This window comes from Cucumis melo, chromosome 5 (assembly GCF_025177605.1).
Source record: "Cucumis melo cultivar AY chromosome 5, USDA_Cmelo_AY_1.0, whole genome shotgun sequence".
Classification (NCBI taxonomy): Eukaryota; Viridiplantae; Streptophyta; class Magnoliopsida; order Cucurbitales; family Cucurbitaceae; genus Cucumis; species Cucumis melo.
In genome coordinates this window covers 20,846,258-20,990,436 of record NC_066861.1, presented here as the reverse complement: position 1 = coordinate 20,990,436, position 144,179 = coordinate 20,846,258, and the positions used below count along the sequence as shown (strand labels likewise).

General features: G+C 33.8%; 8 protein-coding genes and 1 non-coding gene across 19 annotated transcripts in view; 4 read left to right on the top strand and 5 right to left on the bottom strand.

Moving 5' to 3' along the window:
* The window catches only part of LOC103492150 (uncharacterized), a 17,627-nt gene extending 2,364 nt beyond the window's left edge, over nucleotides 1-15,263 (bottom strand). Inside the window, exons 1-4 of one of the 4 annotated variants that reach the window (XM_008452394.3) lie at nucleotides 14,952-15,263; nucleotides 12,515-12,694; nucleotides 12,243-12,365; nucleotides 11,320-11,538 (exon numbers count right to left, since the gene is read on the bottom strand). In XM_008452394.3, coding sequence (XP_008450616.2) covers nucleotides 11,320-11,538; nucleotides 12,243-12,365; nucleotides 12,515-12,694; nucleotides 14,952-14,966 — 537 coding nt within the window. In that variant the 5' untranslated portion in view covers nucleotides 14,967-15,263. Of the gene's footprint in view, nucleotides 1-11,319; nucleotides 11,539-12,242; nucleotides 12,366-12,514; nucleotides 12,729-14,531; nucleotides 14,625-14,951 lie in introns of those variants that run through there. The other 3 variants (XM_051085474.1, XM_017046672.2, XM_051085475.1) reach the window with 3 other exon arrangements.
* A 28,256-nt stretch (nucleotides 15,264-43,519) lies between these two features.
* Nucleotides 43,520-48,769, top strand: LOC103492120 (uncharacterized). Of its 6 annotated transcripts, none has more exons than XM_017046890.2 (4): nucleotides 43,586-44,094; nucleotides 44,216-44,295; nucleotides 45,243-45,413; nucleotides 47,981-48,769. In XM_017046890.2, the coding sequence occupies exon 4, from the start codon at nucleotides 48,031-48,033 to the stop codon at nucleotides 48,610-48,612; it is 582 nt and encodes a 193-aa protein (XP_016902379.1). In that variant the 5' UTR covers nucleotides 43,586-44,094; nucleotides 44,216-44,295; nucleotides 45,243-45,413; nucleotides 47,981-48,030; the 3' UTR covers nucleotides 48,613-48,769. The 6 variants fall into 6 exon arrangements, with proteins under 6 accessions (XP_050940356.1, XP_016902379.1, XP_050940357.1 ...); XM_051084400.1 differs by having other exon boundaries at nucleotides 43,586-44,098; XM_051084399.1 differs by lacking the exon at nucleotides 45,243-45,413 and having other exon boundaries at nucleotides 43,520-44,131.
* Nucleotides 48,770-74,711: 25,942 nt separating this feature from the next.
* Nucleotides 74,712-76,511, top strand: LOC103499027 (uncharacterized). The gene is made up of 2 exons (XM_008461906.2): nucleotides 74,712-75,117; nucleotides 75,211-76,511. The coding sequence occupies exons 1-2, from the start codon at nucleotides 74,712-74,714 to the stop codon at nucleotides 76,509-76,511; spliced, it is 1,707 nt and encodes a 568-aa protein (XP_008460128.2).
* Nucleotides 76,512-98,801: 22,290 nt separating this feature from the next.
* LOC103492112 (codeine O-demethylase-like) lies at nucleotides 98,802-103,278 on the bottom strand. Its single transcript, XM_008452327.3, has 4 exons — nucleotides 102,807-103,278; nucleotides 101,475-101,719; nucleotides 100,130-100,457; nucleotides 98,802-99,196 (listed from the first exon to the last, which is right to left on the bottom strand). The coding sequence occupies exons 1-4, from the start codon at nucleotides 103,026-103,028 to the stop codon at nucleotides 98,960-98,962; spliced, it is 1,032 nt and encodes a 343-aa protein (XP_008450549.1). The 5' UTR covers nucleotides 103,029-103,278; the 3' UTR covers nucleotides 98,802-98,959.
* Nucleotides 103,279-105,307: 2,029 nt separating this feature from the next.
* LOC103499012 (U-box domain-containing protein 35-like) lies at nucleotides 105,308-111,160 on the bottom strand. 3 transcript variants are annotated; one of them, XM_051084584.1, is made up of 9 exons: nucleotides 110,703-111,160; nucleotides 110,464-110,582; nucleotides 109,095-109,213; nucleotides 108,428-108,672; nucleotides 107,876-107,942; nucleotides 107,155-107,527; nucleotides 106,969-107,070; nucleotides 105,694-106,887; nucleotides 105,308-105,490 (listed from the first exon to the last, which is right to left on the bottom strand). In XM_051084584.1, the coding sequence occupies exons 1-9, from the start codon at nucleotides 110,863-110,865 to the stop codon at nucleotides 105,404-105,406; spliced, it is 2,469 nt and encodes an 822-aa protein (XP_050940541.1). In that variant the 5' UTR covers nucleotides 110,866-111,160; the 3' UTR covers nucleotides 105,308-105,403. The 3 variants fall into 3 exon arrangements, with proteins under 3 accessions (XP_050940541.1, XP_050940542.1, XP_016901374.2); XM_051084585.1 differs by having other exon boundaries at nucleotides 105,309-105,517; nucleotides 110,760-111,160; XM_017045885.2 differs by having other exon boundaries at nucleotides 105,310-105,517.
* A 2,824-nt stretch (nucleotides 111,161-113,984) lies between these two features.
* TRNAM-CAU (transfer RNA methionine (anticodon CAU)) lies at nucleotides 113,985-114,070 on the bottom strand. Its single transcript is given in 2 exon segments — nucleotides 113,985-114,020; nucleotides 114,033-114,070. It is a non-coding gene; the product is annotated as a tRNA-Met (tRNA).
* A 1,420-nt stretch (nucleotides 114,071-115,490) lies between these two features.
* LOC103492106 (heat shock 70 kDa protein) lies at nucleotides 115,491-118,072 on the top strand. The gene is made up of 2 exons (XM_008452314.3): nucleotides 115,491-116,824; nucleotides 117,042-118,072. Exons 1-2 carry the CDS (start codon nucleotides 115,679-115,681, stop codon nucleotides 117,846-117,848), a joined length of 1,953 nt encoding a protein of 650 aa, XP_008450536.2. The 5' UTR covers nucleotides 115,491-115,678; the 3' UTR covers nucleotides 117,849-118,072.
* Nucleotides 118,073-119,551: 1,479 nt separating this feature from the next.
* On the top strand, nucleotides 119,552-124,598 carry LOC103492090 (cellulose synthase A catalytic subunit 7 [UDP-forming]). The gene is made up of 13 exons (XM_008452289.3): nucleotides 119,552-119,754; nucleotides 119,867-120,062; nucleotides 120,168-120,349; nucleotides 120,441-120,540; nucleotides 120,659-120,779; nucleotides 120,881-121,147; nucleotides 121,259-121,604; nucleotides 121,698-121,961; nucleotides 122,050-122,262; nucleotides 122,352-122,553; nucleotides 122,643-122,839; nucleotides 123,002-123,355; nucleotides 123,612-124,598. The coding sequence occupies exons 1-13, from the start codon at nucleotides 119,572-119,574 to the stop codon at nucleotides 124,191-124,193; spliced, it is 3,207 nt and encodes a 1,068-aa protein (XP_008450511.1). The 5' UTR covers nucleotides 119,552-119,571; the 3' UTR covers nucleotides 124,194-124,598.
* A 565-nt stretch (nucleotides 124,599-125,163) lies between these two features.
* On the bottom strand, nucleotides 125,164-128,291 carry LOC103492100 (pentatricopeptide repeat-containing protein At4g30700). The gene has a single exon (XM_017046663.2). It carries the CDS (start codon nucleotides 127,873-127,875, stop codon nucleotides 125,509-125,511), a length of 2,367 nt encoding a protein of 788 aa, XP_016902152.2. The 5' UTR covers nucleotides 127,876-128,291; the 3' UTR covers nucleotides 125,164-125,508.
* Between the last annotated feature and the right edge of the window lie 15,888 nt (nucleotides 128,292-144,179).

The window sequence follows — 144,179 nt, the reverse complement described above, 5'->3', positions numbered from 1 at the left end:
GGGAGAGAGTAACCCTCTTATTTGGCTGAGATTATGCTGGAACTCTTTTATGGTTTAATTATCTACTTGAAAATATATATATATATATATATATATATATATATATATATATATATATATATATATATATATATATATATATATATATATTTTGCCTCCTCTTACTAAAGTGCATTTGTGTGGCTGGTTTATTGTTTTGTGTTGTGTTCTGGATTGTGTGGTATGCTGGTTGTATTTGTAACAGGAACCTTGAAGCTTAACATTGGTATCAAAGCTAGTTGCCACTCTGGGGAGGTGGAAGAAGATGACGCAAAAACTGATAGAGGATTGTTTAACCACTTCAGAAGCTGAGATTGAGGCGATTAAGCAAGAGGTCCAAAGGCTGCCATTGTTGGAGAAAAATGTAAAGAAAATGCACGCCATGTTGACAGCGATGTACCAAGACCATCAGAGACAACTATGAGGATCGAAACTGATTGGAATAAGAACCGGAAAGAGGAAGGTCCGAACTGAAGAAGTGGTCGAAAAGGAAATGGATGACAGAGAAATGTCCTTGAGCATGGAAACAGGGGCTGGACAGGATCAAATCAAGTTCAAAAAATTGGAGATGCCTGTTTTTAATGGGGAAGACTTGGATGGTTGGTTCTATAGAGCATAGCATTATTTCCAAATGCATCTCTTGAATGAACGTGAGAAGCTGAAGATAGCCGTCGTGAGTCTGGAAGGAAAAGGCCTAAGCTAGTTTAGGTGGGCAGAAAATCGTAAACGATTCAGGAAATGGAAAGAGTTGAAGGAAAGAATGTATAATCGGTTTCGGAGTAGAGAACACGGGATGGCATGCACAAGATTCCTCGCGATCAAACAGGAAGGAACGGTGGAGGAATATTTGCAACGGTTTGAAGAGCTATCGGCACCATTGCCGGAGATAGCAGAAGACGTATTGGAGGGAACGTTTACCAATGGGCTGGACCCAATAATTAGGATAGAGGTGTTTTCCATGCGGGCCTTGGGCCTTGAGGACATGATGGAGGCAACCCAACTAGCAGAGGAAAAAATTGAAATGGCTAAAGGCGGCCCAAACCCGTACTTGAAGGAGACAACGGCCCAAAAAATCACCCCTAAAGATTCGGAAAGCCCTACAACGAAAATGGTAACATTAGCCGAAAAAGTTTTCCCCCACCAGTATAATTCAAACGCGCTTCAACCTAACGCCATGGGAGGAGGAAGCCAACGCGAACACCCTTTTCGGCGATGGGCTGATTCGAAACTTCAAGTGAGGAAAGATAAAAGGTTATGTTATAGATGTGACTAACCATTTAGTAAGGGCCATCGGTGCAAAAATAAGGAGCTTCAGCTGTGTGTGGTAGCCAATGACCTTGACGACGCGGAGATGGGAGAAATAGAGAACGAGGGAGCCATGGTAGAAGTCAGTCTTGTCGTGAAGTTATCTCTAAATTCGGTGGTGGGTCTCACGACACCGGACACGTTTAAGACCAAAGGTATGGTTGAAGATCGGGAGATTGTGAGCATGATAGACTGTGGAGCCACCCACAATTTCATCTCATTGAAATTGGTGGAAGAAGTAAACATCCCTACAGCAGAAACAACCAATTATAGGGTCATTATGGGATCCGGGAAAGCTATGCAAGGGAAAGGAATGTGCAAGGGGGTCCACCATGGAACTTTCGGTGCTAACGATAGTTGATGATTTTTTGCCACTGGAATTGGATAATCTAGACATGGTTCTCGGTATACAGTGGCTTCGAAACCAAGGAGCAATGACAGTTGACTGGAAGGAATTAGCGATGACGTTTGTGGTCGGAGACTACAATGTAATATTAAAGGAGGATCCATCGTTGACTGGGATGGAAGTATCTCTGAAAATGTTAGTGAAGTAGTAGCAGCCGGAGGATCAAGGCTTCCTAATAAATTTCGGAGTCATGGACATCTCAAAAGTGGACAGACAGCTAATAGTTAAAGAATCAGTAGAAGAATTGCGGCCGGAATTCGAACATCTCGAACTAGAATTTGCAAATATATTTAACATTCCGTCGGAATTACCACCAATGAGACAGGTTGACCACCGAATTCAACTGAAGGAGGGCACAAATCCCATCAATGTGAGGCCGTATCATCACCCACATGCCCAGAAAAATGAAATTGAGAAGCTAGTGAATGAGATGCTCGACTCGAGGATTATTCGGCCAAGCATCAGCCCTTTCTCCAGTCCCGTGATCCTAGTGAAGAAGAAGGACGGGGGATGGAGACTTTGCGTTGATTATAGAGCGTTGAATAGAGCGACGGTACTCGATAAATTCCCAATTCCCGTGATTGATGAGCTGAACGGAGCAAGTAGGTTCTCCAAAATAGATTTAAAATCCGGGTACCATCAAATCAGGGTGTGATGAGGATGTGAAGAAAACAACATTTCAAACACACGAGGGGCACTACGAGTTTCTGGTCATGTCGTTCGGTCTTACCAACGCACCTGCGACGTTTCAAGCCCTTATGAATCAGGTTTTTTTACCTTATTTACGTAAGTTTATGCTGATATTTTTTTACGATATACTTGTGTACAGTAAGGATGTGGAGACTCATTTGGAGCATCTTACAGCGGTGTTTCACTTATTGAGAAAGCACTACCTTTTTGCCAACCGAAAGAAATGCCACTTCGTGAAAGATCGAATTGAATATTTGGGTCATTGGGTCTCCGCCAAGGGGGTAAAGGCGGACCAAGACAAGATCAAAACCATGTTGGAATGGCCAGTGCCGAAGAATGTAAGAGAGCTTAGAGGGTTTTTAGGGCTGACCAGATACTATCGTCGCTTTGTAGCAAATTATGGTGCCATTGCTACACCCCTCACACGGTTGACAAAGAAAAATAATTTCCATTGGTCAGAGGAAGCCACCAAAGCATTCGAGACCCTAAAGAAGGCCATGGTTACACTGCCAGTCCTAGCTTTACCGGATTTCCAGCAGCCATTTGAGATAGAGACCGATGCATCGGGGTTCGGACTAGGAGCCGTGTTGTCACAAAACAAGAGACCGATTGCTTATTTTAGTCAAAAACTATCAGAATCAGTGCGTAAGAAGTCAGTATATGAGAGAGAGCTGATGACCATTGTATTAGCAATGGAAAAATGGCGGCATTATTTGTTGGGGCATCATTTTGTGGTGTATACTGATCAGAAAGCTTTGAGGCATATTCTGGAACAGAGAGAGTTGATACCGAGGGTCCAAAAATGGCTAATCAAGTTAATGGGGTTCGACTTTGAGATCTTTTATAAAGTTGGACCAGAGAACAAAGCGGCGGATGCTTTATCACACATTTCGATTGAGGACCAGCTGCACGTGATTTCAATTCCATCCATATTAGATATCGCGGTGGTTGAAAAGGAGGTTCAAGAAGATGCAAAGTTAAGGGCAATCTTTGAAAAATTATTGGTGGATCCCGATTGTATTCTGCGTTATACAGTTCGACAAGGCAGGCTGTTTGTTAAAGGCAAATTGGTCCTCCCTAGGACATCGAGTTTAATTCCTACCATCTTACACACCTTCTATGATTCGATCATCAAAGGACATTCGGGGCAATTACACACCTATAAAAGAATCGCTACAGAATTGTTTTGGGAGGGAATGAAGAATGATATTAAGTTGTATCTGGAGCAATGTCATGCGTGCCAACAGAATAAGATCCATGGATTACTACAGCCCCTTCCTATTCCTAACCGGATTTGGGAGGATATATCCATGGATTTTGTGGAGGGCTTACCACACTCCCAGGGGTTTGACATTGTATTAGTGGTAGTGGATCGCCTAAGCAAGTATGCTCATTTCATCGCCTTGAGCTAGCCGTTCTCGGCCAAAACGGTAGCTATGGTGTTCATTAAGGAGGTAGTACGCCTCCACGGATACCCCCGTTCGATAGTGTCCGATCGTGACCAATTGTTTTTAAGTCACTTTTGGAAAGAATTATTTCATTTGCAAGGCACCCAATTGAAGAGAAGCACGACGTATCATCCCCAAACGAACGGCCAAACGAAAGTGGTTAACAAATGCTTGGAACTATATTTGAGGTGTTTGTGTCAAGAGAAACCGAAGACATGGAGTGAGAAGATAGCATAGGCCAAGTATTGGTACAACACAAATTATCAAGCTTCGATCAAAACTACCCCCTATGTTGTAGTATATGGGCAGCCCCCTCCTCCTATCATCTCGTATGGTCAAGTGGGCACATCGTCAAATGATTTAGTACTTAGTAGATTATCAATTACAAAACGTTAGCAGCCTTGAAGAAACATTTACAACATGCCCAAGAGCAAATGAAGAAATTTGCCGATGTACACCGTCACGATGTGGTGTTTGACATTGGAGACTGGGTATATTTGAAATTACAACCTTATAGACGGCAGTCGGTAACAAAGAGGCACTATGACAAGTTATCTCCTAGATACTTTGGGCCTTATATGGTGTTGGGTAGAGTGGGAGAGGTAGCCTACTTGCTGGACGTACCGGAGACGGCCAAAATACATCCAGTTTTCCATGTTTCGCAACTAAAAAGGGCAATGGGTGACAAACACCATATCCAACCAGATATAACAACACTCAATGATCAGATGGAGTTAATTTTGGAACCCGAACATGTGACCCAACTTCGTTGGAATGATGCTGAAAGAGATTGGGAGTATTTAGTCCAGTGGAAAGATCAACCAAGTCATGAAGTAATATGGGAATCCTATGCGACGCTTGTAAACCAATATCCTGATTTCCACCTTGAGGACAAGGTGGCTCTTCTCCATGGGGTATTGCTAGGCCTCCAATCACCAAAGTTTACCAAAGGAAGGGTAAGAAGGGTATTTCAACATAGACAATATGGTAGTTAGGATTGCCAGTGGTCCTAAAATTACGTGGCAGCAGCAGGAGGAGTATATATATTTGGGAGTTTTGGGCTAAGGTTGGACATTTGAATATTTTGAGTATTTTTGTATGAACATGGTTGTTCATTAGGGAGAGAGCGGCCAAGAGATTGTTCTAGAACTCTTTTGTGGTTTGATTATCTTCTTGAATATATATATATATACATATATACATACATACATATATATATATATATATATATATATATATATATATATATATATATCGTATATTGCCTCCTCTTACTGAAGTGTGTTTGTGTGGCTGGTTTATTGTTCTGTGTTGTGTGCTGGTTGTATTTGTAACAGGGACCTTGAAGCTTTAGATGTCCATTGTCGTCTTGGTCATCCATCCCTCTCAGTCTTAAGAAAGTTTTGTCCTTGGTTTCATAACTTGTCTTTATTGAATTGTGACTCATGTCAGTTTGCCAAATTTCATCGTCTTAGCTCCCGTCCGAGAGTTGATAAAGAGCAAATTTCATCGGTTTTCGAACACAGTTAGTTGTATGCCTTAAAACCTCGAGAAGTGACAATGATGGCGAGTATTTTTCAGACGCACTAAATTCGTACCTGTATACACATGGAATCATTCACCAATCATCCCGTGCTGATACTCCATCCCAAAATGGGGTTGCGAAACGAAAAAATAGTTATCTTCTTGAAAACTGCACGGACATTATCCTTTCAAATGCATGTTCCAAAACAGTCTTGGGTTGATGCAAATTTCACCGGTTGTTTTCTTATAAATTGCATGCCTTCGTCTGTTCTTCAAGGTCAAATTCCTTATCATGTTCTCTTTCCAACAAAACTATTGTTTCCTATTCAGCCTAAAATATTTGGTTGTACATGTTTCGTTCGAGATGTTCGAACTAATTTGACAAAGTTCGACCCCAAGCCTTTGAAGTGCATTTTTTAAGCTATTCTTGTGTTAAAAAAGGACATGGATGTTTATTGTCCAAGTTTCGATAGATATTCTCTCTTAAGACGTTACTTTCTCTGAGGATAAGTCTTTCACTACCCTTTGCCGAGTGTAAGTCAAGAGGAGGAGGAGGCTGTGATCTTTTTCTTTATACTCTCACATCTCCAACTCCCTCCCCTGCTTTACCTCCAGCCTCTACCCCTAATCGTCCCCCAATACCAAAAATCTACTCTTATCGGCAGCAACCTCCAGGTGAATGTTCTATCCCCAAATACTCTTTGTTATCGGATCCAGGACCAAGTGATGAGTTTCCCATTGCTCTTGGTAAAGGTAAACATTCTTGCACTTATCCTATTGCATCTTATGTATCTTATGACCACTTATCATCTCCTACATGTTCGTTTGTTAAATCTCTTGATTTTGTCTCCATACCTAAGACCGTTCATGAAGCTTTGTCTCATTCTGGGTGGCTTAATGCAACGATTAAAGAGGTGAATGCCTTAAATGATAATGGTACTTGGGATTTAATGATACTTCCTACAGAAAAGAAGACTATTGGGTGCAAATGGGTGTTTGCAATTAAAGTTAATCCTGATGGATCAATAGCTCGTTTAAAAGCAAGCCTTATGGCTAAAGGTTATGCTCAGACACATGGGATTGACTATTTTGATACATTATCTCCTATTTCTAAGCTTACTTCTGTCAGGTTATTATGGTAGCATTTCAATATTGGCCTTTACATCAGCTTGACATTAAAAATGTCTTTCTCCATGGTGATCTTCAGAAGGAAGTCTATATGGAGCAACTGTTGGGTTTGTTGCTCAAGGGGAGAATGATTAAGTGTGCCACCTTCGCGGGTTGGCTGAAGCAGAGTTCACGTGCATGGTTTGGAAAATTTAGTAACGCACTTTGGTAGTTTGGAATGAATAAAAGCAAATCGAATCACATAGTTTTCTACCAAAGATCTATTAGTGGAATTCTTTACTTGGTGTATATGTTGATGATATTGTTAAAACCGACAGTAATATATCAGGTATACTGTCTCTCAAATATTTCCTCCAAAGTCAATTTCACACTAAAGATTTGGGAGTATTGAAGTACTTTTTGGACATTGAAGTAATAAGAAGCAAGAAGGGTATTTTTATGTCACAGAGAAAATGTGGCTTGCTTTGCATTTGCTATCTGAATCAGGAAAATTGGGAGCCAAGCATGCAGTATTGCAATGATACCTGGTCTACAATTGTTTAAGATGGAGAACCATTTGAGGATCCTGAAAGATATAAAAGATTGGTTGGGAAGTTAAATTACCTTACAGAGTAACACATCCAAACATAGCTTATTTAGTAAGCATTGTGAGTCAATTTATGGCCTCCCCACAATGAACATCGGATGCAGTACAACAAATTATATGTTACCTTAAGGTTGCACCTGGGCTTGGGATGTTATATAAAGATCATGGTCATATGAACATCGAATGTTTTTTAGATACTGATTGGGCAAGATCAAAAGAAGACGTAAGATCAAAGATCAACTCCTAGGTATTGTGTTTTGGTTGGAGGCAATTTGGTTTCGTAGAAGAGTAAGAAGCAAAACGTAGTTTCACAATCAAGTGCTGAGTCAGAATACAGAGCAATGACACAAGCTGTGCGTGAACTAATGTGGTTACATCAACTCTTGATTGAGTTGGGTTTTAATACTACAATTTTGACTAGGTTGTGGTGTGACAATCAAGCTGCTCTCCATATTGCATTTAACCCAGTATTTCATGAACGTACTAAACACATTGAAATTGATTGTCATTTTATTTAAGAAAAAAATACAACAAGGTTTGGTATCAACTAGATATGTGAAGACTGGAGAACAATTAGGAGATATCAACTCTGTATGAAGTTCGAATAGAGTACCTATGAAATTGATAGTCATTTTATTTGAGAGAAAAAATACAAGGTTTGGTGTCTACTGGATATGTGAAGACTGGATAACAGTTAGCAGAATCTTTACAAAAGTTTTGAATGAAGTTCGAATAGAGTACCTATGTAACAAGCTGGGCATGATTAATATATATGCTCCAACTTAAAGGGGGAGTGTTATAGATATATATATATATATATTACTATAGGAGCTTATTAGTTGTTTGTCCATTTAGTTAGAGTTTTCATGTATGTCTATATATATTGAACTCTATTGTATAAAATAAATTGAGTCATTTCATATTTTCTCTCAATTCTGCATAGAGGATGGTAGTGGCTCTTGCGGCTTTGTTTTTGTTACTTGGACTCGAAGACACTTATGAGCTTTGTTTTCGTTTCATGGCTCAATCCTTATTTCTTATAAAATGTGGCTTGACCCTTAAAAAAACCTCAAGTATACTACTAGCTTCTAGTTGTTGCACCCCTTTTTAAAAGGGTGCGATCATAGTTCAACCTCACAAAATCAGATTTGCTCTCTCCTCTCTCCTCCCCTCTCCCTTAGCTCTGTTCTCTTCTCACTCCTCCCTTCTTCCCCCTCCCCTCCCTTCTCCCTTCTTCCTTTTTATTAAAATAGAAACATTTCATTCATGAATGAAATATATGATTACAAAAAGTCACTCAAATGGGAGAGGAAAAATGATAAGATATAAGCTTATAAGGAGACTGGTATGACTCCAATTAAACACATGAACATGCACACAATTAAAAAAAAGAAAAGATCAAAAGAAAAATATGTGTCTCAGAAGATTTGCCCATTGCGATCACCCAAAAGAGTCCAAAAGAAACTCTGCACAATCGCCAGCCAGAGAATTTTCTTAGAACCACCAAAAGGATGCCCCACAAGCAGTGTAGCCAAGAAACCAAAAATGGAATGGATCAACCAGAGAATTTTCCAAGAACCACTCCTTAGGACTATTTCTCAAAAAAATTCAGAGTAGATCTTGAGGTAGTAACAAGCAAGGGCAGCGATCCTTCTCAACAATGATCTCTGAAAGTAGGGACCATCATCCCACACATCCCTCAAACCCCTCACCTTACTGCACGGAGGCAAGAAAACCTTTCAAATGAATCATAGGGCATAGATCAACCAAATTCATACGTTGAAGCTTTAAGGTCCCCCCTCCAAGCTAAGTCATCTTGGGTCAAAAAGGAGAAAGACATGTTTGATCTGGACTTGGGCTCCATAATAGTAGTAACAAAATTGATGGAATTCCACACATGGGCTGAAATGAAGATTATTCTTGAAGATTTTTTTCAGGCTTCCATAGTAATCAATCCATTCTTGGATGATGAAGCCCTAATCAAATGCAATAAGAAAATCAATTTTGATTTTGCAAATCACTGATATGAGTTCGGGCAGTTTCATCTTAAGTTAGAAGCAGGGTCCAAGGCATAACATTCGTTACCAAAGGTTATTAGTAGCTATGGAGGCTGAGTTTCCATCAGGAATTCACCCCTGCCATTTTGGAAAAATTCAGCGTTTGAAGCCATTGGGCATCGCATTCTACGAATTCTAAAAAAAATATAGGTATAGGTATAGGTAAAATATCTCTCTTCTATGCGAATTTTTTTTTAACAGTGCAATCTACGAAAAAGTTCCATGTTGTTAAATAAAAAAAATTCTATATTGTTTCTTCAGATCAAATCCCGAATCTATCTATAGTACCCAATCCGATTGGAATATCATAATAATGGTAGAAATTGACTCACTTTTGTTTTGATATAGATATTTTATACAAAACTCCATAATTCTAAATAGAATTTACCAATTCATTTGTAGTTGTTGCAAATTCCAATTTAATTTAAACAAATATCATTCTGCATTGGAGTTAGAAAACAACTAATCCAATTCCTTAATGACAAGATAAGGATCAATGAGGGAACGGGATTGTTAATTTCCTCCTCCTGACCATCTGTAGTGCCCATTTGATAATGAAATCTCCAACAATTCAACTTCCTCAATGAACTGCTGAATTTCTTCATTCCTCTGGTTAGTCTGGCGATTTCTCATGAATCCATCTGGTTATATTAAAATCCCTCGCCTAAACACCAAGGTACCGAACAATAATGTGAAAGGGAAGTAAGCTCCACCTAGAGGAATCTTCTTTCTCTATAATTAGCGGCCCCATAGATGTTTGTCACCAAACACTCCTTGTTACACTGAGTTCTGAATTTGATTGATAAGGAGTACCGTCCTTTAAGAAATTCTATTGGATAAATCTAGCTTTCATGCCACATTGTAAGCAAACCACCCAATTTTCCATACGCTTCCACGAACATCCATCCAATCCCATCTGAGCTCCCAATTGTTTTGATAAATTAGAGATCACAATCTGCTAATTTTGTTTCTTGTAGGAGAACAATATCTGGGTGATGTTGTAAGAAGTGCTTTAAGGGTATCATCTCAGATTTATCGTTGAGCCCCCTCATATTCCGAGATAATACAAATGGAAGCCACAAGCAACAACTAAGGAATTTGAGAAAGGGATAAGGGAAGAGGTTGTACTAAAGCTTGCTGCTGTTGTAGAAGTAATGCTTTGCTGGACTACCCAATTTGAAAAATGTGGTTCTTCTTCAGCCAGTCCTGGAGTTGTATGGTCTAATTCTTCACTACTAACACTGACATTCGATTCAACATCAGATTCTTGGTGTTGATGCTTAATGTAAACCCGAGCAAATGAACCTTCAATGAAAAAGACTGAAGTGCCTGAAAAAATGAACAATGACAGGAGAAGAGTGGCACTTCCTTGGTGAATAACTACCATGAGGGATTAGAATCTGAACGCAATTCTCCTCTAAAAAGTCTGTACATGTTGAATGGTGAACCAAAAGTTCCATGCACCTTTATGTCTTTCGAAGTAGACAGGGGACGGAGGGTCCTTATGACAACAAGACGACTCTATTTCCTTGAAAATATGAGGGCCTGACTTTTTGACTCCTTCCAGGGGTTTACCAAGATTGAACAGAACTGTTTGCTTCAGCCCGATGGAGCAGAAAAACAGGGCTAAGGGTTTCAAACCTATCACGGAGATTGTCGAAAATTTTAATTCGTCTTTTCATAGAGTGGGAGATCTTTGTGGAAAGTTGGTGTGTGTGCTTCTTGGAGTTTAAGGGGAAAAATAAGGATAAAAAGTTTAAAGTCATAACGGACTAATGGGATATTTGGACCTTTGTTTAGATTCAATGTTCCCCTTTGAAGTTTGGTCCTGAAGACATAATTATTTTTCAGGTCTTTTTTTCCTTGAATTGGAGTCCCTTTTTTCAAGGGAACTTTTCTTTTGCGAATTTTTTGTTTTTTTTTTGTTGCCCTGCTTGTATTTTTTTTCATTTTTTTCTCATTGAAAGGTTGGTTTCTTCTGCAACAAAGAAAATATAAAAAAACTCACAGCTCTAATAATATATATAAAGAGCTTGCACTCGCTCATACTATAGAAGGCATTCCACAAATAATAAGAATTTATAAAATTATAAATGAAAATAAAAAGGCACAAGGTGAAAAAAAAACAATACATACATCCTCTTTCTCCTCCCGAAGTTGTCGAAGGCGCTCTTCCTCCATCCATTTTGCTTGTTCTGCAAGTTTCTTTTTGTAGGCACTGGTGACAAATTTATCCTTACCAGCATAGAGATGATCATCTTTGCTTCTCTCCTTGGCCAGTTTTCTTTCATATATAATCTCCTGCTCTCTCTCTCTCTCTTGTGCCTTTTTCATCAAATTTTGAATATACTTTGGCTGCAATAATAAGGCAGGGAGCCCATAAGTGTTTTCTCGAGTGGAAGCATTAGATTAGGGTAATATTGTAATTTCCTACATATTCGATTTTGTTTAAGATATCATTATTATGTTTCATCAAGTTTTAGAATGATATTGTTAGACCCCCAGTTATTCACAAATACACAAGTAAGGGAAAAAAGGTATTTAACCTTGAGTGAAGCCAAGGAGAGGGGATTGGGAAAAAGAATATACCAGATGGGACCCATGAATAAAGGGAGGTATAAATAGAATGTTTAAGGATCAATGCAGGTAGGCTTTTTGTAGTAAAGGCTGCTGAAGCTTTTAGAAGGAGAGTTCGCCAGCCTTCTCTAAGGAGTTGGACTTGTCTTTATTTCCATTGTCATTTTCTTGTCTTTTGAATCTCTCGTGGACATCATATTTTGGGTTATCAATATATATATCACAGAGTGCTGCCTCTATTTCTTTATTTGTGGGGGTTTATTGATTTTCAGGTGGAGGATCCTAACAGATATTGTTTTTTCTTTTGTAAGATAAAGTGAGATAAAAGTTAAGTGAAAGCTCACTAGTTCCGTCAGTTCCTAATTCTAGAAATATCATATATTTTTTTAAAAAAATTATAAGTTCTAGCTCAAACCTTGAGAAGAAATCTGAAATAGTAACAAAGGAACCAAGCAAGTTTCTGAATCAAATTATGAACATACCTTTCGCTCTTCACGATCATATGCTCGAGGTTGAACAGCCTTTTCTTTCATTTCATCATAGACTCCATCATAGTCAAAAACAGACGGATCCTCCTCTAGTGCTTTCTTATGTTGCTCCTCAATCTGATTTGATTTTCAAGGGGGGAAGATAAATAAGTCTAGCATACAACCCTGAAATTCTTGCTATGACGTTGTCTTTGTTCAATAAATACCTGTAAAGGAAAAGGTACCAAATCACATAGGAAAAATTAGCCATGGACAAGCCAACTTACATCCTTAAGCGCCTTATTCTTGGAAGCTTGGCGGGAAATCTCTCTCTCAACATTGTCATCGTCATCATCTTGAAATCCAAGAGGAGCAGGAAGGGGTGGTCTCTTAGGCTGCTTCTGCTGTGATGGCTTAACCCTAAGCTGCAGACCATACTTGCTCATTTTACTGTCTTCTAACCCTTCCTGTGAAAATTAAAATGCAACTCATTGATGCATACTGCATACAAAAATAATGCTTCCATATTAAACACCAATGCTCTTCAAAGATAAATACACAACGACCCAATTTCCTACGTCCTATAACCAAAGTGAAAATAAAATTTTAACTTTGTTCCCTCAAAGAAGGAATTTTTTGGGAACAATCCCAACATAAAATAGAGTACCTTCCCGTTGGGATCCCAAATAAAACAGAAATGAAATAACAACTTGGATTTAAGATTCTCAAAACAAAAAAACAAACAAACAAACTAGAAACAAAACATCCTGACAAAGGTCTAACCAACAAAAAGAATGTTAAAGTTCTAATAAAACATAAAAATTAATGCAAATACAATCTCCATGGCACAATTAGCAAACAACCTGTCATTTGCCTCCTATGTTTTTATGTTTACCTGAAAACAAATATTTTTTGAGAGGTAGAGTATTAAAAACACTTAGTAAGCCGATAGCGAACTTCATGAGTTGGTCTAGCGAATAAGGGCGATGAGTATAACAATGGATTTGGAGGAATGAGTTCAATTCATAGATGCCATCTACCTAGGATTTAGTTGAAAACCCTTTCTTGATAGGGGTTTTAAGGGCTTTTTTCTTTTTGTTACCCGTCTATTGTTTCATTTTCTCAATGAAACTAGTTCCTATTAGAAAAATAATAATAATAATCGAGTTTGACTATAATTTTCCTCACATTTGTACGGTAGGGTATATGAATGTATATAAACAAATGAGAAAATTTGAATCTTCGTATAAATTTCAACTCGATCATAAAAAACAATGTCATTGACCTGAAGTTCACATATAAACAAATCAGACACATGAGATACCAATAATGTCTATGGAGCATAAATCAAAAGCATGTCTACTTGGAAATAAATTTAGAGCTGGAAAATATCAAATTAGAAAAAACTTGTGCTGTAGATACCTCAACCTCGTAATGACTAAAAAAATCCTTTTCTTTCAGTGTGGTGTCTTAAAGAGGGCACTATTGACAATGGCGGTGGAAACGCTGCTTTTAACAGTTCTAGTAACATGTCGAAGGATTTGTTACTCCAACCACTTTGATATGCATCAACTTAACTAAAAAGTTCCAGGAAGAAAATTTTGAGCAACCAAGGTATAGTTCATTACGTGCTTCACTCATTAAATTGTCACACCCCGTTCTAGGTTTTTCCCTCTAACCTAGATCGTGGCATAAAAACTCTTTTTGAAAACAACATTTTTCAACCTAAAATTCTATAGAAATTTCGACAACATCTTCTCTGAAATATGGGTTAGCCGAGAAAATTGTCCATTGCCTTTGAACTCACTTTAACGTCACCTTGTTACTTAAACACTTGCTCCTTTACGATATAAACCTATAGTTGTGTGATACGTTGACAAGAAATCTATTCCGACATGAAAATACTTAAACAATGATACTTCATAAAGTGGGAGGTCTACTTTTCAAATAGCATGCAGCTCAATTTCAGGTAGCAAGCAAGCACGCCATACTTTTGCTACTTCTTATTCATCAACTTTTCCAACTTCTAATTTTCAGCACTTTTTCAATCATAATTTTTAAAACTGTATGACATAAATTGAAGTTGAAGTTTCAATGAAAGAGAAATGGATGTACTGTGGCAATTATAAGAAATGCTGCAACAGGAAATCTCTTCATTTTGAATACTCGAGTTTCTTCACCAATGAAAATTAGATGGTGTAATTGCTCGAGTTGAAAACTCATCGGCACAATTGTAGCAAAACCCCAATGAACAGGTAATTTACTCGATTTTTTCAAAAAAAAACAAAAATAAGTGTATATTACTTATCTGGTTTGTTTCACCCGTCCCCCATGAGATGCAATACAACTGAGCTAACCATCTTTTAATCTCTTCATCCCTAGCTTTATCAGCTACATGCGTTTCAGACAAGTTCAGCTATTTAAAGGTGTTTTTATACTAAACATTATTCATTAGTTTCTTCTTCTAACCTAACGGAATAAAGTCAAAAGAGGAAATGAAGGATAACCAATTTATAGGATAAGAAAAATAGAAACCACAGAACTGATGTCCCATTACCAACCATCAAAATTTTAGGCAGTCTTTGGATTGGGCATGATCGGAAGGAATGGGTCCGAAATTAAATATCTAAAAATATAAATAGTAAAGAAAGCTATGGACCGAAACAATAAAATCGACTCACTAATTCAAAATCGAAATAGTCAGAAAACAGTCGGCGAACTTACAGATGAGAAATGCATACCTAACGAGGAGAATCAAAGAGAAAGAGCTGGTTTCGTCGGAATGATAGAAGAAATGGAAGAAATGGTGGCTTGCAGCAGGAGTGCGTCGGGATCGGCGGCTTTGGAAATCTTCTCCGGCGTCGAATCAGTGGGCAACACGGTAGACGCCGACGACGGTGCGCAGGGGAGACAAGGGTTTGCTTACAAAGGGCCGATCACGGTGCACAGAGGAGACAAGCGGCCGACGATTGTACAGAAACGAAGGAACAAAGGCGCAGTGACGATGGCGTATAGTGTGTATAAAACCTTTTAAGATAAAAAATATTCTTTTTTAACTTTCCTTTTATGTTTAAAAAAAATAAATAAAACATATTTTTCGATTGTGTTGCATTTAAAAAATATCAAACAAAAATAAACAATTTACTTGATGTTTTTTCTACGTAAGTAAATGTGTTAATTATATTTGACCCACAAAAAGTAGTAACTAACATAAAATAGTTCGAAATTTTTGGTGAATACTATGCTTTTTTATCATTTTACTTGACGTTTTTTCTTTAGAATGGTAAATACTTTACATGTTTTTAACAAAAACGTCAAGTATATAAAAGTTGCAATCGTCAAGTATGTAAAAGTTACAATCGTCAAGTAAACCAGATTTTGTACTAGTATGCATATATTCATCTTCTTCATATTTTTATGCAGATTAGGAAACTAGGCTCCATTACTAACTCAACACACAAAATTGCCTTAAACGAAATCCAAACGAAAGAAAACGGGCAAATTGAAGTTCAGTGGCAAAGTTGTAAATATTTGAAACTTTACGCAAGAAAAAGTGTGCACGTCCCCAGTCACTCATTCAAGTCCAAGCCAAGCATTTCTTTTCTTCCACATTTTCAATCCCCAAAACGCTGTTCTTTTGCCTTCAATCTGACTTCCAAGTCGCGCGATCAAATCTCAACTTCTGCAAAACAATATCAAATTTACACCCGTGCCCAATTCCGCTCGCCACGTTTCATTCTCCAACTACACGCACCTTCAATGTCATGTGTTCGAATCCTAACGACCGTATTTTATTTCCTTTTGTATTACTTCCAATGGCATTTTCATAATTTTTTGCAACTTCCAGCGAAGTTTCATCATTCCCACCTATTCTCCTCCACGTGTACGTTTTCAAGGTCTGGAGTTCGAGCCTTGCAAGGAGCTAAACGATCAGATTGGGAACTTAAACGATTGTTGAGTGTTGAATCTGTGAAGGCTTTTGACAATTATTTGTTAAGCTCTTGTGGTGAGAATTTGTATTATGTCTTGTACTGTTGTAGAAACTTTTGGGTTGAGTTAATAAGAGAAGTTTACTTACTTTATTTTGGTATTTGCTTAAGTTTGATGTAAAATGTGTTAAGTAAATTGGTGCAGGCTTGACATATTTTATATGTAAAGAGATCTTAAATCACATGTGTTGTTCCCTAACCCTACATCTTACTCTCCTTTCATTTCACCCGCTAACTCTTTTTTCTTCGATCAATTTTACTTTGTGGGGTTTAATTCCTCATATTTTTTTTTCAAAAGACAAGACAATGCTAAAATATGGTAATTAGATTAAAATTATTAGTTCATATAGACACATCTAAAAAAATTGCAAATATAGTAAAATCTATCAAAGTTTATGAAAAAAATTCTGATTAATTACTTGACGACTTAAATTAACACTCAAGTTAATAACTAAAGAAACAACATGAGTAATAGTATGAAAATACAGAACAGAACTCCAGTACGTTGGTAACCCAGTTCGGTGTAATTACACCTACATTTGGGAGGCCTTTAGCTTAATTGAGAAGATCATTTATAAAGATTGAAGAGGATCATAAGAACATAACTTATTAATAATCAACTATCTTGAATTATATGCCTTTTACAAGATAAACGTTTAGGCTCCCCCTAAACCATTTGATGTGTGAACAAGGAATTCAATTTAGGGCTCCCCTTAGATCATATGCTTCATGTTTCACCCTGTCTCAATGTGCAGGCTCCCCCTGTAGGAGACTACTTAGAATAATCTTTAATGTTAGAGTCCCCTAACTTGAACAGATATTCTCAAACAAGTACTTCACAATGATAGGAAGAGGATGTTCAACATCACACACCACACAAACAGCGTATTTCGTAAAAGAGTACTTTCTCGATACATAATTTGTTGCACGTTTTTCCATACTTCTGACTTCGACAAACATAAGTAAACCACATAACCCACAAGCTATATTTTTTTTAGGTCAAAACAACCAAAGCCAACTTCATATATTTATTAATAAATATTAACCAACTTGAAAGAATATATAGTAATAACCACAGCCAACTGTATATCTTTATTAATAAATATTAACCCAATAACAACTAAATCTAAATAAAAATTAAGCAATTTACGCTCCAAATTTGTCTTTGATAAAATAAGCCAACCAAAATCTGTAACAGTATATCATATTGTAGATATTGATCTATCGCTGATAAACCACAAGAGTCTATTAACGAAGATTTCTTGGAATTTTTTTTTAAATCTTTTACTTAGTTATTATTCATAAAATTGTTACTCATTATATAATTACCATGTTCAAAAATCAACTTGGGTCTTCTAAAATTCTACACTCACTACTCAACATATATTAATTAATCCAATAAGTTATACAAGATAAGGAAATTCAATAAGTTATACAGAATAAGGAAATTAAAATGGGAATTAGAATCACAATTGAATGGTTTAGCTAAGCACAGAGAATATCAAATATATGACTAGATCGATAAATAATTTCTCTTTGATGATTTCTACTTGATTATTATGTGATTGCCATATGATTGATAGGGATTGATATTTGATTGTCGTGTGACTTTCATTAGATAAGCCTATATCAAGTAACAATAAGACGTGTCAATCAATATATATCAAATAGCAATCAATCATTCAATAACAAATAAATATATGATAGCAATTAGATATCAATATTCAATATCTAATAGCAATTAGATATGTCAAAGAGTAGAAGATAATCAAATGACAATCAGAAGGTAAGCAAGCAATATAAAAAATTACTATGACAAAAAAAAGTAATCAGATATCAATCACATACAAATTTAATTTCATGTGTAAGTTTGTGAATCAATAAGGATATTTTTAGTATTTTCAGTTTCAATTCCTCTTTTAAATGTGGTCGGATTACAGATTTTGCTATATTTTTTTTGCAACAAATTAGATCTTTGGGCCATGGATCTAGTTTTTTCAAATATTTTTGATAATCTTGCAATTGCCCCTTTAATTAAATCTGCTCAGATTGAGCTACTAAAATACCAGATATATCTTATGTAACCTCAAATTGTCCTATTGAACTATAACATTGAAATTTGTCAAATAAAAAATACAACTGATGTTACCTCAACTTTTCATTTTTAAAAAATTATAACTAATTTCTCTATTTTTTTAAAGAATTTTTTTCAGAAATATAACAAATCGACAAAATATTTAGATTGTATTAACAATTTTGAAAACAAAAAAAGTTCATAGGCCCACAATAGAAAATACAAAAAATGTCCTAGTTAACACGTGATTAATTGACCACACGCGTATCATGATCTTTTAGAGGGAGAAATGCATTGGAATACCGACGTGTACCATGCACCCGAATTTACATATAGTAATGTCCATCTCTTACCAAAAACAAGTCATTTATGGATATTATCAGGAGGTTTGTGTGGATCATGTAGGAAATGATACTCGATCGTGCAGGTAGTATCAACAGGATCATGTAGTTCTTTTTAATGATAGAAAAAATGCTTCAAATCTAAACAATCGTGTTGACCACGCTAAACGATCGTGTTGACTATGGTAAGCGATCGTTTATATCATATCCACGCAATCATATAGTTATTTTTAAACAATGAAAACAATGCTTCAAATCCAAACGATCGTGTTAACCATGCTAAACGATCATGTTAATTAGGTAAGCGATCGTTTAAATCATATCAAAGTGATATTTAAACAATCTTGATATTCTGGAAGAAAGAAAGATAAGATGAATAAAGAAATAAGAAGAAGAATAAAAAATAGAATAAAGAAAATCTAGAAGAGAAGATGAAGAAATCTGAAAAAGAAGATGTTTAAATCCTAAAGAAGAAGAAGAAAGAGAAGTGACAAATCGTCTGTAATATCAAGCGCAAATATGGAATTTATGAAAATAATTTACAGGCTTTATGAGCTTTTTGTTTTTGTTACACGGGCCGTAAATATTGTGATGTTTTGTTACATTTATGAAAATTAACATTTTTTAAAATGTTGTTATGCTAGTATTTTGAATCTACTTCTTATAATTGCAACTTTTCAAGAAGAAAATGAAAAAGAAGAAAAGAATAAACACCTCAAAAAAGCATGCATTCAAATAAACGAAAAATCTTGAAGGCAATAACAAGAATGGAGTAATCAAACAATGTCATTTCACAATATACCAACAAATTGACAATCTACTTTTAGAGTATTTTACATGGAAAACCATAGTTGGCTATTCAACTCATTAATTATATACAACTTTATGAAATTAGCAAAGTTCCTTGGTGGAACTAAAGTCCAAAACATAAACAGCAATAACTTTTGCAAGTAAACTAATCAATTCACCAAAATGTTATACCATGTTTATGATAATGTTATGACACGTTACATGTTATGGATAAGGTTACTGTTAGCTTATTCTATTAAAGTCATATCCACATGGGTGTCCCTCGGGATCACCAGTCCAGTATGACATTGACATAGACATGATTATGAGTGATTCGACGGGGTCACTCACAGTCCGATTGTCTTAGTGTTTCCTTCGGGTACACTACAGACTAACTCGTCCTAGGTGTTCTTTTGGGTCACCGAAGACTAGATATGTTCCTACGGGATCACAGATTGCACGTGTTCGGAAATGTGCCAGTTCAGGGGTACCACTTTACAGGACTCTAATAGTAAGTTAACAGGCACCTAGCGGGACTAGTAGTAGGTCTCTTACTGAGTATATTTTTATACTCACTCTTTCTTGTTTAATTTTTTCAGGCAGAGGCAGAGGTAAGGGTAAAGGCAAGCTGGCGACTGACAAGAAGTGACCGTGACGAGTCATAAGGACCATTTTGCTTCCACTTTATGTCATTGTTCGAATTTCCAGTATTTGCATTTTATTTTATTCTTTTATTTTTATGTTATTTCTTTAAAATTAGGTAGGGCCCGAGTTAGAATTTTATTTTTAGACTTATTTCTAAATCATTTGTTTATGCTTTTAATGAGAAATTCAAGGTTTTGTTTTATTTTTCTATTTTAAATTTACAAATTTTATTTATCTTTTAAATTAGTAATGACTTCGACTTAATATAAGGAGTTGGGTCGTTACAAACTTCCTCTTCTTCGTGAAGAAAAGGGAAGTTGGAGAGAATCAAGGAACGTGGGAAAACCACCCACGTTCCCTATTAATTTAATTTAATTACATTAATAATAATATTAAATTAATTAATTAATTAATTAAATCATATTTAATTAATATTTCATTTAAATCATATTTAAATGAATATCTCTCACATAATCTATAGTTTTAATTTAATTAATTTAATTAAATCAAATTAAACTAAATTGTATCTACAAAGCAATTAATTGTTGAATTAAATACCTTATATTTAATTTAATACAAATTTGAATCATATTCAAATATAAATTTCTCTCATAATCTATAGTTTTAATATGTATCATATACACATTAAATTTTAAACTATATTTTTAATATGTATCATATACACATTAAATTTTAACCTATAACTTTAATATGAATCTAATTCACATTAAGTTAATATTTAATCTCATTCAAATATTTTATTCTTTCATAAATTAATTTTAAATTATATCCAAAATTAAATTTATATAAATTCTAATTAAAATATAAACTTTATATAATATAGGGAAATTGTATTGGGTGACACAATAAAAATCTAATTTAGCAATATCAGTACTAACCTTTTCAATTTTGTAAATATAGCAACTTTTTAATTTTGGTTGATATTTCTTATTTTATTTTTTCATTATTCCAAAATTCTCCTTCTCTGAATCTCCACGGTTTTCTCTTCCTCTTTCGTTTCTTTCTTTTATCGTTCTCCTTCATTATTCGTTTTCTTCTCCTCTTCTCCACGGTTTCTCCTCTTCGCCTACTTCTCTTCTCCTTGTCTTCTTCTGCCTGTTCTTCATCCTTCTCCACCGTCATTCTCTTCTCTCTTCAATTTCATTCTTTTAGATTTCTCCATCTTCGTCGGCTTCTTCTTTTTTTTAATCATCTTCTCATCGTCTTCTTCTCTTATTCTCCTCATTTTTTCTTCAGGGAAAACAAGAATTATGTACGTACTTATTTCCCTTTTTTAAAGCCTTAAAAAAATTATTTCTTATACTTATGTACGTATTTTGGTGTTCGAAATTGGTAGGGGAGTTTGATAATTATCTTTACCTTTTTTTTTGTGAATTGCTCATATATTATTTATTAAAATTAGAGCTACGATTTGTTCTTTCTCATCTCTTTTATTTGTTCCTAATATCTTTTATCGAAAGGGGATTCATAGATCAGTTTGGTTTTATTTAGTTACGTTTGGTTCTATTTTTTTTCTTTAATTTGTATCAGTTTTTTATATCAGTGGTATGATATACTTATATCATATGTATTAGTTGACTAATACACTTACTACGTGTTCTTTATTTTTCCAAAATTGTTGTAGTTCATTGTAGTTATGGTTAAGCTTGCAGTAACTATTTTTAATAGTGGTCATTGGGATGAGCAACAGTCTTATGTGGATTACAAAACAAATTGTGTTTTGGTTGATGGAGTGATATCATCATTTGATTCTTTTGTGAACTTGATACGTACTGAAATTCAGGTTGAGTCTTGTATTAAACTTTTGGTTTTGTTGCCTATAGGTAGTAATGATGTTCAACATGTTCTAAAGATTATTGAAAATAAAGATGTAACTTGGTTCTTGACATTGGTTAAGGATCAATCTACCCAATATCCTTTAGTTGCTCATTCTGTAGATACAGTTTTGGACGTTTCAATTGGTTTTTCTTCTTCTTCCATAGTTGAGGTTGATTTGAAAGGTGAATTAGCAATTTTTAGAGATGTTGATATTACTAATAGTAAGGATGAGTTGAATTTTAAGGAGAAGGATTTGTTTTGTAGTAAATAAATTTTACTGAAGTCATTCCACTTTATAGCTGTCAAGAGCAATTTTGAATTTAAGACATTGAGGTCTAATTCAAGATCGATTGAGTTGAGATGTAATGAAGATGGTTGTCTTTGTTTTGTTAGAGCATCGCGTTATAAAGAAGTGAATTATGGATGATTCGAAAATACGTTAGTGATCATAGTTGCTCAATGATTGTTCATTCTTCTCATAAGCAAGCATCTTTAGAATTTGTTAGTCAATGTATGATTGATTATTTGAGGTATAATTATTCTCATTCAACACCAAAAGATATCATCCACCATATGTGTATGAATTATGGAGTTTCTGTTAGTTATTATAAGGCTTGGAGAGCAAAAGAATCTATTATGAAGTTGTTGAAAGGAGATGCCAATGATTCTTATGCTTTGATTCCAAAGTTCTTCTCAAAGCTAAAAGAAATAAATCCAAGTTTGTTTTTCTACCACTTAATTTAGTATATTGTTCAATTTATTTCGTTTTATACTACTACTATTTTTCATTCACTATTTTTGTCAGTCTAGTATATAAACTATTATACATGTACACAACACAGCGAAAGACCGAAAGACAGCGTGAAGCAGACCGACAACAATTTTCTTTACCTGTATCTATCGACTATGCTTAAAACTTTAATGTGATGAACTTGTCAGTCTAGTATATAACTATTATACATGTACACAATGCAGCGAATCCTAGACTAATCATATACATCATAAAATGTATCTCGAAAATAACTAATTTCACAAGTAAACCTAGAGACACGTTAACCAAAACATAACCAACAAAAATTTACACAACTGCAACTCCTAAAGCTTATACAAACTGTGGAGTATCTAAAACATACAAGGGTGGATATACATCATAACACAACAGACTCTATGCCCAACTCGAAACACGTACTGACAATCGGTAACGGAGCTTCAGCAGACTAAGGCAGTCTATCAGGCACCGGAAACTCGATCTCTACCTGGAAAGTGTGTAAAACATTTTGGAAAGGTAAGCTATAAAGCTCAATGAGTGACTCAGTTTAAAACTATAAATTTAAAGATGAGAGCACGTGAAAACTTTACACATATAAATCTGTTTATACAAGTCGTAAATGTAAACGTATAGTAGTAAGAATAGCTTTCTCAAATACTCAACATATACGTCATTGAAATCTAGCAACGCATATCAAGTATATCGAAATATTTTAACTAACATGAAAAATCTACGTTGTGTAGGGTACACCCAATACAACAACGTTTACAAGCTCTACGATGTAGTGGGACTCGCCCAACACTCCCATCGTCTTTGTCGTAGTAGGGCCTGCCCAGTGTCAAGGGCATATTTGTCAAAGGTATTATTTACCTATGGCCGTATGCCCGAATACCCCTAAATCACTTTATCTTTATGTCTTGATAGTAGTCTAGGTTAATTCTTTTGTTTTCGGGTCGTCGAGTCACAGTGTGACATTTCGGCTTTTTCATATGCAAGCCTGCCAAGGCCAAAAATCTCAATATGTACTATAGGGGTACATGAATAATCCGACCCCCGCCCAAGCCTTATCGCACTCTTTGCAAGCTAAGCTATTTTCTTTGTAATTGACAGTCTTCAATGCTTTCTTTATGATGTTTTCAACTATTTACTTTCTCTCTCCTGTTTTATAAAAATATTTTCCGAAGAACGTGGAGGGAGGCTACATCATACCGCGAGTTTGTCCGCGGATTTTGAATTTCGAACGGCTGACTTGTTGATTGAGCTAAACAAGTGCCGCACAATCGTGTTGAGAAGTTACGATTGTGACAAGTGGTATCAGAGCCAAATCGGCTTATTGACGATAAGACTGAAATATGTCGTCTGCGAACCCATCGGACAAAGCCCAGAAAGATCGACTAGTAGAACTAGAAGAGCAAATGCTCTATCTAGTCGAAGTTCCTCATTCCATTCGCTACTTGGAGTCTTGTCTCGATGAAATTTCTGAGAAAACCGATATAATCGATGCGGTAGCTGGTCGTGTCGAAAGATTACAATTACAAGAGTTGTTGGCAAGAGTCGACACTCTAAAAGAAAATGCTGGAAGAACTGTTAACTATGAATATGGGGACAGTTCGTCGGGCTTTGTCGCCCACATGGAAGGACGTGTCAACGAGCTAGATAGCTTTCAGAAGACACTCTTAGAGATGATAAACAACATGTTAGAGGACTTTCGAGCTACCCTCGATGTCGTTAGGAGCGAAATCGCAGATGTGAACACAAGACTGAGTCTCACAATGTGAGCAATGGCAAACCAAGCTCCGATTGGAGGAGCAGTTCCATTTACTAAGGTGATGGTTCCGAAACCCAAACCTTCTGTGGGTGAGGGATGCAAAGGCCCTAGAGAACTTCACATTTGATCTCGAACAGTACTTCAAGGCCACAAACACAGTCACTGAAGAAGCCAAAGTGACATTGGCGACGATGTATCTATGTGAGGATGCCAAGTTGTGGTGGAGGTCCCGATACATGGACATACAGGAAGGGCGTTGCACAAAAGATACTTGAGATGTCCTGAAGAAAGAACTTCGCTTGCAATTCTTCCCCGAGAACGTAGAAATCCTAGCTTGACAAAAATTGCGTTATCTGAAACACACTGGCACCATCCGAGAGTACATGAAAAAGTTTACCGGCCTGATGTTAGACATTCGCGATATGTCAGAGAAAGACAAAGTTTTCTATTTTGTCGAAGGGCTGAAACCGTGGGCCAAGACCAAATTATATGAACAAAGGGTCCAAGACCTCACGTCAGCGTATGCAGCAGCCGAACGGTTGTTTGATTTGATCGGTGACACCCAGAACTCACGACAGCATCGTTGTCACGAAGTTCACTCAACGTCAACAACGGAATCTAACCAGTATGCACACGGTAATCTCTCGCCTCAGGCTCAAGATCTCAGTCATGTAGTTAATGAAAATTTCATAAATCATCTAAAAATATTAAAAGATGTCTGCTTATAAATCTTACACAGAGCTCAAACTTTACTCAGCTCTTTCGTGGAAAACTGTAGTTCTTAAAACAAAACTTCTTACTAATTCATGCTTTTCTTAAAACATTGTGGTTTAAATACTTTCCAAACATTTAATATCTACATGCTAGCATAAATTTCATTAAGAAATTTAGTCTCCAAATGTATACTTGAAAATAGTCATGAAATTCAAATACCTTTCATGGCTTCGTAAATAAACATTTATCGCATTCAATCATAAATAACAGTTATGGAAAATATTTCAAAATTGGTTTTGTCACTCACAATCTTGGGCTAGATCTTTAGTCTGTAAGCTTGGCTTAATTCTTCTTTGCCTGCTAACAACCCAACCGAGTATTAGAACTCTAAACATTCTGGTTTTCTAAAGATATACATAACATGTCGCACTAAAGATGACGCTTACGAAAACAAAGCTTAAGAAATAAAGTCCTTTCAACAACTCTCTGAAATTTCCAGATTTCTAGCATAAACTTCAAATGACTATAACTCCCTCAATAATTAACCAAAATGAGTGTTCTTTATATCAAATCTTCATTTTCATGTCTTCCATAATTTACTTGAAGGAAAGAAAATACGATTCCTAATAGATTGCTACAAAAATGGCCCGAAATAGAGAGAGTTAAAAAATGGAGTCTTCTGCTATCCCCTGACTTGTTTCTGAAATTAAGCTTACTTCTAATCATATTTAGCTCATAATTTCTTCATAAAAATTGTAGCAAATTGAATAACTTTCCAGCTACCCTGTTTTCTTCATAAAAAATCACCTAGTGAACATCCGAATTTGCTCAAACTTTCTTCTTAAAATTTGCTTGAAAATGAAGTAGCTTTCAGTAAATGTAAACCTCACCTCTTAATTCCTTTTAAAGAGTTCAAACCGAATTAAAAATCAGTGACGTGCAGAATGAACCAAGATTCTGGCAAGTATACACTTTGCTTGAGTTCTCCTTCTCTTCTTCAACCTCAAAACTCTAGTAAAATTCCTCTTCTTCTTCCTTCCAAACTCTCTCTTAAATTTTCTCTGTAATTTGAAGAAGGAAAAATGGAAGATGGATAAGAACTTTTGAAGAAAAAGCTTGGCGGTGAAGGGAAGAGAAGAAGAAGAAAAGAAAAATGAATTTTTTCTTCTCCTTTTTTCTTTTTTATTTATTTTACTTAATAAAACTATTAAATATATATATATATACACACACACACACACACACTTAATTTCCATTTTCTTTTTTTTCCACATTTAAAGAAATTAAACCAAGAAAATATTGGGTTTATAATTTTACTTGTATAGTTGGTATACTAACTAGTTGTTTTATATCCGTTTACTGATATACCTATTATGAAGTATACTTATTGTATGATGTATGCAATACTGATTATATGTTTTACTATCTAGTGCATCTATTAAATTGATTATTCTATTTTGTTCCTTTTTTGTAGGTTCATTTACTGCATATGAAATAGATCCAAATGGCCATTTCAAATATTGTTTCATGGCTATTGCATCATCAATTGAAGGTTAGAGATATTGTAGTCCAAATATAGCAGTTGATGGGACATTTTTAAGGTGTAAATATGGTGAAACATTGTTAACTGTAGCAACTATGGATGGTAATAATAAAATTCTCTCTTGCATTTAGTTAGTAGATTCAGAGAATGATGCTTCTTGGAAATGGTTTTTTGAACAATTAAAACTTTCTTTTGGAGATCGAGAGGGATTGGTTATTATTTTTGATAGATATATAAGTATTCTGTAGGGTGTTTTAGATATGTTTCCATCGGTACAATATTGTGTTTGTGTAGAACATCTTTTGAAGAGTGTCAAGTTGTCATTTAAAGACTCTTTAATTGAAAAGCTTTTTCGTCAATGTGCATACTCGTATACAATAGATGATTTCAAGTTATATATGAGATGGATGGAGTCGATATACCCATCTATTAGAGCATATCTTATGAAAGTTGGTTTTGAGCAATGGTCACGCGCATACTCTAGAAAAAGAAGATATCAAATAATGACAACGAATATTTGTGAAAGCTTAAATTCTAAGTTGAAGATTGATAGAGACTTACCGGTTGCATCCTTGCTTGAGGCCATTAGAGAGTTTCTTTAACGGTGGTTTTATGAGAGAAGAAAAGCAACCTTATATTCAAAGAGTGTTTTGAGTTCTTGAGCTGAAGGACTAATAAGAAAACTAGTTGATGAATCAAGAAGCTTCATTGTAAGTGTTGTGTTTTATATATTTGTTTATAGTATTCAATTATTGATATACTGTATTAAAGTGTAACAGTTAGTTAATACACTGATGATATACCATAATTTTTTTGTTCAGGTGAATCATGTGAGTGAAGTTGAATTTCAAGTAGTTGACAGAGGCAAGAATGTTTTAGTAAAGTTGAATTGTAATAGCTGCAATTGTCTTTTTTGGGATCTAGAAGAAATTCCACGTGCTCATGCTCTTATTGTGATTTGTAGTCTTAATTTGAATCCTTATGCATTCGTTTCTTAGTATTGTTATGCTACTTTATTGTCTACAACTTATGGTGGTTTAGTTCGTCCGATTGGTAACCATACTGATTGGAGTGTTGTGGAGGTGAATGACAATATATTGCCTCTAGTATTTAGACGTCTAGCAGGAAAGCCTCGAAAAAAAGGGTTCCTTCTATTGGTGAAGTTTCAAAGAGCTCAAAATGTAGTTGTTGTAAGAGAGCCGGTCATAATATTAGAATTTGTACATTTGAATCTATTTGAACAATTTAATTGTTTTGAAATTTAGCAATTATCAATGATGTATTATTTGAACAATTTACTTATTTTGAAATTTAGCAATTATCATTGATGTATTATTTGAACAATTTATTTTGGAATATTTTATTCTCTACTTCATTTTTTTAATAATTATTTTTTTGTTCTTAATTGATACACTTGATATAAGGTATTTAAAGTTCAATATACCTGTGATATACTCAATATAAGGTCTATCAACACACAGAAGCATTCTGTTTTTAATTGATATATGCAATATAAGATACTTCAAATGCAAAGATACCAAAACAAGATAAGGTATATCATATACCAAAGATACCTATGTGATTCAAGATAAGGTATGTCATATACAAAAAAAATACCTATGTGATTCAAGATAAGGTATATCACATACAAAAAATACTTATGTGATTAAAGATAAAGTATATCACATACAAAAAGATACCTATGTGATTTAAGATGAAGTATATCACATATGAAAACAGATTTCAAAAGTGTCCAAAAGAAAAGTTTATCAAGGTAGCAAATCAAAACTTGGTGGTTCAAATGCAACGTTTGACTTTTTTTCCTTTTTGGGAGATTTATTCTTTTAGGCCAATTCCAAATCAATAGCTTTTGGTGTGAGTTTCAATTTCCTTTTTGGCCGCTCATGTTGCACTTTACACTTTTCATCATTGACAGCAAGTTGTGAAGCTTTCCTTGTAAGTACTCTGTTTTTAGTAGCCTAAAAAGATACAATTTTATTTATTAGTATTTTACAAAAGAAAATTAAAATTTTAAAAATATTATAGTTAGAAAATGATTTTACCACTTGTTTGCCTTTATCGTTCTTTTCCTTTGTCCCTTCTTCATTTTGTTGGCGTTTTTCCTATATTATTACCCAAATCCAATGTCATAACAATAAATCAACATGTATCAACAAGTTTATGTACTTAGGATAATAAGGTGTATCAGTTAATAAGCTTAAGTTTAGAAATATATTGTTTAGTTATAACCTCTTAAATTTTGAGGATGTCTTTAACTAATTTGAGGCTTGTTTCCATCAACTCCTTTCCATCTAACTCTTTTTCATTTAGTTGTTCTTCAGATTCTCTAATCTTTAAATGAAAAGTATGAAAATAGGTGAATAAGTCAGATGATATATCTAATATTATATATTTTATCAAAATGTATACTAAATTACTTAAGGTTGGGTCATGTGCTTCTTTTGAAACTTCATTCATTGTCTTTTTCATTCTTTAATAAATAAGTAGAAAATTTTATTAAAACAAGTGTAGCAATAAAATGATATACACTTTATTGTTCTATAAAAGTATATTATAAGTTACTTACATTTTTGTCTTCATTTTCTGTATTTATTGGTTGATCTTTTGCATTCACTTCTTAAGTCTCTATTTCTCCCTCTTTTTTTTTTTTTTTGCATCTTCTTGATTCTTTTATGATTTATGAAAATGTATAAGTATAAGTAAATTGAATAATTAATATCCATAAGAAAAATAAAATTATTGTAGGTAAACTAAATGTATATTACATTGTTGATGAACTTATCAATATTCTTGATTGCTTGCTCCAACTCTTCTGCATTCTCTTCTTGTTCAATTCCTTCTTCATTAATCTGTAATATCAGTATATCAGTATCAACAAATGACGTATATCAATATCATTTATATAAGTTGTATGTTATATCAGTGACGTTGATATACCTTAAAAAACAATAAATTTACCTCAGTTCAAAAGAAAAATAATATATTTACCTTTGCATCATCCAAGTTATGAATATTCATTCTTTCTTCAAGATGTTGCAAACTTAAAGTTGGAGCATGATTTTCATGGTACGATCCTTGTGATTGTTTTTCTGTTGGCATTCTTTCATTGATTATGGTGATTATATTATTTAACAATTCCAATACTTCATTTTTCCCCTTTTCTACGATATTCTTCAAGCTTTCCAAGTCCTTCTTCATTTCTTGAATTTCTTTTCTCAACGATTTTTTTTGTCTCATCATTTACAATTACTTCCTCGTCACCTCTGTCATTCTCGTCTTCTGTTTCTTCACTTCATTCTTTCTCAACTTCATTTGGTTGGTCATTTAGGAAGAATTGAAAGTTTGGAGAGATTAGTTCATCGCTAGTTGGAGTGAGAGGGATAACTGTAAACTGCATTTTTGAAATAAAAGTTACATCAGTTGATACACTTCATATGAAGTTAATTAGGTATATAAGCAAAGTGATATACCTACAATGTAGTATATAACTAATTAGGTTGTAGAAGAAAAAGAACTTACATCACTTGACTTGAAGTAATTCCGTTGCAGATATGTTCAAACAAATTGCAGTTCTAATTTTCAATTTATGATTCTTGGGCTTCGATGTCATATTCTTGTGGCTATCCTATTTGGACTTTCAGGAAGTTTTGGGATGATTTCTAGTGCCCAACAAACTAAAATGTGTGGAAATCCTTGTAGTGAGAAATTGACAGTCAAGTCTTCTGCAACTCTTCTCATATATTCAACAGTTAAGTTAAAAGACAGCCTACCCCATGGAAAGTTTAGCAAAGTTTCCTCATCATCTATCATTTTAAGGTGTTTCCAATCTACTACATTATAGAGTTGTTTGCAGTTGATGAAACAGTCTAAAATAAGAAGATTTGCTAGTTTAACCATGAGTTGGTCACTGAGTTATGCTATACTAAAGGCTGCAATAATTTTGTTTCTATCTAATGTATCAATATTACTAAAGCAAACGGTTCTCAATTCACTATTGAACTCCTCCTTGATATTTGAAGTTGTGGATTGTGCAAATGGTTGACAATTCAATCCGCTTATTAAATGAAATTCTCTCAATCCAAATTTTACTATATTACCCTCTAGATTGAAAATCAAAGTGTCGTCAGTTGATTGCTTAGACATTCTTCTAATCAAATGAACTAACAATTGTCGAAGACACTTTTTGATTTGAATATCAAGAAGGTGCCCAAATGGACCCTTTCTAAACATTTGCATTTGCTCTTTGGACAACTTTTTGACAATTGACTCTATTATTGTCAACTTTGAATAGTAATGAACTTTGTTTGCAAGGTTCCCTTCAACATTAACCTGTTTAAGTAAATTGAAAATGATTCATTCAATCAAGTTGATCATGTATACAAATCAATGTATTATCAACAACATATCAAGTGTATCAGCACGCCATAACAAGTGTAACAACATAATATAAAGTGTATCATGCTTAGTGCATCAAGTGTATTTAATTGATTGAGGGTATCAACAGTTTAGCAAGTGTATCAACAAACAAGAGTTTCAATCTAATAATATGTATCAAGGAAGTTTAGCAAGTGATTAAGTGTATTAAATCTCTCAAGTGTATCAGCAAACCATAATAAGTGTATCAACAATAAATAAAGTGTATCATGCTTAGTGCATCAAGTGTATTTAATTGATTGAGTGTATCAACAGTTGAGCAAGTGTATCGACAACATATATTGGTGTATCAACATATATATTGGTATCAGTAATTACCTCTTTCTTGGATGATTCTTTCTTCTTTCTTTGTCCTTTTCTACTCTTTGAACTTTCACCTTTCTCAAAATTCATTTTTCTTTTTGTCGTTTTAACTTTTTCAATTTTCCCCCTGTTTTATTTGTATTTGATAAAAATATATAAAATATTAGTTTCAAAAAATTGTTTATATTCAACAAAAATATAAAATACTAGAAAAAGAAATTAAAAGTACCTCAGTAAAGTGAATGAAGTGTATAGAAGTGTATAGAAATGTATAGAAAGGTATATAAATGTATAGAAATGTATGAGTTAGAAAAAGAAATCAAACAATGGTCTCTGTAAAGTGAATAGATGTGTATGAAATACCTTACCATTTTTCGATTAAAGTGAATGAAGTTCTGAAGTGTATCAACAAGATGTTGTCTGAAGTTTGTCCATTTGAATAGTTAAAACGTGACGGGGAGAAAGAAAATAGCAAGTTCGTCAGAAAGAAGTCTGTGCGTTTTCCTCGTGGTGAAACCCTAAAATTTAGGGAAAATGAAAAGTTAAAACGTGAAGGGAAAAAAGCGTCAAATAACTGAAGGGTAGCTTAGTAATTTTATACTTTTAAAATGTGGGCTGGGCTCCATTTTTGCTATTTTTGCAAATGTAAAAGTAATGTGCTCTGGGCCCAATTAATGATAATACAATTGTCATATCTGCAAGAGGCCCTATAATATATAACCATACATTATATTAATTCTCAAAGTAAATTTGAACATTTCAAATTACAACCAATACAATTAAATCTCATTACCCTTTACAAGCTAGGAATGGGACCTAATGGACCTACAGATTAGAAACTACAATGATATGAGATTAATTGGCTAAACTCATTAACCACATTAATCAATATTCTTTAACTGTGTGCACACTCCACTAAAGACTCACAACTGAGCTCTTGCCATTGTAGATATATTTTTGTGTCCACGGATATAGACCAATATCATTAAGTTAGTCTTTCACAAGTGTTCGTAACATCAGCTGGGTCAAATTACCGTTTTACCCCTATATTAGTTCTAGTCTTTAAATATCAGCGCTCCTCTAATGAACAACCTATTTATGGTCCAACCAATAAACAAAAATCCCTATCGTGCCATAGAAAAGGTAGAGCCCTTTGTTCAAGTCCCGAAATACCATTTAAGGAAACACTTATCTACTTACCCTAAAGTCGGGAAGAAGTGAATTTCATATTGTGTGATTATGTTTCTAGCTCCCCACTCGGTCTTGTCCCTAAAATGATAAGCATATTGAGTCGACAATCTGACCACTCTCACCTGTACAAATCAAAGGACAATCCCTTGCGAACAGAAGTTCATAATACACTCAGGATTAAGATTAAGTTGCATAGGTCATCCTAATGAAATAGAAACTCAACTAGTTAATGTAGTTACATTTAATGGATACTATTTCGTGGTCCGGTCTTATGCAAACTCATTATATAGAATACCCTCACTCGCATGTCGCCTACATGAACGCATTGGATCAATGCGTTTGTATCAAATACAAAGTGAGCCGTATCCATAGTGTTACCAAGATAAGGTACCCAACCTTAACCTTATACTATAGACCCTTTAAGCGAATCTTGAACATTGATTCCTATGTGTCTTTACAGACTGTTCAAGACTCATCAAACAGTTTAGAATGTTAGTTTATTGGATTTAGGTTATTAAGACAAAATTAATAATATAATCAATAACACTTATTGAAATTATAATAATAAAACACTTTATTAATAACGGTCAATGGATTATATTTACTAACTACGAGTTTTAGGACATAAAACCCAAAAATTTATGCTTATGTTATAAAGGCGAAGAGCTTATTGTTGACAAGACATGCATTAGAGTTTATGGGATTAAGGAGGGCAATCAAGTGTAAGAATATTGTGATGTGTCGTAACTTAGTATCATTTACTTGACACTTGAAATGTATCTGCTCTTTTTCGAGTAGATCCAACAAAAAGCTCTTGTGTTACATCTTTATTTTGAACAACTCATTACCACTAGAATAAGAAATGACGCACCTTCCTTCTTTAAACAACACTTTGAATCCCTTCTTTACTAATTAACCAACACTTAACAAGTTTTAATCAATTTTAGGGACAAAAAACACTTTAGTAATCAACAATACAAGAAATTCGGGATCTTCCAACGCTGCTTCACATCGTAGAGAGATAGGGTATCTCCCGATGAATAAATTAGACCGTCAAGATTTATAGTATCTCCTAACGCATCAAGAGAGCGTTAGAAGTTATTGAGCATCTTTTGACACCTACAGAACTTGGTGTCAAGACATACTTAACAACTCTCAACGCTCTCTTGATGCGTCGAGGGTTGTTGGTGGACTTATCGTTGCTACCAATAACGCGTCGAAAGCTTAGGGAAACTGCTGATGCTTATCGATAAGCATCGGGAATTCTCTTTTAAAATCTCTCTTCTTCTTTGCCCTACTTTTCGTGGTTGTGGTTCTGTCTTCCTCCTTCTGTCCCCCGACCTTCCCTTTCAAATCCCTGACCATCACACCTTCATTTAGTTCGACAACTTCCAAACCAACAATGCCTCTACTTTCATCTATTACCTCATCTTCTTTGTCTTAATTTTCCTCTTCACCTTTGTCATTCAACATCACATCTACATCTGATCATCGAAAAAGTGAACACAAATTCTTCGTCTATTTCGAATTTTCAGGTACATACACTTTGTTTCTTCTTTTGATTTCACATTCCGATTCTTTACATTCTATTTCTCTATTTCTTCTTCGTTGATCAGCTTAACCTTCTCTATATCACTTTCCAATTCTTTACCTTCTCTAAATATACCCTATTTGTTTTTTTTTATTAAATGGTTAATTAAGAAAGAAATTAACCATTTCATTTTTTGCAAGTATTTTGTTATGTTGACTATGTGGTAGTCTACAGACATCTTGTCTGCTGCAAACTCACTGGAATGTTAGAATTTGCAATTGTAGATCAAATTAAAAGTTAAACTTATGTTAAATGAAAGTTAGATTTGATGTTACTTGTTCTTATATGGTGGGAATATAATTACAGTGTCAACTACAAGTTAAACTGATTTTAGATTGTTTGGCCATTCAGGTGTTTGTGTATCACACAATAGTACAGTAGCAAATCTTAAACGAGCAATAAAGGAGGTTTTTGATTGGCTTAGGGGGAGTGAACACTACAAGATTACATAGTAGTACTGACTATTTTATGAGACTCATTGCTAATTTATCATTGAGATATTTTTTGTTCATTTTAGGAGCTTTGAAATGCTATTAGGTTTTACATGAATGTTGTTTTTTTTATTTCCACCACATTAAACATTGTGAATGTATATCTTCTTAGGTCACTTATAAGGGGACATTTATGCTTGTGTTGTGAAGGCAAAAAGGTTATTGATGACAAAACATGCATTAGAGTTTATGAGATTAAGGATGATGATCAAGTGTGAGAATATTATGATGTGTCATAACTCAGTCATATCGTTTACTTGATACTTGAAATCTATCTACTCTTTTTCGAATAGATAAAATGAAAAGTTCTTCTCTTGCATCTTTATTTTGCACAACTCATTTCCATTGGAATAAAAATGATGAACTTTCCTTTTTCACAACACTTTGAATTCCTTCTTTACTAATTGACCAACACTTAACAAGTTTTGATCAATTTCAGAGACAAAAAACACTTTTGTAATCAATACTACAAAAAATTCTGGATCTTCCAACACGACTTCATACCATCAGGAGATAGGATAACTCCCAATGCATAAATTAGAGCATCAAGATTTATAATATCTTCTGATGCATCAAGAGAGCGTCAGAAGTTGTTGAGTTTCTTCCAACACCTACACAACTTGGCATCGGTACATGCTCAACAACTCCTAACGCTCTCTTGATGCATGGATAGTTGTTGGTGTATCTACTAATGCTACCAATAATGTGTCAGTAGTTTAAAGGAACTCTTGATGCTTATCAATAAGCGTCGGAAGTTCCCCTTTAAAATTCCTTTTCTTCTTTGCCCTAATTTCCCTCCACCTTTGTCATTCAAATTCACATCAACATTTGATCATCGAAAAATTGAACACAAATTCTTCGTCTATTTCCAATTTTCAGGTGCATACTATCTGTTTTTTCCTTCGATTTTGCATTACGATTCTTTACATTTTGTTTTTCTATTTCTTCTTCGTTGATTAGTTTGACCTTCTCCATATTGCTTTTTGATTTCGCTTTCCGATTCTCTATATTCTCTACATACACTCTATTTCTTCTTTATCAAATGGTTAATTAAGAAAAAAAATAACCATTTTATTTTTTGTAGGTATTTTCTTGTGTTAACTACATGATAGTTTATTGACATCTCGTCTACTGCAAACTCACTATAATGTTAGAATTTGAAATTGTAGATCAAATTTAAAGTTAAAACTTTTTTTAAATCAAAGTTAGATTTAATGTTACTTGTTCTTATATTGTGGGAATATAATTACAGTGTCAACTACAAGTTAAATTGATTTTAGATTGTTTGGCTATCCAGGTGTTTGTGTATTGCGCAATAGTATTGCCGTAGATCTTAAATGAGCGATAGAGGAGGTTTTTGATTCACCCAGGATGAGTGAACAATACAAGATTTGATGGTAGTACTGACTATTTTATGAGACTTATGACTAATTTTATCACTGAGGATTTTTTTTTTGTTTCTTTTAGGAGCTTTGAAATGCTATTGGGTTTTACATGAATGTTGTTTTGTTTATTTCTACCACAATAAACATTGCTGAATGTATATGTACTTGGGTCACTTATGTGGGGACATTTACGCTTAAGTTATAAGGGCGAAGCTTATTTTTGACAAGACATGCATTAGAGTTTATGGGATTAAGGATGGTGATCAAGTGTTAGAATATTGTGATGTGCCATAACACAGTAATATCATTTATTTGACACTTGAAATCTATCTGCTCTTTTTTCGAGTAGATAAAACGAAAAACTCTTGTGTTGCATCTTTACTTTGAACAACTCATTCCCATTGGAATTATAAATGAGCTACTTTCCTTCTTCAAACAACATTTTAAATCCATTCTTTACTAATTGACCAACACTTAACAAGTTTTGATTAATTTCAGGGACAAACAACACTTTAATAATCAGCACTATAAGAAATTCTAGATCTTCCTGCGCCACTTCTTTAAAAGTTTGTGTGCATTGTGCAATTTGCAAGACATAAATATTCTTGTTGTAGTATTTGTCTCAGGATGGATGTATAAACCTTTCATTTAATAATGGAAGGTATTTTTGAAAAAAAAAATTAGAGGATCTCCTGACGCACAACATGTAGCCTTGGGAGATTAGAGGGAACAACTTGGTTCTAGCACACAGCTCACTATTGACATAGTACCGTTGCCTTTTACTTTTAAATGGTCACTATTTCCTATCTTCACCTTTGACTTGAATTACTTGTCAAGATCCTAGAATTGTCACTTGTCATGTGATAGGTACACCTAGTATCAACCAACCAACCATCACATTGAGTGGCTGATGAGAAACAAGTAGCCACAAAGAGTCGATCTTCTTATTGTTGTACTACAACATGTGCTCCTCTTTGCTGTTGAGTTTTTGCATCCTTACAGAATTGTTCAATGTGCCCAAATAAATGACATCTTCTACACTTCACATCTAGCCTTCTCCAACATTTCAAATGTGGATGATTCTGCTTTCCACAGTGCTTGTATGTATTACCAACATCCTTTACAGCAAACTTTGAGCTATTACTTCCACTTTCCTTCTTCCTTTTCCCCTTCTTCTCTTTTTCCCCTTCTCCATGTTGCACTCTAGCAAAGGCTCCGCGATGGACGACGACTTGGCTTGGGGTGGCTTCGATGAACGGAGAACTGAGCACGACAAACAACTACGACAGCAACTCATTGATGACGTGAAGTGTGATGGAACTAAAATGGAGGAGATGCATAGATGAGGAGAGGAAACGCATGTGACTAGCTTCGATGGAAAGTGATCGACGGACAGCAATGACTGGTAATGAGGCTACATCAAAACACACGGTGGCCAAACAGAGACGACAAACGATGGGGATTGTTGAGTAGCAGCTAGAGCACGAGGAAGAAGAAGAAGATGATAAGATGAAAAGGTAGCATGCGCATTGAGGGCCCCCTTTTCTTTATAATAATATATTATTATTATTATTATTATTATTATTATTATTATTATCATCATCATCATCATCATCTTCCTTTTCTTTTCTTTTTATTTTTCCTTATTAAATAAAATTTTTCTCTTTTCTCGACAAACTCCAGCAAAATAATACCCAAAAATTTAAAATCTAAATATAATGAGACAAATAAGTTGAGAAAAATACCTCAAATGGTTTGGTGTTACAGTATTATAAACTCTTGGTCGCATGAGATTGTCCTTGATTTGTAGGGGTGAGAGTGGCCAGATTGCCGACTCAATATGCTTATTAGTTTGGGGACAGAATTAAGGAGGGAGCTGGAAACTTAATCACATGAAGATGAAATTCACTCGTTCCCAACTTTAGAGTAAGTAGATGAGTGTTCCTTTAAATGATATCTTCGCGACTTGAACAAAAAAAACTTACCCTCTCTATGACATGCATAAGATGAATTTATATTTATTGGTTGGATCATAAATACGTTGGTCATTAAAATAGCACTGGTGTTTAAGGAATATAAGTACCATATGGGTAAAATGATAATTTGACCCAGCTGATGTTACAAACATTTGTGAAAGAGTAACTTACTATCATTGGTTTATATATGTGGACACAAAAATATATCAACAGTGAGAAGTATTTAGTTGTGAGTCTTTAGTGAAGTGTACATACAGTTAACGAATATTGATTAATGCGGTTAATGAGTTTAACCAATTAATCTCATATCGTTGTAACTTTTAATATGTAGGTCCCTTAGGTCCCCTTCTAGCTAGCTCGTGAAGGGTAATGGGGTTTATAAATATCTTGGATCTAATTTGAAATGTTCTAATTTACTTACGGAATTAATATAATGTATGGTGATACATTATAATATAAAGTCTATATTTTAATTAAATATTTTATATAAATTTAATTTTGGAAATTATTCACAATTAATTTATGAGAGAATAAAATATTTGAATGAGTTCAAATATCATTCATATATTAATTTAAGGTGAATTAAATTCATATTAAAACTATAGGTTAAAATTTAATTTGTAAATGATACATATTAAAACCATATGTTATGAGAGAAATTTATATATGAATATGATTCATATATGGATTAAATTAAATATAGGTTATGTAACGACCCAACTCTTTATACTAAGCTGAGGTCGTTACTAAAAAGGAAACAATGACAAGAGACACTTTTTGAAACGAGGGAAGAATAAATTTTCATTAAAAACGAAATATTAAAACACTGAAACATAAACGCGGAAGCAAAACTGAGTCCCCATATGGCATGTCACGGATTCTTCTCTGTCGCTCACCAGCTTTCCTCTACCTTTACCTTCGCCTGAAATATTAAACATAGAAAGAATGAGTATAAACATATACTCAGTAAGGGACCTACTACTAGTCCCGCTAGGTGTCTGTTAACTTCCCATTAGAGTCCTGAAAATGGTACCCAATCTCTGGCACGTTCCCGAACACGTGCAACATGCGCTCCCGTAGGAACGAAAATCTGGTCTTCGGTGTCCCGAGGGAGCACCTAGGACATGCTGGTCTGTAGTGAACCCGGGGGTAACACTAAGACAATCGGGATGCGAGGACCCCGTCGAATCACTCGAATCATATCTATATCCATGCTAGACTGGCGTCTCGTCGAACCACACAGTCCTAAATAGGTGGTGATCCCGAAGGACACCCATGCAGGTACGACTCTAATAGACAAAGTTAACAGAACACCATATCCATAGCATGTAGCATAACATAACATCATAACATGGCATGAGTATTAATCTTAACGTCCTTAATCATGTGATTAATATATCATGCATTAACAATCATCAACAGTCATCAACAACATACTACCGGTCATTAACATAACATCAGTCATCATCATCAATTATCAACATAAGAATCTCAGTCATCATCATCAACATCAACTATCATCATAATCTCAGTATAATCATTATCATCAAATTATGCATTTTAGCTACCATCAATGCATAATCATAATTACATGCGGTCTCTTGAATTCAGTTCGAAGGTCTAGTAGGAGAATCTCTTACCTGAAGATTTTAGCCAAACAAGGTACTCCCTAGTTGACAGTAAAAATTCTCCAATTAACTTGATCCTAATCATAAAAGGAAAACTTAGTATCTTAATTAAATGAAATTAGCAATTGTCTAACATCCAAAAATTCTCTCAAATTAATTAACTTTCTAAAAAAAAGAGGTTGAAACCAATTCAACCTTGATTGGGAAAAATCCAAGATTTAAATCTTAAAAAGTTTAGCCAATTGAACCTTTAAAGAAACCTCAAATAGATCCAAAATTAAATTAATAAAATATTAATTTAATTTTATTGGCTTACCAAGGTTACTCAGATGGAGGTTGGAAAATCTTCTTATCCTTGATGAAAAATTCATCACTTTAAATCCTCAAGCTTCCAAAGAGACCAATCTTAACTTTAACTAATGAGGCGGCTGCGACAACGGAGGGTTATCTTAGAGAAGAAGATGAAGAACCTTTTTTTTTCCTTTTACTCTCTAACTTAAGCATTCCAATGCTATTTATAGACTCAAATAATAACAATAATAATAATTATTATTATTATTTCCTTTTCCTTTTCCTTTTAGGATATATATATATATATATATATAATACCAAAAAAAATATACATATATCTTTATTCCCATTATCTTTCCTAAATAAATGCCTTAATCTTAGGCATTTATAAACATTAATAATAATAATAATACTTCTTTATTATTATTATTATTTTTCTCTCACCAAAATCTACAATAAATATATATTTATTTAAACCATTATTCTCTCTTATAAATAAATATATATCTTTTTCGTCCAATCAAATCAACCATCTCTCTCCTTATGGATTATCTTCTTTTCCAAACAAATATAATTATATTCCAACATATAATTAACTTCACTTTTCCAAATTATTAATTAAATATATATATATATATATATATATATATATATATATATATATATATATATCCATATATATATACTCAATTAAATCCAATTCCACCAAAACCAACTTTTCCCTCCAAAATCTCAAATTAACTTAAGTCTTCAATTCTTTTAATCAATCAAATCTTTTCCAATAAATCACTTATAACTTCCAACATGAATTATCTTAACCCAACCATAACAACTTTACTCTAGAATCAATATTTATCTTTCTGCAGAATAATTAATTATCATCCACAATAATTAATTATTATTTACCTTTCTTCCAAAATAATTAATTATCTTCCACAATAATTAATTATTATTTATCTTCTCCAAAAATAATTAATTATCTTCCACAGTAATTAATTATTATTTATCTTTCTCTAAAAATAATTATTAATTATCTTCCACAATAATTAATTATTATTTATCTTTCTCCAAAATAATTATTAATTATCTTCCACAATAATTAATTATTATTTATCTTTCTCCAAAATAATTATCCTTTTGCAAATAATTATATTTTCCCAAAATATAATTATTTTACTTTTTCTCCCTTACCAAATATCTTTTCTCCAAAATACAATTACCTTTTCCTTAAATAATTATATTTTAACAAATATAATTATCTTTTTCTTTAACATAATAATTATATATATATAACTTTCAACATGAATTATCTTAACCCAACCATAGCAACTCCACTCCATAATCAAGATTTATCTTTATACAGAATAATTAATTATTTCCCACAATAATTAATTATTATTTATCTTCCTCCAAAATAATTAATTATCTTCTACAATAATTAATTATTATTTATCTTCTCCAAAGTAATTAATTATCCTTTTACAAATAATTATATTTTCCCAAAATATAATTATTTTACTTTTTCTCCTTTAATAAATATCCTTTCTCCAAAATATAACTATCTTTTCCTTAAATAATTATATTTCAACAAATATAATTATCTTTTCCTTTAACATAATAATTATATATATATTTCCACGTATACATATAATTATCAAATCTCCAACAAACTTTCCACCATACGGTTTAATTAAATAACGTCCATAATTATTTAATTAAATTCAACTTCAACAACACTAAAAATCCACAACTTTACTTAATCCTCTTAACCTACCATTTAATAAAAACTCAACAAACATGTCAAAACCTCTAATTAATTAAATATTCATCCAAGAAATATTTAATTAATTCTAATTCCCACATAAATCAAATAATTCTCATTAAATGGATTCAAAATAACGCCCAATAAATTAAATCTAGATAAACAAAATTAAGATAACTGACTCCAAAATTATCTAAATTTTTGGGGCGTTACAGGTTAATTTACATATATAGAACAAAACGCAAAATATTTATATTAGTATAAAAAAAATCTATTGAAGTCACCATTGTGTTTTCATAAATTCTAGATTTGTCTTTATTGGTTTTGAATTTTATGAGATGATTATTGAATTTTTGTGCATCTTCTTCATATTATTACTTCTCGTTCTTCATATTCCTACTTATTCTTGTTCGCAATTTCTTTATCTCATTTTCCATAATTTCTTCCTTCTTTAGCATCTCTCATATTCTTTTTTTTCTTCTTATTTTTTCTCTACACAATCGTGTATCAAAATCTAAACGATCAGTCGTCTATCCTAGATAGATCTATCCCAAATAGATAAGTAATTGTAGGCTCTTATTTTCTACTTACTTTAATATTTTTAATTTATGTAAATCAAATTTGAAGGATATTTTACGCCCTTTAGAGATTTAACTACTTTAATAAAAAAGTAGAACAAATTTAATTTGATATAAACTTGAAAATTTTGAAGGGTTGAAAAGAAGGAAGTATTATATTTTAATAAATAAATTAAAAGGAAGTTTCTATAAGTACTATTAAACTTACGTAAATCTAACACAATACCAAACTATTTACAACCCATATAACAAAGCCCATAAAGTTAGCAATTTTTTAAATATTTCAAGTTTGTCTTTTCATCTTTCTTTTGTGATTCGTCTTCCTCTTACTCCTACTATTTCGTCTTCCTACTGCGATTTCGTCTTTCTTCTTTATTATTTTTTTCTGCAATTTCTTTCTACCATCTTTCTTATTTTTCAATTCTTTATTTACGTCGTTTAACCTTTTCATTGTTTTTCTTATTTTCCTATTCTTTTTTTTTCGCTTTTCTATCATCTTTCTACTTTTTTTTTTTTTCGCGGCGATTTCTTTCCATCGTCTTTCTTCTTTTCCTTTTTTTACGTCGTGTACAAAAAATAGCAAAATCTAAAATATCGTGTATAAAGAATCTTGAAAAAAATTATTTAGATTGGAATAGTCAAATGTAAACTATTGTGTAAAAAAAGTAAATAATCGTGTAAACAAATAAAAGATCGTGTATAAAGAATTTTGAAAAAAAATCATTTCGATTGGAGTAGCCAAATGTAAACGATCGTGTAACCAAATTTAAACATAACCAAATTAAACCATGTAATGTAATAAAATTGAACGATGAAATTGAAAAGATAAATTGTAGCCATATCTAAACGATGAAAAGATAAATTGTAGCCATATCTAAACGATCGCGTATAAATTGTAGTCATATCTAAACGATCGTAAATATATTATTTGCTTATTGACGTGGTTGACGAGACATTTTTTATATTTTATACGATGAACCTCTATAGATTTTTTTTGTTTTTAAATTATTGTAAATATTTTGCCATTTTTTTTATATTTTTGAGAAGACCCAAATTTTTTAATAAATAAATTAAAAAAGAGATATTTTAAAATAGAAAAAATTGAGAATAAAAATGCTAAAAGGATAAAATGCATTACACTTATTTTTATATAAAATATCGTGAAAGGTTTATTTTATTTTATTTTTTTCTAATAAATAATTTCCCTTAAAATAAAAGGGGTTTATTTATTTTTTCCTTTTCCTTCCTATTCCTTCTCACGCAAAAACCCTCCTCCTTTCTCCTTCAAGTCTTTTGTCGCCGCCACGCCAGCCACCTCGCCCCCTGACGCGGGCTCCTTTCCTCTCGCCAGCATTTCTCTCTTTCTCTCCTCTCCCACACGCCGACGACTAATCGGCTGAACGCCGTCCAGCCAAACGCACCGCCGCCAGCTCTCGCCGCGCAGGATCGAAGTTGCTAGCCGATCTGTGTTGTACTTTGTCCCTTCTCCGATCAGCCACTGTCTTCCGATTGGAAGTCGTTCACTAACTCCTGGCCATCGGATTTTGTTCGTCGTGCACGCTGCCGCTTGGCCCACAGTCACGCTACCCAGAGATTCGTTTCGCGCTGCTACGGAATTCAAAGTCGTAGCGCCCAAATCTTGCTACTCGGACCCGAGTCCTGTGTAGGGCTAGTTGTCCTTTCTGTTCGTGTGTCGACAGAGCCTCCTGTCTGCTCGCAAGCTTCGAATCTCCGCTGTATTTCCAGTAGGTTGTCGCTGAAAGTTTTATTCGTGAGCTTTGGGTTAAAATTTAATTGTTTTAGTTGGGATTCTTGTAAAATTTGGAGCACCCATTAAATTTGAAATTAAATTTTTATCATGTTTAGGTATTAAAATTGAGTTCTTGGAAGGACTTAGCTACTGTCTAGCCGAGGAGTGAATTTTTGCATGTTCTGGCACACTCTAGGTAAGATTCTAAGCTTTTTGAGTGGGTCTTGAATACCCTTCTAAGTTCAGTGCTAATATTGAATAACCTATCATTTTTGGATACTTATAATGAGTTTTCTTGGAATTTTGAATACCCATTTAGTTTTAGTATGAACTTTATGTTACCCATATTGTTTTGTATGAGAGATTAAAGATTTGAAGAACTTGGAAGTATTGATCAACATGTTTAAGGTCGTTTTAGACAAGTTTGGGTAAGTTCTTAAGGTATGGATATAAGAGCTAATGGATCTAAATCTCTAAGGTATGGATATTGGATATAAGAGCGTATGGAATTAAAAGATCCATTAAGATGACTTAAGTTTGGGTGCTTATGGTGTTAAAAGTTGAAGTTGAAGTTTAAGGGTCCAAAAGTGAAATTTTAGCCTACACTTAGGGAATAGTTCAATCTAGATCTTAGGAAGTGGTTAAGGTTGTTGGTCTCTTGTTGATATAATGGATATTAGGGGTGAAAAAAACCGAACTGAACCAACGCGGTTCGGTTCAGATTGGGCTGGTTTATAACAAGAATATTACCAACCGAACCAAACTGAACCAGTTCAGTTCGGTTCAGTTGGTGGTTAACCGTTAGGTTAAAATTAAAATTAACTCCGTCCTTATTGTGGGTCTTTCGCCTTCCGTTCTTCGTCCTTCCTTCTCCTTCTCTGTCTCTATTTCTGCCAGCTCTACTGCCGTTTTGGGTTTAGGTTCTTCTCCGTTTTTCCATTTGCCATTCTCCGTCCTTCGTTGTTCTTTTGGGTTCATTGTTCTCCACCAATGCCGATTTAGAACTAGTGTTAGGTATCATAAAGTAACATAATGTATTTGTTCTTTGAGCAATGAGTAAAGTAAAGTAAATTTCACTATTCTTCGATCTCTTTGCTTTTGCTACCCTTTTTCTGAATTAGTTCTTTGATATTTATATACCAGGCACCCAACTATCTACCCTCTGCCATGGCCGTGCTTTGTACTGCTCCATTTCTAGACCCACTTGCCTGAATCATGGTTTTTGTTGTCTGTGGGTTTTTGGGGTTGTGACGTGAGTGTGATTTTTCCCCCATATGCGAGATAGAGCTTGTGATATGTGGAAGAAAATGTTAGGTGAGTGTTTTAATATAATTATTTTCCATAGATCTCCTTGTTAGTTTTAGAATTTTGGAGTGGAGTGTTCAAAACTACAAATTAAAAGGGCTTTGACAACAGTAACAAAATCATGTCAGCCGAGGGAATGCCTTTGAGAAACTCAGAGGAACAATCATTGAGCTTAGAAAATGCTTTGCAACATGATGGATGAGGAGCAACTGCATTTTTCAATTGAGAGTGTGAAAATGGTTAATTAAGAGAAGGATTGAATTAGAAACAACGGTGAGGACTGAGGCTGTGTTTTTGGTTAGAGTGAGAAAATGGGGGCACTAAGGAGTGTTAGATATAGGGGGTGGGGGGCATATTAAATTTGGAAACGTTTGGGATCATTATGGCAATTAAAAACTGCAATTATATTGTTAACCTCCTATTCTCTTACAAATTCCGTGTCTCATGACTGCCATTCCATCTCCGATGATTACTCCGAATTTAGTTCCTTTTATAATTGGTAACCTTAATTGACCTACCATTTTTCTAACTAATAAAGTTTTGGGTTGCACCACTTTCAGTTAGAACAATTACTCCTCTTTCCTTTACCTCTTCTCATAGCTTGATAGTCCCTTTTTTCGAAAACTCGAGGATGTTGTGCCGTGAAATTTCCGTTTGCTCTGTGACTTCCATAGTCTTCAATTTGACTGTTTCAACCTTAGTTTCTTCGATGGCGACACCTTCTTCCGTTTCTTCCTCTTTATTCATTATAAAAGTATTAGTTCACAACTTTCTTTCACCTTGCAACAATGACCGTGCGAGTACTTTTCATTACACCAGAAACACAATCCCTTATCAAGTAATGCTGAGAATTCGTTGTCGAAGAGTCTCATCCCTAGCGGCTCTCTCTTTGTGTAATTCTCACGCAAGGGTATGGAGATCTGTCGCATCGAGTTACGTTTCCCTTTGGCCCACTTTTCTCCATATTAGGAGCCAACATTCTTAACTGGTTGTGCTTCTTTCTTTCTAGGTCCATGGGCTCTTAGCTCACTGAAAGCTAATTTTAGGGCAACATCTATCGTTCACCAACTGGGCCTCCTTCATAGACTCCTCTAAGGTTTTCAGATGCCTACTCACGACTTCAGCTTGTAATTTTGGCTCCAATCTCATCACGAAGGCGTCCATTTATACACTCTAAGCCATCTTCAGCAATAGTGCCGAATAACTCAAGAACTTCTTCAAATAATCTGTGTAGGTCTCTTCTTGCTTGATTCTTATCAATCTTGCTCCCAAACTCCCTTTTTTCGGTTGGTCAAAAATGTTTGAACATCCGATTCTTCAAGTCCTCCCACGAAGTCACCTTCCTCCTGTTATTGCTCCATCCGAACCAATCCACCTCATAAGGAGCAAAGCTGATCACTGCAACCTTTACCTTCTCTTCTTCCGCTAGATCATTGATTTCAAAGTAATTCTCGACTCTATAAAGCTATGACTCCTAATTCACCCTTGAAAAATTGGCACCTCAAGTTTCTTGTACTTACTTTTATCCACCGATTCCCCACCCAGACAGGATGTCAACTCCGTCTCATCAGCTTTACCTTTCATTTTGAGTCTTGATCCATCATTGGTACTCGGTTCCTTTTTCTGCCTGAGAGAGTTGTTCACATCTTTCGCCAACTTTTCAACAGATTTCTTTAGCGAGAGGATCATCTCCTTAATTCCCATAATTTCCTTCTCGCTTGACTGCATTCTCTCTTCTAATTGTTTTTGCGCCACGGATATCGTTCGAACCAGAATGATTGCATTTTCTCTTCTAATTGTTTTTGTGCCACGGATATTGTTCGAGCCAGAATGTTAAGGCTCTGATACCAATTTGTTAAGATTCTCCAACTTGAAACTTAGAAAATCCCAACATTGTTTAATCCCACCAATTGCCAAAACAGAGACTGTACTCTGAAATAGTATATTGAACAATAAACCAATAGAGTTCCACAGGCACTCAATCAATGAAAAGAACACAAAAGGGAAGATTATAGGAACGATAATGGAAATATCTTAAATCCTTTGAGAAGTCTGGCAACTTCTCCCTAAAAAGCTCTCAGCAGCTACTTACCAAACAAAACTCATAAGTTGTAACTCAGCAATCCCAAAACATTCATTTTTATACCAGCACCATAGTGGGCCCTCAGGTGTCTCCTTCCTCTCAAATGAGCCTCCAGATGAATCCTTCCATGAATTCCCCTTCTTGTCCCTTCTTTTATAAGTACGAAGAATTGGGGGCCCAACAGGTACTAAGAAACTGGACAATACCCTTGACAAAATAACTCAATTCAACTCTCCAAATATAGATTTGAAAAATAGTCGAATCGAGTTGAGTTGACAATTCTATCCTGCGTGCTAAACTAATTGTGAGGTAAGAGGTGAGGGATGGTTAAACTCAATAACAATTTAAAACTTTTTGTGTTCTGCAGATCTGTGTCCTAGTTTTTTTTTATCTATGTTCAGTTAATTGATCTTAGATTTTTGTATTCTACCGGGATTCTAAATACCACCTTTAAAGTTTTGTGCTTATGTTTTCATCTATTTGTGTTCCACAGGGATTCTGTTCTATGATTCAATAATTCACTGATATTGCATTGAAGAAATAATGAAGCTGACTGTAGTTGCACGATCCCTTCAAGCCCGTTCCACACTTACTAAAATAATTGGGTTGTCGCAGGTCCGCTTCTTTCAGCCTGATTTTACTCCTAGGGACCCAAAGGCCAAGCCAAAAAAGTACAAGTATCCACCATTTTATGATCCATATGGCCCTAGGCCCCCACCCTCTGATAAAATCATTGCGCTTGCTGAAAGAATTGCAGCACTGCCTGCTGCTGAGCGTTCCCAGATTGGTCCCACACTCGGCGAAAAACTTAGACATCCTAAGCTGCAGGAAATTTCAGTGGATGGCTTGGACATGGGTTCGGAAGGAGGGGCAGCGGCAGGATCTTCCAATGTGGAAGAGAAAAAAGAAAAAACTGCTTTTGATGTGAAGCTAGAGAAGTTTGATGCTGCTTCAAAAATTAAGGTGATTAAAGAAGTAAGGGCCTTCACTAATTTGGGTCTGAAGGAGGCAAAAGACTTAGTAGAGAAAGTACCTGCGATTCTCAAGCAAGGGGTGACCAAGGAGGAAGCAAACGGCATCATCGAAAAGATCAAAGCTGCTGGAGGAGTTGCTGTGATGGAGTAGAAAATTGTTCTAAAGATGGTAGCAACTTTTTGTTTATATTTTTCCAAACTGGCCAATTTCTAGCTTCCGAACATTCTTTCTGTTAGTGGATGTTGTTGCCGGCCAGTTGAGTTGCAAAAAGGGCGAATGAACAATTAATAAACAACTTTTTTAGACTTGTCTTTTCCTATGCAGAGTAATTTACCTTTTTTTTTCTTACCTTTTGTTTTCTTGAAAAAGAAGATAAAGAAATACTATTCTCGGAGAGTTTAGACAAAGGTATTAGGTAAGGTACTACTATTGATGTTGAGCCTCGTTCGTAGAATTTAGTCTATTACTGATATTAGTCTATCAACGAGAGATTCAAATTTTAGCATACCATCGATAGACTGACATTACTTCGTTGATAAGAGAATCATCCACAAACTAATCTATTTAGTTAAATTAGTTTATTGGTGATATTTTAGTATATCAACGATGTTAGTCTATCAAGATATTAGTTTATCGTTGGTAGACTTTATCTTATATTTAATTTCATACATAAATTATAAGATAGTAGTCTATCAATATTATGACTGTAATCTTAGAACAAATTTGCATTTTTTTGTAGTAATTTTTGTTAGGAACTTTTATTTCAAGTTATATTGGTTTAGTTTCATCTAGTTGGAAACCATACCGATTAGAGGTAGAGATTGACGTCGAAAACAAAAAATATTATCAATTAGCGAGGAAAAAAATCTCACAAGATGTCGTTATTGTCATCTACGACTTTTATATTAATGTAGTTTTGATTTTTTCTACTATGAAAACTATATATATGTAACGACCCAACTTTTTATACTAAGCTGAAGTCGTTACTAAAAGGAACAATGACAAGAGACACTTTTGAAACGAGGGAAGAATAAATTTTTCATTAAAAACGGAATATTAAAACACTGAAACATAAACGCGGAAGCAAAATTGAGTCCCCATATGGCATGTCACGGATCCTTCTCTGTCGCTCGCCAGCTTTCCTCTACCTTTACCTTCGCCTGAAATGTTAAACATAGAAAGAGTGAGTATAAACATATACTCAGTAAGGGACCTACTACTAGTCCCGCTAGGTGTCTGTTAACTTCCCATTAGAGTCCTGAAAATGGTACCCAATCTCTGGCACGTTCCCGAACACGTGCAACATGCGCTCCCGTAGGAACGAAAATCTGGTCTTCGGTGTCCCGAGGGAGCACCTAGGACATGCTGGTCTGTAGTGAACCCGAGGGTAACGCTAAGACAATCGGGATGCGAGGACCCCGTCGAATCACTCGAATCATATCTATATCCATGCTAGACTGGCGTCCCGTCGAACCACACAGTCCTAAATAGGTGGTGATCCCGAAGGACACCCATGCAGGTACGACTCTAATAGACAAAGTTAACAGAACACCCTATCCATAGCATGTAGCATAACATAACATCATAACATGGCATGAGTATTAATCTTAACGTCCTTAATCATGTGATTAATATATCATGCATTAACAATCATCAACATCAATCTATCAGTCATTAACATAACATCAGTCACCATCATCAATCATCAACATAATAATCTCAGTCATCATCATCAACATCAATACAATGACAGTCATTATCAGTAGCATCAAGTTATGCATTTTAGCTACCATCAATGCATAATCATAATTACATGCGGTCTCTTAAATTCAGTTCGAAGGTCTAGTAGGAGAATCTCTTACCTGGAGATTTTAGCCAAACAAAGGTACTCCCTAGTTGACAGTAAAATTCTCCAATTAACTTGATCCTAATCATAAAAGGAACACTTAGTATCTTAATTAATGAAATTAGCAATTGGCTAACATCCAAAAATCCTCCCAAATTAATTAACTTTCTAAAAATTGGGGTTGAAACCAATTCAACCTTGATTGGGAAAAATCCAAGATTTAGATCTTAAAAAGTTTAGCCAATTGAACCTTTTACAGAAAACCCAAATAGATCCAAAATTAAATTAATAAAATATTAATTTAATTTTATTGGCTTACCAAGGTTACTCAGATGGAGGTTGGAAAATCCTCTTATCCTTGATGAAAAAATTCATCACTTTAAATCCTCAAGCTTCCAAAGAGACCAATCTTAACTTCAACTGAGGCGGCGACAGCAGAGGGTTATCTTAGAGAAGAAGATAAAGAACCTTTTTCTTTTTCATTTATTTCCATCTTAAGCATTCCAATGCTATTTATAGACCCAAATAATAACAATAATAATAATTATTATTATTATTTCCTTTTCCTTTTCCTTTTAGGATATATATATATATATATAATACCAAAAAAATAAACATATATCTTTATTCCCATTATCTTTCCTAAATCAATGCCTTAATCTTAGGCATTTATAACCATTAGTAATAATAATAATACTTCTTTATTATTATTATTTTTCTCTCACCAAAATCTACAATAAATATATATTTATTTAAACCATTATTCTCTCTTATAAATATATATCTTTTTCGTCCAATCAAAATCAATCATCTCTCTCTTCATGAATTATTTTCTTTTCCAAATAAATATAATTATATTCCATAATATAATTAACTACACTTTTCCAAATTATTAATTAAATATATATATCCTTATATATATACTCAATTAATTACAATTCCACCAAAACTAACTTTTCCCTCCAAAATCTCAAATTAACTTAAGTCCTCAATTAATTTAATCAATCAAATCTTTTCTAATAAATCACTAATGAATTATCTTAACTCAACCATAACAACTTCACTCCATAAACAATATTTATCTTTCTACAGAATAATTAATTATCATCCACAATAATTAATTATTATTTACCTTTCTTCCAAAATAATTAATTATCTTCAACAATAATTAATTATTATTTATCTTCTCCAAAAATAATTAATTATCTTCCACAATAATTAATTATTATTTATCTTTCTCCAAAAATAATTATTAATTATCTTCCACAATAATTAATTATTATTTATCTTTCTCCAAAATAATTATTAATTATCTTCCACAATAATTAATTATTATTTATCTTTCTCCAAAATAATTATCCTTTTACAAATAATTATATTTTCCCAAAATATAATTATTTTACTTTTTCTCCCTTACCAAATATCTTTTCTCCAAAATACAATTACCTTTTCCTTAAATAGTTATATTTTAACAAATATAAATATCTTTTCCTTTAACATAATAATTATATGTATATAACTTTCAACATGAATTATCTTAACCCAACCATAGCAACTCCACTCCATAATCAAGATTTATCTTTCTACAAAATAATTAATTATTTCCCACAATAATTAATTATTATTTATCTTCCTCCAAAATAATTATTTATCTTCTACAATAATTAATTATTATTTATCTTTCTCCAAAATAATTAATTATCTTCCACAATAATTAATTATTATTTATCTTCTCCAAAGTAATTAATTATCCTTTTACAAATAATTATATTTTCCCAAAATATAATTATTTTACTTTTTCTCCTTTAATAAATATTCTTTCTCCAAAATACAACTATCTTTTCCTTAAATAATTATATTTCAACAAATATAATTATCTTTTCCTTTAACATAATAATTATATATATATTTCCACGTATACATATAATTATCAAATCTCCAACAAACTTTCCACCCTACGGTTTAATTAAATAACGTCCATAATTATTTAATTAAATTCAACTTCAACAACACTAAAATCCACAACTTTACTTAATCCTCTTAACCTACCATTTAATAAAAACTCAACAAACACCACGTGTCAAAACCTCTAATTAATTAAATATTCATCCAAGAAATATTTAATTAATTTTAATTCCCACTTAAATCAAATAATTCTCATTAAATGGATTCAAAATAACGCCCAATAAATTAAATCTAGATAAACAAAATTAAGATAACTGACTCCAAAATTATCTAAATTTTTGGGGCGTTACAATATAACCTAAAAATAGAACCAATATTGAATTTTCAATATTAAGCAGTATAAACCCAGGCTTTCAAAATTATATGTTACTTTCCATGAAAATAGAACTAATATTTGTGAAATGAATGATGCATAATAGACGACTTTGTAGAGTGAAACTAATTGGGAAAGAAAAAATGTTTGCAATCTTTCTAAAAAGTTTTTGCTAATTCTCAATTAATTTGGACTAAAATGCTATATTTGCTAGCAGCTCTATACCCAATTCATCACCTCTCCACAATACCTCACTTGCAATGCTTCAGCAATCAAACTTTTACTGATTTTTTATTTTTCTAAAATCATTTTCGTTGAACACATATTTTATTTTTGTAAAAAAGTGATTTTGATAAGAGAAAGAGCGTATGTCAAAATCACCGCCAAACACAACACGTATAATAAAATCGAATGCATATTAGTGTTAAAGAATCATTTTTTTTTAAAATTTACTTCTACAAGTAAAACCTGATAATGAGTAACTTTTGAGAATCGATCCTCTAAAAATCTGTTGCCTCCATTTAGAACTCTCTATTTTATCATACTAAAAATATGTCTCTAACTAACAAAGTACTAAAAAAAATACTCTTTATTTTAACATTTGATTGAACATTAACTTATTGTAATAATTTCTACTCCTAATATTTTATTAAACAAAATAAATATTAATTAAAGTATTGTAAAAGTATTTAAAATAATAATATGTCTACTTTGTTCACTACCATTAATACACTTTTTTTAGTATTTACTAATTCGAATTACGTGTATTAATATGGTTGAAAATAGAATGCAGATGTATAAGTTAAAATAAAAGGCTTATAATATAAAATATAATAAAATAAATTTAAGTTAGTTATCCAACTATGTTTTCGTTACGGAGTTGGAGGTAAAAAAGAGTGAGACGTGACTATAACTGCTAAACATACTAATGGACATTTATATTAATAATATTTAATAATACATTTATTGTTTTTTAGTACTTTTTTATTTAATTTGAGTATGAATTTTTTAAGCTATATTGTTTTAAAAATTATAATCAATCCATTCATGAAGTTCTTTTTTTTCTTTAATTTCTTTTTTAAGTTGCAATTTCTTTAATACAAATATGATGGTTACTAGTATAATTGAATATTCGGTTAACATAAGCTTTCATTAACTTAAAGTTGCAACGGTTACATATCGAGAAATGATGATTTTGAATTGGAGAATTTTCAAGTATGCAATATAAATTTCACTTTTGCAAATATTTTCTAGTAGACTTATTTCATTTCTTGAGAAAAATGCTAATATGACACAACCAATATAATAACTTTTTTAAAGAATGCTATGGTAGTATTTGAAATCGCTTTTGGTAAAGGAAATTTAAACCAAACACTCTAAATTGCCTAAACAAACATAATTTAATTTAATTGATATATGAAATGATGTTACTAGAGATGTTCGTAATTTAAATCTTTAACGTTAGAGAATACGCTCTAGACTGTGTATAATTCTAAATAATTTTCTTTAAATTTTTTTCCCATTCTATTCTCTTTAAGGAAATTCAGCTATTATTCCAACAGTTGAAAGTCAAATCTCTTTAATCCTATATGTAAGTTATATAAGAATTAAGATTTAAGTTTTATTTAGGTTAAGAATTAAGTTTAGATAACAACATATGACAATTAATTTTAGTAGTTTTCCATGAATTTAAAATATGGGGTTAATGAAAAAAGAGTTTTATTATGTACAATAATGGAACGGGAAGTTACAAGAAGATCAAAATCTTTCTACAGAAATCCTATAAATAGCATTTGCCTTTGCAATGTTGAAGCAACAACTCCTCTTAAAGCTTTTAATACAATTGGTTCTTGTTCGATCTTCTCAAAACTTTTGGATTGTTTCTTGATTATTATTTATTCGTGAGTGTAGGAAAACAGCCGCAAGAACTAAATCATGAATAACATCAAATATTGCATGTTTTTCTTTTGGTTGGTTACTGTGGCATTATTAGTGATGGTTGAAAGAAGCATAGCAACCCCACTTGAGCATTGGGGTGTGCGGATATCTAATGACATGCAAAGCAAACAAACCTTATTTCTTCATTGTAAGTCCAAAGACGATGATCTTGGACGCCTAAACCTAGGTTTTGCTCAATCATTTTCATGGAGATTTAAAGTGAATTTGTGGCAAACAACACTGTACTGGTGCTACATGCGCAAGAAAGAACCAAATCATATTGCTTTAGAAGTGTTTTGGCCAGAATCAATTTCTAAATCTTGGCTTTCTCATAGATGTCAAGGAAATAGGTGCTTTTGGTCGGTAAGAGATGATGGAATTTATGTTAAAAATATTCCTGAAAATAAGTTTGAGTTACATGCCAAATGGTTGCCTGGTTGGTAAATTAAACTTATGGAAGAAAAATTAAAGAAGAAGAAGAAGAAGAAGAAGAAGAATATGGCCCCTAGCTGACTAGATTTTTCAAGAAGTCTTAATCCAGAATGAAATCATTTGTTTCTTTTAGTTTTTTTTTTAGAGTTATGTACGAATGATGCTCTATGAATAAAATATGAATGTCAAAGTTTGTTCCCATTTCAAGATTAGACACATTGAATTTATATGTCAACTTTTATTAGATAAATATGAAGTATTTCATCCAAAACTAAAAGACTTTGCGAGTTCTTCATGCCTTTTTAACGTGTGAGATAATTCTCTTTTGAATGAATACTGATTTGAGCTTCATATGAAAGACACTGTATTTGATAAACATGAGATTTCATATATATATCAAAATGGAAAATTAACAGAGAAGCAACTCATGCACATATGGTATGAAGCGAAGAAGGAGAGATTGAAAAGGTGTAAACATATATTCTCTGATTTGTAAAAAACAGTTTTTTTCTTGGATATATCAATTAATAATACGAGAGTTAGAGATCAAAATTTTAGTTTTTTGTAAAAAGTAAGTGATACCTTAAAGGTGGCTAAATAACTTTTGAACTATTTTGTCCAAATTAACGATGGTTGTATAATTCCCATTTTGTCTCTTCTTCAATTAGTATCGTCTGTTCTAACCCTTTACATTATTATCGTATATTTTAGTTTATCTAACTAAACTCTAAGTATATATAATTAAAACTCATGAAAATCTCATCTGCATTTTCCTTTACATTATTATCGTATATTTTAATGTATATTAGTTTCCATTCCACAATCATCCCATTCTATCCCATATAGTATCCTTTGTGTAAATAAGCAGATTAGTATAGTTTATACTCTTTACTATATAGAATTTATATTGCTTGGTTGAGAAGTAAGTGTTATAACTAATATTTTGATAGAAATTCTTTATGTTTGACCCTAGCTTACCAATTAACGAAAATCTGAATGCCTAGATGCATTTGTAATGTATAAATCAAAGAAAGGGTACAAAGATGTAATTAGATAAGTAGAAAGATTATGCGTTGTAATTATAAGATGAATGATGATGGTTGTGTTTCTACGAGATATGAACCTTGATGCATGCTTTAAAAAGGAAATGATTTTTCATGCGATTTGTAAATGTTATTTGCGGATGAGATTTGAATCGTAATAATCGCCTAACACTTGTTTTACTTTAAACTTAATACTATTATTGAAACGAAATATTTGTATCACATGATTTTGCGAAATGATTAGTAACAAGTTAAAGTTGATTTAATTTATTAAAGATGTTGATAAAAGACCCTACTCACTATACATTTTCGTCTAATTTTTCAAATGTTTTGTTTTAATCCCCCTAGGTAGGAAAGGACATCCAATGTTGAACTAACAACCTTGATCACCTACCGTGTCAATAGTGAACGCATCATTTTGGTAGTGACCACTGTCAACTCGCATAACATGTATAAGCTAGACGAGAAGAGTTTAAATGTCGTTTGAGTTGGTGTATAGTTCTTTTGAAGGGAACTTTGTAAAATGTACCTTACTAAATATACTCCTTGAAGCATTATTAATGAAGTTTTATTATTGTCAATTTGAGTTCTCATCTTGCATAAATTTGTTGGTTGTGTTATTCCACTTACTAGGTGTTCTATATGTTATCTCACAAAGAAATTCGCGTCGAATGTTTAGACAGTCACATCTCCACTTAGTTGCATAGAGTGATATTTGGGGCAGGGCATGGCATTCTTAAATTTTTCTAAGTTTAAAATCATTTAGAAAAATATTCTTTTAAAGTTGTAACTTTTTTTTATGTTTTTCAAACGTTCAAAATTTAATCTATGATTTCAGAAGGTTTCCTAATCAATCTTTTCTAATATCTTATACCCTTTTTCTTAAACAAAATAATCTTATGGCGGAATCTAAAAAACTTGGGAGTCCAATTTCTATAAGTCTTGAGGTAAGGGATCACATTTTTGGGAGTCCGAGATTTGATCTCAAGAAAAAAAAATATTTAATTAATATAAAAAAATCACTTTATTGGAAGGTTATTTCTATGAGACGGATTTTGAGAAATTGTTCTAATTTTTCACTTTTTGGAGGCGAGAAAATTTTCTTCAATATAGTATAACTGTTGGAATGCTCTCAACTTATTTTATGAGATAATTTAAAGAATAGTTTTAATTCAATATTTGAATTTTGGCCACTGTTTTCTAAACATGTGTTGTAGGGTGCTAACAACTTTCTCATAGACAAACGACTTCCGAACTCAACTATAGTTTTCGAAGACCATATTTTTTATGATTTTATTTAAAAAAATGTACCTTATTTTGGTGTCCAATCACACTGTAAAAAAGATTGGTGGCGACTTCTTTTCTTCTAATTATTTTTGTTTTAAAATTAACCCTTTTGAGGACGTGGGTCGTTCTGTATCGTCTCGGACACGTGGCGATCTACAATAGCGATGCTGATTGAAACTCCCTCTTGGATGACTCAAAGGCTAGAATATAGTTGAGGGGTTGTTACTTGGAAATCCAAGAAACAAACTATTTTACCCAAGTCTATAATGTAGTCAGAAATGATAGCACTAGCTACTGCTAGTAAAGAAGCAAGCTGATTTCAAAGTTTACTATAAGAGATTCTCGTATGGGAAAGATCGATACCGACAACGATGGTCCACTGCGATAGTATTGCATCTATCGAAAAGTTCAGAACCGTTATTAGAATGGAAAGAGACGATAGATACATCGTAAGCACATTGCTATTAGAAAGTTTCTCACTACTGGTGCAATAATAATGGATCGCATATACGAACTGATGATAACTTGGTCGATCCTTTGATGAAAGGATTAGCTAGAGAGAAGGCTTTCAATACCTCAGAATGAATTGAACTCAAGCCCATAGAAAACTGGGTCACTTGTGAGGTAAACCCAACTTGAAAGACTGGAGATCCCAAGAAACAAGTTCAGTGGGTAATAACTGAACGTAAGTGATATGAAAAGAATCATTCATGCTAGAATAACCAAAGTTTGATTCTTATGATACAATGATTAGCATGACACATGCTTGAAGCGAATGGAAAGGCCGAACTTAGTTCTTAGTGAATTCTACACTTGATGACTAGTGGAGTACATAGCTACAGAAGTACTTTTGATAGAATCACCTTTATGGATATGGAAATGAGGGCCACTTCCTATGATATTTTAGACAAATTCTCTATAGCATATACTAAACTGGTATATACGTGTAAGGCCTTAAAGTACGATTATTTAGAACTCTACTCAAATGATATTGTGTATGCAATGTTGTCAGAGGTAAAGTTCAAAACCAAGAGTTACTTCACAATATTCTAAATCATTATCACTACGTAAAGGTTCAAGTTGTAAGACACCTTTGCTTAAACACATTATTACACATAGATAATATTCAATGAAAATGTTATTAAAAAAATTCAAATGGAGGATTGTTGATGAAAAATTGTTTAAATAAAAAATCATTAGAAGAAGAAGGAGTTCTATCGACATAGAGATATGTCGGCAGAAGCCAGGAGTGCATCGAGAGAGACTCCGCCGACGTAGAAATTGACGTTGGCAAGATCGTCATGAGAAAAAAAATGTCATGAAAGGACGCACGAACGGGATGACATCAGCAAATGATTAATGCCGACACACTCTTTGTCGACATGGTTAACACGTCGGCAGTGAAAAACTACTGACGTTTGTTAACATCACAAATATCTTACTGTCGACATCGCCAAGTAAGTCAGCATCGTCTAGTACGCGACGTCGGCAGTGTTATATGATTTAATTTTTTTATTAATTAACGTAAAATCAATAAGAAATTATTTAAATTCTAAACTGAATTACAATTAACGTAAAACTAAAAAGAAATTATTAAAATACTAGATCAAATTTATATTAATATTAATTTAAATATTTTAAAAGTACACGTTCGTAGGTTTAAAAGTTACGTGAATAATAAAAAGTAAAAATGAAAACTTAAAACATAGTTCTAAGCGCCGACTCTAGTTTCTCAACTTCTGCACATTGCCTTAGCATAACTATAGCTAGTATGATCATAGGGACATGGACAAAATGTGCAAGGAGGAAAGTTGAACATTATTACGAGATGCGTCGAGAGAAATACGAGGTTGCTTCCAACAAAAACAACCCTTACTCTGGTGGTTTCAAAAAATATATTGGGAAGAGAGGAACAATAGGTATGTTTGGGGTGAGGTTTTAGGGGGAAAAGGATTAGGAAATTGGGCCAAACCGTGTTTGGTCCAAGGATTATGATAAATGGGGATTAGGGTTATCCTAATCCCTAAATAATCCTATCTTATCCTCTCTTTTACTTTTTTACAACCCTACAGTACTCTACCCAAATAACCCAATCCAAATTCTATTATTATTTTTTAAATTACTACAATCATAACCCTTCCCCCAAACACATATTATTATAACACTACTATCATAATCCCTCCCTCAAATACATACTATCATAACACTACCTTTCATATTCTTTCCCCCAAACACATAGTACCATAACACTAGCAATAATAATATTTTCCCCAAACACATATTATCATAACACTAGGATTATCATAATCCTATGATTATTATAATCTTTTTTTCCATAACACTTTCCCTCCCCAAAACGCAACCTAAATGAAAAGATTGATAACAGAATAATAAGCCATAGAAATTTTCCACTTGCATATTAAGTAAACGTGATTGATAGCTTTTTTAACAATCAATCATATTTACCTAAAATACAAGTAAGGAACTTTCTATGGCATACCTATTTGGATCTCGATCTTGTCATTTTCTGCTCCTATTTTCCGAATCAATTTTCTAAGGGTTCTTTCTGTTTGAAGCAAGCTTGTATTTCTCCCGATGCAGCTCGTAATAATGTTTAACTTTCCTCTTTACACATTCTGCCCATGTCTCTATGATTATACTAGCTACAGTCCATGTTGAACTCTTGACTGCTACTATTTGACTTTCTTTGAGCTCCTCTATAGCACATAAGCTCCTCTATAGACTTCTCATACTATTCCTTTTCTTTCTTCTCTACTTTAATATAGCAGATTGTAATTTTGGAATACACTACAAGTTTGATATAAATAATACATATAATATACATTCAAATAACTAACTGTGAGACCACATGAGGGTAATACACACATGAATTTAGCTAGAAAAAAAAGGAACAATACAATATCCAACAATAGCCACACTAGTAGAAAAAGGGCTTACGATGACAGTTAAATGTTATCATAGAAAGCTTTTGTGACAGTTATTTGCAGTCATTGGTGCGGTAGTCATGGAAAGTATTTTATGATAGTTCTACAAAACTGCCACGAAATGTGTTTTGCATGACAAAGAATAAATATCACGAATTTATTGTTTTATGACTGATTATAACGGTCATTATTTAGATTTGATGACAAATAATAAATGTCATTACTAATATTTATGACAGATAATAACTGTCATTGTTTATATTTTATAACAACGAATAAGTATCATTATTAATATTGTTTGATAGATATTAAATGTCATTATTTATCATTTATGACACTTATTAATTGTCATCATTTCACCTACCATGACTTTAATTAATTGTTAAGAAAACATTTTCGATGACAGTTTTTTTTAGATTCAAATGTCATAATTGTATTTTCAGTCCTTGTTTTTCTTGCCATATTTTTTATTGAATCCTGTTTTTCTTGTCGCCCTACTATTACACAGACCAATACAATCACAAAATATATACAACACACCCATATGGAAAGAAACAATGAACGCTTTAATATATATACACTTCTAATATCTGTATAATTGTTGGTACATATATGTTTAGGTACGAACAAGCTATTTAAATAAGTACATTTGAACCAAAATTTTGCTACCGAACCTACAAAAATGCCTATACATCAATGAATTGCCGCAAATATGGCTTCACTGCTCCAATGGATTCTGACAAAACCTAGTAAGAAAAGAAATGAAAATTTTAGAGTATGACTTTACACATCAACAAGACAACACATTCACTTTAACAAGACAACACATTCACATGCACAACACACTTCAACAACACAGCACATACACAACACATCACATACACATTTGAAAAGGTGTTTGAAGAACATGATCAGAGCTGTAAAGAAAATGTAAATATATAATGAATTCAATAGTTATAAACACAAAATAAAACTTGGAAAAGAACTCTTACTTTGAATTTAACTGTGAAGTAGTGCACCCAGCACATAGTAGAATAAATACTGCACCCTAAATCTATTTTCCCAGTTCACAATTTTTCTTTCAAGTAATTCTTTTCTATTTGCTGTATGAGCAAGCTTTCTAAGCAATAGTAACTTCTAAGCTTGGCTGTGAATTATTCTTTTCTATAACTTCTAAGCTTGGTATTGGAAATGTATAGGGTATTCAAATGGAAAGCCTTACACATACATGTCACAAAATTATGCTACTGTTTAAGTATACAATGCACAATTTCATCACTAAAAATGAAATATGCAAAATTCATCCATGTGAAAAAGGACCAAACATAATCGCAAACACCAAATTCAGCCTACAAACTCAGCTAAATTAATTACAGAACTTCACACAAAGTCCAAAACAAATAGCCAATAACAAAAATCAAAGCTAAAACACCTACAAGCATATCAATGGCTAAAAGCAAAAAAATTGATCAAATGATGTAGTAGCACAAAGTACAAAAGGAGAGAAAAGCAACCTTTAGAATGAAAATGGATTATGAAGTGTTGGGATTTGAAGTAGAAGGTTGAGAAGAACTTTTAGCGCTTGACAAGTAAAATAGAGTGTCTCATCTCGATAAATAATGTAATATAGAGACAGAAAACCAAAAGAAAGAAATGAGAATAAAGAAAATCTAAGAGTCACATAGTAAGGACGGACGGGAGGGACATTAACATGCCTTCCTCAGATTCTACGCTAGTTATAAACCCCAATGAAAAATTAACATGCCTGAAAAAATTACTCGGCCACTTGATTTTCTTATGTTTCAAATAAAATTTCAAACATTTGTTTTAATCCTTAGATATAATCACATATCTTAATTAACATTCTATGTAAAATGGACATAAGCACATATTCTAATCAATAAAACTCTTAAATGTTTTAAAACATAAATAGCCCAATAGACAACAAATGCATTTATGTTCTTGTTAAATAATTCATAAAAAGTTGCCTTGCAAAAAAAAAAAAAAATCATAAGTTTGGAGACTTGAAAACTGTAAAGAAAACCGTAGAAAACGGTAAGTAATAGTATACCATGTTAAAAAAATATGGAAAGACCAAAATCAATTGCCTTCGATTGACAGTTTTCAAAACCCAATAACAACCACAACTTAGTATAAAGATAAATGAAATGTTGAGAAGTTCAAACAAAGGTATACCTAACTGACCACAATCAGTCATTTCTCTAATATCAATGTTGAGAAGCTAATTCAAGGAGAAATTTTATAGCAAAGGTTCTCTAAACAAAGGTATTTCAATTAATGGGCATTTGTGTGATATATATAGCAATTCAGTTAATCATGAAGTTGTAGATATAGATAAGTACTTGACTAGTTTACAACAAGAAGCTGGTATAAATGGGAAAAAAAGGACTTTGACGGTTTTAAAAAAGTCTATCAAAGAGAGTAACAACTGAAAATTTGGAATGGATAGAGGATAAGCATCTTCAAAAAGATGAACAGAGAAAAAAGTTACATGTAAACAGACATTGATTCTTCTAGAGGTGGATTTTCCAGATCTTAATAGTAAATTACAAGAACGAAAACAATTCAAATCTCAAAGACTTCATACATGTGATGACAACAGATCATTCACCATCCAACATAGCATATACACAACATAGCACACAACCAGAATCCTTTAATGTCCATTTAAATAGAAGACCAACAACATATACAAGTATATAATCATATTAGCTTCAAAAACTGCATTTTACTAAGCTCTAAGATAAGGTTACCTCATCGATATTTTCCATGACAGCTGTATTTTCCTCCAGCACTGTATTTTTCATGGTAGCTCAAACATAAAAATATGTGAAAAAATATGTGACAAAATGTGACAAAATATCTTATGCTAAGCACAATATACGTGCTTCCCTACAAACTCAGCCCACTCAGACCTTATACAATCAATGTCATCCTGTGTGTAAGTACAGGGTGAATCTTTCATCGGTAGACAATAAAATGGTTCTAAATGAGTCTCATTCATAAGAAATTATACATGCATGATAGTTTTATAACTGTTATGCTTACTATGCTATGATAGAAGTACTCTTTGACAATATGATGTCATGCATGAACCGCATCACGTAATAACCACGTTCTACTACTCCTGATTGCTTAGGACACTGGAGATACACATACAAACGACTTGACCTATGTTAGAAATAGAAATTAATTTACAACTATAATAACATAGATATTCACATATCTTAACGACCCACTAATTTGGTTTTTTCTTCTTTGTTATGTTGAACGACCTACAAAAGAATATCGGAGTTTGACCTACTTAAACTACTGTCTCATAAAGAAAAAAGGAAGTAAAGCAAAAAGTAAGAATGACATACATTTCAACTACTTCAGATATATCTAGGTCAATACGATTTTTCAAAGGGTCAATCCAAAAGGCAGCACCCTTTGATCAATTTATTACAACCAAAGTTCAATGATTCCTAAATATATGTGTGAAATAATAAGACTACATCTTAGACTACTACAAGCACAATTCGAATCCTTTACTTTAGGTTATCAACATACCCGAAATTGTAAGGAATCAGTAAGAGTTGATCATAATCTGTTCTAAGTAATCGAGCAGTCAACAATTGGGCACGTTCTTCTTTAGAACTATCTTAATTAATCGACCCAACATCAAAGAACTTGTATAGATTCAAAGTTCTCAATGATTCCATATGTGTGTATAGATACCTACAAGTGCATTATAAAGACATTGAAAGAAAATAAATTTCAAACATATTTACTGAAGAGTAATACTGTAATAACATATCTTGCATTATGTACGCATCAAGGAAAACGATAGCTATTGGTTGCATAGAAGAGAATCCTTAAACGACTTATCATTATGCAACATTTTTTTTGAACCCCAAATACGTCATATGGTGTGGTAATTTGAATTGCTGACCCTATATGTTCAACCATTCGTAGTAAGAATTGTAGTGCAACTAGAGCAGTTTGAATTGGTGTAGGTGCGAATGTGGTCATATCCTTACTGAATTCCCCATAGTCCAACTACAAAAGATATTGCAATTAGGGTTAATATAAATTGTGACATGGATATCGTTGAATGGAAAATGCATTATCATTATATTGTCAGTAATGACAAGATGTCGTAGCCACAATATGTGTGAACTAACTTCCTGGGACATTTTGTACATTGCTTGATTCGATGGAATGAGAATTGCCCAATCCCCATCCACCACGACATCTACTGCGACTTTAACATTGGCACCTTCCACATCTGAATCAAATAGGGTCCCCCATGCAACAACATGATCTTTCATTTCAAACGCCAACTTGCACGAGGTTCCAACCTATTTAGAAAACTTTGTTAAATATGTATACCTTACACAAGTTTAATTACTGAATGAAGTTAAACTTTCGATTCACTAACCTTCATTTTCTCTAACGTCACACCTTCCACTTGCTCATCATCCTTCACTATGTTCATCTTTACGAATTCAAGTCAATGGTAAGGACGATATACATATAGAACATGTAACGTTATAGATTAAGGGTCTTTAGAAAACCATACCTTTATTTGTTCATTCAATTCAACAACATCCTCTACGTCTTTTTGTGATTGTAAATCATTTGATAGATCTTCAAAATTGTTCAGATTTTCAGCCCCTTCCATGGATGATTTTTCTTTAGAACCCATACCTGGTTCTTCTTTTAATTCTCCCAGGCAATCATCCTTTTCTTTCATTTTCAACAGTTCGTCCTTAAACTCTTTTATTCTTTTCGCCATTAAATCGTGTTCTATGTGACCTTCTCATCCTCTTTTGCATTTGTTTTTGGTTGTGTCGCGGTATGGAAGTACTTTTTCTTCGTGACATACTTCCCCACACCGCAGACTATTCCAGGACGATCCTTACCACCTAAAGCCCTTGTTAGAATATCTTCCTCATCGAAGGCATTAGTTGTCTTTTGGGTGTCTACGAGTTCATCCTACAAAAGTGGAAAGAATGGAAAGTTAAAGAATGTGGCAGAAGAGTAACTATAACACAATAAGATCTTAGAGTAACTATATAACACAATAAGAACATAGAATGTGGTAGAAAATCACTTTGATCTAGAATGTGGCAGAAGTTTCATAATTTGCTAACCTCTCTAATTAGAATTACATAAAAATCTATAGCCACCCTCTTAAACGAATAACAACACTACTAAATACTCTTAGTTTACCAACTCTATATAATCCTACAACAGCTTATAGAAGAAGAAAAATATATAAAGAAAATCAGCTTACCAACTCCTCTATAAGATTCGCGTATCCCTTCCTAGAGGTTTTGTGGTTATACTTATGTTGCTTCCACTTCTCCTTCCCGTTTTCACTCTTTTTCTTTACATTTCATTATACAAATTTAATCAATTAGCATATGGAGCTTATAAAATTGCAATTCAAGTTTAAAAAAGGATTGAAATCGTGATACTTACTTTGAAGTCTTCCTTCAACAAAGATGCAACAAACTCAGTCCAATGTTGTTGTTCTATGAATGAGTACTCATTTGGCAGGAATTTCAATTTTTCAACATTGTCCAAAAATGGCAAGACATATGTTGTAGTCAATCTATACTTGAATTAACGAAAGCATATGCCAGCGTTCTGGATGATAGTCTTCTTTGATCGAGGGTCTACCACAAATTCGGCCTACATAATATTCACATAACATGTTACATAGTAATGGAAATGGATAGTTTACCAAACTTGAAATTTTGATGGCGATTGTTACCTTTATTAGTTCAAAGATTTTGTCCTTTATTTCTTTTGGCACCATAGGCCAATCAGAGTATGTAATGGGAACATGGAACCTTACAGTTGTTCTTATGAAACTCTTTAGTTTCATTGCATTTTGACCAATTGGTTGACCCAACTCGTTGTACTCAATCACTAATCTTTGACCTTCACTCCTAACACAAGTTATTTCCTTCATTTCAGTTGGACCACATTTTCTTTTTTAAGTACTACTTTCTCCTCTTTTGTTCGGTGTAGCAACACTACAAAAAGGGGAGGGACTCCTGACGTAATAAAACATCGGGGAAAATGATAAAAACGTTAGAAAAAGATATCCCAATGTCGTTTCCTACGTCGAAACCATCATCAAAAGAAATGCGTCGGAAGAAGTATTCCCAACGCATCACCAACAAGGCATCGAGAATAACTTTATCCTGATGTTTGATTTACCGATGCGTGTCAAGCATCGAGAATAGTAATTCTCGACGTTATCATTTCTGACGTCCCTTTGTGCGTTGAGAATGATTACTTCCGACGTACTTACAGTCGATATCAGATGTGCTCGAGAAAAACTATCCTCGACATGTCGTGTGCAACCTATTTCCAACGTTGTTTGCATTAGAAATTTTTTATATTATTTTTTAATATTTAAATATTTATCTTTTTCCTAAAATATTTTCCTCAAACAAGTTCTCTATTTTGTGAAATAATCACATTCGTTTTGGATTAAATTAAAGAAAATTCAAAATAAATTAGTAAATTACGAAATATAAACACAAATTGAACAAAAAATTAATATTGATAATACGAAGAAGTTCAAAAAACATAATAGCATTCATAATACAAAAAATATAGTATTCAAAATACAAACAAGCGCAAAAAAAGTCATATGTCTCCTAACGAGCCTTGTACGTGCCATTCTGTCTAGCAACTTTGTTCGTCCGTAATTGCTCCTACATGAAAACAATTATATTATTTAGTTCTTATACATATTAAAAGTTGAAATCATAATTAATCATGACAAATAGTTCAATTGTTCACTTGAAATGCATAGTTCATGTAGTGGTCGCAGAAGAAGTGTCAATCCTTATCACGTCCCACCAATAGGTTGGGTGGGTTGGCACGAGCACTAGTAGAAATTTGGCTTTTAATGATGCAAAATTTGTGTCATGAAGAGTTTCAACGGTATAATTTTTGCGTCATTGAAGCCCTTGTCAAGAAAGGCTATTTAACGACACTTCCAAAAATGTGTCGTTAAATATGCTTAGATGACACCATAATTGTGTTCTTAATACCTTTACCTTGACGCAATAAATATGTCACCGTTATCTATAACTTGAAACCAATATTTTGTCATCAATACCCTTACATTGACACTTTAAATGTGTCACCATTATCTATACCTTGACATTAATATATTGTCATTAATACTCTTTCATTGACGCTTTAAATGAGTTATCGTTATCTATCACTTGACACAAATATAATGTCAATAATATCTTTATATTGATGCTTTAAATGTTTCACCTTTATCTATAACTCGACTCCAATTTATTGTCATCTTTAAACATTTCACTACACATAATTCTTGTAAGAAATGTGATTTGATGAGACTGTTTCTGTTTAACAAAGGCTTATATGTCGACACTTGTTTGGAGTCGTTATTTTTTAATTCACAACACATTTTCCTGTCATATATTTCTACTATACAAAAAGTTAAATACATGATGCAATATTACCAACATATGTTTAGAAAGATTTTTATATAGATAATAAAAAATGTAAACTACATTGTCGGTAAAGGTTTTACAATAATCCAAAAAATAATTTAACTATAATACATGTATGTGTGACCTAATCTAATCAAACTAACGCATAAATGGACTTGATCGATCTCATGGTCCACAGATTCGTCTACCTACAAATTTATCGAAAATAAAGATTAGTTAACATTTATTGGGTAAATGCATAAGTATAGGCATAAACATTAAGTACATGCCAAACAAATTTCACCATCTTAATAAGCACACAAATGAACAAATGAACTTTTCGAAACAAGCCAGGTAAAAGTAAAAGATGAATAAGGGACCCAAATTTGAAAAAAAAAAAAACATTGACTACATAAGCATAAGCATAAGTATAGCCTATAAGTGTTACAAATGTAAGTTTCAATTCAATCTTTAAGGTCCCATATGAACAAAAAGAACCAACTTAGCTATACAAAACATGCTTCAGGTAATGCTACTTTGGAAATCACAGATTATTAAGCTTAAACATAAACTCCCCCCTCCCCCACACACACATAAATGCACTTTAATCTTAAACTTAATTTAGAAACTATACTCTATAAATACGTCAAAACTCAACATCATATAAGAGCCACGTGGATTGAAAAGTGATATAAGAGAACATACCTTGAGGTTTTTCAAGCCTTGGTTAATTAAAAAAACACACACAATTTGTCAAATGTCACTTGCATTAATACAATTAAATTCTAAATAAAACTTTACAAAAAAATCAATATAATTCACAACATAACCATCTAAAAGCTATAAATGTAAATGATAAGGAATCTAAAACTTACTATCAAAACTGTGGCATATATATAGAAATCAATCAATGTTGTCACTATCCAATTACTGCAAATGGATTATAATTAAACTTGTTAATCTTTAAATGAAAAAAAAAAACGAATAAAGTATAATATTAGCTGATGAGAATATACTCTGTCATCTACAAGAAAAAATGTAAATAGTTCAATATCAAGAATATATTCTCTGCATTTACACATTAGACCAATTCTACTCTCTCAGGAACGCTACTAAGCATCGCCTTCAGCTCCTGAAAAATAATGAAATAAGTAAAATCAAATGACATGGGTTATGCAAAGTAAACAAATTTATAAAGAAACTTCATTCATTAACAGTTATGTTGGAGTTCTGAATATCTTTGACTAAATATCTTTGATTAATAAATTAATTAGAAGATGAGATATTTAAGAGATAAAAGATTCCTACTATTCTAGGAATCTTGTTGAGAAAAGAAGATTTATACATATAATATATATGTGTATAAATAGGACGTTACGTGGTTGTTACGCGTGTGACGAAAATTAGAAAAACATAAGATTAAGAAAATCGTTCACATCAGGGCCAACCGCTGAAGCTACAAGGTTCCAAAGGTACGATGATCTTATGTCTATGAGGTCGTCATGTTGATCGTAGTAACAATAATTAATGAGTAATAGATGAAACAATGATTGGTATGATCACAGAGATCTTTAGAGGGATCTAAAGACGTTGTCAAAGATATTCACGCATGTGTTCAGGGAGAGCCTAAAGCTAGATATCGTGAAGATAAGTAATTCATGGGAAGTCTAGAGTCTGATGTCAAGACGCATGTTATTAAGTTATATTATTGAACAGAGTACCATATGCTGTATCGATGTATATTGACTCAAGTGAATATTAATAAAGATTACTCATCAGGGCTGTACGCAGCTCCCCAGACGTAGGCAATACTAGCCGAACTGGGTTAACAAAGTTTCATGTGTTATTCTCTTCTGTTGTCCCTTTAGCTATTACAACAGTTATTAGCTTTAGTATTAACTGAAAACTTAATTGATTATCTTGCTGTTTTTCAATTGGTATCAGAGTGGGTTATTAGATCATGGAGATAATCAGAGAAGGACCATCAGCTTCTCGTCCTTCTGTATTAGAAGCCTCGCATGATATTTTTCATTAAAACCTTGGATGGAAATTCATGGAGAGCACTTGATGGTGGTTATGAACCTCCAGTGGTCACTGTGAATGGAGTATCATTGCCAAAACCAGAAGTTGACTAGACAGATGCTGAAGAATAAGCTTCAGTTGGAAATGCAAGAGCCATAAATGCTATTTTCAATGGTGTCGATTTAAACGTGTTCAAACTTATTAATTCCTGCAGTACTGCTAAAAAAGCTTGGAAAATATAGTAAGTTGCATATGAAGGAACTTCTAAAGTGAAGATATCCAGACTGTAGTTGATAACTTTATAATTCGAAGTCTTGAAAATGACTGAAGATGAGTCAGTCTCTGAATACAATGAGAGGGTCCTAGAGATAGCTAATGATTCGTTACTACTTGGTGAAAAGATATCTGAGTCTAAAATTGTTCTCTAAGTGTTATGCTATTTACCCAGGAAGTTTGACATGAAGGTCACTGCCATAGAAGAAGCCCAAGATATAACGACGTTAAAACTTAATGAGTTATTTGAGTCGCTACTTACTGTTGAAATGACTATGTCGGATAAAGAAAGTAAGAAAGGTAAGGGGATAACCTTTAAATCAGCTTATGAACAGAAGACCACTGCAAATCAGTTTGGTAATGAAGCTAATCAGGATGAGTCAATAGCTCTTTTAATGAAACAATTCTCTAAGATGGCCAGGAAGTTCAAAAGTTTGAATACTGCTGGAAAAATTGAAAAAATTGGAAGACATGATAGTGAGAACTCTAAAAGAAAGGTTAATGACTTCTCTTACAGAAGAAATAACAACCATGGTAAGAAAAAGGAGGATGTAGGAAGGTCGTTTAGATGTAGAGAATGTGAGGGGTTTGGTCATTATCAGGCCGAATGTCTCACTTATCCCAGAAGACAAAAGAAAAATTATTGTGTTACCTTGTCTGATGAGGACTCAGATGATGATGAAGATGATCATGACATGAATGCTTTCACAGCGTGTATTATAGAAATCAATTCTGAAGTTGATAATGAGTGTTCCGATATTCATGAGGATGAAGAGCTAACACTTGAAAAACTCAAAATGCTGAGGAAGGAAGACTCAGAAGCCAGGGCTATTCAAAAAGAAAAAATTCAAGATTTGATGGAAGAAAATGAACGGTTGATGGGAGTTATATCATCTCTGAAAGTAAAGTTGAAAGAGGTTCAGAATGTGTATGATCAAACAATTAAGTTTGTGAAAATGTTAAAGACAGCTTAGACTCAATCTTGAACTCAGGGCAGAATGGTTCAAGTAAATATGGCCTTGGGTTTGATGCTTCAACTAGGGGTGTCAAGATTACACCAGAAGTAAAATTTGTTCCAACTTCAGTAAAAGAAACAACAGAATCAAGTTGTGAAAAGTTGAGTACCGATACATGTGCTAATTTTCCAGATGGGTCTGTTATTATTGAGGTAGAAGAGGTCATATTCGGTCATTTTTCTATAAATTACTAAGAGACATGAGACATCAGCAGAAATCAAAACTTATAAACCAACAGAATAATTTTATGTTCACCAAAAGGAACAATAATGTAAGGGGAACTCACATGATCTGGAGAGTGAAGACTTCTGAGAAGTGTAATGTTGCATTTACAACAGTTCAAACCCATGTTGATGCTTGGTACTTTGACAGTGGATGTTCAAGACATATGATTGGCAATCGATCTTTCTTTACTGAGTTAGAAGAATGTGCCTCAGGTCATGTTACTTTTGGAGATGGAGCCAAAGGAAGAATTATTGCAAAAAGAAACATTGACAAAAATAATCTACCCTGTCTTAATGAAGTAAGATATGTGGATGGACTAAAGGCAAGGTTGATTAGTATAAGTCAACTATGTGACCAAGGATATAATGTAAACTTTAACAACACTGGTTGTGTAGTTACAGACAAGAATAATCAAGTGTTCATGAGTGGCAAACGAGAAGCAGATAATTGTTATAATTGGAGTTCCAATGGTTCATACATATGTCACTTAACTAAAACTGATTAAACCTGATTGTGGCATAGGAATTTGAGACACATTAGCTTGAGAATTTTAGATAAAGTAATCAGAAATGAGGCGGTTGTAGGTATTCCTTCGTTAGACATCAATGACAAATTCTTTTGTGGTGACTGTCAAGTTGGAAAGCAAACCAAAACTTCTCACAGAAGGCTAAAGCAATGTTATACAATCAGAGTTCTTGAACTCCTACACCTTAATCTTATGGGTCCCATGCAAACTAAAAGTTTGGGGGGAATGAAGTATGTGTTAGTTGTTGTGGATGACTACTCCAGATTCACCTGGGTTCGGTTCTTAAAAGGAAAATCAGATACTGTTAAATTATGTATCAGTCTATGTTTGAACTTGCAACGTGAAAAGAGGCAAAAGATAATCAGGATCCGTAGTGATCATGGGAAGGAATTTGATAATGAAGATCTTAATAATTTCTGTCATACTGAAGGAATTCATCATGAATTTACTGCTTCCATAACTCCTCAGCAAAATGGAGTAGTTTAACGGAAGAACAGAACGTTACAAGAAATAGCTTGAGTTATGATACATGCCAAAAATTTATCTTTGAATTTTTGGGCAGAAGCCGTAAACACAGCATGTCATATTCACAACAGGGTCACTACACGATCTGGTACAACAGTCACATTGTATGAATTATGGAAGGGAAGGAAACCAAATGTTAAGTATTTTCATATTTTTGGAAGTACTTGTTACATTTTAGCCGATAGAGAGTATCATCGGAAGTGGGATGTGAAATTTAATCAAGGGATCTTTCTTGGTTATTCTCAGAATAGTTGAGCGTAGAGAGTCTTTAATATTAAATCCGAAACAGTCATGGAAACAATCAATATTGTGGTTAATGATTTTGAATCTAATGTCAATCAGTTTAATATTGAGGATGATGATACCCATGTTACACCTGATGTTACTTCTACTCCTCTTGATGAAATGCCTAAAGGTGATTCTCAGCCATACAGTGCAAAGACTAATTCAAAAATAACTGATGAGGTCATAAACAATGAATCTGTGCTTGTCCCCTCTACACATATAAAAAAGAATCATCCATCAAGTTCCATAATAGGCGATCTGTCAGCTGAAATTAATACCAGAAGAAAAGAAAAGGTAGATTACATGAAAATGATTGCTGATTTATGCTATGTGTAAGCAATAGAACCCACATATGTTGAAAATGCTCTCAAGGATGAATATTGGATAAATGCCATACAAGAAGAGTTACTATAGTTCAAGCGTAACGACGTTTGGACTTTGGTTCCTAAACCTGATGAGGCAAACATCATAGGAACTAAGTGGATCTTTAAAAATAAAACTGATAAATCTGGGTGTGTAATAAGGAACAAGGCCCGTTTGGTGGCTCAAGGTTATGCACAGGTAGAAGATGTTGATTTTGATGAAACTTTTGCACCTGTGGCTAGACTTGAAGCTATTCGCCTTTTGCTCAGTATACCATGTTTCCAAAAATTTAAATTGTTTCAAATGGACGTTAAAAGTGCTTTCCTGAATGGATACTTAAATGAGGAAGTCTATGTAGCACAACCTAAAGGGTTTGTTGATTCTGAATTTCCTCAGTATGTTTACAAGCTTAATAAAGCTTTATATGGATTAAAGCAAGCTCCTAGGGCTTGATATGAACGACTAACAATGTATATTGGTGAAAGAGGATATTCCAGGGGTGAGACTGACAAGACACTATTTATAAATAGAACCAGAACTGATCTCATCGTAACTCAAATTTATGTTGATGACATAATTTTTGGTGGATTTCCTAAAACACTTGTTAATAATTTCATTAACATAATCAGAATTCGAAATGAGCTTAGTAGGCGAATTGTCTTGCTTTCTGGGATTGCAGATAAAACAGAGAAGTGAAGGTATGTTTATATCACAAGAGAAGTATGCCAAGAACTTAGTCAAGAAGTTTGGTCTGGATCAGTCATAGTACAAAAGGACTCCAACTGCGACTCATGCTAAAATTACTAAGGATATGGTAGGTACTGCAGTCAATCATAAATTGTACAGAAGCATGATTGGAAGCCTTCTATATTTAACAACAAGCAAACTAGATATTGCCTATGTTGTGGGAATATGTGTTTGGTATCAGTCAGATCCACGTACCTCTCATTTAAATGCAGTTAAACGAATAATAAAATATGTTCACGGAACAACTGATTTCGGGATTCTGTACTCCTACGATACATCCTCTAAACTGGATGGATATTGTAATGCAGACTGGGCAGGTTCTGCTGATGATCGGAAAAGCACTTCTAGTGGATGTTTCTTTCTTGGAAATAATCTTGTTTCATGGTTCAGTAAGAAACAAAATTGTGTATCTCTATCAACAACAGAAGCGGAGTATATAGCTGCAGGAATTGAGTATACTCAAATGAGATGGATGAAAAATATGTTGAATGAATATGAGATTATCAAAGATGTTATGACCTTATATTGTGATAATATGAGTGCCATAGATATATTGAAAAATCCAGGGCAGCATAGTCGCACTGAGCACATTGATATATGGCATCACTTTATTAGAGAACTCATTGAAAATAAGGTTATTACATTACAACACATTCGCTTGAACTCACGATTGGCAGACATTTTCACTAAACCCCTTGATGCAACCATGTTTGAGCATATACGTGCCTGTTTAGGAGTTTGTAAAATATAGCTCCTTAGTTAACTAAAAAGACAGAGCACTTTTACACGTTCCGTAATGATGGGTTTTTTCAGCGTCGTAGTCGGGATTAACACCGATCTCTTCGGCTTCTATAGCAGCTTTTTCTTAGAAAGAGAGAATAGTTAAGAAGGCTTCAGGGTTATTTAATCTGCTCGGTTCACTCTCAGTTTTTCAGGTTTCTTCATCTTCTTTGTCCAACTGTGACTTCGATTGCATTTGATCATCTTTAAGCAGATTCAACTATGGTGAACACTCATAAGGGAACCTATGCTGACAAGTCCTCTAAAGAAGTGCTTAAAGCCTCGAGTTCAAGAGCAACTGTGCATGGTATACGAGTTTATAGGAGGCGCTTTAAAAGTACTCCGCCAGAGAGACCTTATAGAATTCCTTCTAAGAAAGCACATGCAGACATTGCTAGTGGTTCGACTAAATCGGTACATGAAGAAATAGTTTCTGGGAATGTTATGAAAGATGCTGAAACTGCACCAACTGTATCTGAGGATCATCTCTCTGCCATGGACTCTAATGACCTAGATGATGTTCCTCTAGCCCGATTAATGAAGAAGGTTGCTGCACCTGATGTTGTTTCTGAAAAATCTGCTGATCATGCCTTGTCTGATCATACTCAGGAGAGTTCATCGTCTGAGGGTGTGTTCGTCCCTACCCCTGGTCTTCATTAAACGTCCTCTGTAGAACCAGGACCATTGCTTTATTCTTCTCCACTTCAGTCTCCTATTTCAGACATTGTTGCTTTGTCTGATTCACATGCTACTCCGCCTGTTGCATCTAGCGTACTCGAAGAAGAAACTGAAGCTCGGAGTGAAGAAACCCCTTTTGATAATGTCGATGATGTTGAGCCTGTTGCCCCTGGTGATCATAATGACGAAGTTTCTGTTACTGATACTGTCGATCTAAGTGCTCAACAAGAAACTCCATCAGTTCCTACAGAACCAAAGCCATCTAGGAAGAAAGGTCAACAAATTCGACGAAACATTACTACCAAAGCTGGTAGAAAGAAAAGTCCTCTCAATATTCCATCAATCCCAATTGATGGTATATCATTTCATCTTGAGGAAAACGTACAACGTTGGAAATTTATTGTGCAACGGAGGATGGCAGACGAGGTAAATATTTCAGACAAACATCATTCATGTGTGAGTATTATGAATCTGATTGAGAAGGCTGGATTGTTTACAACTATTTCGGATGTGGGCCCGTTTTATCCTCAACTTATTAGAGAATTTATAGTTAATTTGCCAGCTAATTTCAATGACCCTAGTAGCCTGGATTATCAGACGATTCATATTAAGGGCTTTAAATTTACAATTTCTCCTACTGTGATAAATGGTTTTCTGGGAAATGTTGTTTCAATTAACTTTTCTCCATCATCCTCGTCAACTGATATTTTGGCTTCTGTATTGTCTGGAGGGATATTATCCTCGTGGCCTGTGAATGGTATACCTGCAGTTGCTCTAAGTGTTAAGTATGTCATACTGCATAAGATTGATATTGCCAATTGGTTTCCTTCATCCCATGCCTCTAGTGTTTTTGCTGCGTTAGGCACATTTTTGTATTGCATCTACAATGATGACAGGGTAGACGCTGGTGCATTTATCGATAATCAACTGTTAAGGCATGTTGGATCATTTGGGGTCAAGCTTCCGATTGCTCTACCAAGGTTCTTTTTCGGTTTACTGCTCCACTTAAATCGGTTTACTGCCTCGGATGCATCTGGTCTTGATCCTAAGACATTAGCACTAAGCTACAGACTCTTTCAGAACAGTCATGTGCCTGACATAGATCATTATGTGCATTCGTCTCGAGGGCCTCGATTGTTTGATACGGCAGACTGGGATGAAGCTACTGATGGGTTCATTGTTGATAGGGAGTTGGCTTCAAGAATTCTTAATTTCCTTACAACTGAGTCTCGTTCGCTATTTACTGTCATTAGTCTGATGTCTGAACGACGTTTGGAAATCAATTCTCTTATTCGTCATCTGAAGACTTTTGCTCCATCCTCATTGAAGGGACCCCAGTGCTGATTGATGTATTTTTTTGGTTCAAAGGGGGAGTTGGTGATTGGTGGTGATGTGCAGGCTGATATTGTTGTTGTTTTTGTTGTTTTGTTCGTTTGAAGATTGTTTACTTTGTGCGCTATTCGTCTTTTAGTAACATAAGTTGTTTTGTTGTCCCTTTTTTATGACTGAAGAAATTGAAAACATTTTGTTCGTAATATGAGAAATGATTTCATCAGTGTTGAAGTCTGAAATGTTCGTATTATGAGAAATGATTTCATCAGTGTTGAAGTCTGTGATTTATGACACATTGTTATCATTCGAATGTCTGACACAGTTGAACTAGAAAAGAAAATCTTTTTAGACAAAAGGGAGAGTTTGTTAGAGTTTTTGTCTAAAAGATTTAATGGAATATCTTTGACTAAATATCTTTGATTAATGAATTAATTAAAAGATGAGATATTTTAGTGATAAAAGATTTTCCACTATTCTAGGAATCTTGTTGAGAAAAGAAGATTTATACATATAATATATATGTGTATAAATAGGACGTTACGTGGTTGTTACGTGTGTGATGAAAATAAGAAAAACACAAGATTAAGAAGATCGTTCAGATCAGGGCCGACCGCTGAAGCTACTGGGTTCCAAAGGTACGATGATCTTATGTTTATGAGGTCATCATGTTGATCGTAGTAACAATAATTGATGAGTAATAGACGAAACAGTGATTGGTATGATCACAGAGATCTTTAGAGGGATCTAAAGATGTTGTCAAAGATATTCACGCATGTGTTCATGGGGAGCCTGAAGCTAGACATCGTGAAGGTAAGTAATTCAGGGGGAGCCTGGAGTCTGATGTCAAAACGCATGTTATTAAGTTATATTATTGAACAGAGTACCATATGTTGTATCGATGTATATTGACTCGAGTGAATATTAATAAAGATTACTCATCATGGCTGTACGCAGCTCCCCAGACGTAGGCAATATTAGCCGAACTGGGTTAACAAAGTTTCATGTGTTATTTTCTTCTGCTGTCCCTCTAGCTATTACAACAGTTATTAGCTTTAGTATTAACTGAAGACTTAATTGATTATCTCACTGTTTTTTCAAGTTACTAATAGTCTTTGTTTATTTTTTTTGAATTTTTACCCATTTGGAAATACATGCGCAATTAACCAAAAAGTCGAATCGACATCTTGATTTGAGCTTCTTTTGTCTCTCTAAATCCAATTAATGTAATAAGAACTGAGTAAAAATCATTAAGATATTTAAATAATTTTAAGAAATTTTCAAAAACTTTAAAAGAGTTACTCTTTGCTACTAATGTTGTGGTACCTTAAAGTTGATGAACCCACAGAGGGCTTAAAATCTTGTTAATGCAACAACCATCAAGAAAAATAAGAACAAAAATTGAGGTTTGAGAAACTAATTGAACATACAATTCAAAGAGTTGGAGTTGACAAGGCTTATCGTACACAAGCTTGAACGGAGATGTGCCAATTGGAGTTTTATAGGCCGTTTGGTATGCCAACTAATTGGGCCTAAACTGGCCCAGACCATAGATCCAATCCACGGCGCAGGTGCAACAAACAATTTTTGTTAATGAAGCATTAACGTCATTCAACAAGCAAATTCTTAGCATCCAAATTAATTCACACACCGACACAGTGCAGAGCATAATTAAAATGCCAAATTCATGTCCAATTGTGAAATCTTGAAAGACATCAAGCCCACCGAAAAAAACACATTCCCCAAGGATCTAAAGGAAAAGAAAGCTGACCTTAATCAAGAAACTAAGAAAAGTTAATCGAGCTTGGAAAATTGATCAAGAAAGCAAGAAAACACAAATTACCATAGTTCACATACAACTGACATTGCTCATAACCAATATACATCTTTGGATGTTGAACCAAGCCAAAAATAATCCAAGAACAACCTTACGAACAAGAATTAAAAGCCATATCGCAACTACTTCAATATGGTATAAGTATAAGAACATAAGTATCGATTGAGCAAACAAATAAAACTCTCTTATTCAAAGACCTTGGAGAAGCCAAAATCCCAAATTTTCAACTACAAAGCTGAACTTCCATCTAAATGGATATCGTCTACCATCAAATACTATTGATGAAATTCACAAAGGATGCCTATACTTGATTCTAAGTGTTTTTAATGAAAAACAACTCCTCTACCCGTGGCTACTTGCTGCATATTTGCTCATACAGTCTGAATTTAAATGGTTGGAATTCCCCCACAACAGTGCTTCAACTGTTCTTGATATTTCCTTGTTCCAAAAAAGAAACATAATTTGATTGATTTCTAGGTATGGATTTAAAAAAACTACAAAAACTATGTGGTTGAACATAGTCAACGATTGTTTAGAGTTTACGAACTTGAAAGAAACTCTAGGTTGTTCAATAAAAAGGAATGTTGAAAGGTATGATAAGAAGATGCTAGCAATGCAAGCAGAGAATCGTAATTTCCTCGAATTCAAAAGTCGAAGCTTCACAAAGAATTCCAATTTCAAATATACATGCCTATCAAAATCCTCCAAAACAATAACAAAAGAAAACATAAAATGGAACGAAGTTGAATCTAGATTTGTTATACATAAGCAAAAACTCTCGGTTTGGTAGGTCTTTCAAATGGCAGTTGAAGCATCTACGAGAGGGAGGGAAACTCAGTTCATGCGGCTAGAGCATTTGTGAGAGAGAAGGGAAGTCTTGCGAAGCTGAACCAGAGAGCATTTGTAAGAGAGAGACGACATCAGTGTAAAATTGTGAGGGTTCTTTTTAGGGAGTTTGCAAGAGGGAGACGGAGGAGGGAGACACCAGCGAAAAAAATCGTGAGGGTTTGAGAGAGACGGTAGCACAAAACAAAATAGTAAGGATTCTTTTGGGGACTTTGCGAGAGGGAGGAAATTATGTCGTTAATCAACGATGTCAAGTTAAATTATGTCAAAAAAGATGTGTCATTAAAAATTTCGTATTTTTATTTTTAACAACACATTTTTACCACTCCACCCCTTTTTCCTTGATCCCTTGTGTCATTAAAAGTCTTTTTGTAGTAGTGAAGCCTCCTCGGGGTCACTGTACTTTTTGAAGTGTCTATGACAGTCGGCCTAGAACTCTTTAAAGGTGCTGAACATCTGATGCTCAACAAATCTATTCATTGCTTGATCATTGAAACCAAGCACAAAGCTACACATTACAAAAACACATTAGATTGTTTACCTTAGATATGTTTCAAATGAGATCATAAATGTGTAGGACTTAATTATCTAGAGGTCACCCTTCACAACCTCAATGTATTCTCTACCAACATCCTCCCACTTAAGGCAGCAGACGGAAAATGTCTTTCGTACACACATGCCTATCGCTTGGCTGAAGAAAACAATGTGTGAGGAAATAGACTTCTCCGCTTCAGGAGCGATCGTCATCGGAATGCACCCATTGACTGCAACGTAACGCTCCAACTTTAAGAGTCGAGACTGCACACGTCTCCTAGAAGTCAGAATTGTAAGTGGTTGAGTAGACGACCCTACTCAATAAGTTGTAATAACATATAATGTTAGAGAAAAAAATCATGAAAGAATCATAAGTTAAAATGTAGGAAATTATTAGACTCACCCGAATTGTTGCCCACCGACGACGACCCTCCCGCAAGGTTATCTAAATCATCCCCAAATTTAAGGAACATATCGTTCGTCTCGAAAAAATTATTTCGTGGGTATGACGAAAACATAATGCTTGTGGACATAGAAAACAAACATTCAATAAGCAAATAAGAACACATAGCTAGAATCAAAATATATAAACTACATAAATACATCTCTTGCATGGACACCTTAATCGTCCGTAGGCATCAACGTGAAACTTGCCAAATTCTAAAAATTGGGTCACTCCCTCTCTATACTCAAGGGAGAACTTATTCCTAAGTTTCATCTAACCCTTGTCCATCATTTAAGTGCCTAAAACATAAATAGGTATGATTAGAAACATATCTCTCTCTTATCACATCCATAACTTACTCCCCTAAATTTTTATTATTTTTCACTAATATACAATCTCTCAAAATTTTCACTAAAACTAACTTCAAACGACAAAGACTACCATAACTACAAGATAGCTTACACAACCTAATTATTGACAACAAAATACTTCAATCTTCGAATCCTACCCACCCCTTGAAACCATCTCAAATAGAAACAAATTCAAAACAAAAAAAGGCTAGCATAACTGTAAGATAGCCATCCTAAATCAACAACAAAGTTATTCAACACAAACAGGCTACCATTATTGCAAGATAGCCAAAACAAATCTTAACCCATATTACAGAATTTTTAACGCCAACAAATTCGATTGTCCCTCTCAAATTTTCAATTCAAACCCCCCACCCCTTCAAAATTTCTATTCAACCCTCCTCCATTTTAAATTTTCAATTCATCCCTCCACCCCCTTCAAAATTTCAATTAACCCCCCCCCCCCCCCCCACACACTTCAAAATTTAAATTCAACCCCCAACTTCAAATTTTCAATTCAACCCTAAACCTCCTTCAAAATTTAAATTCACCATCTCTTCAAATTTTCAATTCAACCCTAAACTTCTCATTCAAAATTTAAATTCAACTAAACCCACTTCAAATTTTCAATTCATCATTCACCACTTCAAAATTTAAATTAAACCAACCCCCGCTTCAAATTTTCCATTGAAACCCCCCTAAAATTTTTATTCAACCAACATCAAATTTCAATTCAACAACATTCAAAGTTTCAATTCGACACACATTCAATACAACAATACATTTCACAAACAAAAATCTATTCCAAAACAAAATCCTAAAACAATTGTTTTAAAAAAACCCTAAACTATCTAAATAAACTTAAAAATTAATGATGTTAAACTTACCTCGATGTACGATGGCATGGGTTGATGGCGGCGAGGGCAACAGCGACGAGGGCACGACGACGAATCCTTCTTCATTTTGCTTCTCTCTTTTTTTTTTTTTGCCTCTTCGTTTCGGTTCTGTGTTTCACATAACTAAAATGAAATTTATAGGGCATCTCTCGATGTAGCCCAAAAGCATCGAGAGATCCCACTAACGGCATTGGAAATGCTCTTTATTCCCGATGCTGTTCCTGACGTGCAACAATAGCGTCGAGACTGCTCCTTATTCCCGACGTCGTCTCCGATGCATGATGCATGGTGTCAGGAATACATGTCTGCCATAATTAATGTGGCCTTATTTTTTATGGTTCTTTCTTGACGCATACACGATGGGTCGGGATAACATGTAATTCCCGATAATGGTCCCAACGCATGATGCTTGACGTCAGGAATACATCTCTGACATAATTAATGTCATCTATTTTTTACGCTTCTTTGTCGATGCGTCGAGAAAACATATAATTCCTGATGGTATTCTTGACGTTCATTTTCCAACGTTGAGAATAGCATTTTTCTCCCGACGTTTTACACTGGGCGTCAGAAGATCCTTTCATTTTTTACGTTTTTTGTGCCGACGTCTTTCTCTGTGTCGAGAGAATTCCGATTTTTTGTAGTGCAACATCCTATGAATCAACCATATCTACAATACTGATGTAATAGTAAGAAAAACAATTAGTTTCAAAATCGCAAAAGGAAGTTCATAGTTCAAAAAGTCTCAAATGTTGGTTATGAAATAAGTAAAAGTTGTTCTTACACACTAACACCATGATTAACTCATACTAACAATAATATGATACATGGTACTTTGAATATAGCAAATAAAAAACTTAGTAATATTCGAAGTTGTAAAAAAAAGTCTTCAACATGAAATATTATCGCTTCATAACAGTAGTTTCTAAAGAAGTCGTATTTGGAACTGACTTTGTCCTGCAAATAAACAACGACAATCATTAACATTAAACATAACCAAAAAAGGACATCTAAAGAGACTTTAATTACTTCACATACCTAAGAAAGTCAAGTGGTAACCCATGTGCCTTCACAGTCAGGTCTAGTGTATGTATCCTCACTTTAATCAATGTCACTTGTTGTATTCCATTTTGAAATTGGGGGATAGTGAGGCAACATATCTCCAAGGTCATCATTAGCACATTTTTACGAAAAATCTTTTTGTGGAGGCATTACAACAACCGACCATCTTGCATCAACAGGATCTGAGACATAAAAGACTTGTTTCCCGTGTGTGACAATAATGAAGGAACCTGAAGAATGTCCAATTCAGCTAAGGTCAACCAACTGAAGTGAAGATCGTCTATACGAACACTAGTCTTATTTTCAACCCAACTGCATTTGAAAAGAACAATATTGAACAAATTGTAACTGACTTACCAAATGTCTTCAATCATCCCATAGAAAGACATGTCACCAATGACTGGATTTTTGTCCTTCGCACTAGACACCTGCATTATCGTTACCACTAACATAATCCCACTATTTTGAACAGTTCAACGGCCATCAAGAGACTTTGTGTGGTAAGAAGATTCGTTAATCATATACCCTTCATACGTCATTACACCACGATTGGGGCCATGTGCAAGCCATCGTATTGTGTTCGAGACTACCTTTCCTTCGTGTAATTCACACATCACCTATTAATAAACATAGTTACATGTTGGAACTGGTAACCAACAATAATAAAACAACAAACAATTTGAAGTATTCATTCACCTTATCTCGTATCCATGCACTGAATGATCGATTATGTTTTCAATTCTCAGATGGTTCATATGTTGTCTACAAAATAGGTAGCAGATAAAAATTATGTGTTATGAAGGGTAACTTAATAGTGTTGGTGTATGATAATAAGAATGTGTACTCTATATATGGATGTACTTCTTCAGTGTTCTGTAAAATGTGAAGATGTGCTTGCTTCAATTGTTGTATATCGGGCCAGACATATGTTCCCACTGATAGCGTTCTATTGGTTTGTTTGTCTTCCCTTGAATTTAGTGACCTAAGACAAATTGGATCTATTCCAGAAAGGAAGTCTGAATAGAACTCAACAGCCTCTTCACATATTTGTGCTTCTGCAATGCATCATTCAAGTTGATTTCTATTACAAACAAAACTTTTCAAGATTTCTATTACAAACAAAACTTTTCAACACTTTCATGTATCTCTCAAATTGGTACATCTACCGCAAATATACAGGACCACAAAGCTTTACTTCTCTCACAAGATGAATAACGAGATGAACCATAATTGTGAAAAACGAGGGTGAAAAATACTTCTCAAGATTACATAAAGTCATTAACTATATCTTGTTGCAGTGCATCAAGCTCTGATACGAAGAAAATTTTAGTGCAAATTGCATTGAAGAAAAAATACAGTGTACTTATAGTGTATCTCACATTCTTCGTTAGGATTGAGGGTATTGCAATTGGAAGCAATTGTTGCATTAAAACGTGACAGTCATGCGATTTAAGGTTATTAAGTTTTAAGTCATCCAAAGAGACAAGACTACTGATATTTGATGAATACCTTTATGGAACTTTAATTTCAGAAAAAGTCTTACAAAACTGATACTTCTTTTCTCTTGGCAATTTATAGCATGCTGCAGGTATGTAAGTTATATTACCTATAACCATTGGTGCCAATTCTGGTCTTATATTCATCTCTACTAGATCAAGTCTAGTATTCGTCCCATCTTTACTTTTTTCTAGTATATCAAGCAATGTTCCTACTATATTCATATATACATTCTTCTCAATATGCATTACGTCTAGACAATGTCGTACATGCAAGTTCTTCCAATATGGTAATTTAAAGAAGTCTGATCTTCTTTTCTAATAGTCATTGCCACCTTCGTTATTACTCTTGTCTCACTTCTTTCCACATGAAAATATCATTTTTTTGAGTTTAAAGTCGATGGCCTCCACTGACAAGGGCTGTGGAGGATTTCCATGCTCTTACTTACCATCAAAATTCTTTTTCTGTATTCTGTAAGGATGATGTCTTGGCAAATATTTCCTATGTCCATGTATGCATTTTTTCCATGTTTTAGTCTAATTGAAGTAGTCTATTCTCCACATATTGGACAAGCCTTAAAACCTTTAACACTACACCCACATAAATTATCGTATGCAGGAAAATCATTGATAGTCCACAATAAGATGGCTTGCAAAGTGAAATATTCTTCTTTATATGCTTCAAAACATCGAACCCCTTCTGCCCGTAAAATTTTGAGGTCATGAATTAAGGGTGCTAAATAGCTGTTGATATCGTATCCAGTTGCTTCGGACCTGATATTAACATTGTTAACGTCAAATGTTTCCTACTCATACACAACTATGGTGGAAGGTTATATATTGTAGTAATAACTGGCCAACAACTACAATTTAACGATAAATCTCCAAATGGGTTAATTCCATCAGTCAATAAACCCAAACGGAGATTTCTTGGTTTTGACCCAAAGGTTGGCCACATGTGATCTATCAACCTCCATGATGGAGTGTCAGTCGGGTGTCTCATAATACCATCAACTTTTCTATCAATCGTAATCCAACGTAAGTTCATAACATTCTCGAAGTTATTTAACATTCTTATAAATCTTGGAACTATTGGAAAATACCACATCTGCTTGACAGCCACTCCACCGTTTTCACTTGTTAAGTTTTTAGTGATTTTCCACCTTGACAAACCACACTTAGGACACTTTGTCGAGTTTGCATACTCTTTTCTATACAAACAACAATCATTAGGATATGCATCAATTTTTTGGTAACTCAGTCCTAAGGCACCTAGTGTTTACTTCGCTTCGTATAAAGAAGTTGGTATTTTGTTGTTGTCAGGTAGAAGATCACTTATTATGGACAACAATTCAGAAAAGCTAATGTTACTCCAACCATATCTAACCTTTAAGTTGTACAATCTCACGAGGGCTAACAACTTTATGAATTTCTTACATCCTGGGTATAAGGGTTTCTTTGCATCATCAAACATAGTATCAAATGTATTGGATGTATTACAAGATTAGTCATGAGCAAATTGAAACATGTTTATTGTATTAAACAAATTGTCGTGTTCGTATTTTTCATCGACTGTATTTTCATTCTACTGATAACAGTCTTTGAGTTCAAATCTTCACCATGCCAGAACCATACCTTGTAACTTTTATCAATTCCATTAGCATACAAATGATACCAAACTATTGAGACATCCTTAAGTAAACGATTCCCGCATTTCAAACATGGACATCTTATCGAATTAGAACCTTTGGCATGAGACAAACCAAATTGAATAAAACTTTCAATTCCTACATCATATTCTCTAGACATCCTATTTTCCATCATCCATGATTTGTCCAATGTGTTGATGTCACAACACCGAATCTTCTATAATTTCCCTCTAAACAAACCTGGTTACAAAAGAGATGGATGACAACTCAAGAAAATGAATCAATAACTACATCCTATTATACACATATTTCATATAGAACCCACTAGAAACTAAAAGAAAAGACAGAATAATGATTGCATTAATAAACAGGTTGCATTAAAAGGAATTTAGTGACTTTTCAAAGAAAATATAAGTGTGGTAAAGTAATACTCATTCTATTTAAACAAGGATCAAATTGAAACATTTAAAACAAGAAGGGCAAATTGTATATTTTACATTTTTGTATTATTTATTTATCGGTTTTGTAACATAAATTGTATACTGAAATATAACTCTAAAAGACCTATTTATATAGTAATAAAAAATCAAACCTATTCAAATACTAAACCAATATAACACATACATATTTCCTTTTACACCATATATGTGACATTTTTTCTAATAAGCAACATATCAAATTAATGTAAATTGTATATATTCTAAGCTAAATCTAATTTGAATAAGCACACAATAATCATATACTTTAGAATTATTTTCATTTAAGCTAATTGCAAAAATGATAATCTTATTCTTAACCAAAACAACTCATATATGAACTATTCTTAAACAAGCCAACAAAAAGGATAGTCCTATTCTTAACCTAAACAGTCAATGTAAACTATTTTTAAACCAAAACAAAATCAATGATACAAAAAACTTTATGAAAGAATGAAAACTTTCTAATTTCAAACTCATTTCCCTTTGGATAATAATTTTCTTCTTTAAAAACCTAATCTTCAAGAAATAATTGTTAAAACTCACCACCATCACCACCTTTTGCAAAAAAAAACAAAATCTCCGTAAATTCTTCTTTCTTCTTAACTCGATTTTTTTTCTTTTGCAATTTTTTTTCATTCAATAGTTAAATTTCAAATTTCATTTCTAAGAGTTCTTGATCTCTCTTTTTTCGGTGCTCTTTATATGTCTCTAAGAACCCTACTTCCTCTTCAATTTATCAAGGTAATTTGTAGGATTGTGCACAGGGGAAGAGATAAACGAAGGGAAAAGAAGCGAAAAAAGAAAGATCAAGAACTCACCGGCGACTTTAGTGTACTTTAGTTGGAGTTGGGTAAGGTTTTGCTTGTTTTAGTGTATTTTTAGTTGGGTTTGTGGAAGATTTTCAATTACCAAACTCGATTTTCTCAATACATATTACTCGTTGATGCTAGATTTGAATATTAGAGGATTTTATGCCTCTATCCAACCATTTGAAAACTCGAAATTGGGCGTTTTGGCACAACTTGGACCAAATTGAAGTGGGGAAATCGTATAACCCTGGGGGATCGAGTTACTGACTATGAGTGGTTTATTTTCAAGTATTTTCTTATAAATCTATGCATGTTTTGTAGTATGCCATGATTGTGAGAACTTCGAGCATGATTACATTATGAACTATGTGTTAGAAATGTTTTCAAACACGACTTTCTGTTATATGGCAATTGGTTTAAAGAATACTTGATCTACTATTAAACGTGGATGTTTTGACTGAAAGGTTATTCTTAAAACATGTATTGGTCGCTCAAGATTTAAATTGGTTTTATGAAATATGTGATTTTTATGAATGTTGATGATTACCCTAAAGGCTATGTGAATGTGTTTCTGTAGCGCCACCTATGGTTGTTAGGAGATTCTGAAGCTGAAAGATGTCGTGATCGGAGATTCGGGAACTTGAGTCTAGGTGATGACATGGATGGAGGATTGTGATATGGCTTTGAGCCAAGCTTAATCCATGGTGGGTGGCTCTATGTGCACATAGGAGCGATATATAGTTACTGTGATAGGTGCTAAGTATGCGTGAGCTCCGTTTGGCTGCGTGTTTTATTATGGATATAGAGCACGTGTGAGCTATTCATGGGTCGTAGACTTAGTATGCTATCATAGTTGGATTGGATTGGATGGATGTTGTTACTGTGGTAGGTTCTAAGTATGTGTGAGCTCCGTTTGGCTGCGTGTTTCCTTGTGGATATGGATCACGTTTGAGCTATTTCTAGACCGTATACTTAGTATGCTATCATGGTTGAATTGGATTGGTTTGAGATTACTATCGTGGCAGGTACTAAAGGTGTGTGAGCTAGTTTTGGTCGCATAATACTTCGTCATGTGTGAGCTATCTTTGGCTGTATTTATGGATACCTTGCCATGGTTGGATTGACCACAGGTTTGTTAACGGACTGATGGCTATGAGTTAATGACGTTTTTAAATAATATTTCATTACAAATGCATGTTTACAATTTTTTCTTTAAGCATGGTTTACGAACTTTACTTCTAAGAAACTTGCCACTCACTGAGTTTATGACTTACGTCCTTAATGTTTTCTCCCCCCCCCCCCTCTCAGGTAGCGAACAAGGATCAAGCGTTGGTTAATCTCTCGTCATCAATTGTAGATCTCCATTATTTTTTTTGTATGGATATAGTTTTTTTAATACATTATAGAGAGGTTAGATGTTGCAAGAGTGAGGCTAAGAACTTGTGATTGAGGAGATCCCTTATTAGATTGAAACTATTTTGTACGAAATATCTAGTTTGAACATGATTTTCTACCTGAAATTTTGAAATTGTTGAAAAGTGTGCGGTGAGATGTGTTGTGGAGCTGAAGTTACATACATATATAGAAGTGCAAAATTTCACTTCTTTACAGGTTTGGCTACCCATATTTTAGGGGAGGTGCTGTCGAAAAATTTATAAAATTTTTGAAAAGCAATTTATCAATCTTACATTTGAAAAGGATTGTTTAAAGGAGTAAATTTGCACCACGATTAAGGTTAGAGGGGAAAATTTAGAACGGGGTATGACAATTTGGTATTAGAGCATGGTTTAGGGAAACCTAGGGGTTGTGAGTGAGAGTTTTAAGGATGCTAAGGTTCTACATTTAAGAAATCACATGTTTTGTAATACTGTAGTAAGTTGTATGAGTTACATTTACTAAATAAATGTACTTTATCATTATGTTATAGGAACCATGCTTCGGGGTAGACCTCGAAAGCTCTCTGTTGCAGAAGCTAGTAACGCTGCTAGAGAAGCAGCTATGGGAAGTGAAGAGTCTGATGCTGAATCTAGTCGTCTCCATGTTGAGGTAAATGTGGAAGAGCAATTACTTGATAGACTGGCTCAAGGATTGGTTTCAGGGATTAGATCGACACAATCAAACCTAGAAAAGAATTTTTGGATTGAGCGATTGAAAGCCTTAGGTGCTACCACTTTTGCAGGGACAACAAATCTTGCCGATGCTGAAGCATGGCTTACTCTGATTGAAAAGTGCTTCAAAGTAATGAGATGTCTAGAGGATAGGAAGGTGGAACTTGTTGTTTTTTTACTAAAAAATGGCACTGAAGATTGGTGGCGTTTGACAGAAAGTAGACGAAGAGCTACAGTTGATATGAGTTGGGATGAGTTTAAAAAGACATTCTTTGAAAAGTTTTATTCGCGCTCCTTCCGTGATGCAAAACGAAGTAAGTTCTTAAGGTTCACTCAAGGTTCAATGATCGTTGTGAAATATGAGAAGAAGTATACAAAATTATCTAAGTATGCCACTAGTGTGATTAAAGATGAGGTGGAAAGATGCAAGGATTTGAAGAGGGATTACAAGAGGAAATTTGTATTCCTATCACAGCTTGTGCAGACTAAATTGATTTCTCTAAATTAGTAGAGGCAATACTAAGGGTAGAGAAAAGTTTAAATGAAGGGAAGCGTGAAAGATAAGCTTCCAAGAATGTACGTACATTTAACTCGTCGATGCATCAAAATCGACCAGGTAAAGGAAGAAGTGGAAGATTTGTGTAAGGGGTGTTTAACAGAGGAAATTTTAAGTCTCAGTACAGTGGTTATTCTTTCTCTAAATCAGGATCAAGTGGAGGAGTTTAGAGATCGAGCAGTTTTAGTCATCCTATATCTTCTACAAGAGGTTCTTATGTTGCTCGATCAGATAGGGTTGTATCAGAGTCTTGCAAGAGCAGTGTATGTTATAACTGTGGTCAGCCAGGACATTATCGTAGAGACTGTCCACATTTGATACTGGTGGGTAATACTATTATGAAAACCACTTCTCAAATAGTAAGCCAGTAGCCAAGAACCACAAGAACAAGTGGTGAAGGCTCTAGTAAAGGAAAACAGAGAGGACCAGTAGGTCGCTCTCTTCAAGAAGGGAAAGTTTTTGCAATGACATAAAGGAGGCAGCAGATGCACAAATGTTGTGACTAGTACGTTATCTATATTTGATAAATCTGCACATGTCTTAATGGATCCTGGTGCAACATATTCTTCTGTCTCTATTACGTTTACAATTGGGGTTGGTAAAAAGTTAGAAAGTCTGACTAAGGAATTGTTGATAAGTACACCTGTGTATCGAAATTGTATTTTCATATTGATGGTGAAACTTTAGGAGTGGATTTGATTTCGTTAAACATTCAGGAGTTTAATGTTATCTTGGGAATGGATCTTCTATCCAATCACTATGTCTCCTTAAATTGTCATCAGAAAGAGATTGTTTTTAAACATCTAGGGATTGTTTTTAAACATCTAGGGAAGAATGAAATCATTTTCCACGGTGATAGAAAAATACTTTCCACCTGTATGATCTCTGCTTTAAAGGCCAGTAAATTATTGAGGAAGGGTTGTACAACCTACCTTGCACATGTGATGGATACACAGGTTAGTAAGCTGAAGCTTAAAGATATACTAGTGGTAAGAAAATTTCTAGATGTTTTTCCTGAAGAGTTATCAGGACTACCACCCGATAGAGAGATTGAATTCTTAATTGATTTAGTGCCTGGAACAGCACTCATTTCACAAGCTCTCTATAGAATGGCACTGATGGAACTAAGAGAACTAAAATTACAGTTGCAGGAATTGGTGGATAAGGGCTTTATCTGACCTAGTGCATCTCCGTGGGGTACACCAGTGTTGTTTGTTAAAAAGAAGGATGGTATATTGAGGTTAGGTATTGACTACTGACAGTTAAATAAGGTAACAATGCATAACAAATATCATTTGCTCCGAATAGATGATTTATTTGATCAGCTTCGTGGTGCCTCTATATTCTCTAAGATTGACTTGAGATCAAGTTATCATCAATTAAAATTTAAAGAGTCAAATATCCTGAAAACAACTTTTCGAACGAGATATGGGCATTATGAATTCTTGGTAATGCTCTTTGGGTTAACTAATGCCCCTACAGCCTTCATGGACTTGATGAATCTGGTGTTTCATCCATACTTAGATCAGTTTGTTATTATGTTCATAGACGACAAATTGGTTTATTCTAGGAGTAAGGAAAAGCATGCTGAACACCTCAGAATAGTGTGGCAGACACTGCGGGACCGAGAGTTGTATGCTAAATTCAGTAAGTGTGAATTCTGGTTGGATCGGGTAATATATTTGGGTCATGTGGTTTCAGTGGAAGGCATTTGTGTCGATCCTCAGAAAATTGAAGCAGTAAATAAGTGGGAAAGACCTACCTCCATCACTGAGATTCGAAGTTTTCTTAGTTTAGCGAGGTATTATCGTCGATTTGTGGAAGGGTTTTCGAAATTGGCACTTTCGTTAACCAACCTAACCAAGAAGAATGTAAAGTTTGAATGGACAGATGCTTGTGAATGGAGTTTTCAAGAGTTAAAGAAAAGGCTTGTAACAGCTCCAGTTTTAACACTTCCGACTCCTAATGTAGAATTCGAGATCTGTTGTGATGCTTCTTATCAAGGGTTAGGTTATGTCTTGATGCAAAAAAGAAGGGTAGTGGCTTATGCTTCTAGACAGTTAAAGAAGCATGAATATAATTACCCTACCCATGACTTAGAATTAGCAGCAGTGGTCCTTACATTAAAGATTTGGCAACATTACCTTTATGGTGAGAGATGCCATATATTCACTAATCATAAAAGTTTGAAATACATATTTGATTAGAAGGAACTAAATCTAAGACAGAGATGATGGTTAGAATTAATCAAAGATTATGATTGCACCATCGATTATCATTCTGGTAAGGCTAATATGGTGGCTGATGCTTTAAGCAGGAAGTTTAATCATTCTAATGTCACTTTAAATTCGGTTGGTTCGTTTCTATTGAAAGAATTGAAGATGGGTAAAGCTACTGTGTCAGTAGGAAAGCTAGGGAGTTTGATTGCACACTTCCAAGTATGACCTATTTTGATAGACCGTATTATTCAAGCTCAGTTAGATGATATAATGCTAAGGAAGTTAGCAGAAGAGGTAAGACTGAACCAAAGATTGAATTATAGCTTGAGAGGTGATAGTGCTTTGATGAAATATGATTGGTTGTGTGTACCTAGTAACCAAACAATAAAAGATCAAGTTTTAGAGCAAGCACATAGTTCTGCATATGCAATGCATCCTGGTAGTACGAAAATGTATAGAACTTTAAAGAAGCACTATTGGTGGCCAGGTATGAAGCATGAGATTGCAGAATATGTGGCTAAGTGTTTAATCTGTCATTAAGTTAAACTTGAACGTTAGAAACCAGCGGGACTTCTAAACCCTCTTCCAGTACCGGAATGAAAATGGGAGCATGTTACCATGGACTTTTTATTTGGACTTCCCCACACATCGAGTGGGTATGATGACATTTGAGTGATAGTTGATAGACTTATGAAGACAACAAGATTTCTACTAGTCAAGGTCACTTTCACCTTAGATAAGCTGGTCAAATTGTACGTTGATAAGATTGTGAGTGCATATGGAGCTCCAGTATCGATTGTGTCTGATTGAGACTCTAGGTTTACCTCAAAATTTTGGCCAAGTTTACAACAAGCCTTGGGTACCAAGCTACATTTCAGTACCGCATTTCATCCTCAGACAGATGGCCAGTCAGAACGAACCATTCAGACCTTGGAGGATATGTTTAAGGGTAATTGGGATGCTCACCTACCATTAATGGAATTTACAAATAATAATAGTTTCTATTCAAGTATTGGAATGACACCATATGAGGCTTTGTATGGTACGCGTTATAGAACTCCCATGTGCTGGGATGAAGTTGGAGAAAGACAGTTAGTGGGGCCAGAATTAGTACAAATCACTTCTGAGAATGTGAAAATCATTAGAGAAAAGTTGAAAACAACCCAGGATCGTCAAAAATGTTATGCAGATAAGCGTGGAAAGGACTTGGAGTTCGAATTTGGTGAAAAGGTCTTTCTAAAGTTATCCCCTTGGAAAGGTGTATTTTGTTTTGGCAAAAAAAGGAAGCTGAGTCCAAGATTTATTGGACCTTATGAGATACTAGAACGTATTGGACCGGCAACGTATTGTTTGGCTGGCCAATGGAACTTTCTAGGATCCATGATGTGTTTCAGGTGTCAATGTTGCCTAAGTACATTCCCGATCCATCTCATATTCTTGAAGCACAACCGATTCATTTGAAAGAGAACTTATCCTACGAAGAGGAACCAATATAAATTCTTGACAAAAAGGAGCAAATGCTAAGGAACAAGGTCATACCATTAGTCAAAGTTTTTTGGAGGAACCATACTACTAAAGAAGCAACGTGGGAGACTGAGCAGGCAATGAAGGCTCGATACCTATAGCTTTTCACATCACCATCTTAATCGAATTTTGAGGATAAAATTCTTAAAAATGAGGTAGTAACTTGTAAGCCCTCGTTCCCCTCTCCTTTATTTTATCTATTTGTTTAATATTTCCTGAATTGTAAAAAAACAAATCAGAATATTTTCTTTTATACTATTTGAGGTTGATTTGCTTTTAAGGTAAATTTAGAACTATTTTAGTTGGATTTAAAACTTAAATTGTTTTATTAGATGTTGGAAAGAATGAAGAAGGGCAAAATAGTGAATTTAAAGTAATGTGAGGAGCGTTTTAATTTGGTCATTCTTTTATTATTAAGGTTAAGAAAAAAGGAAAAAGAAGAAATTTCTTCTTCTTCTCCAAGGAAACTGTGAAACCCCCCGTCGCAATCTTCTTCTTCTTTCGTTCACCATCTCTCCTCTAGCCGATGCCTCCATCAGCCTTCTCTCGCAGCGTGTGACTCGACGGAAGACGGTTGCATGTCGACGCAACCTAGTAACCACTATACTTCTCTCCCTTTTGCGATTGGAGCGTAGTGGCTCGTTGATGCCAAATCCACTGCCGACGCGCCACCCATCTAACCGAACAAAAACCACCCACGTCAATTTAGTGACTGCCTAATGCGGTTCCCGCTGGCTGGCCGAAAACCTCTATTTTACTCTACACTAGTCGACGTACCACTCAGCCACTCCTTGTGCGATTTAGCTCGCCGCTTATTTCCTGCCACACACAGCTGTTCGAAGCCATCAGAGCGATAGTCTTCGCTATAATGCTTTTGTGGGTAGTTGGATCTTTGAGTTGGGTAATATTTTGTTTGTTTTAATGTATTTTAGTTGGGTTTATGGAAGATTTTCGATTACCCATTAAGTTTCAACTCGATTTTCACAATATCCATTACTCTTTGATGCTAGATTTGAATATTAGAGGATTTTGTGCCACTGTCCAGCCATTTGAAAACTCAAAATTGGGCATTTTGACACAACTTGGGCCAAATTGAAGTGGGAAAAGCGTATAACCCCGGGCGAAGAAGTTACTGACTGTGAGTGGTTTATTTTCAAGTATTTCCTTATAAATCTATACATGTTTTATAGTATGCCATGATTGTAAGAACTTCGAGCATGATTACATTATGAACTATGTGTTGGAAATGTTTTAAACATGACTTTTTGTTTTCTGAATTTCTGTTTTTCATGAACCCTTATAATTATATGGCAATTGGTTTATAGAATACTCGATCTGTTATTAAACGTGGATGTTTTGACTGAGAGGTTATTCTTAAAACATGTATTGGTCGCTCAAGATTTAAATTGACTTTATGAAATATGTGAATTTTATGAATGTTGGTGATTCCCCTAAAGGCTACATGAATGTGTTTCTGTAGCACCACCTATGGTTGTTAAGGGATTCCAAGGCTAAAAGATACCGTGATCGAAGATCCGGGAACCTTAGCCTAAGTGAGTACATGGATGAAGGATTGTGATATGGTTTCGGGCCAAGCTTAACCCATGGTGGGTGCACATAGGACCGGTATGTAGTTACTGTAGTAAGTGCTAAGTATGTGTGAGTTCCGTTTGGTCCCGTGTTTCCTTGTAGATATGGAGCACGTGTGAGCTATTCCCGAACTATATACTTAGTATGCTATCATGGTTGGATTGGATTGGATGGATGTTGTTACTGTGGTAGGTGCTTAGTATGCGTAAGCTCTGTTTGGCCGCGTGTTTCCTTGTGGATACGGATCACGTGTGTGATATTCTTGGGCCGTATACTTAGTATGCTATCATGGTTGGATTGGATTGGTTGGAGATTACTATCGTGGTGGGTACTAAAGGTGCGTGAGCTAGCTTTGGTCGCATAATTCTTTGTCAAGTGCGAGCTATCTTTGGCTGTATTTTTAGATGTCTTGCCATGATTGGATTGACCACAAGTTTGTTGGTGGACTAATGGCTATGAGTTAATGACGTTTTTAACTAATATTTCATTACTAATGCATGTTTACAATTTTTCTTTTTAAGCATGGTTTACGAACTTTACTTCTAAGAAACTTGCCACTCATTGAGTTTGTGACTTATGTCCTTAATATTTTCTCTCTCCCCTCCCCCCCCCAGTTAGCGAACAAGGGTCAAGCGTTGGTTAATCTCCCATAATCAATTGTAGATCTCCATTATTATTTTTGTATGTATATAGTTATTTCGGAGAGGTTAGATGTTGCAAGAGTGAGGCTAAGAACTTGTGATTGGGGAGATCCCTCATTAGATTGAAACTATTTTGTACGAAATATCTAGTTTGAACATGATTTTCTGCCTGAAATTTTGAAATTGTCTGGAAAAGTGTGTGGTGAGACACACTTGATGTGTTGTGGAGTTCTGAAATTACATACATATATAGAAGTGCAGAATTTCTCCCCTTTACAGGTTTGGCTAACCCATATTTTAAGGGAGGTGCTGTCGAAAAATTTATAGAATTTTTGAAAAGCAATTTATCAATCTTACATTTGAAAAGGATTGTTTAAAGGAGTAAATTCACACCACGGTCTAGGTTAGAGGGGAAAACTTAGAACGGGGTGTGACAATTTGGTATTAAAGCATGGTTTTGGAAAACTTAGGGGTTATGAGCGAGAGTTTTAAGGATACTAAGGGTTTTAGGAAACCTAGGCCTCGAAAGGGTATTGAAGTTTTAGAGAGGGGAGATAGACAAATGTGGCTTAGTCAATATCCCCACACACTTGCGTCGTCGCTGCTTGTCTAATCGGGTGAGGTGTGGTGTGGTGTGTGGAATAATAATAGACTTTTTTTTATAAAATTAATTTTGAATCGTTTCTCATAATTAATTTTACGTTTTTTCTTTTTTTACCATTGAATCGTTTCTTTATCGTTGAACTATTGTTTACCAATGAACTATCACGAAACGTTACCAACGTTTTTGCTCCACTATATATATCTCACTTTGGTTCTCATTTGATCTCATTTGAGATTATCAAATTGAATAATAATAATAATAATAATAATAATAATAATAATAAAGAACTATTATTTCCCTCTAATTTCGTTCTCTCCTATTCTAATTCATTCTGTTTTGAATTTTGAGAAAGTATCCATTAGAGTGTTGGTTTTCCTTTTGGTTCGATGTAACTCAAATCGATGAACAGAGACTATTTTATATTGAGGATGACGGTGCAATACCAGAACTGTTTGCATACTAAGCAGATCCACGAAATGTCTTAAAGAAAACGAGATTTGTTACTCAACCATACTACTAACGGATTTCTATTTTGCAGATTTATTATTATTCGACGTATAGCTCCATCAAAGTGCATCAACAAAAAAGAAAATTGACATTTTACTATATTATAATAATTTAAATTATGTTGTTGGGTTAATTATAACATTATTCCAATTTTATTTATTTTATTTTGTGAGAAATAGTGTTGGTTAGCTACCTGTGAAACTAAGGGTGTTAACGTGTTGGATTGGGTTGGGAGATATTTCTCAACCCAACCCATATTTTCGAGTTGGTTGGGTTGCCAACCCAACCCAACCCAACTCGTAAAATATGGGTTGGGTTGTCCGGTTGTATTATTATTTTTTTTCGTTTCTAAATTTTAATGTTCATAAATGAAAATCATGAACCGTAAATTGAATATGTTTTGCATCAAGTTAAGCAAAAAAAAAAAACTCTCAAAACTCAAGATTGTTAAGTTTTATTAAATGAATAAATAATAATGAAATATATATATATATATATATATATATATATATATATATATTAATATTTATATTTATTATATTAATTTGGTTTAGGTTGGGTTGACCCAAATTTTTCAACCCTCCAACCCGCAACCCAACCAAACCCGAAAAAAATCAAAATTTTCAACCCAACCTAACCCACACATTTTAAATTAACCCAATCCAACCCAACCCATATAATATGGGTTGAGTAGTCCGGATTGCTCGGGTTATTCTTACACCCCTATGTGAAACCAATTTTGTTTTTTTACATAAATCATTATCCAACAATCACGTTGATACAAGTATAACTATGCTACCAAAATTGGATTTACATTGAGACCCTTAAGGTGACGTTCATGTTAACTGTTAAGGTGAATTTTGTGCATCGACAAAAGTTTTGTCAATGCATTATTCAAAAAGGCGGCGTTGGGAAAAAGTAAAAGAAAAAAAATCTTATACTTAAATTATAATAGTTTTATGAAATGTTATCGATAATAAGAAATATGAACGTTTGTTTTCTTACTTTGAAACACTTTTGGAAAATGATACTTAATGAAAAAAAATAAAAATAGTTCCTACATGGCTTTTGATTCTTAAAATGTAGAAAGCAAGAAATTATTACGAAACATGAACGATACCATGCACCTAACAGAAAATCAAAATAGATATCAAACAAAGGAGCCCAACTACTATAGCAAATAATCATTCTATCAACCACAATAGTTTCAAAGAAACTTTTAAAAGAATAATATACATAAAATAAAAAGGGAAAATTTTCATAAATATAATAAATTGGTAAAATATTTACGGCTCGTGTAACAAAGTCTATGAAGTTAGCCATTTTTTAAATATTTCATGTTTGTTCTTTTCTTTTATCATCTTTCTTCTCCTCTTTGTCTACAATTTGATCTTTTTCTTTCCATCGTTTTTCTTCTTTTTCTCTTCTCTTTTTTCTAAACTGTTATCGTGTATCAAATATAAAAGATCTATTTTTTTCAAACTGTTATTTGGTTGTTCAAGATCGTGTACTAAATATAAAAGACTTGAAAAAACGTTGTTTAGATTTGTAGCCAAATATAAACGATCGTGTACAAAAAATAGTCAAATCTAAACGATCATGTACAAAGAATCCTAAAAAAGATTGTTTAGATTAGGGTAGCCAAATTTAAACAATCGTATAAAAAAAATATATGATCTGTAAACAAATCTAAACGATCGTGTACCATGAAAAAAAATAAACGATAGTGTAAATAAATCTAAATGATCGTGTATCAAAAGAATCTTTAAAAAAATTGTTTAGTCAAATCTAAACGATCGTGTACCAAATCTTAAAAAAAATCGTTTAGATTTAGATTGTGTAACCAAATCTAAACAATCGTATAACCAAATTAAACTATTGAAAAAATAAATAGTCAAATCTAAACAACCAAATCTGGACGATTGTGTACCAAACAATAGCCAAATTTAAATGATCATATACCAAATATATTACGAGCGTTGTTGACGACGTAGTTAACGGAACATTTTTAATATTTTCCATGGTGGGTATATGAGCTTTTTCCGTTTTCAGAATTGTTTTATATAATGTAAATATTTTTCCGTTTTGTTATATTTTTTAACGGACTTCAATACAAAAAATTGATAATGATTTCCTAATTAAAGAAGTAATAATAAAAATAAATATATCAAGATTCACATATTATTTCTGTCACAATACGACCATTAAATTTATTTGCAAATAATAATAATAAGAGAAAAGCATTACCCAACAACTTGGGAATGTTGTGTAGTTCTTAAAAAGAAAAAAAAAAAAGAAAAGAAAAGAAAAATTAGATTTTAAGAGTATCAATTGGTACAATCCCTTTTTGGTAGCATTCATAATTGATAGCACCATAGTTTTTGATGTTTTTATATTTCTTTGGTGTTTGTTGATCAACCAAAGCCTCCACTGGCCCAATCTCCCTCTCAATCTCAGGTATTTGAAACATTGCCAATGAAATCCTCAACCTTTCTGAGTTTGTCACTGCCCTATGCATTGGGCTCTTCAATATTCCATTGCTCATAATCTTCAATTATATACCATGCATTAATTCAATTAATGATCAGTAGATTCATCTTCATATATATATATATATATATATATATATATATATATACTATCATTCCCCTTTTCCACATAGGTAGAAGAAAGTCAAATTTAATAGACATGCCAAGGCTTAACTTCAAGTGATTAAATTTTAGATTTATTGAAAGTACGTGGATTAAACTTGGACATTTAAAAGTTCATAAACTTAAATTCAACAAATCACAAAGTGGAGGATGCAAGCAAAATTATATTTTAACCTAAATTTTTTATCAATAAAAGTTCGCCTATTATCATATATACATACACGTAAATCTCGACACAACTCATTTTATTAAGACATTCTATTATTAACCTAAATTTCAAGGTAATTATAATTGGTAACAATTTTAGAGATAATAATCATACAAATGTAGCAAAGTCTATCAACGACACTGATAGACTCTTATAACCTATCAGTGATAAACCAAAATTTATAATATGGTTTATCAACGACAGATTTTTATAATTGATAAATTGATAAATTTTGTTATATTTGTAACCGTCCAGAATGTCAATATTCAAGTTGTATCTTCACCTTACAACTTTATTGATAAACCCACAACCCCAATTTTTTGTTATTTCTTTTCAAATTATTGTTATATTCCTTTGTGATTTGTTGGTTAAAGTGTAAATTTGAACGTTAAAATTTAGTCTTAAATTATTTGACAAAACCTTCATAAATAGCTCATGTGATGAGAACTACGTGTCACACTATAAATTTATCAAACTAAATACATACTATTCACGAGATTTTATCGAATCATAATCCAAATATATAATTTAACCTATATTTTCTCTAAAAAAGAAAACACAAAAGAATAAAAAAAAAAAAAGGAATAAGAATGAGAGAGAGAGAGTAGAAAGGTGGTGTTACCTCCATTTGGTCACCAAGATTGACCACGAGAGCATAAGGTAAGACAGGGACTTTGACCCATTTATCATCCACAAAAATTTGAAGACCTTCCATTTCTTTGTCTTGCAACAAAATTGTGAGAGCTGATCCATCTGTATGAGCCTTTACTCCAAGAACCAAATCTGGTCTCGAACACGGCGGATAGAAGTTAAACCTTGCATTCATCGGTGATCGATCCCCTAGCTGCTTTACGAAGCTATCTTCATCAATGTTCAACGATTTTGCTATTGCTTTGTATAAAACTTCCGTTACCAACTTTATGTTGTCTACATATTCTTCTAGGATTTCTCTGAAAGAAATAACATTGGTGGTATGTGTGTTGACGTAATGATGATAATGGCAAAACAATATGGAAAATCGCATAACATATAGTCCATATGGACATTTACTCATAAGTACTTCAGATCATTTGTTTTTTTAAATTGCGTATGTATTTGTTTCTTCACATGGTTGTTTCACCCCCTTCTTATAAGAAACATGTTTTATTTTTCAAGTCAAATTCTAAGTAAATATATATCTTTTCACAAAATTTATTATTAATGACAAATGGGATAAAATATTTATAAAATATAATAAAGTTTTATATTATCTATCAATGTACCTATAAACAACGAGAAAAGTTTATCAATATTTATCATTGATAGAATCTAAATTTTTTTATATATATATTTATAAATATTTTGATTAATTTTCCTATATTTAAAAGTATCCATTCTTTTAATAAATAAATATTTAAGTTTTAAATTTTGGAATTTTCTTTTTTTGAAAAGATTACTTTAAATACCTCTTGCAAAAATCTAACAAATGAAAGAAAAATACATGGATAGGAAGTAGTATATATATATCTTATATAACTATTAAATCTTATAAATCATAAAACAAATTTTGAAAACTAAAATCAAACTGCTTAACAAACAGAGAACTCTTTTAAAAGATAATTGTTTATGTTTTTAGAATTTGGCTAAATATTAAAATTTTTGTACATGATGATAAAGAATCCTGAAAAAACAAACACATAAAGTTTTAAGAAACCAAAATATAGTTGTACATACGAAGGAACTTAATAAATATATATATATAAGAGCAAGATGAGGATTCTTAACAGAAAAAATCATGAAAAGAGAATGAGACGTCCAAACCAAACGGCTTTGTGGAACAACCGAACCTAAACCAAAAGATGAATTAAACCTAGACTATAAAGACTTAGAGTCACATATAGGAAATTAAAGGGTTGAATGATAAACATATGATCATATCATTGTCGTATAAGAGTTGAAGTAGTAAGGAAGAAATGAAATGTGTTTACCTAAAACCATTTGGCCAAAGATTGAGTTTTCTGGAGTCATGTGGGAAAACTTGAATGAAGATACGATAATTCCAATCAAGAACTTGTTTTTCAGAAACAACCACATCGTTTCCATACCCTTGGAATTTATCATCCTCATTCCTTGGACTATACTTTTGCTTTTCTTCTTCTCCCATTTCAAAGAACTCTTTAGCAACCTCACGTATCTTGTCTAGAAATGAATCCGAAATCCCATGTCCAATTGCCTAAACCAAATCCATCTCAAAACTTTATGAATTATATACATCAGACTCATCTGTATAGCCTACATGAGGTGGAGGAATTCATACTCCACTCCATCTCAGCTGTTATATATATAGTTCTTTTTAAATGGTTTTTCTTGATGAAAACTAACACAACATTAGCTAGTTTTCCTAAAAGGAATACAAATGTGTATTCCATATAATTTCAATTTGTAATGTTCTTAATTTATGTAGTTACCAAACTGTTTGTTCTACGTCTCAATTGTTATTTGCAAAAGTTAAAGGACAGAAAATGATTTTTAACATACAACTTAATTACAGGAGAAAATTACAAATTTTGTAGAAAACATATTCAAAAATACCCATACCATTAGTTTTAATTGGAAATCGTTAAAATTTTATTTTAAAAATACCTTCAAACTATGGAGAAAGTAATTTTATAAATAACTTGAACTTAAAAGAGTTAAAAATAATTTACATTATTTTTCCCAACAACCAAAACAAAACCTTAATTTATTTGACTATTAATAGATCACAAATACAAACAATCTTCATAGTTATTGTTGTGATTAACATACAGTTGACTATTAACCCATAGTGATAACTTAATAAATCATAAGATTTTTTTTAATTACGTTTTAAAGAACTCTATGGAATTTGGTGTAATTTTTTATTTTAACCAAGGTTTAAAATATGCATATAGATAGATATTCTCTAAAAAAAATTATAAAACAAACTTAAAAATTAAATTTAAATTATTAAATAAATATTTTATTTTTTAAAATAATTAAATATGTTTATTATTTATATTAGTATCGTTTTGATGATTTTTTTTAAGATATAATAGAAATACTCATTCACTCCTCTATCAAAAATATATTTAAAAAAATTGGTTTAAAAATTAGATTAACGAGAGTATTTTCAAGTTTTTTTATTTTAAAGTTCGAGGATAGTTATGAATAGAATGTTTTTTTTATTTTTATGAAAGCCTTAAAAGTTTTTGAGTATTTTTTTAGTTTTAATCGATCGGCATTTTTATTATAATTTAGGGGAAGAAAAGTGATTAGAGGAATGGAAAGGAAATCGAAACCTGAAAGCATCCCTCCTTGGCGAGAGCAGATCTCAATTTTCCCAATTCCGAGTCCAAAACCTCTGGTTCCGGCGACGAGGACGGCATAAACACTCCCACGTCGATGATCGGAATCTCCCCGGCACCGCCGACTGCACAGCCTTCGACCACGTAAGCTGGCGGGGGTTCATCGCCATTGATGGACATTTGCAACACATTTTTACTCGAATCTGACTGAGACATTTTATCCCCTAATTGATCGAAGAAAATGGAAACTGATAGGGTTTGGCTTTCGGAATCGAACTTATTTATAGCAACTGGTGATGAAGGTATGAAGGCCGATTGGAAAGAAATTAAGAAACAAAGAGTTGAGTATAATCCGTCCAAGAAGAGCTTCGGCAAAATTTTAGTCAACGGAGAGTACGAATATTCCCCCAACTTTCTCTGCTTAATCTATAACATAATTAATTAGGTTTAACAATTTAATTTTGTAGAATAAAGAAGGGCAATGACAACAATGATGAAGACATATATATTTTCCTATTCCTTCCAAAATGTGTTCTTCTCCAACCACTCTTTTCAAGATTTTAAATCTATGAGAAACTTTTTCATTTTTAATGCCTTGGACTATAGAGCTCGATTAAAATTATTAAATTCAATTTCAAAATTTTTGTATCGATCACTCCAATCGTAAATGTCTTCTCGTGTCTCTTACAAAAGAGCAAAATTGTGTGCATACTTAGCTTATAACAATAATGTTTTAAATGACATTTCCTACATCCTAGTGTTATGATACGTCATTATTCTTCCTTTTGAACTCGATAAGTCTGAACTTTGTTAGAGTGAATTTATCCGACTACCAATGTAGAAATTCAAACCTTATGTTTCGAAAAAAGAAAACTAATAAACTTGATTCAGGGTATTAAAAGATAAATTGAAATGTTTTCTTTTAATCGATAATTAATCAACCTAATTCGTCAATTAACATAAATTTGTATTATTCGATCTACAGTTTCGTATATTTGATAAAATAAGCAAATGTGTGTTAGTTGTAGTTTTGAATTATAACAACTGTGGCTTATTGTGGAAAGGGACTGGTTTGGCTTTGTAATGGAAAACTATGCCAAGAATTTGCTCTTCCCAAGTTGACATTTAAGAAAATAATCATCATCATCATCATCATGCTCATTACTTTTTTTTTTTTTCATAACATTGGAATCATCCCACCTATTATTTTATTTATTTATTGATTGATTTTATTAAAGCTCTCATTTAACATTTCTACATTCATGCAAGATTAATAACCATATCTTTCATTTAAAATATTTAAAAAGATCTATATTAAATACTATTTCAAAACTCTCTAATTTTTTACTATTTAATATTTATAAATATTTTATCTTTTACCACAATATTTTACCATTTACTTATCAAACTAAAATAGTTTATATACACACCAAATACATATTATTATAACCTGACATAAAATAATCTACACCGCAAACATTAATTATTCTAACCAAAGCTATAATAACCAATAACTATAATAACTCACTCTTTGTCTAAAACATTTCAGTTTTTTGTCTTTAAACAATCATGAAAACTAATAATTTAGTCTTGAGTCCTTCTCCATTAAATTTTGTAATCATTTTTTTTGGTTAATTTTCTTAAATATAACAAAACATCAAAATATTTACGGATGTGTAACAAAATCAAGAAGCTGTTGAATAATCTTTTAAAATATTTCAAGTCTGCCTACCTTTCGTTTCCATCCTTCTTCTCCTGCAATTTTTCTTTTCCTTTCCATAGTTCTTTTTTGTGCAACTTTTTTTCTTTTTTTCAAGTTGTTATTTAGTTGTACCAAATAAATCTATTTTTATTTTTTTTATTTTTGAACGGTTATTTGGCGTTGTTCGATACTGTGTGCAAAATATCAAAGTTTTGAAAGAAAAAAAAATCCTAAATCTAAATGTCAAAAATAGCAAAATCTAAATGTACTAAAAGAATCTTGAAAAAAATCTTTATATTTGACTAGATCAAATGTAAAAGCCAATTAATTTATTGAATATATCATGTGCAGTGCATGCCAATTAATCACAGAGAATCTTTTGTATTTTTCATTGCTACTTTTTTTTCGTTTTCGAAATTGTTATACTATAAATATTTTGGTGTATTGTAAGTGATTGTTTTAAATGGTTGAAAATATTTGCAAATAACAAAATTTTAAAACTTATCTGTGGTTTGAATTCAAATAAAAAAAATTCTTAAAAAATATTTTTATTTAGACACTTTTAATAATAATGAAAATTTATAAAAAAAAAAAAAATATAACATCACACAAAATATTTAATAAATTTTATCTTATTTTGTTTGAGTGTAAGTAATTTATGGATCTTTTCTACTTTTAGAAAAAAAAAATATTTGGATAAAATAAATTTAAAATACACATTTTTGGAAAAGAAAAACCCTAAATAAGCGATGTGAGGAGAAAAAAAAACAATACCAAAAAAAAAAGAAAAAGAAAAAGAAAGATTTAAATAAAAAGTAATGCATTTACAATTGCATATTTTATTTCTGTTCCGAGAAAAAAGAAGAAGAGAATTGGTGTTGGGTGTTGGCTAGTCCACCCAATAAGGTTTTTCCCTCGTATATGATGAGGTGCTGCTATCTGATTGGCTGCTTGACGTCTCTACCCATGCTCCTGCCTGTTGTCGTACACTATTCATCATTTCCTGTTTACGGATTTTCAAATCTTCATTATTATTATTACTACTACTATTTATTCTAAATCTATGCATTTAATCTTAATCCCTCCGATTATTGTATTATTGTTATTGAAAAAAGACGAGGAAATTAAATAAAATTAAACTTATTAAATTAGGCATTTAGTTTTCCAAAATGAAACTACCTGAGAAGTCTGGCTTGCATATGGAGAAGAACACGTACTACTACAGCAGAACGACCCAATTATTCCCATACTCTCTTCCGCCATTGTTCTCAGTCGATTCAGCTCCGGCAACACCACCTTCCCAAGGTCTGGCCGATCTCTCTTCCTCATCTCCGCACACTTAATCGAAAGCTTCGCGAACTTCAACGCGTCTTCAACCGGCCAATCCTTCACCTCTGGATCTAGTATCTCTGCGAATTTCCCCTTCTCAATCGCCCTTTCCACCGCATGCGCTAGTCCTATCGGCGGTCTTGCTGTGATAATCTGCAGAAGCATCACTCCCAGTGAGTAAATGTCTGATTTAATCCCCAGTAATCCCGTTTGTTGATACTCTGGATCGATGTAGAAGAATGTCCCTGCCGTCGCTGTCATCCGATACTGAGTTACTGAGTCGGCTACTGATGGAGGAACTAGCCTCGCCAGTCCGACGTCGCTGATTTTGCTCACGTAGTTACTATCTAGCAAAATGTTCCCGGGTTTCAGATCACGGTGTACTATTGGTTCTGGTCTGGTTTGATGTAGGAAGAGAAGTCCGGTTGCGATCTCTGCTGCGATTCGGAATCGTAATTGCCATGAGAGAATGGGATCGTTGGCTTTTCGAAAGAGACAATCTTCTAAGCTTCCATTCGCCATGAATTCGTAAACTAAACAACCCTTTTCAGGACAAGCTCCGAGAAGGAGAACCATGTTTGGATGTCGAATACAACTTAGAACTTCAACCTCTTGTTGAAATTGAGATCGTCCATGAGCGGCATCCGGACGAAGAACCTTGATCGCCACCGGCGTGTGGTCGAGTTCTCCACGGAAGACCGGACCGTAACCGCCTTCACCGATCTTCAAAGAATCGGAGAAGCCTTTTGTGGCGGTTTCGATTTCTTGGATTGTGTACTTTCTGTAACCGATTTCAGCTTGACCGTATCCTGAAAATGACAGTGTTCGTTTCATTTCTTGTGCTTCCATGTCCACCATTTTCTCTACTCTGGCTCGTTTCTTAGCCTCGAGCGCTGCATTCCTTTGTGCGGCTTCGGCTGCCTCCATCGCTGCTTTACATTTTATCTTCTCCTTCTCTGCCATTGCTAATGCTGCTTCCTCCGCCATTCTCGCCGCTTCTAACCTCTGTTCTTCTTCAACTTTCCAGCGATGGAGCTCCATTGCCTAAAATCAAATCGGTTCTTGAGTGAAAGTTATAGATGTAAGAGGAATGGATTTGAGGTTTTGTTAATGGCGGAAAGAAACCTTCTGTTTGGCGGTTATGGCTTCTTTGCAGGCAGTACTATACATGTCCATGGTTTGTTTGAGCTCTAATTTCAACCTTCTCATCTCAGCTTCAACATCATCCTTATGAATTGAACAAAGAAAATCATTAGAGATTAAAAAATTGAAAGCACTAGAAAGAGAAAATCAAAGAGGAAGAACACACACCTGAGTTTGAGAGTGAGAAGGCCAAGAGAAGGTTTCACTTGGTGAAGAGCAAAAAGACATATCCTGAGGGAAAGAAGAATGGGTGTTGTCGTTATAATTATCATTAGTATTACTATCAACAGATTTGTTGGTTCCTTCTCCCATTTCCAGCATTAATGGCGACGTTGGACCTGGGCTGAACACTTCAAACTCAGAGGCGTTAGAAAGGCGAAAGGAATCGCCACCGGTGGCGATGTTGGAGTTCCATGCCCCTGATAAGCAATAATCCGTGCTCCGCCTTCCGCTGCTAACGAAGGATATGTCAGAATCTACCATTAATGGATCCATCACTTTACTCATCGACGCCCTTGAACCTGGTCTTGTAAACGGTGACCTGCCCACCTCAACAAACATTCTATCACGACAGCAATACTTAGGTGCAACCAAGCCAAAAAGTGCAGTAGAAATATTCGTATTAACAATATTATCCGAGAATAACCTTATCCTAAAAGATTAATGAAAACTAACGTACATAGTTCTGAGTATAATATTTCACTATCTAAAACGCATGATTGGACTATATACTTGATAGCCTATCCTAGATATCTTAGTATTTTATATTCATATGTTTATTGTATTTACCTTAGTAATTCTCTCATGTTTAAATTCAACAATGTATCTCCATCGATTATAACAATATAAACATATATGTATATACGAGAGGGCAAGAGACGACACATACTTGATGTCCCAATCTTCTTGAAACGAAGGAAGAGGAACCTTTTTTATGCTAATTTGAGTCTCTAAACCTGCCAACCAAATCACCAAACACAAACTAATGAGGATACCAATAGACTTTTCCAAATCTCTAAATAGTAAATTTTGAGCTTATTTTTTAGTATAACCTTTATCTTCTCTTTTGATAATTTCAATCTTTTACGTTCTCTAACTTTGGATAAATATTTTTAAACACGTTTTGCTATATACCAAAATACATAAAAATTGTACACACTAAGAGGAATTTTGTGGGCACATTATATAAAAAGTTCAAATGTTACTATCCAAACAAATATCTATTTATTTGACTATTGGTTAAAATATCACTTTGACCTTATGCTTCGAAAGTTTATAAATATCTAAGAAGTTAAAATTAGAAGCAAAAGAATTTGTGTTTTCTCCTGATAAACTTATAGCTCTACCCCTAGTAAAATAACAACACAAAATTGCAAAAACTCAAGACTATGTTTCAACTTAAATGATGAAATTGGTATACTTATAGGAGACATACATTTACCTGATTGAGAGCATGATTGGTTCGTTTCGGACGACGAGACTTCGGAGGCGTTTGTGAGCTGATGTAGAAGTTGAGGGCGTGGTGGGGGAGGTTGTATCTGGGTGCGCGGCGAAGCAACAGGCTTCGCTGGAGCTGGAGCTGTGGATTGTTTCACCGTTACCTTGCCTTTGTTGGCAATAATGTAAACTGTACAAAAATCTGGTGCTCCTTTTGATACCATACTTGGGATATCAGACTTGAATCTCCTATATTACAAAGAACGTATGAAGATTTTTTTTTTTTTTTTGTTCATCCTTTAAATTTAGTTTAAGGATAGAATTATATATTTGTTTGATATATGTTTGGGGTCCATCGTGTATAAAACAAAAAAATTAGAGAAATTATATATTTAATTAGTGAGATTGAAAGTTTAATTTTGTGTTTATTTTTATATCCATCAACCTATTAAATATAAAATTAGTTCAAGATTAATTATACAAAATTTAAATTTTGAAGACTTCTCATTTTTAAAAGTTTAAAGACTAAATAAGTATAGATTTCAAAGAATTATCTACATGCATCATTCATGGTTTATTAGAAAATATAGGTAGCTTTTAAATAAAGAACAAAAAATGTACATTTATATATAATTGAGAGCATATGGAATGGTGAGGAAGGAAATTATTACTTGTAAATTGATCTTGTAGGAGCACCAAGTACTAAAATGTCTATAACATTTTTGGAGACATGATTTATTAATGCCTTTGGAATCTCTCCTTCCTCTAACATCACCTCATTGCATGGTATCTGTTCTTTCAAACACATCAAATTTATAGATTATTTAGTTAAAGGAAACTAGTAGTTTAAAGAGAGAAAAAAAAAACCCTTTTTAAAGTGCTGCTCAATCACGTTTTTGAGCTATTACATCTAAAAGATTAAGAGATTCAAATATTTGTTCCTTAAGTTAGAGACATGTGTTTAGTTCAACTTAACCATAATATTTGGCACAATAATAATTGTGTCAATATGTATATTTGAGGTATAAAGTTCAAATCTCTTTGTCAAATATTGTGATGAAGTCGAATACAGAAAAGAAAAACAGTTAACATATTGTATTTGATAACTAATGAATTTTTTAAATTGAACATAAAACACTACTTTGATTGTACTTTTTTTCTTTTTGTTTTTTTGTCCACCACTCAATCGTTTTAAAAAATAAATTTCTTTTCTATTAAAAAAAAAAAAAGTTGGTTTTACAAACTTTTCAAAAAGAAATATTAATTCAAAATTAGGATTTGAACTTTCCCATCTCGTTTAATACTTATTTAAAGCTTTTTCCACATTTTGTAATTTGCTATACACAATAATTTTCCTTTGATTTTTTTTTATTTTAGTTTAAAATTTTAATCCCACGTATTTCAACTCTATATTTCTTTTTCTTTTATCTACTTTTTCACTAATGTCATAAAAAGCAAAATAAAAATTGAAAACTATGTTAACCAATACCATTTTTCGGAGTTTATTTAGTTTTAGTCCTTATAATCTTGATTATTCAATTTTAATCTTTATAGATAAATCTTAAATTTAATCTTCACGTGTATTTTAACAAAAATTTTGTTCTAAAAAACAATTTTACTATAAATTTTAAAAATATATTTACATATTGTGTTTTTTTTCCAACAATTTTTATTATTTAATTAATTTTTAAAAAATAAATTTTAGAATTCAAATTTAAGATTTATGAAAAATATTTAAACTAAAATTAAATAACTAAAAAGCATACAAACTAAAATTGAACAAATTTCAAAATATAAGAACTAAAATTAAAATTGAACAAATTTGAGAATATAAATACAAAACCATTGTTGATTTTTAAACAACTTCTCTAATTTAAAAAAAAAAAACATGTTAAACTTTTTAAAAGAAAAAAAACACACATATATATGTATTAAATGGTTACAAAAAGAAAAGGAAAAATAGTATTGGTAAGATTAAATTTTTAAAAAGATATATAAAAAAGAATGATGATAATTTGAGAGAGAGGGAGAGAAACTGACATTGCTTCTTGTACAAATGCAACGAAATGGAAGGAAGAACTGATCTTTCGCATGATTTTCAATATGCTGTTTATTCAATGCCGCTTCTTCCATATCCGAATCCCCACTCAAATTCGTTACTACAACACACAAATCAATTCATCAACACCATACTTTCCAAGAACGAACACAAAATCAAATATTTCAAAGGTTAATTAGGGCTGTCAATCCAAATTTTCTTTTTCTTATATTGTTCTTACTCGAATGTGCCGAAGAAGACGGTTTTTGTTTAACATGAAGGAGAGTGACAACTTGACCTCTGCTCAGAAGCCGTTCGATTGTCCATTTCAAAGCGTATTGACTGCATTTGTCTTTGTCGATCGCTACTGCAACATCTTTCTTCTGAGCTCCTCCTTTCGCCATTTTTTCTTTAATGAGTTATTCTACGAACTGCGATCGATTTCTTTGCTGTTGTTGGTGTGTGTTGAATCCGTGGACAGAGTTGAGAAAAATTGGAGAAAATGGTGTTTTAATTTGAGAAGAGGGAATATGTGAGGAAGATGAGATTGGAATGGGGATTGTTAACGGTGTAACGAAAAATTTCTTTATGGGTTATCTATTTTTAAGTGGTTTCTGTTGAATTTTTGAACTGGAAGAAAAAAAAAACAAGTATGAATTTCTTGTTTACAGGATGTTTTGATTTGTGGTTGTTGAATTGTTGAAGAGGATTGGGTGTTGTTCTTTTCTTTCATTTATTATTTTCCATGTATTTATATTCATTATGTTATTTTAAGGGAATTTAAGTACTCTTTTTTTTTTTTTTTTTTTTTGTTGTTGTTGTTGGGACAATCTTTTTATGTATATAATTTGATTTTATAATATTGAAAGCATAATTCTGATAAAACCAAACCTTAGCACCAATTTAGAGTTTCCAATCCAAACAAGAAAACTCCATTGGAGCAAATTAGGAGATCAGTTGGTCTCATGATGCTGTAAAGACCGTAGCATTTGATTTAATATTATTTCACTAATATTAATTAATATTTGATTTAGTATTATTTTATTAATATTAATTCATTAAATTAATTCATATTAAATAATAAAATAATTAAAATTTGATTTTTAGAAAATCAAATATATTGAAAAGAAATTCAACTTGAAAAGATGAAGAGGTCTCATATTTTCCGCCTCTTTCACGGATCATCCAAGCATACAATATATGTATCCATGCTTTTGCTCAGTTAAATGTAAGCTTCCGGTGAAGAATTGATTGAAAATTTTGAAGTTTTTTTTGGAAAATTTTCATATTCTCAATCTCTCTTAAAAGAAAAAAAAAACACACATAAAATCATGTTCTAAAGCTAGAAAACAATAGAGAACCTCTTGTGGTCATCTATGGCTTGAAATCAACAAAACCAATCCAGAAACAGAGGAGAATTTCAAATTCTAATGTTAATAAGTATTCTTGAATTCTATGTTTTTCTATTTTTCAATTTTACGTTAGTCAGATGAAATTAGAGTGTTTTATATAATTCTTTTTCCTCGTTATTTCATCATAATATTTATCCTAATTGACATGTAATAATTATTAAATACTTTTGGGATAAACTCACCGTTATTATCAAATCAAATATTTTTTTATTGTATAATCAGTAAATTGTGCTCTTAATTTGATTATTTGAACAAATAATCTTGCAAATGTAAGGTTTCGACTTGATAATAAACATATATGTAACCATCTACTAGATACGTTAATTAAAATCATAAAGTATCTAATGGTACACTTTTATTATAGGGTCCCTATATTTCATCATGAATTCGTTCAAAAAATGTAGGTGACTCAACTCCCAGATGATGACCTAATAACCTATTTTTTTTAGAGTAAGTAACACATGATAATTCATTGGATTTGAGAATCTTTTGGTTCTTTAGTATATCCACAAGAATTTTCAATAATTCTTCTCGTCATTATTTACCCAAGATGATCCAATCAATCATACCAAATAGTAAACATATTTAAATTTATGGGTTTCGAGTTTATGGTTGCATACATTTTAATTACTCGTATATAAATATAATATAATCCAGAAGAAAAAACAGACAATGTTTACGATATAAAAGCTTTCCACGTGAAACAATAAACGTAATATAAAGATATTCTTTTATTACCATCATGTCCTCCTTTGATTAATAGAACTCCATTTTCCCCTCTTGAAATTCCTTCACCACTCTCATCTGCAAAGTTTTTTTTTTTTTTTTTTTTTGCATGCATTTCCTTGTGAGAGTTTATTTTATACCGAAGTTGTATTATTATTTTATTTTACTAAATGTTCTTATGATTTAATATAAGTTTCCAATTAGAAAAAAAAACTGTAAGTAGCGAAGAAACCGGAAAGGAGATGTGAGAGGTTTGAGTTTTGAATAAAAAAAAAAACAAAAAATAGTCATTGGATTTATTTGATGAATCTAGAGTTCAATCACTTAAGTACGCATCATAATTTTGTTAAAAAGTTGGTGGAATCCTACCACCACTGACCAAGGTAAGTTTTTTTTTTTTTTAGTTTGGTGACTAAAACATACATTTTTAAATACATTTTTAAAAGTTTAAAAACCAAAATAGAATAAGATACAAAGTTTAGAGACCAAAATAAAATTTAAATCTTTAATTAATTACTAAAAAGTGATTATTTAATTTATAAATAAAAAAAAATAAGATTGAAAGATTAAATCTTGAAATCAAGAAACCACCAAGTAAAACTATACTCAAAACTTTGGGACTAAAAATGTTTTTTTTTTCCGTATTGTTTAACCTATACATGCCAATTACTGGTTGAGTATGAAGTTTTGAGTCTTCAGCCTAAAAGAAGTTAATACATGTCAATTATTGTTTTGGCTATATTGATTTCGATAATTTTAATTTATAATAAAATTATATTTGTTTTAGTAATAATTTTCACGAAAGAATCGAATTGACCTAGATTTAAAGAAAGAATGTTAATTTACCATCCAAGTAAGTGCATCATTTGGCTTTTTGTCTTCATGTTCAATGAGGAAGCTTAGATTGTTTCAATGGTGAAGTTTATAGGTTAAAACAAGGAGTATAATTGTTATTTTTGTTTATAACTTGCCATCATCACATGTAATCTTCCTCTTTACAATTAATAGTGAATTAATATTTTTATTATATTTTAGAAAGATAAACAAATTAAAATATATTCATCACATAGATACTAAATACTTAGTTAAAAATGCTAACAAAATCGAAAAACCGAAAACCAAATTGATTCATTGGATTCATTTGTTTGTTAGTATTTGTATTTGAAGAAAAAAAAGCACTATGTGTTGGTGAAATAGTTAATTTTTTTTTAATGGAAAAACCAATCAAAACTAAAACCAACTAAATATATGCATATATATAGTCTTTAAAAACGAACTACAACATTAGGTATTTGGACATACATTTGTTGCTTAGAAAACATACCAATTATTACAAAGTATCTATGTGTATTTAGAAAAGTGTTAAAAGAAAAAAAGTATATGATTGGGGTGAGAGAGGCTCGAACTCTCGACCTCAGGATAACTCTTCAAGCTATGAGACCTACGCGCTAGCCAACTGCGCCACCACCCCTTCGTTGACCCACTGTTTGTAATATAATTACATATATTCTTTTTTTCAACATCTAAATTTAAATTCAAATCTCTCCGTTATTTCATTTAATTTTTTAGTTCCATTTACTTTTCAATACTAAAAAAAAGTTAAAGAAAAGAAAAGAAAAGGTTATGGTTTATTTGTTTGTTTATTTTCTTTTCTTTTTTTTTTTTCCTCTTAAAAAGAGTAGCAGAAGTATAAAGAAGAAGAATCAAGAATAGTGTAGGAGGAGATAGAAGAGATACCATAAATGGTTGAGTTGCCATTTGTTAGTTGGTTACCCCGTTCTTCTTGAACTTACCCATGCCGCCAAATCCACCGTTTTACTACTTGGAACATGAAACTCCTATAATACCCCTAAACCCCGCCCCCAATGTTTCCATAATTCAACCTTCTCAAAGGATATCATCGTCATTGTCTCTCAAAACTAATTGGATATGGTTATTTTTGTAATTAAGGAGATCGTAGATTGACGCACTACAAATATGATGGAAGTTGCAATAACACTATTAAAAAAATTTTAAGTAATAGTCGGACTCCTAATTTTTTTTATTATTGTATTAAAATTCGGCCTTCTTATTTATAATTATTGTAAAAATTAAACCTACAAAATAATAAAAAGATATTCAACCTCACATTTAAATTATACAAATTTTGAGAATTTAATTTTTATTTTTTCTGACAAACTTTTAAATTTTAAAGTTGAATGGTATGATTGCAACTGCCTTCTATTTTTTTTCAATATTTTTTATATTATAGAAACATCTACCAGAAAATTAAGCACCAAAATATTTTGTTATAAATATAATATAAATAATAAACCTATTAACTTATCTTATAAACATTCTATAACATTTTTTTAGAAAATTATACAACGTTTATTTATTAATTTAAATTTAATTTTTTAAAACTTTTAGAAAAATATTAAATTTTCCATTGACAATTAATTTCTCATACTATGATATAGTTTAATCAATAAAAAAATATCAATTTTCACTCCTACATTTTATAGATTATATAATTTGAATCGTTTATTAAGTATATCAATTTACATTTTTATTTGAAAATTTTTTATTTAAGATATTCAATTTTATCGATTAAATTTATAACTTTCTAGATGAGACAATCTAGATTATTTCATAACTTTATTTAAGCAATAAAATTAAACATTTAAAAGTATAAATAATTTTCAAAAGAAAACTCATAAAAGGACTCTAAATTAATTGACATAAAGTTTAAGGATAAAAATTAGTTTAGTAGCAATGGCAGAAATGTAAATTTCATGAAATTGAGCGCTATTTTTGTAAGTTTGTTTGTTTCTCCCGCCATCTGGACCGTTACTCGAACACTCCCGAACTCTCTTTATACTTTTCTTCTTCTTCATCTTCATCTTCATCTTCATCTTCATTTCTCTCGATCTTTCCCTTCAAACCCTATAAATCTCATTCTTCAATTCTTTCTCCATAATTCAGAATAATCTCATTCAAATTCATACCCCACTTTCCAAAAAACGAGCTAAAAGACCTCTCTTTCTTTCTCTTTCACTTTCACACTACTCTGTTTTCTGAACCTCAACCTTTTCCGGCTATGGCGGCCAAAACTGAAGGCAAAGCCATTGGCATCGACCTCGGCACCACCTACAGCTGCGTCGGTGTTTGGCTCAATGATCGTGTTGAAATTATCCCCAATGATCAAGGTAACCGAACCACTCCTTCTTATGTAGCTTTCACTGATACTGAGCGTTTGATTGGCGATGCCGCCAAGAATCAAGTCGCTATGAATCCTCAGAACACTGTCTTCGACGCCAAGCGTTTGATCGGCCGACGACTTTCTGATCCGTCTGTTCAGAGTGATATGAAGCTCTGGCCATTCAAAGTGGTTGCCGGACCAGGAGACAAGCCGATGATCGTTGTCACGTATAAAGGTGAAGATAAACAGTTTGCTCCGGAGGAGATTTCTTCTATGGTTTTGACCAAGATGAAGGAGATCGCTGAAGCTTTTCTAGGGCAAACTATCAAGAACGCGGTAATTACAGTACCTGCTTATTTCAACGATTCACAAAGACAAGCGACGAAAGATGCCGGTGCAATTGCTGGTCTCAACGTGATGCGTATCATCAATGAACCAACGGCGGCGGCGATTGCGTACGGATTAGACAAAAAAGCCTCCCGTAGAGGTGAACAGAACGTGCTGATCTTCGATCTTGGCGGTGGAACTTTCGATGTGTCCCTTTTGACAATAGAAGAGGGGATTTTCGAGGTGAAAGCCACTGCCGGCGATACACATCTTGGCGGAGAAGATTTCGACAACAGACTTGTGAATCATTTCGTTTCAGAATTCAAGCGGAAGAACAAGAAGGATATTAGCGGAAATGCTAGGGCATTGAGGAGGTTGAGGACGGCGTGTGAACGAGCGAAACGAGCATTGTCGTCAACGACACAAACAACGATTGAAGTCGATTCCTTGTACGAAGGGATCGATTTCTATGCAACGATAACAAGGGCTAGATTTGAAGAACTGTGTATGGATATGTTCATGAAGTGTATGGAGCCAGTGGAGAAATGTATTCGTGATGCTAAAATTGACAAGAGTCAAGTTCATGAGGTGGTTTTGGTTGGTGGATCTACTAGAATTCCCAAAGTTCAACAGCTTTTGCAAGATTACTTCAATGGAAAGGAGCTTTGCAAAAGTATCAATCCGGATGAAGCTGTCGCTTATGGAGCTGCTGTTCAGGTAACTAAGAACATTTCATTTTCTCCATTGAACTGGATTAATTTTCCATCTTCTTTCAACTATTTTTCGAAGTTTTTGAGTACGTTTTCTAAGTTCACCTTTATCCTTCAATCATTTCAAACAAGTTCTTAGACTTTTTTAAAGTCAATTAGTGATTTGGATGGTAAAATTGTGAGAATGAGGAACTAATATTGACCATGTCCATGGCTTTGTACAGGCTGCAATTCTAAGTGGAGAAGGAGACGAGAAAGTTCAAGACCTTCTACTCCTCGACGTCACGCCTCTAAGTCTCGGCCTAGAGACAGCCGGCGGTGTAATGACAGTCTTAATACCAAGGAACACAACAATCCCAACAAAGAAAGAACAAATCTTCTCAACATATTCAGACAACCAGCCAGGTGTTCTAATCCAAGTATACGAAGGGGAGCGAGCAAGAACCAAAGACAACAACCTCCTCGGAAAATTCGAGCTAACCGGCATTCCTCCGGCACCAAGAGGTGTGCCACAAATCAATGTGACTTTCGACATAGATGCAAACGGCATACTTAACGTTTCGGCAGAGGACAAAACCGCAGGAGTGAAGAACAAGATAACGATCACGAACGACAAGGGAAGAATGAGCAAAGACGAAATAGAAAGGCTAGTGAAAGAGGCGGAGAAGTACAAAGCAGAGGATGAAGAAGTGAAGAAGAAGGTTGAAGCTAAGAATGCATTGGAGAACTATGCATATAATATGAGGAATACTGTGAGGGACGAGAAGTTTGCTGGGAAATTGAATCCTGATGATAAGCAAAAGATTGAGAAATCAGTGGAGGAGACAATTGAATGGTTGGATAGGAATCAGTTGGCTGAGGTTGATGAGCTTGAAGACAAGCTGAAGGAGCTCGAGGGAGTTTGTAATCCCATCGTTGCTAAGATGTATCAGGGCGGTGCAGGCGGCGGTGTTCCGATGGGCGATGATGTGCCCGGAAGTGGCTCAGGCCAGTCCGGCGGGGCTGGACCGAAGATTGAGGAGGTTGATTGAGGGAGGGTGATAGGCGTTTGTGGTGTTTTTCAGTGTAGAAATTGAGGATAATATGAGATGGCCTTCGGCCCTTTGTTTTCGTTTTTTCTTGAATTACAAGAAATAGGATGTATAGTTGGTTCTTTTCTTTGTTTCTTTGTTGCTGAAAATGTTGAAGGGTTGTTGGTGTACGACGTTTGAGAGGGACTTGTAATAAAAACTAGAATCTACTTTCTTCTTTTTAACTTCTAAACATGAATTTTGGAATTAGAAAATAATTAATTATTGTTGTTCTTTGTTTAAACTTTAAAATAACTCGTTGTAATTATTAATTTAAAAATAGGAAGCTAATTGCAACTATTAACGAATTAGGCATAATAGATCAAATTGAAAGTTATAATAACAATAACGAACTCATGGTTCAGGGTGCTTTATGAACCTTTAGTCGGTGAGTTTCTTAAAGAAAAAAAAAATGGTGAATGAAATAATGAAATGCTAATCCATGTGAAAAGAGGGTAGGATAAAGAGAGGTGGATGCGAGATAATTTTAGTTGCTATTTGAATGAGACTTGAGTGAGATAATTAATTGGTCAATATATTAAAATTAAGCTAATGAACTCATTCTACCAATTCGATTTCGAGAAATGAGATCCAATCATCCACCTTACCATATAGTAAAAATAAGTGAAATTAATAATAACGAATCTATTTATAAAATTAAATAGATTATAGGGAAACACCAACCTCGAGTAAAAGCACTTGACCAAAATCAGCATCTCAAAATAAATAATAATTAGAGGGACTACAATTTTATTTTATTTAATTTTCAATTATCGAGCAAAAATTTGAAAGGGGTAAAAAATAGAGAGAAGAATTTTCAAACTCGAGAAAGGAAATAAGAATGACCAACTTAATTTATATTATTCTAACTAAAAAGAAGAGAGATCAAGTAGAAAATGCTCGGCGAAGCAATTTATATATAATATAAAGAAAATTTTGAAGTGTAAATTAAAGATGGAAAAAGTTTTAGTTAATCAGTCAAGAACAGACGGAGAAACTACAACTTCCTTACCTAACAATTTGAAGCTCTTTTGGTTTACAAGTTTTCAAGTCCTTGCATTTGAAGCATCATCAGCTTCTTGCATTCTAAGCATACTCTCCATCTTTCTACCATTCTTGTTCAGCTTTCCCAACCCAACTTCTCTTCTCTTCTCTTCTCATGCTAAACAAACATGGTCCTCTTGAAATCACAAAAATAGGATCTATATGTGTATACTGATCAGTAGCTACACTTTAACTAAAAACAAATAATCAAGAGTTTATAGTTATTAATATAAGTTCAAGACTCTTAATTTAAAGGATGAGTTGGTCAATCCTACAAAAGCTAGTATCATCAAGACAATGTGTCTATGTCCTCATGCAGTCATGGTTGTAGTCAGAAACCAGATAATGGTCTGCATTAACTTTTACTTTAGCTTACAGTCATTCAATTATGGGACTATTGGATGCTCACTCTGCAAAGGCTTTGGAGATCATAATATATAGTTAATAAAGAAGAATTATTCTAAAGAAGAAAGAAGAATGGAACAGCAATGATACCTGAATGGTTGGGACTTCGACATGGCAGTTGAATAGTGAAGAGGAGGAAGCTTAACTTCAAGGCAAGACTGGGGACTTTGACACAGCAACCAACTCACCACCCATTACATGGACACATTAGGTGAAGAAGACAATTGAATATCTCATGCCACCCTTTTGCTTCTCTACCTTTCTCCTTCATAAAACACATTCCTTGCTCCAAACTCTCATCCTTCACAGAACGCTTAGTCTCTCTTCGTGTCAATTTCCAGCCATGGAAGCAAGCGCTGGACTTGTCGCTGGGTCTCATAATCGTAATGAGCTTGTTGTCATTCATGGCCATGAGGAGGTAATGAACTTAATCAAAAAAATGCAGTGGGAGAAAGTTTTGGTATATGTGTTGGTGGCTGATATGGTTGTTCTTGTCTTTGTTTTGTTTTGTTTTCTCTTCTCTTCTCCAGCCGAAACCGTTGAAGAATTTGGATGGTCAAGTTTGTGAGATCTGTGGTGATGAAGTAGGGCTTACTGTGGATGGTGATCTGTTTGTTGCCTGCAATGAATGTGGTTTTCCAGTTTGCAGACCTTGCTATGAGTATGAAAGAAGAGAAGGAAGCCAAAATTGTCCTCAGTGTAAAACTAGATATAAGAGACTCAAAGGTGAAGCTAGAGCAAAGGACTGTGCAATGCAATGCAATAAGAATAACTAGTTTCAACTTTTCTTTTCTTTTTTTCTTAAACACTCACTTTTTGGGTATTGTGAAGGGAGTCCAAGGGTTGAGGGAGATGACGATGAAGAAGACATTGATGACATTGAACATGAGTTCAACATTGATGATGAGAGGAACAACCATAGTCATCTGGCAGAAGCTATGCTCCATGGCAAGATGAGCTATGGTAGAGGCCCAGATGATGAAGAAAACGCACAGTACGGAAGATCACAGACAGTGAGTGTCAGCAAAACTTTATTCTTAGCCTCAATTAGGAAATGTTTTCCCAGTCAATATTAGATTTATAAACAAACATCTACATATGCAGGCAAATGGTGAGCTTCCTTTATCTTCTCAAGGTTATGGAGAGCAGATGTTATCTTCTTCATTGCACAAACGTGTACATCCATATCCAGTTTCTGAACCAGGTAAATTTTCTCCATGCCATTGTTTTGGCAATAAATTGAGACAGGTTCTAATCTCTCTCCTATAAGCTACATGTAGTTTCGTTTTCATATGGTAGCTGATATGCTTTGAAAATACCAGGGAGTACAAGATGGGACGAAAAGAGAGAGGAAGGTTGGAAAGATAGAATGGATGATTGGAAATTGCAGCAAGGCAATCTTGGGCCTGAACCTGATGATGGCTGTGACCCAGACATGGCTATGTATGCTTGAAAATTTTGACAATTCCTGAATTTCTAATTTGGATGTTTTTAATTTTCACTTGAGGAAGTCTATGTATTAACTGACTAGAAAACTGTTGTAGGATTGATGCAGCCAGACAACCGCTATCAAGGAAGGTACCAATAGCATCAAGCAAAATTAATCCATACCGAATGGTTATTGTAGCCCGGCTCGTTATTCTTGCCTTCTTCCTTCGATACCGGATTCTAAATCCAGTGCATGATGCATTGGGTTTGTGGCTAACTTCTGTGATATGTGAAATCTGGTTTGCATTTTCATGGATCCTTGATCAGTTCCCCAAATGGTTCCCAATCGATCGTGAAACCTACTTGGATCGTCTATCCCTAAGGTAATATCAATTATAGAATGAGAAGGAGAAAAGAATAACTATGTTAGTTGAGTATGTGTCAAAATCAAGAATTTCATCATCGGGGATAACCATATGGATGTTTTAATGTAGGTATGAACGAGAGGGTGAACCTAATTTGCTTGCTCCAGTAGACATCTTCGTCAGTACTGTAGATCCAATGAAGGAACCTCCTCTTGTAACAGCTAACACAATCTTATCTATCTTGGCCATGGATTATCCAGTTGATAAGATTTCATGCTACGTTTCGGACGATGGAGCTTCCATGCTTACTTTTGAAGCAATGTCTGAAACTGCAGAATTTGCAAGGAAATGGGTGCCTTTTTGTAAGAAGTTCTCCATAGAACCACGAGCACCTGAAATGTACTTCTGTGAGAAGATTGATTATCTCAAGGATAAAGTCCAACCAACATTTGTGAAGGAGCGTCGAGCAATGAAGGTATGCAATTTTAATATGCACTATGAAAGAGATACTATAAGAGATTTACCACATCTCTATATAAACCTTGAAATATATTTTTGGTGCATGCAGAGAGAGTACGAAGAATTCAAGGTCAGAATAAATGCTCAAGTAGCGAAAGCCATGAAAATTCCCACAGAGGGATGGATAATGCAAGATGGAACACCGTGGCCAGGCAACAATACAAAAGATCATCCTGGTATGATCCAAGTCTTTCTAGGTCACAGTGGAGGCCTTGATGCAGAAGGGAATGAACTCCCCCGCCTAGTTTATGTGTCTCGTGAGAAAAGACCAGGTTTCCAACATCACAAGAAAGCCGGCGCCATGAATGCCTTGGTAACTTGCTTGGTCAAGTTTCTTTCTTTCCCAACCCTAGTTTTTTCCTTTTCCTTTAACTAATCCCCTACATTCTGTACAATTGTAGATTCGTGTCTCTGCAGTGCTTACAAATGCTCCATTCATGTTGAACTTGGATTGTGATCACTACATAAACAATAGCAAAGCAGCACGAGAGGCCATGTGCTTCCTTATGGACCCTCAAGTTGGAAAGAAAGTCTGTTATGTACAATTTCCACAAAGATTTGACGGAATAGATAGGCATGATCGTTATGCCAACAGAAACACAGTCTTCTTTGATGTAAACAACCCATCTCCGAAAGTTCATGCATACTTGTTCAACTGATAAAGCTCAAAAACATAAATTGAACTATTTTCTTTGATATGCAGATTAACATGCGAGGTTTAGATGGAATTCAGGGACCTGTATATGTCGGCACAGGGTGTGTGTTTAGGAGGCAAGCTTTATATGGTTATGAACCCCCAAAAGGTCCTAAGCGCCCAAAAATGGTAAGCTGTGATTGTTGTCCATGCTTTGGACGTCGAAAAAAGCTCAAGAACTCTAAGAGTGGGGTGGATGGAGATGTTGCAGGTAAGTGTACATTTTTGTTGGTTAGCATCTTGGTGGACACATCACCATCATATTGTGATAACTCCTATTTATTGTTGCTACGTGAGTAGTACTGGCAGATGACAAGGAGCTACTGATGTCACAAATGAATTTCGAAAAGAAATTTGGACAGTCATCAATTTTTGTTACCTCTACTTTGATGGAAGAAGGTGGTGTTCCACCCTCCTCGAGTCCAGCAGCCCTGCTTAAGGAAGCAATTCATGTAATCAGTTGTGGTTATGAAGACAAAACCGAATGGGGAACCGAGGTAATGTCGATAACTCTTACTTTAGGAAACATCTGAACACTACCTTCCTCCTGTTTCGCTATTGTCACGCTAACACCTAAATCCAACAAAAAGTTATTGTCAGATATGGTCTGGATATAGTTAGACTTGGAACTGGAACTAATGTCATGTTTGTGTGTACAGTTGGGCTGGATTTATGGATCTATCACAGAAGATATTCTAACAGGCTTCAAAATGCATTGTCGTGGCTGGAGATCCATATACTGCATGCCAAAGAGACCTGCATTTAAGGGTACAGCTCCCATCAACTTGTCTGATCGGTTGAACCAGGTGCTTCGGTGGGCACTTGGGTCTATTGAAATCTTTTTCAGCAACCATTGCCCCGTTTGGTATGGCTATAAGGGCGGGAAGCTAAAGTGGCTTGAGAGATTTGCATATGTCAACACAACTGTCTACCCCTTCACTTCGATACCACTTCTCGCCTATTGTACCCTCCCTGCAATCTGCCTGCTCACGGATAAGTTTATCATGCCACCGGTATAGTAACATTTACATTATAGCCTACAAAAGATAGTTTAAGCAGAAAATAATGGGAAGAGGAAATTTAAGGAAGGCATAGTTAATTCAAAAGTGTAAATTGGATATTTAACTATAGTGTTTGATAAATTTATCTGGCCATTGGCCCGTCCATAAGACTGAACACACAGTTAATTAAGCTTTTATTTTCACCATTGTTCCTGGTAAGATATTTTGCATCCACTGACGAAATTATCTTTGGCTTTTGGACAAACAGATAAGCACCTTTGCAAGTCTCTTCTTCATTGCCTTGTTTCTTTCCATTTTTGCTACGGGAATTCTTGAGCTTAAATGGAGTGGAGTTAGCATTGAAGAATGGTGGAGAAATGAGCAGTTCTGGGTCATTGGTGGTATTTCAGCCCATCTATTTGCTGTTATACAAGGTCTGTTGAAGGTATTGGCTGGAATTGATACTAGCTTTACAGTTACATCCAAGGCAACAGACGACGAAGACTTTGGAGAATTATATGCCTTCAAATGGACAACCCTGCTAATCCCTCCAACAACTATTTTGATCATCAACCTTGTGGGAGTTGTTGCAGGAATCTCAGATGCCATAAACAATGGGTATCAATCATGGGGACCTCTCTTTGGGAAGCTTTTCTTTGCCTTCTGGGTGATTGTTCATCTTTACCCATTCCTCAAGGGTCTGATGGGCCGCCAAAACCGCACACCGACAATAGTCGTCATATGGTCTGTGCTGTTGGCTTCAATCTTCTCCTTGCTTTGGGTCCGAATTGATCCGTTTGTGATGAAAACAAAGGGACCCGATACCAAGAAATGTGGACTAAATTGCTGAAAGACTTCCTCTCTTTCTTGTTATTTGATGTGTGCATCACCAGAATATTCATGTGCATATCCAGGAGATTTATATGCATGGGCATTGCACATAGAAGGACTAAAATTATGTGAAGCACGAGAATGAATAAAAGTAAGAGTGAAATTTTTGTGTAGTATGACAATGTACCTAGTTTTGTGGACAAATGAAGATAACGTGTCTGTACTTTGTTTAATTCAGTTTGTGTACACAAATCAATTCCTCGTATAGAAACTTACAATATTGTACTTGTACCTTCATCACCACAGTCTAGAAATCAAGATTCCCATGATTCAATCAATTAACATTTGTACATCTTTTGATAGAAGACTACGCTCTTCATGGATTCTGGAATAAACAGAATATTAAACAGTTAAGAAATCAAAACTGAGAGCAACTGATATGAAAGATCTAGTAAAAATGACCAATGGCTTCATGTAAGACAAAATGAAACAAGAGGTAGGAAAAATATGCTCACACACGTCTATAGAAATAGGCAACTTCTGACTCATAGCCAAAGATGATGTAATATCTTAAGGATTAACATTCTCGGATCCGCACTTAAATAATTTATTCCTAAATGCAGCAAACGGACCTCCTGAGTATCCAAAAAAATAAATATGGAAGAGAATAAATATAAATACTTAATGCAAACATTGAAAACGCATGCCCAAGACCCTCGGAAACATAGCCAAGACCGTTTATTCTCCTTTGCAAATAATTACGACTGGATTCAAACAATTTCTGAAGAAAGAGAATGTAAAGCCATGCATGACCTAACTGCGTACCTACAGCACAAGAAGTTAATATTCAACTTTAATGCTGTTTACAAACAACTGATTTGAAAGTAGAACGCAGCTGAAGCCTGAATCTTCTGGATAAAGTATAGTTTTCAATTAATGTTCGATAATTAATATGGAAGACAAAGGCGTGAAAGGTCGTATGAACAAAATTGACAAGCAAACCTCTGTGCTATAACTCATATGAAGGGGAAAAAACCCAGATGATAATAAACGAAAGGGGAAAAACTAATGGATGGAAATCTAATAAAGGGTTAAGTTGGTATCTCTTACATTTCTACCTGACAAGTATAACCGTATAATCCTGTATTGTCATGGTACATAGCATATCAATAAATATCTAATGATTCTCCTGAGTTAAGTTTAACCTTCTTTGAAAATAATCATAATATCTACAATCGAAAAATTATTTCAACTGCATGCATGAAATGTCAATGGCTTCCGGCTTTTATGGTTCCTCCAATCCAAAAATCTTAACTGCCACTGGAATGTTAATTTCACCAGTAGTCTCCACATGAACAAATACCATTTTTGAAATGATGGAATCTATTAGCATCCCTAACAACAATCACTCTCTCAGTGATCTTTGATATAAATTTAGTTGCAGTATGACAATCTAGACAAACTCGGAGGTTCTTGATAATCCTAATTTCAGTTCCAGGCTCGGTTGAAATAAGACCAAAAGCAATTGCTAATTTTTCACTGTGGACATTCACCATTAACTCCTTCTCTTCATCCTCTACATCATGCAAAGCAGTAGTGACAGTTTCTGCCTGATATCCAGCCTCTCTCATTTTCCCTGTTAACTTCTCTAGCATCTCAAAAATGGCTGTGGCCTGAGGATGGGATCGATCCCCCGATGTGAACACATATTGTTGATCGCCAATCTCAATTAGAGTGCAACCAGGTGTTTTTGCTAGTTTTCTCTTCTTAACAACTTGTCGTACTGAAGCAGCTTTGGGGAAATTCCTGTCAGTAGAATATATGTTAGAAAGTAGAACATAGTACCCCACATTTTCTGGGTCCAATTGAAAAAGTCTTTTGGAAGCAACATTGGCTATCTCTGTATTCTTGTGAATCATGCAAGCGCCAAGCAGTGCACCCCAAACAGCTGGGCCAGGCTCCAGTGGCATTCTTTCAATAAACTCCAAGGCATTTGTTAGTTGTCCAGCTCTCCCAAGTATGTCAACCATGCAAGCGTAGTGCTCACTCATGGGCTGAAAACCATAATCGTTAGCCATAGAGTGGAAAATTTCATTTCCCTCTCTCACCAAGCCAGAGTGACTGCAAGCATACAAGATAGAAAGGAAAGTAACACCTGTCGGTGGAATCCCAGATTGCAACATCTCATAAAAGAGTTTTAGTGCTTCCTTGCCATGTCCATGGAGACCATAACCAGTTATCATGGCATTCCAGGTTACGACATTCTTGTCTACCATCAAGTCAAATAATTGCCGAGCCTCCACGATGCTTCCACATTTTGCATACATATCAACTAATGCAGTAGAAACATACAAGTTAGATTCAAGTCTTTCACTCTTAATCAAGCCATGAACCCATTTTCCAATACTTAGAGCTCCAAGTTGTGCACAAGCTGAAAGAATACTGGTGACAGTAACAGGGTTTGGACTGAGCTGAGGCATCATTTCCTGGAAAAGAGAAATTGCTCTATCTGTCAACCCATTTTGAGTATACCCTGATATCATGGCATTCCAGGAAGCCAAACTTTTCTCTGGAGACTCATCAAACAACTGCCTTGCAAATTGCACTTCATTTAGTCGACAATAAACAGTAGTAAGAGCAGTTGAAACCGAAGGTTGCAAAATAATACCAATCTTCAAGCTTAAATTTTGAATCAAGAGAGTAAGTTGCAGATGGTTGAAGGGCGAATAAACTGGAATTAAGCCCACCAAAGTGCTTGAATTAACACCTTGTCCGGAGGCAAGCAATTCTCTGAATAGTGTAACTGCCGACTCAGTTTCATGATTGAAAGTATAACCAGAAATCATTGCATTATAAGATATCAAATCTGGCTGATCAATCTGATCAAACAATATCCTTCCTTTGTGACTCTTCCCGCATTTTGAATACAATGATATCAATCCTGTAAGCACATAAACATCAGAATGGAGTCCTTTTTTTGAAGCCAAACATTGGATACCCATCCCTAGCCTATATTCCTGCAACTCTGCTACTGCTGTAAGCACCGTAGCCAAAGTTGTAGAATCAAATGACAAACCAACATCGAGCATATCCACAAAAACACGTATCGAGTCCTCAAAATAAGAATTCCTGGAAAATCCAGATATCATCGTGTTCCAAAGAACCGTATCCCTCTCAGGCATTACATCAAACACCTTACGAGCCAACTCAGCGCGGGTAAATTTAAAGTACAAATCAACAATTGCAGAGCCAACAAACAAATTTGACGCCACCCCATCAACAATGGAGTGCGCATGCAACAAGACACCAACCCTCTCATCCTCAAGTCTCGAAGCAGCTGAAATCGCAAATGCATAAGTGAAATTGTCTGGCCTAAGATTAGTCCTTTTTCTCAAATGGGTATAGAGAAAGATCGAAGATTTAGGCAAACCATTGTCGGAGAAGCCTCTAATAAGGACATTAAACAAGAATAAATCAGGTTTCGAAACCTTATTGAAGAGTTGGCGCACATGGACAACGGCGCCAAGGTCGAAGAACTTGTGGGTAAGCTTGGTAATCGAAGAGAGATCATACTGGATACCATGGAGGATCAACTGGGCTTGAATTTGAAGGAGTTGAGGAAGTGTAGTAGCGTTGTTAAGAAGCGTGAGGAAGAATTTTTGTCCACGAATGGCAGAGGTGGTAGTGTTTGTGCATATCATCTGCAATACCAAATATGTTGTGCTATAAACTAGCCAACTAGAATCTCATCTTCTTAAGCTACATTATATTTTCCTAATCCCCTTGGTTCATATATACACTGTTGTAAGTCCCTCTGTAAACAGACAATCATCTTCAATAATACAGAATTGAACATGGTAAAAGAAGAAGAAAAAAAAAAAAAAAAGAATTCTTCTGCCGCGAAGCCTATTGTCTACCAGCCACCGCCGACTCTACGGATCTGCTCGCCCTTCCTCCCCCTTGGGTCTCTGCTCTTTCGTCCGTGGGTACCACCGCCTCTACATGCACCAAAACTGCTGCTGGTCTCTCCGCCGCTTCGTCGTGCCACTGCGGTCCAACACAGCCGCACCTCTGCACAGTGAGTCTGATTGGAGCAACTACTCGAAAAAGAGAAACGGGTTTGGTGAATCAGCTGGTTCAATTAAAAACCATATGACCACCGGTTCGGTTCGGTTGAATGCTTCATTACTCTCGTTCAAAAGCACGTACACACTAATAAGAATAGGATAGCATAACCTAATAGAAACTGTGGAGCGTTTGGTAGAATGATTGATTTATAATAGTTTGATTATTATAATAGTATAACGATCCAATTCTTTGTAGTAGGATGATATCATTACTTTAAAATAAATAACAATTTTTGAATCTAAAAGAAAAAGAGGAAAAGTTAAATTTTTAGTAAATAGATTCAAATACTTGATCATAAATCAATACTTGGCAAAATAAGAAAAATGTTAGGTAACATAGTTCTAGTTTGGACCCTATCTAAATTTTAAAGAAAATAATTAATGAGTTCTAATAAATTTCAATAAAATAATTAAAGTAAAAAATATTGTAAATATGAAAAGATGGAAGCAAATGTAATTCCCCTATGGTAAGTTACGGACCCTTCTTATCATTCAACAACTTTTCTTTGTTCTACTTTTGTCTAAAATATTAAACATAAGATTGACTATAAACATATACTTAGTAAGAGTATACTCAGTAAAAGATTCACTACTAGTTTTGCTAGATATTTGTTAACTTCCCATTAGGATCCCTTAAGAGGTATCCAAAACTATCGTGTGCCTAATGGAACATATGCAATCTAGTGATTCTGTAGAAATACCCTCATCTACCGGTGAACCCGAAGGAACACCTACAAGATCGGGCTATAAGTGATCCCGTCGAACGATTGATAAACATAGGTTGAAAGCACACAGTCATAAAATCTGTGAAAAAGTGGTGATTTCAAGGGATATCGTACATGTAGGTAGAACCCTAATGGCCAAAGTTAAAAGAACACCACAGTCCATAACATATAGCAACATCATAAACGTGACATGAATATCAATCATAAAATCCATAATCATGTGATTATTATATCATGCATCATAAACATATCAAGTCATCAATTACAGCACATTATGCCTCTTAGTTACATCAATGAGTAATAGAACATGCAAGCTCTTAATCTTATTTTCATTCGAGGTCTAGTAGTAAAATATTTTATCTCGAGATTTGTTAAAATCCTTGATTGTCAAAACTCAAATAAACCACTTCTAAACATAAACAAAATTAAATTAATAATTTATCAACCAATCATCCAAATATTTATTTTAGGTTTTCAAACTTACCCAAAGCTGAATTTAAAACAAAATCAACCTTGAATGGAAAAAATTCCATAATTGCTTTAAAATTCGTCAACGACCTTTAAACAAAAGCAATCCGGCTTAAATCCAAAAATTAATCTACTAAGCACCAAAAATAAATATTTAATGGGCATATCAAACCCAATTAAAAGCTTACAAAAAAAAAAAAACACAAAATGACTCAAATGGCTTAAAAGAGGGGCAGTGGCTTGGCAGCTTAGCTAGGAAAAAGGGTTTGTCTCAAGCGGCTCGAGTAATAGAGACAGATCGACTCAGATCTAGGACACAACTCGGACATGGCGCGCAACTAGGTGAAAAAGAAAGCAGATGTGTGTGTCTCGGCTAGAAGAGGAGAAGTTGACGCAAGACGAACAGAAGTTGACAGACTTGGTGACTGATGGACGTTTTGAATTCAATGGAGATAGCGAGAGACAGAAGAGATGAGGATTTTCGACGTGTGGCTTCAGACAAAAACGAATGGCTTTGATGAAGACATAGGACACGAAAGGAGAAGATCGACTAGCATTTTGGCTACGACAATGAAGATTGGGTTCAGCTGGCTTCGCTTGGGCGTGGTTGGAGAATGGCAAGCATGATGGACAGTTGGGCAACGATGGGAGGCGAACGACTACTAGGGCTTTGAGAGGAAGAAGATGATGAATATTAAATTGGCATCCTTCTCTAGAGGGCCTTATTTAATAATAATGATGATGATATATATTATCATAAATTTTAGGGAAATTTTCATAAATATAACAAAGAGATGAAATATTTACGGTCCGTGTAACAAAATAAAAAAGCCCATGAAATCGGCCATTTTTTAAATATTACAGGTTTGTCATTTCTTTCCATCTTCTTTCTTCTGGAATTTTTCTTTTCATTTCCATTGTCTTTTTCTCTTCTTCTTCTACAAATTTTCTTTTATTTTTTTTCAAATTATTATTTGGTTGTTTAAGATCGTGTACCAAATATAAAAGATATATTGAACAAAAATCGATGAGATATTGGTACACGTTTAGATCTGGCTACAACCAAATCTAACAAATATAAAAGATTTTGAAAACATATCATTGGAATATTGGTATACAATCGTTTAAAATACCCAAATCTAAACTATCATGTAACTAAATTTAAACGATCGTGTACCCAAAAATCTTGAAAAAAATCGTTTAGCCAAATCTAACGGTCATGTACCAAGAAATCTTGAAAAAACAAACATTTAGATTTGGCCACCTAAATCAAATCTAAACGATCATGTAACAAAAATAGTCAAATATAAACGATCATGTACCAAAGAATCATGAAAAAATATCATTTAGATTTGGTTACTCAAATATAAATAATCGGGTACCAAAGAATCTTGAAAAAAAATTGTTTAGATTTGAAATCTAAACAATCGATAACCAAATCTAAACGATATTGGTACAAGATCGTGTATCAAATATATTATGTATGCTGTTCTCTAGGGCATTTTTGGTATTTCCTATTGTGGTTGGCCTGTGGGCTTTTTCCTTTTTCAAAATTGTTATATGCAATATAAATATTTTTTCGCTTTGTTTATTTGTTTAAAAGACCTTTAAATTTCATTATTTTCATATTCTCTTCCTTTTCCTTTTTAAAAAATAAATCAAATATAACTTCTTCTCTCTCCTCACACTATAAGAAAATAGAGGTCTCCCAACGCACAGAGGTATCGGGAGATATATGAAAAAGCTTCCCGAAATCCTTTTTTGACGCATAAATTTGTGTCGGAATTGGAGTTGGAAAAAATAAGTCAGTAGAGGATCTTCTACACACAAATATAGCGTCAGGAGATCCCTTATTTTTTAAAAAGATACCTTCCATTATTGAAAGGAAGGTTTTTTTTTTCTTTTTTTTTGCAAAACTGAGAACGAGATCCAAGCAAACGAAGAGAAAAATTAGCAAAGGTAAGGAAAAATTAGAAGTAGGATTTAGGATTTTAGAGTAAAAATCTAACTTAAATAAATAACTAACGGAAGAGATAGGGGAGGCGATGGCACCGGAAGAGATGACCGAAAACATAAAGAACAATAACAATAAATCAATAACAACAAAATCAACAATAAAAACAAAATTAACACAATCAACAACAAATCCACAAGAAAATGAACATAATTTATACATTATTGATACGAAAGAATTATATACCAGTGGGTTGGCGGAGGCAAAAAGTGAAAAAAAGGATTGGCAATGGCGGCAATTAGAATAACACAATGAGAGGCCCTTAACATAAAATAAAAAAACACAAAAATAATACAAATTTAATAATATTTCTAATCCCTAAACCAAAATAAAGAAAGAAAGAAAAAAGAAAGAGATTGGCTTACCGTCAACGAGGGGCGGCAGGGCGAATGCAAAGACTAATGATAGAGTTTGACGATGAAGATTAGACAGTGGACGACAACAAAAATCTTCTTCCTCTTTCGAAAGTCCGAAATCTCTCTCTCTCTCATTTTTTGACTTCCTTTCATATATGTAAAATAGATCTGAAAAATTAATTTTATAGGGGAACTCCCAACACCGGTATGCATGGCGTCAGGGAAAGTTCAATATATTTTAAAAATATGGTGTCGGGAGAAGTTAAATATAATAAAAAAATTATAAACTTCTCTCAATACCGTTATTGCATGTCGTCAAGAGAAGTTAAATATATAAAAAAAATTTTAAACTTCTCCCAACGTCGTTATGCATGACGTCGGAAAAAGTTAAATATATTTAAAAAAATTATAAACTTCTTCCGACATCGTTATGCATAGCATCGAGAAAAGTTAAATATATTTAACAAAAATTATAAACTTCTCCCGATGTCGTGGCGTCGGATGAAGTTAAATGTATTAAAAAACTATAAACTTCTCCTGACAACGCCGTTATGCAAGGCATCAGGAGAAGTTAAATATATTAAAATATATATATAAACTTCTCCTGACGACATATATAACGGCGTTGAGAGAAGTTAAATGTATTAAAAAAACTATCAACTTCTCCCGACGCCATGCATAACAACATAAGAAGAAGTTAAATGCATTAAAAAAATTATAAACTTCTCCCTAGGCCATTATGTATGACGTCAGGAGAAGTTTATAATTTTTTTTATTAAAATACCTTATACCGACGTCGCATTATGTCGTGTCTGGATTGTTAACCTTTCCCAACGGAGTTTCTACGGCGTCGAGAGAAGCTTTTTTCTCGACGTTACTTATCCCGACATCCGTGTTGTGCATCAGGAAATACATAACAATCAATCACTCTAATTATCTCCATCACATTACTTTTCTCTTCCCAAAATATAATTATATATATATAAATTAACCAAAATTTCTTAAAATCCTCCAATTTAATTAAACCAATAATATTCAACTTAAATCAATTATTAGCAACACGTAAATTCCAATTTCAATAAGTAATTAAATATTCTCCCAACAAATATTTACTTAAGTCTAATTTCCATAAAATCAAATCATTCTAAAAAATTAACTATAGTTTTTACAACCAATAATTCCAACATAATTAAATAAAGGTTAATTTACATAAATATAACAAAATCCAAAAATATTCATGATCCATGTAACAAAAAATTAAAGCCCATGAAGCTACCATTGTTTTTCATAAATTTCAAATTTGTTATTTGTTATTTTATAATATTGCAAGATCATTATGTTCGCTTCACTTCTTTTTCTTCTTCTTTGCAATTTATTCTTCTACTGTTCATATTATTAATTTATTCATATTATTACTTCTTCTTCTTCATATAATTCCTACTTCTTCTTGTTTGTGATATCTCCATTTCCTCTTCCATAATTTAATTAAACCAACAAATATTGGTATAGGATCTCAACGATCGTGTACTAATATCTAGATGATCAATTGTCTATCCCAAATGGACAGAGATAGATCACTATCACTAATAGATCATTTAAATTTGGTACAAGATCGTTTAGACTGGGTACAAAATCGTTTAGATTAGGTATAATGTAATGCCCCAATTCTTTTTTAAGGTATATTCTCAAAATATTTACCTTATTTTATGGAAATTTTATTTTTTCTTGTTTGTTGAATGCTATTTTATGTGAGTTTGTTAAGAAAAAGGAAAAGAAAAGAGAAAGAAAAATTATATTTGTGATAAAATAAAATAATGATGTAATGAAATAATATAATTATATTATATTATTATTACTACTATTATATTATTTATTTTATTTTATTAAAAACCTAAGTGTCTCCTCCCTCTTCCTCATTCAGCCGCCAGCCCCCCTCACTTCATCTTCTCCTCCTTTTCACGTGAAGCAACCGTCCTCTCCCCACCGTCTTCTTCTTCTTCGTGCTTCCTCAACCGCCACTGTATTCTGCCACTTCTTGCCTCATTGTAAGTTTCGAGGTCAAAATGAAATCGTGAATTTCTTAGCATTTTTCTAGTCGAGTTAAGTTTAATTGTTGGATTAAAACATCGGATTAATTGGGCTCATTGTCATGGACTTTTTTCAAGGTTTGGAAGTTGTTTTCTTGGAACCTACGGTGGCATTATTTAGAGCTTGATTCTCCATTCTGCTTGGGTAAGTTGTGGAGTTTGTAAATTGAGAAGTTTGTTTGGGCAACTTGCTCGTTTTAGTATTTCAACTCCTTATGTTATGTTTAGGTTGGTTTGTTGGATCCTAGTTGATTAAGGAACGTAGCTAAATCTCGAGGTAAGGCCTCTTACTACTGGACTCAAAAACGAGATTTAAACATGGTAAATGATATGAAATCATGTTTTAGAGGCTACATTAGATTAAGGGTTATGTGTTCATGTAAAAAGTAGTAATGATATGCTTTAGACTGGTTTTGAACGACGAAATTATAAGTGTAGTTTGATTTACATTGATGGGTCGTGCTGTTGGCTTATTATTGATGATAAGGAATTGACTGTTATTCTTAACTTGGGTTACCATTGGTTTGTGCTATCATTGATTAGTGTTATCTGTGTAATCCATGCATATTGTTGAGCTATATTGTGCATGGACGATGGATTTCGAAACCGTTACGTGTAGGCTGTGTATTTATTGATAAACGGTGCTGCAGGCTGAATGTAGACTTTATGTATGGTTTAGACACTTGTAGTTCATGTTGTTGTTTGGGTTGAGAAGATGGGATTGTTAGGTGTAAATTGCATAGTGACGTTTTGTTTTATTGATTGGATTTGGATAGCATGACTGTTTGGTGTGATTTGAATGTATGTAGGCTGACAGAGAATACTGTTGACTGACTTAGACTGTTTGACCGATTATGCTTAGAGTCAGGACTGTTAATTGAGCTATATTGTGATGTAACTGTTGTAGACTGTTGAGATTGAATTTAGGGAATAACTGTTAGCCTTACCTATAGGGTAGCGTACTCTGCAGGCACTGTGTCCTACGGGATCAGTCCACGTTGTGTATCCTTCGAGAGCACTAGACTGATATGTGAACCCGACGGGACCACTAGACTGATATTTGTATCCTACAGAATCATGAGACTGTTATGTTGTAGGGTACCCCTTAATAGGAAGTTAACCATTGTTTTCCTAAGTGGGACTAGTAGTGGATCCCTTACTGGGTATATTTTTATATTCGCCCTTTTCGCTTAACTTTTTCAGGTAAGGGTATCGTACGAGGAAAACCGACGAGGGACAAGAAAGATACATGAAGGTCATACGGGAATGTCGAGTTTTATTGCTTTTGCTAAATGTCTTTGTTATTTTCATTTTGAGGATTTTAAATTTAAGTTTTGGTTAGAACATTTATTCGTTTTTTTCGTTTGAAGTTTCATAGACTATGCATTGAAACTTTTGAAATTGATTTGGATTAGGCCCGAAGACAATTCTATTATATCTTGAGTTTTAATGAATTTTGGACAGGGTCTTTATTGAGTTTTTATGATTGGATGTCGTGTCTTAGTAGTAAGTAATGACCTCAGCTTAAACTGAAAAGTTAAGTCGTTTCAGTTGATATCAGAGCCTAAGTTTTAGGTTCTGTAGACTGACTTATGATGTAAGTTTATGTTTTCGTGTCCCTATAACCAGAACGATCCTTTGCCACTCGTCAGGTACGCTTTCATGAATTATATATATAACTCTATATGTATGGCCTTGCCTAAGTTAAACTACGAAGTGAATTATTGTTTGAGACTAAAGGAGTCACTGGTGGTTATTAGAAAAATGCTACCAAGGAGAGGTGTCCGTAGGGGTGGTCGAAGAGGTCAAGGAAGAAGAGCAGGTTGTGTCCAACCTGAAGTGCAGCCTGCAGTTCAAGCTACCAATCCTACTGCACTAGTCACTCATGCGAACGTCGCTGCTATAGGCAGAGGTTCAGGGACTTGATTATGCAAACGCGGGTACCGCAGCAGCCTGCTCCTCCAACTTCTGCTCAGGCTTCAGTCGAACCCCATAGCGTGTTGGACCAGTTGTGGGCAGAGGCTAGACATTTGCAGGATTTCAGAAAATACAATCCTAAGTCATTTAGTGGGTCTTTGAAAGACCCTGTCAAGGCTCAGATGTGTTTGTCTTCTGTGGAGACCATATTTCGGTATATGAAGTAGGGGTGTAAGAATAACCCGACAACCCGAATAACCTGGACTACCCAACCCATATTATGTGGGTTGGATTGGGTTGGTTTAAAATATGGGTTGGGTTGGATTGAAAATTTTAAATTTTTTCGGGTTGGGTTGGGTCTTGGGTTGGAGGGTTGAAAAATTCGGTTCAACCCAACCCAACCCGAATTAATATATATATATATATATATATATATATTGGTTTTTAATATATTGTTTTTAATAAAAATATAAAGTTAAAAGAAACTAAAACCCTAAAAAAAACAGACGCACGCTAGGCAGTACGCAGACGGCAGACGCAATCAGCCTTTCCTCTTCTCTCACGTTCAGTTCTGTCTTCGACTCCTCGCTCGTCACCCGTCGCTCGTTGCCCGTCAATCTCCTCGCCCGTCGTCCGTCGCCCGTCGATCTCCTCACCCGTTGCCCATCGATCTCCTCCTCCTCACCGTTCGATTTCGATCTCATTAGTTCGCTCGTCGCCCGTCGATCTCCTCACCGTCGGTCTCGTCTCTCGCCTTCAGTTCTGTCTTCGTAAAGGTTAGTACGTCTTCTCATTCTCGCCTTCTGTCTTCGTTAGTTCGGCCATCAGTTCTATTTTTACATCTTTGTTATCACTTGCTTCTGACTTCGTTAAGACAAATTACTACTTTTACATCTTTACATATTTTTAAAGAAAACGAAACCAAAAACAAATGAATAAGAAATGCATTTGCTTCTGCCTTATGGATGTAATTACAATTACATTTTGTAGAATCTTGTATTTAAAATACTGTAATTACATTTAGATTTTGTAATTGATTTTGTAGAACCAAAAGTATATAAGACTGAATGTTTGGTAAAGGTTGAAATGCGTACATAGGATGATGAACTAAAGATGACAATGGTATTTTGTAATTGTTTTAGTTACTGTGAGTCTGTGATGGGCAAATTGGGCATTCTGGTGTTGAAGTAGTGATTTGAAACAAAATCAACTAATTGGGCAACCAACAAAAGATCTAATGATTGTTGGAAATAATTTTGATTGTGGTTGTCTTAATTGTTTATATTGTTGGTTGATTGTGTGGGTTATCTGACTTTAGCTATTATACTCTTTTAGAAAATTGAAAATAGTGGTTGGTTGCTGAAAATAGTGGCAGTGTTGACTAGCATTAGATCTTTTGTTGGTTGCTAAAAATAATGCATGGCAATAATAACGTGACTGAAAATAATACTTATATTTTTTTTGTTGGTTGTGGTTACCTTGACTGTTTATATTGTTGGTTGATTGTGTGGGTTATCTGACTTTAGTTGTTATATTCTTTTAGACCATGGAGACAAGTAGTGGACAACATAGTGAAACTAGCCCTAGTCTTAGTCCTAGTCCTGTCCCTTCCACTAATAACGCAATGGGAACTGTGAGTTCAAGTAAACCACCACTACCCGATAAGAAGAAAGCTAGAGCCACTAAGAAAACAACTTCCACGGTATGGGATCACTTCACAAAGTTGGAAGAGAATAGTTCTAGGTGCACATAAAATTATTGTGATAAAGAGTATTGTTGTGATACTGCATCATGTGGAACTAGCACATTATGGAAGCACCTAAAAAATCAGTGTAAGAAGTACCCATATAAGGAAGTAGAAGTAGGACAAACTATTTTGACTCTTCAACCTTCCACTAGTGAAAAAAGTGGTAGTAACTTTGTGACTACTCTTTTTAGTCAACAATTATGTAGGGAAGCATGTACTAAGATGATAATTGTTGATGAGTTTCCATTGAAGTTTATCGAGAATGAGGGATTTAGAAATTTTTGTAGAGTGGCTTGTCCTAAGTTTGACCCTCCTTCAAGAGTTACAATTGCTAAAGATATATATCAATTGTACCTTGATGAAAAGAAGAAGTTGAAATCATTCTTAATTTTCAATTCTCAAAGGGTATGTTTGAGAACTGACACATGGACTTCTTTGCAAAATGTTAACTACATGGTACTCACTATACACTTCATTGATTCAGATTGGGTTTTGCATAAAAAGATTTTAAACTTTTGTCAAGTTGCTAATCACAAGGGTGAGACTATTGGAAAGCTGATAGAGAGTTGTTTATTGGAATAGTTGTTTATTGGAATGGGGGATCGATAAAGTCTTTTCCATAACTGTTGATAATGCAAGTTCAAATGATGGGGCAATTTCATATATTATGAAAAGACTTAGAAGTTGGAAAACCCTAATTTTGGAAGGAGAATTGTTACACATGAGGTGTTGTGCTCACGTAATTAACTTGATTGTAAATGAGGGATTAAAAGAAATGCATGATTCAATTGCTTATGTTCGTAATGCTGTACGGTATGTTAGATCATCTCCTAAAAGATTGATAAAGTTTAAAACTTGTGTGGAGCAAGAAAAAATTGATTGCAAAGCTCTTGTTTGTTTAGATGTTCCAACAAGATGGAATTCTACATATCTTATGTTTGAGCATGCACTTAAATTTGAAAAAGCTTTTCAAATATTAGAGGAAGAAGAGTTAGATTATCAAGACTATTTTGCAGAAGATGAACATGGGAAGAAAAAGATTGGGCCACTAAGTAATTATGATTGGAAAAATGTTGAAGTGTTTTTCATGTTTTTGAAGGTGTTTTATAATGTCACTAATAAGATTAGTGGTTCCTTATATGTGACTGCCAATTCTTTCTTTCATGAGATGTGGGGGATTAATGATCTTTTAATTGGTTGGAGCAACGAACATAACTCTATTTTACGTAATATGGCTATAAATATGAAGTCAAAATATGATAAGTACTGGGTTCAATTGAGAAAATTAACAAGCTTGTATTTCTAGCTGTGGTGCTGGACCCTCGATATAAATTGGACTATGTTGGCTTTTGCTTTGGAAGTATACATGATGATGCTACGGTTAAAGTTCTTGTTGATGGGATTCAAGCTTATTTGATGCGTTTGTATAATTGTTACAAATCACAAATTGATGGCTTTGCCTTTCGTAATGATTTGAGTGGTCAAGTTGTTGTTTGTGAACAAGTTGAATCAAGTGATAGTTTAAAAGTATTGAGTTCGGGAACTACAATGGAAACTGACGCGAGTTGTAGAGTATTATCACGCTACAAGAGAAGAAGACAAGAACAAAATACTTTAGAATTGAGGAATGATATTGATCGGTATTTATCTGACCCTTATGAGGAGCTAAATGATCAGTTTGACGTTCTAACTTGGTGGAAATTAAATACGGTCAAATACCCAATTTTATCAAAAATTGCTCAAGATATTTTTGTCGTTCCAGTGTCTACTGTGGCTTCTGAATTTGCATTTAGTACTGGAGGAATGATTCTTGATTCTTTTAGGAGTTCCTTATCACCTAAAATAGTGGAAGCTTTGATTTGTACACAAAATCGGATTCGTGGCAAAACAACCTTATTGGATCTTTGTCCAGAGCTTGAAGAAATGGAAATTTGTGAAAAAATTGAGGACGGTAAGTGTTGTACTCTCCAACTTTTATTTTTATTAAACATTGTATTCTTATATAGTTATATTACACTTTATAATTTTATTTTGTGTTTTTAGATAATATCAAGTCCTCCATCACATCACAAACGTGATCTAAACATGATTTATGGGTTGACAATTTTCATGGTAAGTTGAATACTTGTATTTTCGTCATTTCGTTTATTTTATTTATTTAAACTACTAACTTAGTATGTTTTTTTTTTCAATTTTCAGGACAAATTTGATTGCTTGGGATGCTTATTGGATTTTACAAATTTATATTTGGCTTCTCTTATGTTTAAGAACTTTTTTATTCCTTTATTATTAATGTTGTACTTAATGTTCTTTTATGAGTAATTTGTTTGGATTTATGTATCTTTCAGAACTTTGAATTTATCTATGTTTGTAACTCTTGAAACCTTCGATTTATGTATGTTTAAGAACTTTGAATTTATCTATGTTTGTAACACTTGAAACTTCGAATTTATGTATGTATGCACTTTAAATTTATCTATGTTTGAAATTTGAATGCACAATTTTCAATTCTTTTTAAAAGAACAAGTTTGAGCTTTATAAACTTTGGAATTTATAAATTAAAAAAAAAACAACCCGACAACCCAACCCAACCCAACCCATATTTTATGGGTTGGGTTGGATACTTAATTCGGGTTATTTGAGTTGATAACCCACCCAACCCGAAAATATAGGTTGGGTTGAGAATATCTCCCAACTAAACCCAACCCAACTCATTTACACCCCTAATATAAAGTGTCCTGACAATCTGAAGGTGTAGTGCACTGTATTTATGTTGACAGACAGAGGCACTGCCTGGTGGAAGACAGCAGAGAGGATGTTAGGGGGTTGACGTGAATCAAATCACCTAGGAGAAGTTCAAAGAGAGTTTCTATGCGAAATTCTTCTCTGCCAACATGAAGTATGCCAAACAGCAAGAGTTTCTGAACCTGGAGCAGGGTGATATGACGGTAAAGCAGTACGATGCAGAGTTTGATATACTGTCTCGTTTTGCCCCTGATGTGATAAGAGATGAGGCTACCAGGACTGAGAAGTTTGTTAGAGGCCTTAGGCTAGCAGCCTCCATCCCCGTCGTCAACCGACGCCAGCCACGCACCATCCACAGTCGAATGCACGCTCCTCCGTGGGAATCACCGACATTCTTCGAACCTCCACGACAAATCGTACGCCGCAACAATTTTCTCTTCATTTGTCTCCCCTCGCGAACGTCGGTCTTCTCCGCTCGCCGTAGCTCTATCGTCTTCCATGGAACTGCCAGCTGCCGTGTCTTCCTCCAAGCGCGTGCGAGCCAGCTTTCTTCTCCAAGTCGATCCAAGTGTTGGGTCGTCCTCCCCCGAGCTGAGCCGAGCAAGTCGACCTCTGTTTTCTAACCGAGCCTTACCTGTTGCTTTCTTGTTCACCGACGTCTAAAACACTCGGTCTTCAGCTGCTTTTTGCCTCATTGTAAGTTTCGAGGTAAGAACGAAATCATGAGTTTCTTAGCATTTTCCTAGCCGAGTTAAGTTTAATTGTTGGATTGAAACGTCGAATTAATTGGGCTCATTGTCATGGACTTTCTTCAAGGTTTGGAAGTTGTTTTCTTGGAACCTACGGTGGCATTGTTTAGAGCTTGATTCTCCATTTTGCTTAGGTAAGTTGTGGAGTTTGTAAATTGAGAAGTTTGCTTGGGCAACTTGCTCGTTTTAGTATATAAACTCCTTATGTTATGTTTAGGTTGGTTTGTTGGATCCTAGTTGATTAAGGAACATAGCTAAATCTCGAGGTAATGGCTCTTACTACTGGACTCAAAAACGAGATTTAAACATAGTAAATGATATGAAATCATGTTTTAGAGGCTACATTAGATTAAGGGTTATGTGTTCATGTAAAAAGTAGTAATGATATGCTCCAGACTAGTTTTGAACAACAAAATTGCTAAGTATAGTTTGATTTACATTGATGGGTCGTCCTGTTGGTTTATTATTGATAATAGGGAATTGACTGTTATTCGTAACTTGGGTTACCGTTGGTTTGTGTTGTCATTGATTAGTGTTATCTATGTAATCCATGCATACTGTTGAGCTATATTGTGCATGGACGATGGATTTCGGGACCGTTACGTGTAGGTTGTGTATTTATTGATAAACGTGTTACAGACTGAATGTAGACTTTATGTATGGTTTAGATCACTTGTAGTTCATGTTGTTGTTTGGGCTGAGAAGATGGGATTGTTAGGCGTAAATTGCATAGTGATGTTTTGTTTTATTGATTGGATTTGGGTAGCATGACTGTTTGGTGTGATTTGAATGTATGTAGGTTAACAGAGAATACTATTGACTGACCTAGACTGTTTGACCGATTATGCTTAGAGTCAGGACTGTTAATTGAGCTATATTGTGATGTAAACTGTTGAGACTGAATTTAGGGAATAACAGTTAGCCTTACCTATAAGGTAACGTACTCTACAGACACGGTGTCCTACGGGATCACCCCACGTTGTGTATCTTTTGGGAGCACTAGACTGATATGTGGATCCAACGGGATCACTAGACTGATATGTGGATCTGACGGGACCACTAGACTGATATATGCATCCTACAGGATCACGAGACTGTTATGTTGCAGGGTACCCCTTAATAGGAAGCTAATTGTTGTTTTTCTTAGTGGGACCAGTAGTGGGTCCCTTACTGGGTATGTTTTTATACTCGCCCTTTTTGTTTAACTTTTTCAGGTAAAGGTATCGTACGAGGAAGACCGACGAGAAGCAAGAAGGATACGTGAAGACCATACGGGAATGTCGAGTTTTTTTGCTTCTGCTAAATGTCTTTGTTATTTTCATTTTGAGGATTTTAAATTTAAGTTTTGGTTAGAACATTTATTCATTTGTTTCGTTTGAAGTTTCGTAGACTATGCTTTGAAACTTTTGAAATTGATTTGAATTAGGGCCCAAAGACAATTTTATTATATCTTGAGTTTTAATGAATTTTGAACAAGGTTTTTGTTGAGTTTTTATAATTGGATGTCGTGTCTTAGTAGTAAGTAATGACCTCAGCTTAGACTGAAAAGTTGGGTCGTAACATATAAGATCGTTTAGACTAGAAACAAGGGTATAAGATCGTCTAAGCTAGGTACAAAATCGTTTAGACTATGTACAAGATCGTTTAGACTGAGTACATGGGTACAAAATCGTTTAGTTAGGTACAAGATCATTTAGATATGTATAAGATCATTTAGATAGGTACGATATCATTTAAATAGGTACAAGATCGTTAGATAAGTACATGATCGTTTAGATAGATACAAGATCGTGTAGACTGGGTACAAGATCGTTTAGATTTGATACAAGATCGTTTAGATTGAGTATAAAATCATTTTTTTCACTCGTGTGTGATTGAGGGGTATTTTTGCTATTTCATGTTGTAGGTTTGTGGTTTTTTTTTCCAAAATTGTTCTATATGGTGTAAATATTTTCGCGCTTTGTTATATTTTTGAAAAAACTCCTTAAATAAAATTAAGATAATTAAATTTAAAATTACCTTAATTTTGGGTGTATTACAAATAATTTGGGATTATAATAGTTTGCATTTGGGATGCAGATTATTATAGTCTGTTATGAAAATATGTGTTTGGGGTGCAGATTATTATAGTTTGTATTATTATAAGCCGTGTTTAGGATGGAAACTATTATAATCTGGGTTTTTCACTACTCTTTTTTTTTTCTACATATATACTTTACATGAAATACACATTTTTCTTCAATTGATTTTATTAAATCTTGTCAATTATGATGTTCATTTAATAAATTTAGCTTTAAACTTGGTCTTTCACTATATATATATATATTTTTATCATGCATATATATGGTACATGAAATACACATTTTCTTCAACTAATTTTATTAAATATTGTTAATTAAGATGTTCATTTCATAAATTTAGCTTGAATCTTTGTTTTTCACTATTCTTTTTTGCGATACATATAGATAATACCTAAAACACACGTTTAAAAAGAATTACACAATCGTGTTGATATGATCTAAACGATCGCTTACCATAGTCAACATGATCGTTTAGCATGGTTAACACGATCCTTAGATTTGAAGTTTATAACAATCATTTACATTAGATTACACGATCGTTTTCCATTATCAACACAATCATTTGTTATGGTCAACATGATTGTTAAATTTGAAACATTTTTCTTCATCGTTAAAAAATTATACAATCTTGTATCATGGCTATTATACACGATCGTTCAATAGAAACAACTCGCATGTACATGTGACCGATTAATCAAGTATTGACTAAGACTTTTTTTATTTTTCATTGTGAACCTTGAGCTTTTATCTTTTTCAAAATTGTTCTCCAATCTAAATATTTTACTAATTTGTAATATTTTTTAGAAAACCCCAAACAAAATCTACATATTTAATTTTTGTTTTGAAAGAACTTTAAATGCATTTAACAAAACAATAAAATGTCGCCAAATAAATACATTTCTCCCTCCAATTAAACAACAAATAAATAAACTCTCTCCAATTGAACAAAAAGAATAAAATCTCTCTCCATCATTAAGTGTGCTTCATAA

What these genes read in the sequence shown, in the direction of transcription:
- LOC103492120 (XM_051084399.1), top strand. Translation starts at nt 48,031, where the DNA reads ATGAAGCTGACTGTAGTTGCACGATCCCTTCAAGCCCGTTCCACACTT.
- LOC103499027 (XM_008461906.2), top strand. Translation starts at nt 74,712, where the DNA reads ATGGTGAACACTCATAAGGGAACCTATGCTGACAAGTCCTCTAAAGAA. An exon ending in GGAGAGTTCATCGTCTGAGG is followed by an intron (nt 75,118 to 75,210) that starts GTGTGTTCGTCC and finishes CTCCTATTTCAG; the next exon opens with ACATTGTTGCTTTGTCTGAT.
- LOC103492112 (XM_008452327.3), bottom strand. Translation starts at nt 103,028, where the DNA reads ATGTCTCAGTCAGATTCGAGTAAAAATGTGTTGCAAATGTCCATCAAT. An exon ending in CTTTGGCCAAATGGTTTTAG is followed by an intron (nt 100,458 to 101,474) that starts GTAAACACATTT and finishes TATTTCTTTCAG; the next exon opens with AGAAATCCTAGAAGAATATG. An exon ending in ATCTTGGTGACCAAATGGAG is followed by an intron (nt 99,197 to 100,129) that starts GTAACACCACCT and finishes ATATAATTGAAG; the next exon opens with ATTATGAGCAATGGAATATT.
- LOC103499012 (XM_017045885.2), bottom strand. Translation starts at nt 110,865, where the DNA reads ATGGCGAAAGGAGGAGCTCAGAAGAAAGATGTTGCAGTAGCGATCGAC. An exon ending in GTCTTCTTCGGCACATTCGA is followed by an intron (nt 110,583 to 110,702) that starts GTAAGAACAATA and finishes TGTGTGTTGTAG; the next exon opens with TAACGAATTTGAGTGGGGAT. An exon ending in CCATAACCGCCAAACAGAAG is followed by an intron (nt 106,888 to 106,968) that starts GTTTCTTTCCGC and finishes ATTTGATTTTAG; the next exon opens with GCAATGGAGCTCCATCGCTG.
- LOC103492106 (XM_008452314.3), top strand. Translation starts at nt 115,679, where the DNA reads ATGGCGGCCAAAACTGAAGGCAAAGCCATTGGCATCGACCTCGGCACC. An exon ending in CTTATGGAGCTGCTGTTCAG is followed by an intron (nt 116,825 to 117,041) that starts GTAACTAAGAAC and finishes GGCTTTGTACAG; the next exon opens with GCTGCAATTCTAAGTGGAGA.
- LOC103492090 (XM_008452289.3), top strand. Translation starts at nt 119,572, where the DNA reads ATGCCACCCTTTTGCTTCTCTACCTTTCTCCTTCATAAAACACATTCC. An exon ending in TAGATATAAGAGACTCAAAG is followed by an intron (nt 120,063 to 120,167) that starts GTGAAGCTAGAG and finishes GGTATTGTGAAG; the next exon opens with GGAGTCCAAGGGTTGAGGGA. An exon ending in ATAAGTTTATCATGCCACCG is followed by an intron (nt 123,356 to 123,611) that starts GTATAGTAACAT and finishes TTGGACAAACAG; the next exon opens with ATAAGCACCTTTGCAAGTCT.
- LOC103492100 (XM_017046663.2), bottom strand. Translation starts at nt 127,875, where the DNA reads ATGATATGCACAAACACTACCACCTCTGCCATTCGTGGACAAAAATTC.